Source organism: Marmota flaviventris, chromosome 9, assembly GCF_047511675.1.
Source record: "Marmota flaviventris isolate mMarFla1 chromosome 9, mMarFla1.hap1, whole genome shotgun sequence".
Taxonomy (NCBI): Eukaryota; Metazoa; Chordata; class Mammalia; order Rodentia; family Sciuridae; genus Marmota; species Marmota flaviventris.
This window is the reverse complement of record NC_092506.1, coordinates 11,107,660-11,231,339: the sequence shown is the minus strand read 5'-3', so window position 1 is coordinate 11,231,339 and position 123,680 is coordinate 11,107,660. Positions and strand designations below refer to the sequence as shown.

The 123,680-nt window shown below is 56.7% G+C and overlaps 1 protein-coding gene across 2 annotated transcripts; it reads left to right on the top strand.

Moving 5' to 3' along the window:
• Positions 1–48,750: 48,750 nt before the first annotated feature.
• On the top strand, positions 48,751–117,448 carry Dagla (diacylglycerol lipase alpha). Of its 2 annotated transcripts, none has more exons than XM_071616116.1 (20): positions 48,751–48,837; positions 92,772–92,909; positions 93,334–93,545; positions 95,310–95,411; positions 95,804–95,942; positions 98,892–98,979; positions 100,883–101,017; positions 101,533–101,610; positions 103,467–103,591; positions 106,957–107,110; positions 107,658–107,741; positions 107,834–107,911; positions 108,272–108,352; positions 109,078–109,220; positions 109,530–109,598; positions 109,936–110,008; positions 111,191–111,387; positions 112,054–112,183; positions 112,698–112,885; positions 114,127–117,448. In XM_071616116.1, exons 2-20 carry the CDS (start codon positions 92,815–92,817, stop codon positions 115,082–115,084), a joined length of 3,129 nt encoding a protein of 1,042 aa, XP_071472217.1. In that variant the 5' UTR covers positions 48,751–48,837; positions 92,772–92,814; the 3' UTR covers positions 115,085–117,448. The 2 variants fall into 2 exon arrangements, with proteins under 2 accessions (XP_071472217.1, XP_027800386.1); XM_027944585.2 differs by lacking the exon at positions 48,751–48,837 and adding an exon at positions 84,118–84,468.
• The last annotated feature ends 6,232 nt before the right edge of the window (positions 117,449–123,680 follow it).

Genomic DNA, 123,680 nt, shown 5'->3' with positions numbered 1-123,680 from the left:
CACAGCTGCAACACAATCACACTCCACACTCCACACACCACACACCACACACCACACCACACCACACACCACACACCACACCACACACCACACACTACACATCACACATCACACACCACACACCACACCACACACCACACACCACACACCACACAGCTGCAACACAATCACACTCCACACTCCACACATCACACCACACACCACACCACACACCACACACCACACACCACAACACACACCACACCACACACCACACACCACACCACACACCACACACCACACAGCTGCAACACAATCACACTCCACACTCCACACACCACACACCACACCACACCACACACCACACCACACACCAGACAGCTGCAACACAATCACACTCCACACTCCACACACCACACACCACACACCACACCACACCACACACCACACCACACACCACACCACACACCACACAGCTGCAACACAATCACACTCCACACTCCACACACCACACCACACACCACACACCACATCACACCACACACCACACCACACACCACACACCACACCACAACACACACCACACCACACACCACACACCACACACCACACCACACCACACACCGCACACCGCACCCCACACCCCACACACCACACCACACACCACACCACAACACACACCACACACCACACCACACACCACACACCACACAGCTGCAACACAATCACACTCCACACTCCACACACCACACCACACACCACACCACACACCACACACCACACACCACACACCAGCAACACAATCACACTCCACACTCCACACACCACACCACACACCACACACCACACACCACACACCACACACCACACTCCACACACCACACCACACCACACTCCACACCACAACACACACCACACCACACACCACACAGCTGCAACACAATCACACTCCACACTCCACACACCACACACCACACACCACACACCACACCACACCACACACCACACCACACACCAGACAGCTGCAACACAATCACACTCCACACTCCACACACCACACACCACACACCACACACCACACCACACACCACACCACACACCACACACCACACCACATACCACACCACACCACACACCACACACCACACGACACCACACCACACACCACACACCACACACCACACCACACCACACACACCATACACCACACACCACACACCACACCACACCACACTCCACACACCACACACCACACACCACACACCACACCACACCACACCACACACCACACCACACACCACACACCACACCACACTCCACACACCACACCGCACCACACACCACACCGCACCACACACCACACACCACACCACACTCCACACACCACACACCACACCACACACCACACCACACCACACCACACACCACACAACACACAACACACAACACACACCACACCACACACCACACAACACACACCACACCACACAACACACACCACACCACACACCACACCACACCACACACCACACACCACACCACACCACACACCACACACCACACCACAAACCACACACCACAACACACATCACATACCACACACCACACACCACACCACACGCCACACACCAGACACCACACACCACACCACACCACACACCACACACCACACACCACACCACACACCACACCACACCACACACCACACACCACACCACACACCACACACCACAACACACATCACATACCACACACCACACACCACACCACACGCCACACACCAGACACCACACACCACACCACACGCAACACACCAGACACCACACACCACACCACACACCACATACCACAACACACACCACACCACACACCACACCACACACCACACCACACACCACACCACACCACACACCACACCACACCACACACCACACACCACACCACATACCACACCACACCACACACCAGACACCACACACCACACGACACCACACCACACACCACACACCACACCACACCACACACACCATACACCACACACCACACACCACACCACACCACACTCCACACACCACACACCACACACCACACACCACACCACACACCACACCACACGCCACACACCAGACACCACACACCACACCACACCACACACCACACACCACACACCACACCACACACCACACCACACCACACACCACACACCACACCACACACCACACACCACAACACACATCACATACCACACACCACACACCACACCACACGCCACACACCAGACACCACACACCACACCACACGCAACACACCAGACACCACACACCACACCACACACCACATACCACAACACACACCACACCACACACCACACCACACACCACACCACACACCACACCACACCACACACCACACCACACCACACACCACACACCACACCACATACCACACCACACCACACACCAGACACCACACACCACACGACACCACACCACACACCACACACCACACCACACCACACACACCATACACCACACACCACACACCACACCACACCACACTCCACACACCACACACCACACACCACACACCACACCACACACCACACCACACACCACACCACACCACACACCACATACCGCACCACACCACACACAACACAGAACACACCACACCACACACCACACACCACACCACACACCACACACCACACCACACTCCACACACCACACACCACACACCACACCACACACCACATACCACACACCACACCACACACCAGACACACCACACCATACCACACACCACACACCACACACCAGACACCACACCACAACACACAACACACACCAGACACCACACCATATACCACACACCACACAGCACACCACAACACACAACACACACCATACACCACACCACACACACCACACCACACCATACACACCACACAACACACAACACACACCACACACCACACACCACACCGCACACCATACACACCACACCATACCACACACCACACATGTATATGCCACACACACCACACATACATGGGCATGTGCATGCACACGTGCATACACTCACACACCACACACTCATGTGCACATACTCACACCACATGTACATGTTATGCACCAGACACACACACAAACCACACATGCATGTGTATGCACACAGCACACATACAACACATAGCATACTCACAATTGCCACACACACACCACATACCACACCCTACACACAACACATACCACACACCACACATATCACACACACCATGCACATACCACACCACACATACATACACACCACACACCACACACACATACCACACACAATACCACTCAAACACACACACACATGCACATGTGCACACACCACACACTTGTGTGTGTATACACACACAGCACATACACACGTTACACACCAGACACACACAAACCACACATGCACATACCACACACACCACACATACTCTGACACCACACATCACACACATACACACCCTCCATGCACTCGCCACACATGCATACCATACCACATGTACCACACACACACACACACCACACAAACACACACACATGCACTTGGCATACACACCACACACTCGTGTGCACATACACACTCACACATCACAATACATCACACTCCACATGCACACACTCCACATCACACACAAACCACACATGCACCCCCCCCACACACACACACACTGTGGCGCTCGGTGCCTGGTGAGGCCTGAGGACTGCTGTCCGGGCCTGCGTGGCTAAGCCAGGTGCAGGCAGGTGACCAGGGGTATGTCAGCCCTGCTCCCGGGTGACAGGGCGCCCCCCCCCTCTGCCTCCCCTGGTGTGATCCCTCGGGCACTTTCTCCTCCAGCTCTGGCCTCCTCTCCTGGGCCGAGGGTGACAATGGTGGGTTAAGAGAATCAGAGGACAGCCTCAGGCGCCTGGTGGCCCCGTGGCTGCCTTCCCCCCCAGGTCGTGGGGTCAGCAAGGTCTCACGGGAAGCCACTGGGCCTGAAAGACCGGGTGACGCAGGACGGGGGAGGAGGGTGAGTGGCCGGCTGGCCCCGCCGTGCTGGCCAGGGGGTCTCAACCACGGGGCAGGGAGCCCGGGTCCAGAGGACGAGGGACCTCCCCACGCACCCGGGGCCTCCTCCCAGAGAGTCTGGTGGGGACCCTGCGGCCTGCGCAGCCCTGGCCTCCCCGAGTGTAAATTCCACATTTGCATCGAGGCCTGCCAGGCCCCAGGGGCCGCTGACCTTTACAGCCACTGCTCCTCCGCCTTCTCCCCAGGCCTCGGCTCAGCGGGGCTGGCCACGCCTGCCAGCCTTGGAGGCGGGCAGCCAGGGCAGGGGCTGTTGGGCAGTCCCCAGATTGTCCTCTCCTCCCTCGGCTCACTGTCCCCTGGCTGTCCCCTGACTCAGAGTCAGCTGCCCACCTGCCGCAGGACTCCCTGTGCCCCCCACTGCGAGTCACTGCCTGATACACGACAGCTTGGGTCCCCAGATTAGCAGTGTCACCGAGACATCATCGCCCTTGGCTGCTGAGACGGCCCCCCAGGGACTCCCTGTCTGTGCTGAGTGGCAGCCGAGCTGAGCCCACGGAGCGTCTCTGGGCTCCCAGTGTGACAGGAGGAAACCCCTCCCCAGCCACCCAGGTCCCCAGAGGACTCTTGTCCCCAGCAGCTTGGTCAACCCACGGAGTGAGCAAATCCCCCCAAGATACATCTAAATGGAAATCCGTCTCCGGCCCCAGGGACATCAGGGTCTGTCTCTGGCCCCAGGAGCTGGGACACCTGCCCCGGGGTCAAAGGGCAAGGACCATATATTCATTTTTGCAGTCACCCCCACAGGTGTCCTCTGGCCACATGCTGGGGAGCTTTGGAACGCAGCATGGATTGAACCCCGTTCCCCGCAAAGGGTACGCGGAAGCCGGTGTCCCAGCACATCACGATGTGACCTTATTTGGAGATATGGCGTTGCAGATGTGACAGGTGAAGGTGCGGTCCTCCTGGGGTGGACTGGCCCTTCCTCTCTTAGGTCCGTGTCTTCAAGAAGAGGGAAGACGGCCAGCGGCAGGAGGGCCCTGACACAGGACACCAGGTGACAACAGGCACAGAGACTGGAGCCCTGGACCTACAGGCCAGGGCTCACCCGGGACGGGAAGGGAGGAGTCTCCTGCAGGTCTTGGTGGGAGGGTGGCCCTGCAGACCCTGGATGTCAGGCTTCTGGCCTCCGGAGCTGTGAGGCAGCTCCCGGTTGCAGGTTTAAGGTGTCCAGTTTGCGGTTGGTCATTTGTTAGGGCAGCCCGAGGACTCGAGCGCGGAGCGAGTTAGGGTCCTGGGGCTGCTGGAGCTGGCGAGGTCGCGCCGGATGGAAGGAGGAGCAGGCAGGTTAACAGGGGCGTGCACAGCGACGGACGTCGGGCCGCCGTAGCTGGCCCTTATCATTGGCCACTACCTGTCTGGCTCTGGTTTTTTCTGGTTTGTTTGTGGAGACAGGGTCTTGCTATGTTGTCCAGGCTGACCTTGAACTTCAGGGCTCGGCAGATCCTCCCACTTCAGTCGCCCCAGTCCCGGGGACTGCAGGCCCGCGCCACCCCGTCGGGCACCTCGCCTCGTGGGTCTTGCGACATCCCCCTGGGCTGCCCGCTCCGGAGCTACTGTGCCCACTTCCCAGACCAGAAAACGGGGGCAGAGGCTGGACACGCTGGTCGAAGGCGCGGAGGAGATCCAAACCCGGGCCACTGGACCAGGCGCCGCGCTCATAAGCGCTGCCCCAGGCAGAGGGCCAAGAGGGGAAGAGGATCTGGGGCCGGGACCCTTTAGAAGAAGAACCGGGTCCTTTCACACACACCAGGCCACAGCCGTCCTCCTGCTCAGACCCGCGGGGGCTCCCGGGTCTGGTGCGCAGGGCTCTTCCCGCCCCTCAGCCAGCGCCCAGCGCAGGTGAGCAGCCAAGCCAGCCCACGGGGAGGGGGGCGGGCAGGGATTTGAAGTGAGGTGACCCGAGATCGAGTCCTGGTTCCATGACCTGGGCAGGAGAAGGGGCCCCTAGTTGCGAGGGGCTCCCAGCAGGGCTGTAGAAGGGTCCCCACCTGGACCCCCTCTGCCCGCACGGGACCAGGCAGCGCGCGGGCCCTGACCTGCTGGGGACCCGCGGCCTGTGCTCAGGGGTCCCCCGGGGATGCCTTCCCTCCTTCCAGAGTCATGCAGAAGCACCCCCCTCTGACCTGCCGTGGTCACCTGGTGGGGTGTCCCCAGGGCCTCTCCCAGGGAGGCTGGAGACTGGCCAATAGGAGGAGCCTGCCCTGGGCTCACTCTCTCCCTGGGCGGTCGGGGTGGAGGTGGCCCCCCGGTGCCTGGCGCCCTGGCCCACCCCCACCCCGGGCCCTCCCTCACTGTCCCCACCGCAGTGGCTCCCCTCCCTGCCTCTCTCCCTGGCTGCCCCGTCGTCACCCTTCCCCCTACACAGTGCCAGCCTCCCAGGGGTGGAGGACAGGGCCGCCCCCCCAGCCCATGGGCGGATTCCATAGCTGTCTCCTGGAAGAGCGGGGGTGACAGGGTAATTAGCCGCCTGCCAGCTAGCCACCCCAGGAGCGGCTCTGCCCTGGAGGGTCGGTGACAACAGGAAGGCCGCTTTCACCCACTGTGGCCAATCTGCCTCCCTCAAGGGCTGCTGGGTGCAGGCAACTTGAGTGGACCCAACCTCCCAGTCCGTCCGGGGCCTGGTCAACCATGGAGCCGCACCACGTTGGGGGTGGTGGACGGAGTTGAGCCTGTGCCCTCAGAAGGCCTGGGTTCCAGTCCTGCCCTTGCTTTGCTGTGTGATCTTGGCAAGTCATTCACCCTCTCTGAATATCTATCTCCAGGATGGCGGATGAGGTACCTAGAGCCCCCTCCGCTGTGTGGCTCTGCAGACTCTTGATTGCCCACCTGATTACCATTCCCTCCCTCTCTACTTGCCAACCATACTCTAGTTTTGTTCCAAATTGCCATGGCTCCCATCCCTGTTGATGGATCAGCTTCTTCGCTTTCTGGCTGACCAGTGAAGCCTAAACAGAAGTTGTTGACCACTCAGGGTTCCAAGAGAGTCTTTGCTTTTTTAAATAAGGGGCTGACTGGGCTAGCAGATTCCTTTAGGTCTCAACCCCTCTTTATCTTGCAGGAATCTACATGTGATGCCTGGAGGTGCAGCAGCCATTACGGCACTACAAGATTGAAAGTCAACATCTAAAACGGGGGACACAGGAGGCTGGAAGACATCTGGACACCAGCGCTCCGGCCCTGGGACCCTCACCTCCAGATTCCTTGTTAGATGAGAAGACCTGAAGTGTTGAAGTCACAGTTTTCAGGTTTTCTTTGACAAATGCATTCCCCGTGACACCAATTGGAACCTGGTTGTGGATGTCCCCACTGCTCTAGGACACTTTAGGATGTTTGGAGCCTGTGACATGGTGACACTATTGAACACCTGTTGACTGACTAACCGGCTGGAGGATGAATGAATAATAAACATCAGGTTTCTACAAGCTCATGATGATGATCATCTTGTGTCCTTATTTCGATGACAGTGACCCTAGGTATCGGGGACGTGCCGTCCTCTCTGTCTGAAGCACTATCTCATTTAGTCCTCACGGCGACACTGAGGTAGAAACCCGACTGTGCCCACTGTGCAGCGGAGGAAAACCGCGTCTCACAATGGCTCCCGCAGCTCCTAGGAGGAGAGATGGGCGTTGGACCTGAGCGGGTGGCTCAGAGTCACCTTCCGACGCCCTCACCCACAGCTCCAGCTCCATGGTTTGGTGTTAGAGTCTGTAAACAAGTCAAAATAACACCTGGCATTTTGCCAGGGGAATGTTAAAGTTCGTAAACAAGTCTGGATGGTGCCAGGCAAAATGCCAGAGGGAGTGGTTTGAGAAGTAACAAAAGTGAGCCATTAAGTGTGGAGATTCCTTATTGGTTGACTGATGTATCTAGTTTATGCTAATTAGATAAGTTGTGTGGAATGTATAAATACTGCTCCTGTCCTGCAATAAACGGCTCCTACTCCTGCTGTATCAACGTACACAAGTTATTCGTCACCCCCCCGGTTATTTTGCTGCAGCCAGACTGCGGCAGTTTGGTGTCTTGGCCAAGGGCAGTGTGGGAGGGCAGGTGTCCACTGAGTCTCCTGGTCACCCTGCTGGGCTGGGCTGGAGGAGCTGAGAGCTGGGGTTGGTGGGGGAGCCGGGCTGGCAGAGGGGCCCAGCAGGGAGGGCGTCAGAGGGCTGTGGTCTGCCCAGCGACAAGGACTCCGTCTCCAGGGCCCCAGGCCTCGGCTCTCAGGTCTTAGGGGACCACAAGGCACCATCCACCTGAACCACTGCCCCTCGGAGTCCCCCGAGACACCTGCAGGGAGAAGGGAGCAAGTGGAGGAGGGGGTCAGCTGCTCCGAGCCCCCTCTGCGTGGCTCCCCCGGCTCAGCCAGCTTGGCCCGCGGCCCAGGGCCTCGTCTGGAGATGAAGAGGTGAGTGGGCAGCAGGCCCCTGCCCCTTCTGGCCTCTGCTCCAGGTGAGCCCCAAGAGGTGGGGGGCCCAGGGGCGGGCACCCCCCGACCCGACATGGAGGACGGGAGACTCAGACCAAAGGAAGAGAAGGAGATGCTGAGCAAGAAGCAGGGAGAGTGTTCCGGAGACAGAACTGGCACGTGCAAAGGCCCGGTGCAGCACGAGGCCAGAGAGGGGCCTCTCGGGCAGTGGGGCTGGGCCGAGGGCGGGAGGGACCCCAGGGATCGTTGCCCGAATGGAGGGTGCAGCAAGGGGGGCAGCGGCAGGGAGACTCAGGCTGTTCAAAGAAGGACCAGGCCCAGCTGGGCCTGGAGCCCGGTCCCTGAGGCTGGAGCTGGACGCAGAGCTCCTGAGGAGCACCCGCCAGGCGAGGACGAACCCGCTGGGCAGGGCCACGTGCACAGGGGAAGATGCACCAGGCCCCAAGCCCAGTGCTGGCCACCGTCACACCACCCCCAACCCCTGCTGGGTGAGGGGGGGGTGGCCCAGGGGACCACGGCGCCTCTTCTCTCTTGCTCCGTCCTGGATGCACAAGGCGATGTGGGTCAGATGCCGTGGGGGGATTGAGGGCTCGGCCGCTGCTTCCTGGGACGGGGAGTGGAAGTGCTTCACTGAGGGCTGAGCTTAGGACCTTAAATGTCCCCCAGGCCCAGGGGCTACAGGCTCAGCCCAGCGGGCACTCTTGGGAGCTGGTGGAAACTTAGAGTTGAGGCCCAGTGGGAGGCCTGAGGCCATGGGGGTGCCCTTGACAGGCACAGGGGGGCTACTCCTTATCTCTCTTGTCTCAGCCACCAAGAGATGAGCAGCTTGCCCCACTCAGTGCTCCAGCCGTGACATATGGCCACCCCTGGCCCAAAAGCAAGGGGGCCAACTAACCAGGGGAACCATGAAACCTCCAAAACTGTGACCAAAACACACCTTTTTCTCTTGTGAGTTAATGATCTCAGGTATTTTGTTACAGTAACACAAAGCTGACTAACACATTGAAAAGACAAATGAATTAACTTGTCAACTCCTCCCCTGGGAGAACAGAGATGCGATCGATTCTTGCAAACCAGTGACTTTTCTCAGCAGAGTCAAATGTCCATTTTCTTGCTTTTCTTCATGTACCAAGTCTTGGTTCCAGAGATTCTTGTGAATTAATGCAATATCTACAACGATGCCCACAGCGGCTGACGGACCTTTTGCAATGTTTAAACAGATCCTATTACTCTTATATTTGTATATATAAATTTAGATATAACATGCATAAAATGTGATGCTGATTCTTTATATCACCAACTACATGGGCACTGAACACTACAAATGCCGATAAGAATCTTGTCGAATAATTATAAGAATAGAATCTTGTTTCCCAAAATGGCAAACAAGATTCTATTACAATTTCAGAGAAAAATAAAAATTTGGATTTCATTTCAAGTGATGATTTCAGACTGTTGTATTTATTAGAAAAGTGATGATTTCAAATACAAATCATTGATTATAATTTGTTTTTTTTGCCTTCTCCTTTCAGCAAATGACTTTGAATGTTCTAGAAAGATCCCATTTTGGAAAAAAAAATGTTTGCAAGATTTTACATTTACTACGATGTATCTTTTTTTCATGAAAAACCGTATTTCATTTCTTTCGTCTTTTGGCTCATCCCGTCACTGGAACACAAATTAATAATTTTGGTGAAACGAAAGCATGAATATCTTTATGGACTAAGACAATAATAATCTATGAATTATGTATGTCTTTATTTCACCCCTTGTCTAAACCCAGCCGGTGCATCCACAGAATACCCAAATACGAAAGCGTTCCAGCATATAAAAAACAGAGCTTCAGACGCACTTCTTCATTTTGCCACTATAAAGGTATATTCTTCAAGGCAAGAGGAGAGGACGTACTTTATTTAACAGCTTGTTTGCTTGCTTTTTAAATATTTAAGTGCGTGGTATGTGGGTCTTCGCTTGTGCTTCTGTAGATCTCAGAGGTGACCTGGATTTAAAAAAAAAAAAAAAAAAAAGACAGTTTTACTGATACAGAAATTCACAAACCCTGAGCACTCTGCCCTGAGCCCCATCCACAGCACTTTTTATTTTATTTATTTATTTATTTATTTTTTGGTACAGGGGATTGAACCGAGGGGTGCATAACCATGAAGCCACATCCCCAGCTCTTTTATTTATTTACTTATTTTTTTTTTTTTATTTTGAGACAAGGTCTTAGAGAGTTGCTAAGGCTGGCCTTCAACTCGTGATCCTCCTGCCTCGGCCTCAGTCACTGGGGTTAGAGGTGGGTGCTGCCACTCCTGGCTTCAGTGATTTTTGGGGTTTTTTTTGGGGGGGTTGGGGGATTGAACCCAGGAGTGCTCAACCACTGAGCCACATCCCCAGCCCTTTTTGATATTTTATTTAGACACAGGGTCTCGCTAAGTTGCTGAGGCTGGCTTTGAACTCGCGATCCTCCTGCCTCCGCCTCCCAAACCGCTGGGGTTACAGGCGTGCGCCACCGCGCCCGGCTTTCAGTGGTTTTTAATGAATTCACAGAGTTTCCATCCTTCACCACTAATTCCCAAGCGGTTATATCACTTCTGAAAGAAACGGTCCCCATTGGCCGTCGGTCCCCCCTCCTGCCCACTGCAGTCCCTAGACACCACTAACCTTTCTATGAATTTGCCAGTTCTGGACATTCCATATAAACGGATTTATACAATAGGTGTCCTTTGTGTCCAGCTCTTTCACTTACCATGTTTCCAAGTTTCACCCACGTGGTAGCGTGAGTCAGTACTCATTCCTCTTATTGCCAAATAATATCCATCACAAATATTCCATTAGATGGCTAGGCCCGTCATTCTTGAGTTGATGGACATTTTCCTTCTTTCTTTTACTATTATGAGAAATGCTCCTACGACCATTCCTGCACAGTTTTTTTGTTTTTGTTTTTCTTGGCGGGGGGCAGGGGGGGGTGCATGCATTTTCAATTCCCGTGGACACGCACCTAGGAGCAGATTTGCTGGGCTGGGCTTTATTCTTGAGGATCTGCCAGATTGTTTTCCAAAGTCATGGGACCACGTTGCAGGCGCACCAGCCGTGCACACGGGTTCCGGTGTCTCTGTGTCCTCGCCAGCACTTGTTATTGTCTGTGTTTTTCTGACCGCCCTCCCGCTGGGTGCTGAGGTCTGGGTTCGCCTTTCCCTGGCGAAGGCCGAGATGAGGCTGAGAGCTTTCTTACAAGGACATTGGCCCTTTGTAAATCTTCTTCAGAGATGCCTGTTCAAGTCCTGGGTTCTTTTTCTAATTGAGTGACTCAGGTTGGGTTTAACACAGGGACAGGGCGGCAGCACAGAACTCGCGTGCTTGCTGTGACATTGGGGCCTGTGACATTGGGGCCTGTGACGTTGGGACAGACACACACTTCCTCTGAGGCTTCACGGAGGCAGTCGGGCTGCCCGGACTCCTTCTCCCCTCCGTTACTGCACAGCTCCCGGGTCTCTGATAACCCTTCTCTGACCGCAGAGTGATCCCTGGCCCCGGGACAGTGGGCTGGAGCCAGCTGGTGGCTGTGGTCGAGAACTCGGGCTTGGACCCGCCTGCCTGGACCCCGCTCGGCTGCCCCCCCGGCCTTGGCCGTGCACTCCTGGGCAGCCCACCTCCCAGCTCCCTGCTCTGTGTGAGGGAGTGACACCGTCCTTCCAGAGCCATCGGAGACCTGGCTGAGAAAGTACAGGTCTACTGCACCTGCGTGTGACCAGCACCCGGCACCTGGCCCCTGGGCACAGGACTCCCAGGGACAGACTCTCAACTCGCAGGACTTCCCGCGGATGGACGGTGCTGGTTGGAGGAAGCCCTTGGGGTGTCCGGCTGACACTTGTCCTCCTGGGATCGCTTCTGAGGCCCCCCATGGCACAGGGCAGAGTCCTGACCCAGACAACCCCTCCTGGGAGCCCTGTGGTCTGGGGCGGAGGCCTGGTTCCAACCTCCAGCCCCGATGGTCCACCCACGCCTTTCCTCCCTCCTCTGTGTCACCCGGGCCTCTGCCCTCCTTCCCAAGTGACATGTGACTCAGGGGATGTGAGAGGCAGCTGGAAAGTGACATAACACCCCTTAATTACCCCCCTGAACCCCAGCACTTAACATTAGCGGCAGAGGCTGGGCCCAGGGGCAGCCCTCCCTCCCCACCCGGAGCCGGGCTTCTCACCCTGCTGGGGCTGGGTCAGGTGGAGCCAGGGGCCCTGCCCCCAAGGGTGCAGCTGGCAGCTGGGGCTGTGAGTCATGGGGAGCAGAGTGGCACTTGCCCACCCCTGCCATGTTTTTTAATGTTGGGGAAGCCCGGGCGGGAGGGTTGGAGAAAGTGGTCAGAGTGTCAGGGGCACAGGCTCTGGAATGGGAGAGCTGCAAATGGTCAGCCTCCTGCTAACTGTGTGTCCTTAGGCAAGTGGCCAAACCTCTCTGGGCGTGTTTCCTCAGCTGAAAACACACACTTCCTAAGCACAGGGACCACGGGATTTAAATGAGATGGTCCAGGTAAAGCAGGTGACACCAAGCCAGATGGACAGACCTCGTCATTGTCGAAGTGCCACACTTCAGCGTGCAGTGGGACCAGGTCCCCAGACTCATCCCTCATTGCACCGAGTCCCACACCTGCTTAACCCCCCTGCTTCTGTCCCAGAGGGGGACACTGAGGCAGGGGGAGCCTAATGCCAGACCCCAGGTCACCCGGCTAGTCCACAGTAGGACTGGGACTGGAGCCCCACCTCGGGCACCCGAGCTCTCGGAGGCCATGTGCTTCCTTGTGTGGCCTCCGTTGAGGCCCCACTTCTGATCCCCTCCAAGAGGCCGCCCCCTCCAGGAAGCCTTCCTGGCCGCCTCTAGCAGGGTCCCCCATATCCCCAGGGGCAGCTCCAGGGCAGGGTCTTCTGTGAGTCTTCCGGGACAGAGCCCGTGGGGATCACAGGTCCCTGTTCCTTATGGTGAGTAGGAGAAGGGGGACCCAGCAGGTGTGGGCAGAAATGTAGGCTGGGGTGACCACTGGACCTGGAGGAGAGGGGTCAGGAGGGGAGGCGTGTCTGGCCAGCTCTGCACCCAGGTGGGTGACGGTGGCTTCATCCCCAGGGGTGGCCTGGTCAGGAATGGAGGGCTCCAGGTCTGTGGGATCCATGGCCCTAACTCTGGGTGCCTGCTCCTCAGCTGTCACCTGCAGACAGGGACAGAAACGGCCAGCCTCCTGCACAGAGGGAGGGCGGAGTGAGGAGCCCAGAGGACCGGTCCCTGCCTGTTCCCTCCTGGTCAGTGGTCTCTGGTTCCCACCCTGGGCCTCTCCTGCCACCTGGGCATCCACTCAGGTGTCCACCCCTTGGAGGACACTTCTAGAGGGACCCTGGAGGGAGCCAGGGGTGACTTAGCCACATGCACCCCCTTCCTGGTCATGCTGGAGCTCCCCCTCGGGGACCCACAGGGGGGACCTGGGACATCCCTGTCCTTCTACTACCCCCCCCAGGCCACCAACACAGACTGTCTTCTGGGTCCTCATGCACACACTATCTCATTTAACCCTTCAAGGTGTGAGTGGGGAAGCCAGGGCCAGGGGACCCTCCCAAGGACAGGGCCATCAGACCCAGTGTGTGATCAATGGAGGGCACCCCACCTGCCCCTCCCCAGCGGGCTTCACAGAGAGGGAGGCGGCCCTGGGGCGTGGGCTGAGGGCCAAGTCCTTCACTGGCCGGTCCCCACTGAGTGGCTCAGGGGCCCCAGCATCTCTCTTGAAACCCCTCCCTCGGGTGGGGAGGAGCCTTCCGGTGGGCGGGGCACCTGAGCTCCGATCCCCCCAGGGCTGCTGGTCAGCGGGCCACACCCTGGGCAGCTGCTCTAGGGTCACCCACGCCCTCCTCACCTCTCCTCCCCCCGGTGCCGGGGAGCATCCCACCCTCACCCACCAGCAGCCAGATCCCGAGGGATGGCCGGGCACACCAGCCCCAGCACGGCGGGGAGGGGCGGGCATGACCCCTCCTGGCCACCCCGGCTCTCCCTCCACAGGCCACGCGGTCCACATGCCCAGGGCAGCGCAGTTGCTCCTGAGCACACATCAGACTCACAGGCGGACCAGCCCGGGTCCCACGAGGAAGAGAAATGTGTCCCCGGCTCCTCGGATGCTCCCACCCGGGCCCCAGTGCGCGAGCCTTGAACAGATGCTCCCTCGTGACACAGGACACACGCAGAAGGTTGCTCCCGGAAAGGGCTCCAGGAAACCTCAGCCGAGGGCTGCCTCTCCGTTTCCACCCGAGCCAAGGGGAGGAGGGCCCTGGAGGTGCCCGGGGTCTCCCTGCAGTGGCACGTCCTCCTCCTCACTGTTATGGTGACGTCACAGCGGAGAGAAGACCACACAACCCTGGGCACTGGGAGAAGACAAAGGAGCCACCCAGGGATGTGGAAAGAGTTCGTTCCCCCCACCTGTGTCCCTCTATGCAGGGAGAGGCTCATGGCCCTGGGGACAGAGGAGTCACAGAGGACATGTCCCTGTGGCTGGGGGCCTGGCCCAGGGACCAAGCTCATCTGCACCAAAGATGGCACGTTTCCAAACATCCTACCAAACTGCCTTCCTGGGAAGGAAATGCTGAAGGGCCGGGGGCAGGTCCAGGGTAGAGCACCCGCCCAGCACGCTCGGGCCCTGGTCCCGCCCACAAACAAGAAAATAAAAGAAGGCTCTGGAAAGTTCCCTGAGTTTGGGTTGCTATTGGAATGAAATTGCATCTGCCTGTGGCTGCTTAGGGGATGTAAGTGCCCCCTGGAGTTTTTCTCTTTTTGCCTAATTCATGCATTTATTTCAAAGGCAGAACAAGTGTGCACAGAGGGCTCTTGAGAGATTCCTTCCCAACCTGCATGCAGACAGCAAAAAACAAAGAAACTGTGGCAAGCGCTGTGGAAGCTGAATCTTCCCCGAGGTAAACAACACTTGGAGGTATCCGGTCCGGGGTTGGTGTGGCAGCTCCACAAACAGGCATCCAGATTTCTGGTTGTTTGCTCATCCTTAACACGTGCCTTCTACCTTGGGATCCAATGGGGCTGCTCCAGCTCCGGCACTCACAGGTATATTCCAGCCAACAGAAAGGAAAAAGAGACAAAAAGAGTATAATTCCTTGCCTCTGAGAAAAAAAAAAAAAAAAACTTCTTGTACTCCACAGAAGAACTTACTCAGTCGACTATGCATGACTGTAGGGGATTCTGGGAGACGTAGTCTTCGTTTCAGGAAGTTTCGGGCCCAGCTAAAACCAGGGGTTCTATGGCCAAGAAGACAGAAGAACAGATGTTGGAGAACAGTTGGCACTCGCTGGCCTGTCATATCCTCAGCTCCCCTGGGGACGGTTGGCTGTGTCCTTTCTTGGCACCGGGCCCCCGCGGCTTTGGATTGCTTGTTCTTTGTTCTTCTGGGTTATTTGTTCTGTGTGTCACTCCTGATTCTCCAGCACAAAACCAGAGTTGCCTGAAAAGCAAGACTCGGGGCCCAGAACCGAGCCTTCACTTGGTCACTCAGAGCCCTTGGCCACGGGGTCTCCTCGCCTGCCGCAGCCCTGCAGCCTCTACCCGCCACTCGGGGTCGCCTGCCCAGTCCATCCCTCGCTCCCTCTGCCCCAATGCCCCTCCAGGGCTGCGCCGGGCTCGCCCTCTCTCCTGCCCTCCCTTGGGCTTCCAGAGCCTTCCGTCATCTCTATTTATAGTTCAAGTCAGGTGCCCCTGGACATGCAGCCGGCAGGGAAGGGCCTCGCCTGGGAGAGCAGGTTCTGCCACCTGCCTGGGGGAGGGCCAGGGTTTCCAGGGCGGCTCCTCTGGCCTCATGTCCCCCTCACTGTGTCCATCCACGGGGGAGCGGCCCCCAGGCCGGGGCAGCTGCATCCCATGCACCCAGTCTTGCTGTGTGCCCCGTGGCCAGGAGGTGCCCAGCTCTGGGCCTGACCCTGACCCTGGTCCTGCTCATGGGTGCGTGTTGGCCTGCGTACCGCGTCGGGTGGTGGAGAGGGGACTGAGCGGGGCTGGGGACGGAGGAAGGCCCCTGGTGGCAGGGCTGGGTGGCCACGTGGGAGCTGGCTGGGCGGCCAGGAGCCTGGGCCCTCGGCTTCCCTCTGCTTCCACCCAAGTGCAGACACGCGCCATGGGGGGGGGCAGCGGCCCCTCCAGGAAGCCCAGCGTGGGGAGCAGAAAGGCCATGTCCCCACGCTCAGAGTCCCCCTTCTCCCCTCACCCAACCAGCTCCTCCTGGTCGGCTCCACCCGGGATCAAATCAGAATACCCAGGGGTCCTCGGGCTGACCCCCGCCAGCGACTCCGATCCCAGAGGCCTCCGTCCACCAGGCTCCAGACGTCCCCAGCCCCACCCCTCCAACGGGCTGACAAATCTGGATTGGGGGCCAGGGGACCTGGGATCTTGAGTCAGACCCGAGCCCCGACCCACCCCCACTTACACACCCATTTTCAAAGGCACAGACGCGGATGCCAGGGACACGCGCCTGCTGTCTGCTGGGTGTTCCCCCGTCCCTTTTATAAGCCCCCACGCCCAGCCCTGACTACCTGGACCCAGCCCTTGACCCTTGAGCGACTGTAGGAACACCCTGTGCAAGGCTCAGCCCTATTGTCACAGCTGAGGTTGTAGGCCTAGTGACCAGACCTTTTTGTCTGGCAAGACGTGACAGCAGAGCTCCGTGCCTCTGCCCTCAGCCTTACCTGAACACTTCAGCTTTCAAAATCAGATGGACCTGGCTGTGTGACCTCAAGCAAGTTACTAGCCCTCTCTGAGCTTCAGTCTGACACATGGTGCTCCCAAGAGGCCTGAGAAAGGGACTTATTGTCCCCCATCTCTGTAGGTTTTAGATCCCACTCTCCCTCCCTCCCTCTTGGAAGGTAAGGGGGTAAGTACCTCTGTGGGGGTGAGGTGGGAGAGAAGAGGACCTCTGCATTCTGTACCTCACTTCAGCAGCTGTGGCCCCCAGGGCCACCCAGCTCAGAGACCCTCAAGACCCTCAAGGGTGCGGGTGTCATCCAGGAGACTCAGTCTGGGGCGCCTCCTAGTGGCCGCCAAGGGCACATCTAGTCCAGACTCTCACTGGTGGCTCTCAGCCTGAAGATGAGGTCCAGGACTGTCCCCATCACCACCAGGAGTGGCAGGCGTCATCTCCTTCAGTGAATCTCAGGTTCCTCATCTAGTAGAGGTCATGACAACCACAGTGACACTTCCACGCGGTGGCCCAGGAGGCCTGCCTTGCACACGGTGGTGCTTCCGAGTCCAGAGGGGCAGGGACTCCTCTGAGGGCCGCCCTGAGTGGTGAGCGATGGGGTGAAGAGCCAGGGGGTCGGGCCCTGCCCTGAGCTCTCTCCACAGTGGACGGTGACCTCAGCTCTCCAGGCCGCCTCATTCCTCCAGGGGGCTCTGGGCATCTGCAGATGTCCTAGCACCCAGGACCCTGCTGACCCGGGAGGAGGCTCATGACCACATCCAGTTAACCTCCGCCAACAGTCCTGGCTGTGACTGCCTTGCCAGCATTTTCAGGGATGTGTCTGTCCCCATCTTCCTGGAAGACACAGTCTTGCATGAGCCTCTTGGGTCTTGTGACCTGGGTCCGCAAGCCTGGGGACAGGGTCCTCGGCGGGAGCCACGGAGAAGTGCCACGGGGTGTGCAGGTGGGGGAGGGTCCTCCCTGGTGGGGGGCGGGGAGCAGCAGGACGGCCCTGGATTGATTTGCTCTCTGCTGGTGGTAAGGGGCCTCCTGACGTGCAGGCTGGGTGGGGCAGCTCCGGGTTGCTCCATGGCGGTGGGGGAGGTGCACCCCGGGGACGTCCACAACACAGTGGGTTGTGCGTGTTCATGGGGGGGCTGGGGGGGCTGGCGGAATGTGGGTCTGAGCTCTCCAGCTGCCTCTGCCTGGGTGCCTCTGGCTGAGGCCCTGGAACCTCCTCTCACATCCCAGGAAGGCCCTGGGCCTTGGTGGTCCAGCGGACACGCCTCCCACCTGCCCCTGCCCCTGCCCACCTGTTAAGGAGCACCTGTGGGCTGGGGGCGTGGCTTGGTGGGGGAGAGCCTGCAGAAGCCCACCCCAGACCCCAGAGGTGGGAGTGGCCCCTGAGGAACGAGCTGTCCTCCTCCTGTCACCTTCCCCAGGGCCCTCACCGAGGAGGCAGGTGAGGCAGCGAGGACGAGGGTCTGAAGCTGGTGACTGATGCCAGACCTGGGCAGGACTGGGGGCTTCCAGGAGCAGAAGGTGGAGCCCGCAGGCGGTCAGCCCCAGCCCCATCACCAGCCCCTGCCCCTGCCAAAGCCCCTGCCCAGCCCCATCACCAGCTCCTGCCCCATCCCCATCCCCTGCCCAGCCCCTGCCCAACCCCAGCCCCTGTCCCATCACCAGCCCCTGCCCCTGCCCTGCCACAGCCCCTGCCCAGCCCCTGCCCCTGCCCTGCCCCAGCCCTTGCCCTGGCAGAGCAGACCCGACCTTCGCCAGCTCCCCCACCCCCACCTTCCCACCCCCATCTTTGCTCTTCTCCCAACTCAGCCATCCCCTCCCTGATGGGGGGACCGACCCTTGGCTTTGTCCCCAGCCCCACCACCTCGGGCCTTCCCCCCACTCTCCCCACCCCCAGCCCCTCTTCCAAGGCCCCGCCCAACGGCTCTTTCTCTGAAAAGCTCCCCCACGTGCCCCACCCACGGGATCAAGCCGCGCTCCGAGCTCCCGGCCGGGCTGGACCTCTGCCACCAACCCCAGGGCTCGGGTTAATGCTCCGCGCACGACGCCAACCCTGACTCCACGCTGCTGAGAAGGTTGCACTTTTCTTCTATTTTGTATCAAGGGAACGGAGGGAGGCCGCCAACGGTCTTAATGGAGCTGTGCGATAGGATCGGATCTGAGCTTCACAATTCAGGGGCAGCCCTGTGCGGGGAGGCAGGGAGCCTCCAGAGATGGGAGAGATGCCTGGAGCGCGGCCTCCCCACAACGGTGGTCTCCGAGCTGGCCACGGAGCAGAATCCCTGAGGAGACGTAAAAATAGATTCCTCAGATGCACTTTAACAGGATCTCAGGGGTCAGGGGCAGACTTTAATGGGATGGAATCCAGGCCCTCGCATGGACTAGGCCAGCGCTCCACCACTGAGCTACATCCCCAGCCCTTTCTTAATTTATGTTTTGAGACAGGGCCTCACTAAATTGCCCAAGCTGGCCTCAAACTTGCCATCCTCCTGACTTAGCCTCCAAAGTAGCTAGGATTACAGGTGTGCACCACTACACCTGCAGAGCTGAAATTAAAAAAAAAAAAAAAAATACATAGCATAAAATTTATCATTTTAACCATTTGTAACCATACACATAGGATATTAAGTATATTCACATAGTATATTAAGTATATTCACATAGTTGTGAATCTCCAGAACTTGTTCATTTTTCATCTGGAACTTTCCACCTATTAAACAATAATTTTCTAGTCTTCCTCACCCCATCTCCAACATCCCCATCACACCTCTGTTTCTATTAATTTAATCTCTTTAGAGAGAATCCTGCAGTTTGTCATTTCATAACTCAGTGTGTGTGTGTGTGTGTGTGTGTGTGTGTGTAAATCCGCATGTGGCTCTGAGGCAGCTGGTTGTGGCCAGGAGTTTGGGAACCCCCGTCCAAGTCACTCAGGCCAGAGGTGCCCTCTCCATCTCTTTTCGCCCTTTGGAGCAAACTCAGAGCCCAGTCCCCTGAACCTGGAGCGGGGACTCTCTTAGCCCTCTGGGGTGACTCTTCTCCCAGACGGGCCCAGCGCCTACTGAGTCAGACCAGGTTGGAACCCCACATCCCAAATCATGGTTAGTCTGATGACCTGCATTTGTAGAGTGTTTCAAGGCTGCCTACGGCGCGTGGGCCTGCATCCCCCAGAGCCGATTAGAGGAGCCCTCGGAGGTCCCAGCCCTCACTGTGGAACCACGATCAGCACGTAGCAATGCCTCCGGGACTGGCAGGTGGGCGTAGCGATGCTGGGAGCACAGCTTTAGGTTAACAGGGTGGGGCCCTGGGAGAGAGGAGGCCAGGCCTCTAGCAGGGATAGCTGAGAGGATGGGAGGTGGTGCGGGCGGAAGCGGCCTGCTTCTGTCTCTCTGGGCCCACTGCCTTTGAGTACAGCCGGTCCCACATCCCTGGACCTCCGTCACCTGCCTGTGGTTGGCCCTCCAGGCCTCAGGTACCAATCTCCAGGGTGGCCTTGCTGTGGGAACATGGCCCTGCCTTTGCCTGCTTGATCACAGACCCTCCAGCAGGGCACTGGGTCTCAGGAGGTGCCACCAACCCCATCTGGTTGTACTTGAGCACTTAGGAAGTGCCAGCCGGCTCCAGGTCACTCAGTCCTCACAGGAGGACCTCAGGAGGAGGCCACAGGGATCATCCCCATTTGATAGGGAGGACAAGGCCCAGAAAGGTAAGTACCTGGCCCAAGCTCCCTTCAGCAGGAAGCGCCAGGCTGGGCTTTGGATTCCAGGTGTCTCCTGGGTCTGAGTTCTTCACAGAGTGCCTCTGTCCTTGCTGATGGTCACAGAGGAGGACCCTGGAGCTCAGCTTCCTAACGAGCCCCCAGTCATGTGGCTGTCGGGTGCTAGACTCGGCTGTGAGCTCAGGACTGGCACCTCCACACTCCAAATCCTTAAGCTGCTCAGCCTGGGTGGTTTTTTTTAACCCATATGACAGATGTGGGTGCTGAGCAAGTCAGCCTGAGTCTGAGACCCTCCCAGGGCTGACCTGTCCACCTGTCCAGCCCTCTCCACTCGTCATCTCAGCTCCAGCCAGCGCTGATGAGCCAGGGTCCTGGGAGCCACAGCTGCAGCCCAGAATGCTCAGGGAGCTCAGCGCCGCGGGGAGAAATGGAATCTGGCATCTCCAGGTCCCGCGACTCTCGGAGCCCGTCGGGGTAGCAGATGGCACACCTGGGCATGGGAGGTGGCCAAGGGCAGCAGCTATTGGTGGATCAGGAGGTGGCGGGAATGGAAACTGATGGTGTGGATAAGCTGCTTACCCCCATCCCCAGGCACCACTGGGTGTCCATCACGCCTGGGAGGGAGGCTGGGCCAGGGCAGGGGAGCAGGCTACAGAGGATGGTCCTGGCCAGTGGCAAAAGGAGGGCAGCACCTTCCATCTGGCTCCCACACAGGCAGCTCCACCCTCTCCGGCTGGCTCTGCGACTGTGGGTGATCGCTTCACCCCGGGCTTCCTTCCGCTCCTCACCTTTCCCAGGGATGGTGATAGCACCTCTGGCAATCCCGAGAGCCGCAGGGCGTTAGCAGACCCGAGCTGCCCAGTGCCCAGCGGGCCTCACGGTGTGGGTTGCATGAGTCTAAGAGAGCAGTTTACGCATGGCTCCTGTGAGGCACAGGTGAATTACACACACACACACACACACACACACGTGGTGCTCAGTGTGCAGCAAGCTCACTGTCAGTAATAGGTATTATTATTAGGAACTGGGGCAGCTCTGGAGTATGCAGGGCACGTTGTTGGGCTGCACTTTGGACTCCCTGGACTCACCTGGTCTGGGTACATCCTGGGCCCTGGGATTTCTAAAGCCCATCTCGAAGAACTTCAAGATGGAGGAAGGAGAGCATTAAACCCAGAGTGGGGCCCTTCTGAGCAAGGGCGGCTGTGAGGCCGCTCAGGTTGCTGCCCATGAGGTTCCATTAGGAGATGGGACACCGAGGTCCAATAACGGGCTCAGCAGCCTGTCCTCGGGACCGACGCCTGTTCATCCAACACTGGCGCTGGGTGGAGGCTTCCCCATCCCCCCTCGTGTCCAGATCATTCCATCAGAAACCTTGTCTCCTAGGAGCTCCTGACAGCCGCTTCTCATTAGTACACTCATTTGTCCAGCACGAGAGAACAGATTCCCTGAGTGTTGGGGTGAATGGCTCTTTGAAATCACCCCATGTCCACCCCAAGAGAGCCAGGCGCTGGCCAAGGACACACAGGCCCCAGCAGGGGGGCAGGGTGAAGGTGCAGCCTCTGATGCCCAGAGCTCGGGGGCAGGAAGGTGTGCAGAGGGGAAGGTGTGGAAGGCGTGTGTTGGCCTGGGCTGTCCCTCTGGTGGGGACAGGGACGTTTCTGTTCTCTTGGCTTCTCTGGTGTTTTCTGCAGTGGCAGAAATTGCTTTTGTAATAGCAGAAGGAAAAAAACTATAAATGAGCCTCTATTTAAGAAAAAGCACAGCGTTCTCATAGGAACGAAGACAAGCCCCTGATGCAGAGTATATTCAAGGAAGAAAATAAAAAAACACAGAGATGGTGAGATTAGAGCAATTGATCTTGTACTTTCTCACCACTCCCCCCCTCCACGAGAGCTGGCTGGAGGGACTCAGAGGATCAAGTGCTGTCAGGGTCCAGGTGGGGATGCAGGGTGTGTGTGTGTGTGTGTGTGCGTGTGTGTGTGTGTGTGTGTGTGTGTATGTGTGAGTGACTGAGAATGTGAGGTGGGAAGACAACAGCTGGTCCCCCCAGAAGCTGGACCAAGACTCCCACAGGGATGCTCATGGCCGTGGAGTGGCCCAGAAAACACAAGGGCTTTGGAACCAGGCAGAACTGGGTTGGAGTTCCAGCCCCACCACACCCCTGTCACTTCATCTTCCCCAAGCAGTGGTTCCTCCATTTATAAAATGGAGAAAACGATGTCTGGTTCACAGGGTTGTAGCTGCAAGGATTCAAGGACAGGAGCTGGCAGGAAGCACCAGCAAGCACATAGTAGGTGCTCAGCCAGTGCAGAACGCTTCTCCCCCACATGCAGAATGGACTTGACGGCTCAGAGGTTGGGCCCGCTGTGATCTGTAACCTGACTCCAAGAGATGGCAGGGATGACCGACAGCATCCATGGAGGCCAGGGCCTTGCACCCCGAATCCACCAGTCACCTGCTGGCCCCGTGCTCAGGCTGCGGGTGAGCTGCTGCCCGCGGAGCCCTCGGTGGGGCCTTGGAGAAGCCATTCGGCGGAGCATGGAGACCCCTAGTGGCCATACTGGGGACTGCACCTTTTGTCCCAAACCTTCCAGAGACCCTTCCTTCCCAAGCTCTGCACACACTTCTTGAGAGTGCCTGGGCTTAGGCTTTGTCTTGTGAACATAGAGAGGAGGTGGTTTTCAGTCCCCAGAAGACCACCAGCAGGAAAGCTGCAGAGGCTGGACCACTCATTCCTTCTTCGCATTCCTACATGTATTCATATAGAAAAGAGTTCAAGGTTCAATCGGGGACATCCCGTGTCTCACTCTCCATGTAGGGCCTGTGAGAGTGAGACCCTGCAGTGTGCCTGCAATGAGCAAGAGTTCAGATATTCGTGTGATTATTAAAAGCATGACAGGGAGACAGATGGGCCGTAGATCTCATTCTCTAGCTCTTCTCTGAGCATGTGGGAAACGGCCAGATGCGTGCTTAATGTCGGTTCTCATGATGTGCAGGTACTGGGAGAAGCCCTTTGCAGAAAGCATCTCATCCAGTCCTTGAAGGACAGTGCTGTGAGCCTGGGTGAGGGCTGAAGCTCGGGAGGCTTGGGTAACATGGCCATAGCGGTCATCAGGATTTGAAACCAGGACCCTGGCTCACAACTCACCAAGCAACTTATCTCTCTGGGCCTCAGCGTCCTTCTTGGTCAAGCTAGATGTTTTGATTTGTTTGTTTGCTGTTGCTATTGAAGCCATGTGGGCATTGGGTCCCCGCCTCGGCTGTACTTTGGACTCCCTGGATTCACCTGGTCTTGGGTACATCCTGGCTCTGGGATTTCTAAAGCCTCCCAGGGGTTCTAATGAATAATGGGGTTGAGAAGGACCTTGCAGGCTACAGTCCAGGGATTCAACTTTATTCTGGGAGGTTCTAAACCTGCGGAGGCCCCCCTCTGCCGGGTCTTCTCAATTGCCTTTTATTATTTTTTGTTAGATGAAATCCACCTCTTTGAAGAATACAATTCATTGGAGCTTAGCACATTCGCAAGGCTGGACAATGATCATCATCAGATTGCAAAACCATTTCATCACCCCCAAAAGAAACCCTGTACCTATTAGTAGTCCCTCCCATCCCAGCTCCCTAATCTGCTTTGTGTGTTAGGGATTTGCCTGTTGCAGGCATTCATACGAACAGAATCATATGCTCTGTGGCCTTCTGGGTCTGCTTCTTTTATTTAGCACGTTTTCAAACTCCATCCACACTGTAGCATGTACAGTGAGTGCATCATTCCTATTTATGCAGAATAACCTTCCACTGTATGGCTACAGCGCATTTAAGCCCATGAGGGTTTTTGTTTGTTTGTTTTTGAGATAAGGTCTCATTATGTTGCTCAGGCTGGCTTTGAGCTTGTGATCCTCCTGCCTCAGCCTCCTGAGTGGCTGGGATTATGGTGTGCGCCACCACGCCCAGCAATGGCAGATGGTTTTAAGGCCCTGAGTCCCTGGGTCGGGAGAGGCGATTGGACTGACCTAAGAGGGGGACAGAGAGAGGCATCGGGAAGGAATCATCAGGAAGGTGATGCAGGAAGGAATCATCAAGGAACCGGTGTGAACATAGCTGTATGCACGGAGCTGAGTCACCATGGCCTGGCCCAAACAATGAACACCCAGAGATTACCTAAAGGTCCAACAGTGCGGACGTAATAACGTGCCGTGACGTAATGAACCACGGCGTGGCGCTCCAGAGGAGCCCGCGGAGTCACGAAGGGCCCACGGTGCTTCCTGGCCAAGCCCTGTTCGTGCATTTCCCAAGTGCTGACTCACCTTCCTGCACAACACCCTGCAGGAAGGTGCTTTTATGATTCCCTCTGTGCAACGTGGAGACAGAAGCAGCGAGCAGCTCAGGAACTGCCTCACATTTCCAAGGAAGAAAGCCTCAGAGCCGAGATGTACAGCGGGGTCCCTTGCTCAGTCTCTCTGCCATACCTCCTCTCCCGGGGTAGGAAAAAAATATTTACTGACATGAGAAATTGTTCACAAAATATTGGTTGAGTGAATAAATCAGGTTACGGAACAGTGTGCAGAGCATGAATCAAGTCTTGGAGGAAACACACCAGATTGCAAATGGAGGCGATCTCTGCACATTCGGATTATGAGTAATTTCTACTTTCTGCTTTGTGAATGTATTTTCCCAATATTCTATGAGGAATATGACTTGTTTTCATGGGGAAAAAAAGAAAAGCATTTCATTTGGCTTCCTTGAAAAAAAAAAAACAAACAAATTTCCTATGTGGCTGGGGGGAGGATTCAATGTGGAGAGCAATTTTGTTGTTATTTATCAACGTTGCAAATACATTTACCCTTTGACTCAGCAGTACTGAGTCCAGATTTTATTCCCACGGGTAGAGCTGTACATGGATGAGGTTACAAGATCAAAAGACTGGAAGCAACCTAAGCATGGAATTTACAGGGGTTGGATTAAATAAACTGAGGAGTACTACACAGTTGTAAAAAAGAACAAGGAAGCTTTCTGTACTGACAAAGAAAGAGCATTGGGGTTTCAATTTAAAAAAAAAAAGGAAAGATACAGAGCAGTGTGCTTATAATGTGTAGGAAAGATGGAGGTGTCTTAGTTCAAGATGCTGTAACAGAATACCGTCAATTGGGTGGCCTAGAAAGAACAGAAATTTATCTCTCACAGTTCTGGAAGTTGGAAGTCCTGGATCGGGTGCCAGCATGGTCAGGCTCTGGGGAGGGGGCTCTTCGGAGTCAAACTGCCAATCTCGCATTGTATGCTCGCTCACACAGGGCCAAGAAGGCTGGAGAGCTCTCCCCGGGTTCCTTTTACAAGGGCACTAATACCGTTTGTGAGGCTCCACCCTCCTGGCCTAATCACCTCCCCAGGCCCCGCCCCCTACTCACCTTTCGTTGGTGGAGACAATTTGACGTTTGCATTTGGGGAATGCAAACATCCAGCTCGGTGCGGGAGGGGGCAGACAGGTCCCGTGTATCTGCTCGTACTTTATCACAGGGGTGCGGGAAGGCAGGGTCCTTGTCAAAACACTTGAAGACCGCAGCTGGCGTGTGTGGGCACTAGGAAGGAATCTCCACTGACAAAGGAAGGGGTCACCCACAGAAATGGGAAACTGGGGCTTCTCAGCTCCAGCCTTTATAATGCTGTTTTGAAGTTTAGGTCAGGGGACAGTACCGTCTGTTTCCAAAATAATCAACATTTAAAAAAAAAAAAAAAAACACCGCATGCCCGGCCACTGTGGGGCATACCTATAATCCCAGCAGTTTAGGAGGCTGAGGCAGGAGGATCATGAGTTCAAAGCCAGCCCTCGCATCTTAGTGAGCCCTAAGCAACTTAGCAAAACCCTGTCTCAAAATAAAAAATAAAAAGGCCTGGGGATGTGGCTCAGTGATGAAGCACCTCCGGACTCAACCCCTAGCACCAATAATATAAAGGTAAAATAAAAAATAAAACCCCACCACTTCAACTCCCCCATCATGGAGGTGTGGGGAGGCTTGGAAGAGGAGAGGGCTTGGAGGACTAGGGTGAGCCCTGAGGATCCGACACCACTTTGGGGTGGCACCTGTCATTGCGTGTGTTTGCAGCTCCAGCTCAGGAGGGAAGCCCTGGAGCCCTTCCGGGGTCTTAACCCCCGTTACACTGGCTCAGGTATGCAGAGACCTAGGTGAGGGACCAGGTATGCAGAGACCTAGGTGAGGGACCAGGTATGCAGAGACCTAGGTGAGGGCTCAGGTATGCAGAGACCTAGGTGAGGGCTCAGGTATGCAGAGACCTAGGTGAGGGCTCAGGTATGCAGAGACCTAGGTGAGGGCTCAGGTATGCAGAGACCTAGGTGAGGGACCAGGCTGCTCCTCCCCTCTTCAGAGATTCCACAGGCTTTCCTTTGGGGGCAAAGATGCCAGGGTTTCCTCGACATCCTTGGCTCGGCCCAGGCATGGGCACATAGTAGGCCCTTAGCGTGCTTTTGTTTAACGGCTGCCCCACCTGCCCGGCCGCTTCACCCTTCGGGTGGTAAGCCTCTTACCCACACAAATCTGCCCTGGTGTTAAGCCGTGGAGTTGCTGGTACGAGGGCCATATTACTTTAATCAGATAATCAGATTACTCCCTCCCTTACATCTGGCAGGGATCAGTGCCTTCCGACAAGGGAAGTGAAGACCTAAGGCATCCAAGCCCTGGGGCGGATAACTGTCAGGTACCTGCTGTGAGCAGGCTGCAGGCCCATGCTCTGCCTAAAGCAGGTGCTGGGACTTCTGTCCACCCCCATCCCCCCATCCTGCAGGGGTGACTGGTCACAGCTAACCCATATGGCACATTGACATGGATACGGTGCTATGCTGAGTCCCTTCTGTGATCCCGTTCACTTGATCCTCATAGTCATCCAGGGCTACTGGGTGCAGGTGCAAGAAATGAGACTCACACTGACTTAAAGCAAGAAGAGATTTTCATTGGCTCACACGACAGGTTAGCAGACTTCAGGTATGGTGGGATCAAGGCTCCGGCTGCTTCTCTGTGCCCTTCTGGATTCCATTTGTGTCACACTAGCTTCCCTCGTGGCTTTGACAGAAATGCTTCGTCGTTGGTCCTGTCCAGCAAAAGAAAGACTCCGATTTCCAGGGTTTTCTTTCAACAATGAGGACGATTCTTTCCCAAAAGTCACAAATAAGTCTCATCTCACATCTCATTAACCCAAATTGGCTTAGAATTGCTCATCCCACAATCCAGTGGGTCTCAACTCTGATTGCACATCAGAATCGCCCTGGGGATTTTGGGAAAAAAAAATTGTGCTCAAGGACCACTCCAGTCTTATTAAACCAGAAACTTTGTGGGTGACACTCAGCCATTAGCATTTTCAGAAGCTCTCCGGGTACTTCTAAAACACAGCGGGTCTCAGGGTTAAACCCTGGGCATTATCTCCAAAGAAGTTTCTCTTCCCAGTGACCGGGAGCCTGGCCTGGCTACACAAAGACACGCGTCCAAAAACTGCACGCCCGTGGTCCGTTGATAGACCCCGTTGCCCTGGGTGTGCCGGCAATTAATAATTTTAATAAATCCTGTAATTTTCTTGTGAATAGCATAATTAGATTGCTTGGCAATTTGTGTGTGTGCTAAAAGCATTAATTTGTTAATGTAAACATCTGAAATATGCCGCAATTATTGTAAGCCCGTAAAGCATGTCTTGATTTCTTAATATCCTGGGAGCTTCCAGAATTGGAAGGGGCCCAGGCCTCTCTTGGATCCTGGAGATTCCAAACCTGATGTCCCGGCACAGGTTGAGCAGCCCTGGACCACAGCCCCAGCCCTGCCCTTCTGCAAAAGCTTGCAGCTTTCATCCCAATTGTCCTGGAGAGGTAATAGGTGATTGCCCCTTTACCAGGGCCTCGTGGGGAGACGTGTACCCTCTGCTCCTCGACTCAGAGCTTGAGCATTGATGTGCTTGCATCAACCGGTGGGACAAGCATGGACAGAGGTGTCCTTTCATGGATGGGCTGGTCCCTAGCACTTCTCTGTCCCGCTGGAAGAACACATCCAAGATGGCTGCTGCCCCATTAGCCCAAGCCTGGGGTGGCTAATTTTATGTGTCAGCTTGACTGGGTCTTCTTGGTGGTGTGTGTATGAGGATGGTTCTGGAAGAGCCTAGCATGTCGATCTCTTGGGGATCACCTTTACCAGTGGGGCTAGAGCGCAAACACCCCATGAAAGGCCTGGCCGGAAGGGAAAGGTGAAGGAAGGGAGGGATTCTCTTTCTCTTCTTGAGTGGACACATCCACCCCTGTCTCCCTGCCCTTGGACACTGGTGTCTCTAGTTCTTGTGTCTTTGAACTCAGATTAGCACACACCGCTAGCTCCCCAGGTTCCCCACCTTGGAGAGGGCAGATTCTGTGGGAATTCTTGGCGTCCGCCGTAACCACGTGAGCCAGTTTCCATAATGAATCTCACATATGTTTCTTTTTATTTATATTTTAGCAGTGCTGGGGATCAACCCCAGCGCCTCACACATGCCAGGCAAGTGCTCTACCTCTGAGCCCCGTTCCCAGCCCTTATTATGTGTGCTCTATTGATTCTGTTTTTCGAGGTGACCCTGACTGGTCTGCGACCTCTGGGTGACATAAGCAGCTGAACTGAGGGGGACCTGCTTCCTGGAGCAGAGCCACGTGGCCAAGTCCTACCAAGACACATTGCCGATGAGGGCGAGAATGCATGACTGTGCACGTCCGTAAGCCCAGCAACTCTGGGGGCCGAGGCAGGAGGATCTTAAGTTCAAGGCCAACATGGGCAATTTAGCAAGATAAGACCCCTGTCTCAAAATTTTAAAAATAAGTAAATAAAAAAAGAAGTGAAGATATAGCTCAGTGGAAGAGTGTCCCTGGGTTCAACCCCCAGTACCACCAAACCAAACCAAAACAAAACAAAAAAATATGATTGCTATTTGAAACCACTGAGTTTAGGGGTATTTGTTACACAGCATTAATGCAGCAGTAATTACCTGGCATAACTTCTTCAACTGTGCTGTGAACAGACAAACCGACCCTATTACTTTTTATCCCAGAGGACTTTAGGGGCCTAGCATAATAACAAAGAGTGCCTGAACAGCACTACATCCCTTTTGGGACCCAAATGGCAGCATCTCACATTTATGATGGTTATGACCAGGACTAAGTTTAAGCATAGTAATTGCAAGCATCAATTTTTTTTTTTTTTTTTTTTTTTTGCAATTAGCCTGATTCCATCTGGAACAGGAGGATGAAAGTAACTGTAACACCTTTTCTTGCAGATTACCTCTTCCTATAAAGCACGCAGCCCAGGGCCTGGCCCACAGGAAACATGTACAAGCAGGAGATCCCATATCTGCATTTCAATCACAGGACAAACTGATCAGAATCTTATCACTGTTCTTAGCTAACAGAACTGAGGTTAAGAGAGGTCAGATGACTTGTCTCAGGTCACACAACGCAGGAGTCACTGAACCAACGCCAACCACCTGATTCCAAAGCTTGTGTGTGCATGGGTGTGTGCGAGCGCGCGTGTGCGGTGTGGAGACTGAACACGGGGCCTCACACCCGCCAGGACAACACTGGACCCTGGAGGACCAGCTCCAGCCCCCAAACCATCTCTTCTCTCTGTGTCCTCTGCAGGGAAAGGTGAAGGAAGGGAGGGATTCTCTTTGTCTTCTTGGGTGGACACATCCACTCGGTGGGAGCTTGGCACACCCCGGGCGAGGAGGAATGTCACCGAGGAGGGACGGGAAGGCCCACTGGAGCCTGAGGAGCGCTCCTCACCCGTGTCCTCTCTAGTTCATCGGGCTCATAGCTGGGCTGGGGACGGGCCGGCCAAGAGGAGCTTCCCCCGGTTGGTTTGGGAGGATGGGGCACCCTGGGGCAGCTGCCTTGGGCTGGGAAGTAGGTCCAGCTCTGTCTAGGCCCAGTTGCTTTCCAGAATAAGATTCCGTTTACTCCCACGTCTAAGCAGGATCGCGCAGGAGGCAGGGCCAGGGTGAGGGCGGCCAAAGCCGGGGCCACCTTCAGAGCTCCCCGCCTGGGCCCTGCTGCCACGGATTGCCTCCTCCCTCTTTCCCAGAGGGAAACCTGAGCCCTGCTGAGCTGGCAGATTCTGGGGTCCAGACAGCTGTGTCCCCCACCCCCCTCCCAGAGCAAGGGCTTGTCCCTCCAGAGGGTAAGGACGGGTGCAGGGCTCCTCAGGGCAGCCGTGTGCCCGGGGCTTGCCCCACAGCCCGGGTCCAGGGGGCTCAGGGGGCAAATGCACTGAAGCCTCTGCTGGTGGGAAGGTGGGCAGCTCCTGCAGCCTGGCCCAGCAGGGAGAGAGAATGCCCAGCTGTGGCCCTGTGGCCCCTCAGACTCTGTTACCCTGAAGTGGGAACCGTAACTCGCGCATCTTGGGCCTGTGCAGATGCTCCAAAGAGGGTCCCTGGAGGATCGATCGAGAGGATCCTCTGTAGACCGCAGGGACCCGGGTCTAGGAGGCTGCTCTCGGCCTCAGTTTCTAGGTCTGCAAAACCGAGCAAGGACTCTAGGAGGACTTCCAGCCGGGACACCCCCCAACCCAGTCCTGTAAGAAGTTGTCCCTCTCACTCAGGCCCACTAGTGAGCATTAGGATGCTTCCGGTGTGACGCTGCGGGAGGTGCCAGCGTCCCCTGGGATGCCTACTGGCTTGAGTCCAGCAATTTCCAGTTGACCGAAAATATAGGACACAAAGGAACAAACATAATGAAACAAGAGGGACCCAGTAGAGGCAGATCAGCAAGGTTGGGTATTTTGCAAAACAACTGGTCCAGTCTTACCCAGTCCCCGTCATAAAACAAGGGACTCGCTGGCCTGAAAGAGGCTCAGGGCTCCCAGCCAGAGGCTTTGCAGTGTCCTCGACTGCACCAGGTTTGCAGGAATCAGCATAAAGGACATTTGAGGGGCACCCAGGGAACCTGAATACAGACTGTTCGTGAAATGAAGACGTATGGACTGGAAGAAGCTGTCGTTTTTAACTGAAGAGACAGTCAGATCTGCTCCAGTTAAACAAATTTATATGCACAAAGGGTAGACGATACCTTGTTTAGAGTGGCACTGCCCAGGTGGTGAGAGTCGAGCTGTTTTGACTCTTATATTTGCTCAGCTGTGTGTTCTTACAATGTTCACATACAACTTTGGTGATACTGAGAGGTTATTTCATTATTATGATGATGATTTTGAGATGTGGTCTCACTACATTGCCCCGTCTGGTATAGTACACCTTGGCTCAAGAGATTCTCCCGCCACGGCCTCCTGAATAGCTGGGACTACAGGCATGCACCACCCTAACCAGCCAGGAGTTTATTCTAATTACTTATTTATTTAGGGTGCTGGCGATTGAATCCGGGGCCTTGAACATGCTAGGCAAGTGCTGTACCCCTGAACTGTACCCCCGGCCCTTAAAAAGTTATTTTAGCTGGGCATGATGGCACACACCTATAATTACAGCTACTTGGGAGGCTGAGGCAGGAGGATCGCAGTTCAGGAGCAACTTAAGCAAGATCTTGTCTCAAAATAAAACGGGCTGGGGTGTGGCTCAGTGGTAGAGCACTTGCCTAGCATGTAGGAGGCCACAGGCTCAACCCCAGCGCCGCAAACAACCAAACCAAACAAAACGGTTATTTTAAATCAGGGAGGTTCTCTGCACAGTACTAACCCCGACAGTCTCCTTTGGCCTCAGCCTCTTCTCCCATCTGGAACCCACCATCAGTACTGGTATCTCAGGCCATAGCCTCCCTCGCCTCCAAAGACCACCCTTTCTCCCCTCCCTCCCGCTGATGGATGGAGGGATTTTGGGTACTTTTTTGGAGAGGAGCGTGCACTGGATATCAGTGATGTCAGCCTCACTGTCTGTGCTATTCCTTCCCTTTCCCCTCAGAGAAGAAATGACTGAGCTGAAGGCCAAGTCTGGGAAGAGCCCCGGGGCATTCCTGGCCCAGCCCATCTCTTTTGGAAGTCTTTGGTTTTTTTCCCAGCCGGGCGGTCAGCAGCCTCTGACATCCTCGATGGGCCAGGCACTGGGCAGTTTCACTGACGAATGTCAAGTTCAAGGGTGTTGATCGCAGGAAGCCCACTTGGCCATGCATCTGACATCACAGCTGTCAGGAAATACTCTGGGTCTCTGCTGGCCTTGTGCGTGTCTCTCAGTTGGCTCCAAACGTGGATGGGGAAGAGACATGCTCTTCCCTGGATCCCCTAAAGTCCACCACCTTGCCGCCCCTCCCCCAGGGGCCACTTTTCTGTATCCCACTCCAGGCCCAGGTGGAGGCCAGCTTTCTAGAGGCACCTAGACGTGAGAACTTTGGGACTGAGTTCCTGATAGAGACAGGAAGGAGAGTTTTACTGGATACAGCTGGAAGTGGGGGGGGGAGGTGGTAGGGGAGTGGGGCAGGGTGGAGACCTGGGGGGAGGGGCAAAGGCAAAGAGGTTGGGTGCAGCTTGGGAGAGAGGGCTGGGCAGAGTGAAGGCTGGGCCTCTTTTGCACCTGGCTTCAGGGACACCCACTGAAACCGTGGGGGATGTGGGGCCACACGGGGTTTTGAGGTGGGTAGTGTTTGCACGTTGGGCACGTTTTCTGGGGCCGCTCTGTGGAGGACGGATCAAGGGGAGCAAGGACACCATCCCAGAGTTGGTAACTCGGAACACTTATCGAGGGGGGAAAAAGGGGTTATTTAAAAGGATCAGCATCGGAGGCAGCTGCACATCCCCCAGGCGGGGGGCGGGGGGGGGGGCGCTTAGTGCTTCATTTCAGAAACAAATCACTCCCAGCTGACAAGAGCTCAGAAATGGGTTTCTTGAATTATGCAAAGGTGGGCCCTTGAGCAGGCCCAGCCCCCGCTCGGATGGCAAACGTCTTCCAATGCCCCCTTCACTGAGCTGAAATGAAATTCATGAATAATCGAATCTACCCTCACATGTGCTATTTAAAAAAAAAATCAATATAATATCCTAACTAAAATATGAAGCAGCAATAAAAGGAAAGTAATTTATAATAAAATAATACAAATTTCTGGAAGCAACAGCACAAGCCAAGGACAGGAGGGGACGGGATGACGTGGCCCCACATGCGCTCCATGTGGCCCCACTCACAGGGGCCGTGGCTGCCGCAGAGCAGCCGGACACAGGTGGCTCTGAGGGTGACTCAGACAAGCACCAGTGGCGCTGCGGTGGTGACATGAATTGGGCACCGAATCCTGGCAAAATGCCGAATATAACAAGGGACAATCTTCTCTCCGTGTACACAATAGTCTCATTCCCAGAAAATTCTGTGTATATTAGAAGCATGCAAAAATGACTTTGTGTTTATATATAAACAGATCACACACACACACACACACACACACACACTCCCACTGTGACAGTGAAAGATGCCCAGACTCCTCCGAGAGGAGGGGCAGTCTTGGCCTCATCGAGCGTCATTGTCTTCGAGCCACATCTGTAATGACAGCAGTTGAGACCAAAATGTAGGCATCTGCCAAGTCAATTTTGCACCTTTGTCCTGGTAGCCGAGAGTCGGGTAGGAGGAGGGTTGGAAGGAGGGTCCAGAGAGAGAGGGGCGGTGAGCAGGCCCCAAGAAACAGCATCCAACCAGGGCCCAGAAGAGACACCTGGCTGCTGAGACATTTCCTGTGATGGTTTGGACAAAAGATGCCCGAGAGGATCAAGTCCACAGGTCAGTTGTGATTGTCGCGATGCTGGGCTGTAATCCCTCTCCTCTGTTCCCAAACTGTCCAAAAAAGTCAGTGGTACACAGCAATGCTTGGTCGGGGATAAAGACCTCTTCACTGCCAGATGCTGGGCGTGTTTTACCCTCATTAAGTCCTAAGAGGCAGGAGGCTACGGGCTGACGTTTACAACGGGAAAACTAAAGCCCAGGAAGTCAGATTGCCTTGCCCAAGGTCAGCCAGCCGGTCCATGGGCAGCAGAGGGAGGCTTTGAGCCCTGGCCCCTGTGACCCACACTTGCTCATCCTGCCAGCAGGGGCCAGGCCTGTGTCTATATCTGGGCTTCAGAGGTCTCCGTCTGTAGATGACAGGCTCCATTGCTCTGGGCCCAAGGTAAGGCACAACATCATGGCGGAAGGGCATGGTGCAGACGAGCGGTTTAGGACAGGGCAACCAAGAAACAGAGAGAGCTCTGCTCACCAGGGTCGAAATCTAAACCAAAAAGCACATCCCCAGTGACCTATCTCCTCCAGCCACACTCCACCTGCCTGCGGTTACCACCCAGCTAATTCCCATCAGTGGATTAATTCACTAATTAGGTTACAACTCAGAATCGGATCATTTCACCTCTGAACGTTCTTGCATTATCTCACATGAGCTTTTGGGGGACACCTCATTTCTAAACCATAGCAAATAGATGGCAGAGGGTCAGAAGTGTGCATTGGAGAGTGTCAGAAATGCTGAGAAGGATGCTAGGTTTCCTGGGGACGTAGGACAAGGACCCTGCCATTTGAACTGGATCTGACGGGGAGAAGGACCCCAGGGAGGTGGAAGACTTGTGCTGTTCTGTCTTGCCGAGAACCCCCTCCCCCAAATGGCCACTTTGGCTTATCAACTCTTGTCTTCTGAACTCCAGATTTCCACAGCTCACCTGTTTCTCCTCCATTTGTTAATAGCTGCATTTTTAGGTATCTGTTGGCTGAGAAAAGACAGCATAAAAGACTGCTGCGAATTCAGCAATGCTTTCAGTGAATTTGAATGTCATTAATCACAATGGCACCCGCATACGTTTGGAAAAACATTGGATCCGTGGAAGCCAAATGCTTCCCAGCTCCGGCTTGGGGCACCTACAGACAATGCAGGGGAGGTCGCAGAGGTGGGACCAGGAAAAGGCACAGGAGGAGTAATTACTACACCAGCCCCACAGCCCCCAGGTCCCAGAGCTCCAGTGGAGGGGCTCAGGTCCCCACAGCCATCCTGGTCCACGTCACCTACACCCTGCAGGTATACAGGTCCTGAAGACAGGCTCTGATGGACAGAAGTATGATTTGGATATGGTTTGAATGTGTGCCCTAAGGTGTCACGTATTGAAATTTATTCCCAATTGTGAGGCATCAAGAGGGTGGAAATGTGATCTGATTATGGTGTCTAGAGGTAGAGCCTTTGGCAGGTGAGTAGGGGCCTTCACAATCAAATCCTGGTGGTTTTATAAGGAAAGGGAGAGAGATCAGAACACACACACACACACACACACACACACACTCATTCTCCCTCCCTCCCTGTCTCTTCCCGTGTGATGCCCTGGGCTGCCATGGAACTCTGCCACCAGATGAACTCCTTGACCTTGGATGACCATGAGCCAAAATAAACCTCCTTTCTTTAGAACTCCCCCAGTCTGCTCTGTTGTGTTAATAGCAACAGAAAACAGATAAGGACAGGCATTACTAGTGCCACGCATTGAAGAGAATCTAACTCCATGGGAGTTTAGTTACGTGACCTGTCCGGTGCCTAGGAGGTGCCTTCAGATCGGAGACCAGCCCGGCGTGATCCGCTGTGGCCGGGGGAGCCATTGCAATGAACGGAAAAGGAGCAGGTTGGGGCCACCTTCCTCAAAGTGACTGGAAAACTGGCTACAATTGAAAGGACTGTCATCAAGGATCTGACCAACTGAAACTGGCTACAAGGCTGGTGGGAAGAAATGGGAAAACCACTTTGGAAAACTGGAAAAACTGACCAAATCTAATCTACACACAGAATATCTATTCCTGGGAATACACTCAACATATACTCAACGGAAGTGAGAACATATTCTCAACAAGATTTTACACACACACACACATACACAACACACACACACTCATAGCACCAAGTATCCAGTGACTATAATTTGGAGATGTGTGAGGTGGAACCTTGTGAAATAGCCTTTCTTGTACATAAATTAGGTAAAAAATAGCGATTTCACAGGATTAACGCATAGTTTATTCATAAGATGAAATACTAGAAGCAACGAAAACGAATGAGCTCTTGCTGGATGCAGGGCTAAGGGTGAGTCTCGCTGCACGACACAGTGAAAGATCAACCACAGAAACAATTATTCTTTATTATTCCCCTGATGTGACGTTCTAGAGCAGGTTCCGTCACCCATGTGAGAGAGGTCGGAATGGCCATTGTCCTTGGGAAGTCCTGACAGGGAGGGGGCGTCCAGGGCCCTCCTGGGGAGCTGGGATGCTCTAAGTCTTGATCTGGGTGATGAGCACCCAGTCGCATGCATATGTAAAATAAAGTCGTCAGGCTGCACACTCATGATGAGTATGTAACGCTCACTTCAATTAAACAAACAAAAAAACCTCCTATTCCAAATGGCCCACAAGCAGGTGAAGAGACGCTCCACATCATTAATCATTAGAGAAATGCAAATCAAAACCACAACAATTACCACTCTATTCCTGTTAGAGTGGCTATTATAAAACAAAACAGAACCAAAAGTTAGAGAAAATAACCAGCATCGGTGAGGACGTGGACTCACCGTCCACCGAGGGTGTGCACAGAGAGACTGTGGAACACACTAGGGCGGACCCTCAAGTCATTAAAGATGGAATCACCATGACACCTGGCCACACCCCCCGCCAAGAACCACAGCAGGGATTGAACCCAGGGGCGCTTGACTCCTGAGCCACATCCCCAGCCCTTTTTTATAATTTTATTTTAGAGACAGGGTTTGGCTAAGTTGCCTCGGGCTGCCCTAAATTGCTAAGGCTGGCTTTGAACTCACCATCCTCCTGCCTCAGCCTCCCAAGCTGCTGGGACGATTGGCGTGTGCCACAGTGCCCGGCTTAAGGCAGGTATTTAAACAGATAGTTGCACACTCGTGTCCACTGCAGGCGTATTCAAAATAGCCAAAAGGTACAGACGACACACATGTCCATGGAAAAATGAAACGTGGTTTTTCAGCCATGGATTGAAAGATGGTGGGAACCACGCAGTCCTGACACACGCTACAACCCCGATGAACACTGAAGACCTTGTGCTAAATGAACCGGGCCAGACACGAAAGCTCCAGTACTGTAGGATTCTGCTGATAGGAATATGCAGAACCGTCAGATTCACAGATATGGAAAGGAAAAATTTTTAAAAACCACCAAAATTATCATTAGCCCCTGTATCCATGGGTTCACCATCCACAGAGTCAACCAATTGTGGATTAAAAACATTTAGAAAAAGCCGGGTGCGGTGGCGCACACCTGTAATCCCCAGCAGCTCAGGAGGCTGAGGCAGGAAGATCGCTAGTTCAAAGTCAGCCTCAGCAACTTAGCGGGACCTTGTTTCAAAATAATTTAAAAAGGGCTGGGGGGGGGGGTGTAGCTAAGTGGTTAAGAGCCCCCGGGATCAATCCCTGCTACTAAAAAAAAAAAATGTGTCTGTACAGAACATGTTGTCCTTCTCTGAACAACAGAAAATAACAAATATTTACAGAATTGACATTATATTAGGTACCGCAGGTCCCCTAGAGATGGTTTGAGGATGGGGGAGACACGTAGGGTACATGTAAATGTCATGCCATTGATGAGGCTTGAATGTTGGTGGATTCCCGGATCCTTGGGAGGTCCTGGAACTAATCCCTTACAGATATGGAGGAAAAGGTTCTCAGGGAAAGGATTCTGAGATCTGCCCTGAGGGTTCCCGGATTCACCCCACGCCCCTCAGCATGTGCTGTTCTGAGAGACCCCATTGTCACCTTGTCCCCAGAGCTCTGGGGTACCCCTCTTCATGCCAACTCAAAAGGAAGGGACATCTTCAAGAACTGCTTCAGCCACTGTGGGTCCCATTAAGAAGCCGTCGTGAATTTACCAAAAAGCCTGCCCTTCTGGCCCCTAGGAAGGGTCATCCTCAAGGGCTCAGTCCTGGGTTTCTGCTAACAACGCTCATGTTCTTAGAGGGTCCCCAAACCTGGGTCAAAGGGTCAGGGAAGCGCAGACTGTGCACCTGATTCCTTACCACCAGCCAACAAGGACGGCATCGGTCGACCCATTTACCTGATTAAGAAACTAAGCCTCAGGGAGGTTCCCACAACCAGAAAAGGGGGTTCAGGTTTTGGAGCTGGCTCCACGTGACTTCAGAGCCCAGTTGTGGAGCCCGCAGCCCCCGATTGGCCTGGGGAGGGGCAGGCTCTGTGAGCTGGGGGCTGCATGGCCCTTCCTCAGAGGAACGAGGAGGTGGGGAAGAGCAGACAGCCTCCCGCCTGCCAGAATAGGGTCTGGCCCCTGCACACCGGGACCCGGGGTCTTCACCCCATGTGCATTCGGTAGAGGAGGGTTCTAGCTGTAGGGGCTCCTGTGCTTCCCACAGGGTACCTCTCCTCCCCCTGGCCAGAGTCACCTTGAGGCATGTTTTGAAAAGAGACAGTGAGGGGTGGGTTGAGGAGCCTGTCAGGAGTGGAGGAGAGGCTCACAACAGGGCAGGGCACTCCTGGTAGTACTGAGTGGAAAATGCTTGAGTGGCAATCAGACTGGTGTGTCAGTCCCGACTTAGCCTCCACCATGCTCTGCAACCTGAGGCAAGTCCCTTACCCTCTCTGCGCTGTGTGTGTGTGTGTCTGTGTGTGTGTGTATTGAACTCAGGGTCTTGTGCATATGAGGTAAGCACTCTATTAACTGAGCTAGATCCCCAGCCCCGGTGCCTTTGTTTTCCTATCTATACAACACAGGGGTTGGAATGCTCGATTGCACAAGTATTGAGTCCTACTTCAGCTACCAGCTAAGTTCTGGGCTGGTGGGAAAGATGGATACTGAAATAATTACAAGGCACCATGCATTTTGGGGGAGAAGCCTACAGGGATGCAGGGACCCATGGCTAACAGATTCAGCCCAGATTTGGGGATTGGTTGTAAGAATGAATAGCAACCCTGGTCTCCCCTGGGCTCTAACCTGGAACCCTAAGTCACTCCTTGTCCTCCAAAAGCTCCAGATCTCCCAGTCCCTGCCTGGAGTTAGCACATCAGGGGCTTCAGATCCCAAATGAGGGACTCTCACCCTTGTCTTCCCGATGAGCCTGAAAATAGACCTCAACTGGCATTCTGGCCAGCCTGGTGGCACGTGCCTATAATTCCAGCAACTTGGGAGGACAAGGTAGGAGGATCATAGGCTGGAGGCCAGCCTCAGCAATTTAGTGAGGCCCTAAACAACTGAGGCCCTGTCACAAAAAGTAAACAGAGCTGGGGACATAGCTCAGTGGTATGGCACCCATTAGTTCAATCCCCAGTAACAAATGAACCACCACAAGAAAACCAAAAAACCCTGTCATTCTCAGAAATCAAAACTGCCCAGAATCAAGCAGAAGGGCTGAGAAGAGCCGAGGCAGAGGCCCTGTGCAGCAGGACTTGCAGGTGAGGGGCTGGGGCGAGGCCTGGAGGGCCCAGAGCTCTTCCAGCAGGGCAGGGGCAGCTCAGGCAGCAGGGACGCGGGTCCCTCTGGCCCAGGGGTCCTCCACCTCAGCCGGGAGCTGGGGTCACTTGCGGAGTTTTAAAAACTCCAGATGCCCGAGTCTCAGCCCCAGAGAATGTGCCCTCATTGGCCTTGGGGTGCAGCCTGGGCAGGACAGGCCAATGGATTCAGTTGGGAATCCGTGACCCGGCAGAAGGCCAGACACTTCACAGAGGCCAAACCGGTCAGAGGGCAGCCAGCTCTGTCCAGGGAGCAAGCAGCTGGGCTCTGGGCAGTGTGAGGGGCGGGTCCCCAGAAGGGCAGCGAAGCCGGGAACAACCCACCCCACTCTAAAGCCCAAGCCCAGACAAATTACAGGAGACCCAGCTACACTGGGACTTCAGAAGGACAACAAATCGCGGTGTGAGTAAGGCCCACGCAGTCACTGGGTTGTATTTATATTTAAAAAATTGGCTATCATTCATCTGAAATTCAAATTTAATTGTGTGTCTTTTTTTTTTTTTATTTGTTCGATCTGGCAACGCATACCCCCTACCTGCCCCCCACCCCCAACACACACTGAGCCCAGAGACAAAGGTGTGGGATGTGGGTTCCAGCTAGATTCTTTTTTTTTTTTTTAAGAGAGAGAGAATTTTAATATTTATTTATTTGTTTGTTTTTTAGTTTTCAGCAGACACAACATTTTTGTTTGTATGTGGTGCTGAGGATCGAACCCCGGCTGCATGCATGCCAGGCGAGCGCGCTACCGCTTGAACCACATCCCCAGCCCTCCAGCTAGATGCTAACACGTTGGTGGCCTTGCCAAAGCACTGCCCTCTCTGAGCATGATTCATCTCACCTACTGCTAATATCCCTCCTGCCTCAGGGAGCAGGCCTGGAAAGACACTGAGCTTTCTATAAAGGCACAAGGATCTTCTCACTAAGAAATCAGCGGTTTGCAAAAGCCTTCTTGACCTGGGGCTGCTAAAATGAAATCAATCTCTCTCTCTCTCTCTTTCTCTCTCTCTCCTTCCTTCTTTCTCCCTCCTCCTCATCTCACTCTTGCTGACATCCTCAGGGCACCCAGACATGCCCCAGCCCTAACAAACAGAAAGAGTTCATTCCATGTCACTGATTAGTGGTTGTGGGCCTACTATGTGCCAGGTAAATAGCCTACTAAGTGCTGAAGATATGATGTCGACCAGTTCCTGCCCACAGAGAGCTTCTAGTCTGGGGGTGAGGCCTGAGCGGACAAAGTTGAATAACCACCAAGACGAGGTCGTGGAGGCCAACCTTGGTAAGTGCTCTGAAGGAAATGGATGGCGTGCTTACAGAGAGCCAGTCAGTGTGCCTGACCCTGCTTCCTCCAGGAAGTGTCCTTTGAACTGTTATCTAGAGGGCGGGGCAGAGGAGGGCTGTCCGCGGAAACCTGTTGGGCTGGGGCTGCCATGTGGAGGGAGGGCAGGCAGAGAGTGGCAGGAGAAGAGGGCGGACAGGGTGGCGGGGCCAGCCACGCTGGGTAGTGGAGTCTCTCCCTGGGTCTCTGACCCAGCAACTCCGGTAGTTTCCTGTTACTGCTGCAACAAATTGCCAAGACTTTGGTGACTTCAAACAAACCTATTATCTTACGGTCCTGAAGGTCAGAAGCCTGAAGCGGGTCTCTCTAGGCTAAAATCGGGGTGGCAGCTGTCTGTGCTCCTTCTGGAGCATAAAGGAGAAGCCCGGTCACCTTGCCTTTTCTAGCCCATGTTCCCTGGCTCCTTTCTGGAGCCATCCCTGACTGGTCAGGCCTCTCCCAAGCTGCTGTCTCTGGTTCTGTCCCTCTCCTGCCCCTCTTCCATTCATAAGGATTCTTGGGTTGACACTGGGCCTATCCAAGTAATCCAGGGTAATGTCGCCATCTCAAGGTCGGCTGATTTTCAACCTTAACTCCACCTGCAGCCTTGATTATCCTTTTCCATGTAACCGAATACATTCATGGGTTCTGGGGATTAAGGTGTGGACAAAGGACCATTATTCTATCCACCCTGCTATCAAAGGAAAATGAATGCAACGTCCACCGAAAGGCTTGTACAAGCGTGTCTCCAGCAGGCTCGGTTCCACTACTACAGCAAAATGTCTTAGACTGAGAAACTCATCAACAATGGAACTTTATTTCTCAAAATCCCAGTTGTCGGAAAGTCCAAGATCCAGGTGCAAGCAGATGCGTGTCTGGTGAAGTTCAGACTCTCTGTCTTTAAGATGGTGCCTGTCATGGTTTAAATCCAGAAGGTCCCTTCGAAGTTGATGTGTTGAAGACTTGGTCCCCAGTGCAGCCATATCCAGAGGTTGTGCTTAGGTGAAGTGATTGGATCATGAAGGCTCTGACCTCATCAGTGGACTGATCCATTTGATGGATTAACAATTCGAACTACTGGGAGGAGGTGGAAACTGTCGGCAGGTGGGGCATGGTTGGAGAAATCAGGTCCCTGGGAATGTGCCTTGGGGGAGTCTATCTTGTTCCTGGCCCCTTCTTCTCTCTCCTTCCTGGCTGCCAGGAGCTGAGCAGCTTCCCTCCCCCACACCCTTCCACCATGATGTTGTGCTTCACCTTCGGCCCAGAGCAATGCAGTTGGCCTACCATGAACTGAGACCTTTGGAACCATGAGCCAACGTAAACCTTTCCTTAAGTTGTCCTGTCAGGTATTTTGGTTATAGCAATGAAAAGCAAACAAACACAGTGCCTCTTGCTGTGTCCTTACGTGGCGGAAGGGACAAAGGGGGCTAGCTAGTTCCCTTGTACCCTTTTAGAAGGATGCTAATCCCACCCACGAAGGAAAAACCCTCATGGCATAACTACCTCCCAAGGGCTCTACCTCCAAGCGCCACCACCTTGGGGGTCAAGTTCCAAGAGATGAATTTTGAAAGGACACATACGTTCACACCATAGCACAGATTTACTGGAAAAAGACTTGATATCCATCAACAGCAGAATAGATTAGCAAATTAGGGTATCTTCACCTAATAAAATATTGCATTGCAATAAAAAGGAATGTTACCCACAATAACAAGGATGGATTTCACAGAGATAAAGTTGAGAGAGCGTGAGATACAAAGGATGCAGAGTACAGGATTTCATTTACAAGAGGTTCCGGAACAAATAAAACCAATCCATGGCTCAAAAGTTCAAACAGTGTCACTTCTGAAGGGTAGAAGGACATGCAGACCTGGAAATTGTTCTGAAACTTCATCTCAGTGTGGTTACATGTATGTACGTGTGTAGAAATTCACCGAGCTGCATGCCTTACCATGTATATGTTACACCTAAGAAAAATTGGAGTCTATCTTATGTGTGTCTGTGTGTGTTTCTGGGGCTGGGGTTCCAACCCAGGGCCTCCCATGGATGGGAAAATACTGCTGGGCTATATCCCCAGCTGAAGGAACTCACCTTACCAGCAAGGGGAAACGGCAACAAGCAATTGCGTGACATCATCTGATGTTCACTTATAAAAGCTTGATCTGTCTGCTGGGTGGAAAATAGAAGAAAAGAAAGAGCCACTGCAGTGTCCCTGAAGGCACCCTGGACTTGGAGAGCACTGGTGGGAATGGACAGCAGTGGGTGGCTCAAAGATGTGTGGGTGACAGATAGATGGACTGATGGATGGACAGATGATTCAGTGGATGGGTGAGTGGGTGGGTGAAGGGACAGATTAGGTGGGTGGGTGGGTGGGCAAGTGGGTAGAGGAGTAGGTGGGTGGCAGAATGAGTGGGTGGGTGGGTGACCTGGGGGATGGGTAGACTTCCTTCAGAGGACAGAGTCCACTCTGGTGGTTGGTGTCCAGATAGTACAGATGAATCACACTAGTCGGTAAGCACACACGCTTTCCCCTGAGACATCTGTGTTTACACTCTGGTAGCTCCCCAGTGCCCCGAGGAGAAAAACTAGTTACTACGATGCCCCCCGGGGAGCAGAACTTACAAATAGGCTGGTTTAATGAGATGCGAGGATCTCCCAACCCTCTGGGCATTGCAGGGAAAGTGCTGGAGATACCCACGTGATGGGGGACAGCGGGGTGGATGAGGCAGAAGTGGAAAAACCTCCCAGAAGGTCCCCTTGGAAGCATGGGTCCTCTTTCTCCTCTGTGTCATCACCATTGTCACCAAACCACCATCACTATCACCTTCTCCAGCGTGTCCCTCATCACCCTCCGCCCTGCTCCCAGGACGGCAAACTGTGATAACTCAGGTCAAAGATGCGGGCTTGCAGGCTCCCCTCCGGTGGAAGGGAACGAACGGCTTACCTCTTGGACAGGACCTTGGCATATGTCTGCAGTGGCTGACCTGCCAGTCCCTGGACTGCCAGCAAAGCCATGTGGTTCAGCCCCCACGTCCAACCTGTTTGCCCAGTAATCCAGTCCAGTCACTTCACAGCAGTGGGCAAGCCAAGAAAGTCAGGGGAGAGGCCTGGCAGCGGAGGGAGAGCAGCTGTTTGCAGAGGCAAGGGGGTCTGAAAATCTACCAGGGGTGCCCAGATGATGGCTCCAGGTGTCCCAGACCTGATTCCCACACATTTCCTAGACCTTGCAACCGGCTAGTTTCTCTCCCTGTGGGAGTCTGACAGCTCAGCCTCCAGAGCTTTCTGTCCCCTCCCCAGGCAGGCTGAGTCGGTGCTGGAGCTCTGTGGGTAAACAACACTCCCCTCTGTTGTCAGAGGAGACTTATTACCTGGTGGCAGCACTGAGCAATTCCTTCCACCCACCCCTAGCAGAGGCGCCAGGACTCAAGGTGGGAGCCAGCACCCTACAACACTCAGGGGTGAAAGACCCAGCCTCCGGGGGTGGGCAATGATCTCACACTAGCCACAGGGCTCGGCAGTCAGTGGCCCAAACCATCCCAGTCTGCAGCTGCTGGGAGCTGAGGGTCTGCAGCCGGGTACAGCTGTGCCAGCTGTCGGAGATGGATTATGTGATGAAGCTCCACCGTGACTCACATTCCAGCAGAGGGGAAAATGCGCAAAAGTTATATGTTGTCTTTGGGGTGCCCCAAATCCTCTTGGTTTTGTCTTGCAAGATGTTCGGCTTGCGGAGTGGAGCATGGTGGGGGGGGGGGGGCAGGCGAAGGAAGGGGGTGGGGGGAGGCAAGGGGAGCCTATCTGTCTCCCGTCTCCAGCCGACTCTGCCTGTCACACACCCTCCATCGCCTCTAATAACAACACTCAGCATTTAATCAGCCCCTTTGTGGAAGCAGGCGATGTCACACTCATTCATTAGTTAATCCACACAGTCCCCTGGGAGGAGGAGCCATGTTATTATCCCCACTGGGACCCACAGGGAAACTGAGGCCAGAGTGGGAATTTAGCACGGAGCAGAGGGAACGCAGCCCAGCAGCTGGACCAGGACCAGTCTATGGCTTGTCATTCTTTCCAGTGCCCACACTCTTGTCCTTCTCCCCAGCTCCAGTCTCCCCATGACCCTGGTGACTATCTCCAAAGGCCCCTGGCCCAACTTCGTCAGAACTGGGCTGAAAGTGACTCCAAGAGAAAACCACAGCGTCAGAGCTTCATAGCTGCAAAACCAGGCTGTTCTTCCAATGGGTCTCAGAACCAGGGGTGGAGGTGATGGTAGTGCCCCCCACCGTCATCAACAGGTTTGCTACCTGTGCTGGCAATTCTGGGATTTGACTGTAGTGGTTCCACTGAATTGGAGACCGGGACTAACACCTGACCACTTGAGGATCCCCGCCCCCAGTACTGGGGATAGAACCCAGGGAGCTCGACACCGAGCTACATCCCCAGCCCTATTTATTTTTCTTTACTTTAAGTCAAGGTCTCATTAAGTTGCCCAGGCTGGCCTTGAACTTGTGATCCTCCTGTCTCAGTATCCTGAGTAGTGAGTGCCAGTGTGCCCAGCTGTTTGGGGATCTTTATCACATATTTAAGGGTAAGTGTGGAACCTAGAACCCAAGGTCCTCATGGAGTACCTTCTACATCCTTGCAACTGGTGGTAAATGCAATGGAAGCCTGTCGAGACACTTTATAGCTGGAATCATCAAAGGCTCAGCCCTCAAGGACAAAGACTTAGGTCAGTCTACGGGGGGCAAAGAACCCTGATCAAATGAGATTCGGGCAGGAGGCAATCCGGAGGAATAAGGAATTAGAGGAAGGAAGTCATAAATACCTTCTAGAAGTTTGCCATCAGTTACGACAATAAAGCATGTGCCTTTACCTGGATGCCCTTGTTTGTCACTGGAGTCTAAATAATTAACCACTTCTTTTGTCTTTTCTTAGGGGACAGATGCTGGGGATGGAATCCAGGGCTTTGAGCTGGCTAAGCATGCATTGTACGGGTGAGCTACACTCCAGCCTCTGTCTTTTCAGAATTGGAATGACCACAGTTTAAAACTTTTTTACCTTTCCTGTTCCTTTTCTCCAGTATTCATAATAACTTTTTGTTTCCTCAAGCTCTAATGTGCACACAGATCACCCGGGGATCTGGTGAACAGGCTGAGATTCTTGGGCCTGAGATTCTGCATTTCTAACAACCTCCCCATTTGTGCCAATGACCATGTGGAGTTCCAAGAGTTCAAAGGATATGCTGGTGGTTGTTAAATGCACCTTTTAATCCAGTGGTTGAATGCCCAGATGAAATCACTTGAGCACCTGAGGAGGAATAGACATCACTGGGAGATCTTGATTAGTAGTAGTCTCATCATTCTGGAGGTGGCTGAGCATGGAGTATTAGAATTTGTTGGGTGAGGACAAGTCTGGATGAATGAGGAGTATTTATATGGGAGGGGGGACATGCTTGCACATGGTCTCCTAATAGGTGTCTGTGCATGGAGCAGCCAAGGGGTGGAATGAGACCATCTTTGGAGTGGTTACTGACGACTTCTTCTTTGGGGACTTTTGTCAATATGGAAGAATGTGCCAACAGGTCTGTATTACACGGCACTTTCTGCCCCAGCCATAGCTGATAGATTACAGTCCACATTGGACCAATAATTCTTTCTTCCTGAAATTTGGAACTTTGAATAAGGCGACATTAAGTCCTACTGTTTTGATTCTGATGAATTGCAATGATCTAGTAAAAAGGTCCCTGGACTGTGATTGCTACAGTCAGTCCCTAAAGCCCTGCTGATCTCTGTCCTTTCTGAACTGTGGTGGAGGATTGTACTGCTCCTTGAATTCCTTGAGGTGTCCCCACTCCCCATTTTCCTTTTCTACCTAAGCCACAGTTTGCCTTCAAAATAAATAAATAACACAAGACTCCTTCCAGGAGCGGCTGCATCTGCTTCAACAGCAGGAAACTGTCCTGGACTCACAGTTTCACTTTCAGCCAAGTGTCCAGGTAGTTTTCAGGCTGGACTCCACCTCCACACACCCCTTTATATCCAGCCTGTGGCTCCCACTCACACTGAACCGCAGCCAATCACCCTGATTTCTTGGGATGGCAATAGGGCTCAGGAAATGTGTTAGAGGCACTACCCCTGCCTGAAGCGCGCACTCCTCTTTCTGCTGCTTACGGATTTTCTGCTTGACCTTTGAGACCTGGTTGAATCATCATGACCTTCCAGACCCACCCCCAAGTCTCACTTCAGAGTCCTTTCTAAGGGGCTCTGTCGGCCCTCGGTGCGGAGCTCTGCTTAGTCCCCTCCGTCTGCCTCGCCCAGCAGACTGAGCTCCTTGAGGGCAGGGCCCCTGCTCTGCTTCTGTTTGTGCCCACCCACTCGCTCAGCTCTGCACTACGCATGGGCATTGCAGGGCCCCTGCTAAAGAGCAGCTTTCAGGAAGGCGTGTTAAGCGACTTACAGCCCAGAATGAATGGGCGTGTGTGAAGGAGAACAGGAGGGGCGATTTACTGCATTTACCAGAAATTCAGAATTGACCAAGGGCCTCTTTGGATGTCAGGCACGATGCTGGACATTGTGAGGGGTGGTGTGGGGGTGGAAGGGAGGACACGCGGTGATGTGCTCCGACTCCTAAAGGAGCTGCTCCGTCACCCCGAGGAGGTGGAGCCCATCTCTCTTTCCTCCCTCCCAATGAACCAGTTCTCCAGTGATCCTACTTGCTTTTTTTTTTCCCTCTCCCACGCTAAACCCGGTCACGCGGGGCCTGAAGGAGGGGGACCCAGGGAGCTCCCATCCCCACATGCAGTGCGGCCGGCCGGGTCCTCCCGGCTGCCCCCCGAGCCCCGGCGGAGACCAGAGCCCACAGCCCACCGCCCCCACACGCGGCCAGCGCCCGCCAAAGGCTCCGATCGCTCGGGCCTCGGCGTTGCTCCCCTCCCTGGCGCCAGGGGGCGCTGCCGCACCACGGCCGTCGCCATGGTCACCGCTGGCGGCGGAGTGGGGTTTACGTAAAGGACGCAGCGTCCCCCGGGGGGCGGAGGCGGCCTTCGCGCCGGCGCCGGCGCCCTGCGGAAGCGGCGTTAGTGAATCGGGGCCTTGGGGAGCCCAGGATGGAGGTGGCGGTCGCCGCGGCGGTGGCGGGCCGAGCCCTGCGGCGGGCGGGAGGTAAGAGGGGCCTGGGGCGCGGCGGGCTGGGCCCCGGGCGCGGGCGCGGTGCAAGCGGCGCGGCGGGCTGGGCAGTGTCCAGGGCGCGCGGTGGCCGGCCCGACGGGCGGCTGCCACGCGCGCCAGTGGCAGGTGTGAGGTCCGCGGAGCTCCTGGCACCGTGTGGGGATGGTGACACCCGTGGCGCGGGTGTGGGCAACGTGGGTCTGGCACAGGCAGTGTGGTTTTCCGGGCACGGGTGTCAGAAGACTCACCCCAGCCTTGGCGTGGTGGTAGCCGCCCAGGTGTGAGGCGGTTGCAGCTCTCTGGACAGGTAGGTGGTGCGCACAGCCCTCTTACGGTTCAGGGTGGGAGGACTGCTGGTGCTGGCATGGGCGTGAGGAAGTGCTGCCACAGCTTAGGTGCTGGGATGGTTCTGGCCTTGAACTTGATATGGTCTGGGATGATGGCACTGGAGGTTGAAGAATCGGTGTCTTCAGCATGGCAGGAGTCCCTGGCATGACTCCCTTCAAAAACTGGCCTTGGCTCAGTGCAATGTCAGAGGACTGTCTGGCACCATGAGGGGGAAATTGGTGGCCCTCAGACTCTGGGTGGATGGGAAGGTAAATGCCCACCCTTCCATTCTGGAGATAATGAGGGGGCATTGCTTCGGTCGAGAGGTTCCAGCTCTAATGCCTGCTGGGTACAGTGGACTGAGAGCTGGAGAAGCTTGGTGTCCTTTATAATGGACATGAAAGAGAGACACCAGGAGATGCTTCCACCACAAGGTTCCTGATGGTGACTCAGAGACTAACCTAGGTATAGTGTTGTCTGGGGGCATGTATTCATCCAGCTTCTGGAAGACAGGAGGGATGGATGGTTCTCAGTGGAGATCCCTGTCACTGAATGTGTCATGGGAATCATGAAAGTGCTGAGAGGTGTCGGTGGGTCAGGGGACTGTGTGGTGCACCATCTGTCTGTAGTACCTTGACTCTTCCTTCTCATGGGGTTGGTGGGTGCACTCTGGGAGTTTTTTCTCTTCTTTGATGCTTGGAAACCTTTGGGTCCAGAGGATCATTTGTGGGATGCTTGGGAGGTGCTTCTGCAGCTACTGGGAGTGTGCTAGGATTGCATCTCCCCTCACCAGTCTTTTTGGGAAGCTTTGGGTAAGGGTTGTGCTCAGTGTCACAGGGTGTCCTGCTTCACAGAGGGGCAGTTTCCAGACCCCTGGAGAAGTCTTAGGATGTGGGGGAAATCTTCCAGTCTTTGTGGATTTCTTAGGGGAAGTGGCATCTGGGGCAAGAGAATAAAAAGGGTGAGCTTGGAAGGGTCCAGGGAAAACATTTTAGGAGCCCAAAAAGATGAGGTTGAGGATATTGGAGACTAGGGTGGCAGGTGGTCACTGATATGCTAAGGAGGATGTTTGGAAATAGACTGTTGAGTTCCCTGAAGGTGAAGTATTGTCCAAGTGCATTTGGAGCCAGATAACTTGAATTCCAATCTTGGTTGTGTGACCTTGAGCAGGTGACTCTACCTCTCAGGGCCACTTTATGTGGTGGATGGTAATCATAGAGAATGAAAGGAGATGGTGCCCGTGGAAACCCTCTGTAAACAGTAGAAGGCTGTACAAAGGTCAGGGATTCTCTTCAGGTAAAGAGACCAGGGCAGGAGGCTCTAGGCCATAGGAAATGGGAGGCCTGGAATGTGATTTGGGAGGAAGGGAGCCGGAAGGTTGAAGCCTGTCATAGGGAATTAGAGGCCCTGAGAGTACATGCTGGTGGGGAAAGTGGGATCTGTTGACACTGTGAGTCAGCTACTGAGCTGAAACCAGGCCCCAGGTCTCCCGAGGACGGTTTTGAGCATGGCCGCAGCAACTATGGAATCCTGCAGGAGTGGCCCAAACAGGATGAAGCCCTTTGCTTGGGCTGCAGACACTTCTCGTCGTTTGGGTAGGTCTGGGAGGTGTCTGCGGCTGACAGATCTAGGGTACCTGTGTGGGAGGGAAAATTGGGAAGTGTGTTTTCTCTGGAGAATTCCCCTTGGCTCCAGGTTCTGAGGTTGGGGGTGGGGAGAAGTCACATCAGCATTTGGGGGGCTGTGGCCTGAAGAACGTAAAGTGGGTCAGGGCATCCAGAGTGGGACCAGGGCTGGGTGACCCTGTGAGGGAGGTTGAAGCCAAATGGCAGAGACTGGGGACAGTGGGTGATGCCCCAGACCCATGGGGGAAGGAAAAGGGACAATGAGCACCCTTAGAGGGTGCTCCACGGGTAGCACACAGGTGTGGTGTGAATTCTCCAAGGACAACTGTCCCGATGTGGTTCTGTTTCTGGCTCCAAGACCACCGCAGGTGGGGAGATGAGGCGGGCTGCAAATTGCTTAGCTTTCAGCCACCAGGAGCCTAGATCCTGACAAGGGGCTGCAGAACCTGAATTACAGACCTTCGGACTGGGAGGCCTGGCTCAGGGAAGCCTATTTCTGCTGAACCGAGGCTGGTTCTGGAGCATTCCCTGTGGATGTCTGCCATAGCCAGCAACCCATGTCCCGAGCTTGCTCCCCAAGGCAGAAGTTGTTGGTTTGTGACCAGGCTGCAGGGTTGAACCACTTGTGTGGGACATGGCCGGCCAGGCTGGGTGAGCTGACTTTTCCATGCCGTGAGACTCGCCCTGTCCCAGTGGCTACTGCTTGGACACTGGTCTGGCATTGCAAGGGCTTCCTGGGTCGTTCCCAGGTTGGCCTGAGGGTGCCGGAGGCCTCCCGCACACCCTGCAGTGCCTTTCTACCTCCCGAGGGAGTTAGTTGGCACTTCAGCTTCCGCCTGGAAAGCTCTCTTTAGTGCAGAGTCCGTGAAGGAGGACGCCTAGCCTCCCTGTTGTGAATACCCAGTGCTCGTGTCCCCTCAGCTCACCCTGCACACCTCCGCCTGTTTGTTCTGATGGGTGGCTCCGCCTTATGGTTTTGGGCTCCAGGAGCCCTTTTCAGCCACCCCTTGCCATCTGCTTGGGGTGCTGGGACTCTGCGCAGCCGAGCTGGGCTGCAGGCGGGGCGGATCAGAAGACGCTGAGAGGAGGGGTTGGCCTCTGTTCTCCAAAAGCAGAGTCCAGCTTTCTTCCCGAACTTTCTTCCCAGTGCTGGGGCTTGAGGCAGTGGGGAGCCCAGTCAGGTGACCGGCCCTTGTCATTGTGCACAGATGCTGATTTTGACAGACTCCAGCTGAGGCAGGGGTAGTAACGCAGGAGTGGACACGAGGGCAAGCTGCGTCAGGAGCTGAGGTTTCCAGCTCTCCTTCTGGCTCCCATTCCCAGTTTCTTTATCCGTGTGTCTCCAAAGTTGCTGTGCTCAGCTGCTGGCAACCTTTCCTCTCTCAGCTGCCCCATGAATCATGGTGCCCGGCTACTCTGCTCAAGGGGTGCCAGGGAATCAGGCATCTCTGGCCAGAGGATGCTGACCAGTGCTGGGAGCATGGGGTCAGAGGGCCACAACTGAAGGCACAGCCTGTCAGGGGAAGCCACTCCCTGCTCTGACCCTCTTCCCAGGCCAGAGGGGGACCTCAGCGTTTAATCACCTGTTGGCCCAACACTCTGTCTGAGTTCAATTTCTCACCAGAACAGCTCTACATTACACTCCAGTGGACTGGGCAAGTGGCGCTGGGGGAGATCTCAATGAGCGTGTGGTCAGAGGAAGATAGCTCTGATAGAACCGCGGAGCCCAGGACACTGGAGGATGTGGTTGCCTTCTCGCGGCAGCGCTGAAAACTGTTTATCTTGATTATTATTTTTTTTCCCTTTCGGATAAGGACTTGAGCTGGGCTTGGTCTTTCTGGGTTGGACAGGAAAGCATTCATGTGTGGGGCCTGGGAGACCCAGGAGGCTGCCTGTTGGTGGGGACTTCTTTGCTGTAAGGAGCACAGGGAGGTGACGTGGAGGGGATCAGCGTGGCCAAGGGGAAGGGTGTCGTTTTCGTGCGGTGTTTGGAGCAGCACCCAGGCCTCCAGCAGGTCGAGGTGGAGAGCGGGGACTGGGCGCACCCCTCCAGGCTGCCCAGGAAGTGCACGTGTGTGCAGCCGCGTGTGCCCGCGAGTGTGTCTGTGGGAAGTGAGGGCTGAGGGGGCGTGGAGCGGCTGGTGGCGTGGGAATTTGTGGGCTCTGGTGTCTGGCTGGCCTGGTGTCAGTGGGTGTGCGAAGCGGGGCGTTGCTGGGCTCTGGCGGCAGCAGGAGGGAACCGTGGAGGGAGCGGGAGGAGGCAGCCTGTGGCTGGGGGAGGCGGGAGGGTGGGTTTCGTCCCTCAGTGGTGGTCTCCCGAGCGGAGCCCTTCTGCTTTCTCAGGATTCCTTAGAAGGAAGCCCTGGCTGGGGGTGTGTGCACTACCTGGGGGCGTCCCATACGCCTGCCTGCCTCGGAGCCCCTCCTCCAGCCACCTGGAAGTCAGCTGGGGACAGTCCACGGATGACAGGGGACAGCCTTGTAGCTGTGGCTCCTGTGCCCGACCTCCGCACACCTCAGTTTCCTTATCTGTAAGATGGGGACAGTCAGCTTCCCACGCAGGAAAATCGTGAGAATTCCACCGTGGATTGCCTGGCGGCAGGGCCATCAGATGAAAGGAGCGCTCAGTAAATGTTTCTGCTCTTGCAGCCAGAATCTCTCGCAGCAAGTGGTTACATCATGATCTGCATAGATTAGCCCAGGAAGGTGTACTAGGCTCCAGGCTTGGTGAGGAGAATCGGCTCTATCCTGCCCCTGAGGCGCAGAAGTCTGCATATCTGTCAGCATATCTGTCTGCATGTCCGTCACACGTGTCACATGCAGGAATGTGTTAGCCTGGGAAGTGCAGTTATTTCTTGGGCCCCAGCTGTGGGTTGGGGTTGGAGAGGGCCATGTAGAGGAGCGGGATGTCCCAGAGCCTGGGTCTGCCCTCTGGGGCTGTCTTTAGGAGACACTGGAATTTCTAGAAGTGGGTGCTAATAGAGGTCAAAGGGGAGGAAGTGACTTGAACCCGGGCAGTCAGGGGCCCTCAGGAGCAGCAGGGCTGAACTACTGAAAGTAGCCCTCGCGAAGCGCAGCCACAGCGGGAAGAGGGGCCTTTGCAGTGGGTCTGGAGTTGAGGTGGGAGAGCAGCAGGGCACCGTGAGAGCCCAGAGCCGGGGCTGAGGGGAGCAGGAGCCGGAGTGGGTGCAGGGCAGGACTGCAGGACCAGAGAAAGCATGGCAGCCACCCAAGTGTCCTGAGCAAGTGCGTGGGCCTGGTGCTGCCCCCAGGAAGAGGTGTCTGGTGGCAGGTGCCGGGGCTGCTGAGGGACAGGTACCCGTGAGTGCCCAGGTGGAGAGTCCCTCCACCCTGGGGAGCAAAGGGAGAGACAAAGCCGGAGGGGTTACAGCCAGAGGCAGAAGCCGCCAGGTTGGTCAGCTCAGTTAGTGGGGGGTGGGCGTGGGGAAGGGACGCTGGAGCCAGCGCAGGGGCCTCAAGTGTCCCTGAGGCGTGTTTCCCACTTGACTCTCAGCTGGAGTCTCCTGGAGTGCGGGCTGGAGGGTGAGACGGAGGCCCCCCGGGTCCCTGGGTGGCTGTTTGTGCTGCCTGCAAAGCTGTTCTCTTCCCTGAGGACCACTGGGGGCTCCTGTGCTCCCAGCACTTGTTTCCAGGCGTTTGATCATTTTCTCACCAAATTACCCCTTGAAATTTCGCCTGCCTGAGTTCAGCCCAGGAGGTTGCTATTCTGGGAAGTTTCATCAAAACCCTTTCAGTGTTCGAGAGTTCTCTGAGCTGGGGGCCGGGTGGGAGGAGAGCGGGGCTTGTCTTTGCATGGTTTGGGGGCTGCTCCCGAGAGCCATTCCTGCACCTGGAGGCCTCCCGGGCAAGGTGTCTGCGGCCTTCCGCGGGGATGGGAGGTGGCCTCGGCCATGGGAGCTGACGCAGGCACTGTTCTAATTCATCCCCAGTAGGCCCCTGTCATTGTCTCTCCTGGAGCCATTTAATTAATTTATGATTGATGTTCCAAGACTTCCTTGAGGTTGATTTATTATTGATGTCCCTTCATCATGTACCATATACCCTTCACCTCCAGCACGTGCACCCTGATGGACAGGCATGCGTGTGTGGCAGGGGCTCTGGAACTGCACCTTGGTCCTCCTGAGGACAGGACCCTATGGTTGGCTTTTGTCAACCCTGACAGGTTTGGGGATAAGAGAGGGCACAAGGCTTGTCTGTAGGAGGTCACAGACTAGCAGTCGTGATAACAATGGTGCCCACCTGTGACTGCCAAGGGCCTGGACCCAACATGGAGAACAGAGGACCTCTCAAGTCCTCGCACCTGTCACTCCTCCCTCCCTCCCCCAACTTACAGGGGAGGCGGGAAAGGTTGAGTTACCTGCTCAAGGACATGCAGTGACCCATGCCCTCCTCTCCTCCAGGCCCCTCCGAAGCCCTCCTCCTCCGTGAAGCCTTTCTCCTGCTTCACTGACCCCAGGGCTGTCTACCTAAGGAGCGCCAGTGTTCCTAGTTCATACCTTGCTGCAGAGGTGGGATAGAGGCAGAGGGCGGTGGGCCGAAGACAGGGGCTGGCTCCACACTAGGCGCTTCTCACACCTCACCTCATTTCATCCCCCTCAGCACCCCAAGGGGTAGGTGCTGTGAACCCATTTTATAGATGAAGCTTAGAAACGTGCCCAGGGTCATTTGCCGGGAATTCTGTGGCTTGAAGCTGGTGGCCTGCATCCTCAGGGCGTTGTGTGATTTTTCCTTGGGATTCCCTTCTCTCTGCCTCCTTGGGCCTGTTTGTGTTTATCAGGAGCCGTGTCATCTCCCGCCTGCCTGTGCTGGGCTCCCTCCTGTGCTGTGGGGACAGGAGTGTCCCCTCCCACAGGGTGGGAGGCTTGAGAGAGACAATGTGGAATGTGGGGAATTCTGGGCCTGGATTCTGCTCCTGGCTCTGCTGGGCAACTTTAGATGAGTCACTGGTCCTTTCTGAGCCTCCATTGCCCCCTTCGTATGACAACAGTGACGGTATTTATCCTCTCTCCTTACTGGCTGGCAGGGACTCAGGGGAGACACTGTGTTAACTGAGGGTTCGGATTGAGTGTGCGTGAGGTTCAAGAGCCGGCATGTGGGCCAGGAATGCTTAAGGCTGGGTACATGCCGCGTCCGGCCAAGGGAGCCGAGTCTGGCGAGGGACGGCGAGGTTAAAAGACACACAGGACACCAAGGTTCTTCATCCAGGAGTCAATACCCTTTATTGCTAACACACTTTTTTTATACCCCAAGCAGCAGAAGTGGTAAACTACCCAAAAGCAGGAGGGAGGGGGGAGAAATTTAGTTTCAACATCTATTATTGTCAGGTACCGAAACCTCCCTTAACAAGAAGTCCATCAGACCGGAAAAGGTCAAGGCATTCCCGTGGAATACATATGTCTCAGACGGACAAGCAGGAACAGAAAAACCGCAAGTTCGCCATGGCCTTGTGAGCTGGCCACACTGGCATGCAGAACAAACTAGTGGAGGTTGGGCTCCAGGGGCCAGGGTGGACCTGCTGCCAACAAGTCCCCCTCTTTTGTTTTTTTGCATGCCAGTGGGAATCAAGTAGCCCCTGTCTTAGGTCGTTCACAGCCCTTGCGATGCTTACCCGTCTCTGGGAAGGCCCCAATTCCCTGGCTTAGGTCGCACAGCAAGCGTGAAAGTTGCCCGTCACTGGGTACTACAAGATCAGCTCAAGGTGTTATGACCCATCAAGACATTATTGCGGTGAACGCTTAACCGTCTCCACCTACGGAACCCACGACCGTCACCGCCGAATGGCAGATGTGATTGGACCGAGAGATTAGACAGCAAAGATCCTAGTGCAGGAAGGCAAGAGGGAGAGGTATGCATAGAGAAAAGATATGGCAGGAGTTCTTCTTTTAAGGAGGACACTCATCTTCGGATCAGTCTGAAGTATATCTCAGAGGGGCGATCATCCATCTTCAAGCGTTGATAGTGAACCTGTATCGGCTTAGAGGCTAAGATATTAATTTGATCCTTAATGAATTGTACTGTCTTATTTACAATGCAGGGTCCTACTGCCACTACTAGAAGGAGGCCTAACAATGGCCCCAATAAGGGAAGAAGATAAGGCAAAAATCCATTAAGTCCAGTCCAGAGAGGGTTCTCAAATAATTCCCTCCTCCTTTTTTCTAGGTCTTCTTGGAGTTGTTTAATTTTTGTGCGAACTATTCCAGATTTGTTAGCATAAAAACAGCACCTCTCCCCAAGGGCTAAACAAATTCCCCCTTGATTGGCAGTAAGCAAGTCTAAACCCCACCTGTTCTGAAGAACTACTTCTGCTAGAGAGTCTATCTGGTCTTGTAAGTCTTTAATGGTTCCCGACAGGGTTTGCACATCATCTATAAGCTGTTGAGATAGGCGGCGGTAAGAATGTATAGCCGTACCCAATCCCGCCGTGCCTGTGCCCACAGCAGCGGTTATTCCAAGGCCAACAAGGAGTGGTAAGGCCTGCACAGCTCTCTTGTGTCTTCTAACTAAGATGTCTAGGCTAGGAATAGGTAGGGGTTCATCTCCTGAGATAACCGTGATATCAGGAAGCAGTAATGCGAGAACGCAACCACCAGTCCAATTTGCTGGGAGCCTGGGAAAAGCTAAATTTCCACCACACATAAAGACTGTACCATTAGGGGGACAAATGGGCGGAGTAGGTGAGGAGTAATTCTTTACTAATGAGCAGTTTCCAAAAGAAGAGATTCCAACATCAACATCATAGGTATTATTTTGCATCATGCCCAGAAGGCATGACACAAAACCACCTAGAGGCTGCACCTTAAAGGGTAGCCCAGATTGACATGTGTTGTCATCATCAATGGTATAATTGATGGGAACCGCCAATGGCATGACTGCACCTGCCGTCATGCAGAGCCAGCAATCACCAGCAAGGGTAGGATTGGAACTGTTAAGTAAAGAAAAGGTAGTTTCTAGGATATCTAATGTATTGGCATCTAAATCAGGAAGCTGGGATTTGGGCAATATCAAGGGGTGGTATGTAGGCTTAGGGATCTCCGGCTTTAAAAGCTTAATCACCTGAAGGTGTTTGATAGCATCAGTGGGTCCCCCTCCATCAGAGACTCCGATGGGGGCCTGCATGGGCCAGCAGGAAGGTTTACCCACGACGCCCTCACATCCCGCCTCCGTTAACCGAGTCGTGATGCCTTCCCCTCCCCGGTCACCAAGAAAAGGAATATAATTATAAGTGGTCCCCCATTCTCCACGGGTGTTAGTTAGGATGGCCTCAAAATACTGTTTTCCTTGATTATTAACACAAATTGAGGCCGATGTATAACAGGAGATGTGCATTGCCGGGGTGTAATGACAAGTGGCGGGACAGCTTCCAAGAGTCTCGGTCGGATTAGGGACAACAAGTCCGGGCTTATTAACACATACCCATTTTGGTTGCTCAAATCCTCCGATGTTTTGATTGAGTTCAGCCGCCATGTAGGCTACTTTAGTCCCACAATCAATGCTCTGGATATAACCAGAGGGGGCCGAGTGCCGGGGCCCTCCCTTACACTCACAAGGGGCTCCAAAAAGATATTCATGAATATTCCCAGGTGGGGGGTCAAGCCCTCCTTCAGCCAACCTGTCCAGAAGGAATGCCACAAGTGGGGTCCAGCTCATGAGGTGTGTCTCGGCACTCACTTGAAGGGGTGAGAACAACAGCGGCAGGATCAGCCATCTTGGGAACTTCATTTTGTCTTGAATTTTCATTCACCGGTCTGGTGCAGCGCTCCGGGATCCAAATGGGCTTCTCAGTTCCTGGGGGAAAAACACATACAGCTCCCCTCACTCTAGCTAAGAGTGGAGCCGGGGGTTGCCACTTTCCAGTGGATAAATCTTTCCACCTTATTTGAGCATCTTGTACAGTGGGAGGGGAAAAGTGGCGTTGTGCAGCCGTGCGCCCTCCAGTGTCAGTGAGTAAAAAATTTAAAGTAAATAAGGTTATGCTTAGAAGTGCTTGTGGTCCCTGACAATTCCGGTATATCTCCCCCTCTTTTGTTTTTTGTAAATAAGTTTTTAAGTGTTGATGGGCTCGTTCCATGATAGCCTGTCCCTGTGGATTATAAGGGATTCCAGTCTTATGATTAATTTCCCATTGGGTGCAAAACCGTTGAACCGCCTGGCTTACATATGCGGGACCATTATCGGTTTTGAGGCATCGTGGGGTGCCCATGGAGGAAAAGGCTTTTAGAAGATGACTGATTACGTCCTTAGCCTTCTCTCCAGTATGTAAGGTGGCAAAAATGAAGCCAGAATATGTGTCAGTGGAAACATGTATAAAGGAGAGCTTACCAAAGCTAGGGAAGTGTGTAACATCAGTTTGCCAGACATCATTAGGTTGTAGTCCTCTTGGATTAACCTCAAGGGAAGGAGAATGAATAAATGGTGCACAGGTTGGACATAATGAGACAATTTGTAAAGCCTGGTCTCGTGAACATCCTGTGTGGAAGCGTAAAGACTGTGAATTTAAATGAAATTTGTTATGGAATTGTAAGGCCTTATCATATTCGGTCGTCACACAGGAAAGGCCGACAGCGTGAGTAGCAGCGTCTGCTTTTGCGTTGCCCTCTGACAAAGGTCCAGGGAGCCCTGAATGGCTTCGGATGTGGCCAATGTATAAAGGATCTCGTCTAGCCCAAATGAGAAGCTGAACTACCTGTAGTTGTTCTGTGATGGTGGATTGCTTTCCAATATATGATGCTGTTTCTATGACTAGAGCCAGATTGGCTACATACAGGCTGTCAGTATATACATTAAGAGGAATAGAACTATAGACTTTGAGAGCTATGATTAAAGCTTCAACTTCCGCCTTTTGGGCCGACTGACCTGACACAGGTTGTCGGAGAATTTGAGATCCATCAAAAACGACGGCAAATCCATTTTTGGCCCCATCTGTATATACAGTTTGGGCCTTTGGAATAGGTTCCCTTTTCATAATCTTCAGGAAGATAATGGGACACCTTTTAAAGCCCTCCAAAAGTCTATGTTTAGGGAAGTGATTATCAATCTGACCCTTGAAGCTGCACAGGAAAAGACACCAAAGGTCATGTTCTTGTTGTAACTTGTGTATCATATCTTGAGTGTAAGGTTGAATAAGTATGTCAAAGGTTTTTCCAAACAATGCATCACCCAAATATTTAGCCTTCCAAATTAAGTTAATAACTAGCTCATAAAAGGGAGTCAATACCCGGGGGTTAGAAGCCGGCAAGTGGACCCAATAAATGGGACCCGTTTGCCAGAACACTCCCGTGGGAGTAATTTTAGAAGGTAGAACTATAAATGACAAGGGCAGAGAATAATCTATCTGCGTAATCTGCATGTCCTGCAGAGCCTCTTCTATTAGCCTCAGTGCTCGTAAGGCTTCTGGTGTGGGTACTCTACACGACGTAGGAGAAGGATCTCCTCGCAAGAGGTCATACAGGGGTTTGAGCTCTCCAGTTGGAATATGAAAGGACGGGCGCAGCCACTGTATTTCTCCGAGGAATGTCTGCCACTGATGCAAAGTTTTGAGCTGATTTATCTGGAACTGGGGTCTCTGGGGAAAGATTCCTATGTTATTAATGATGTATCCCAAATAATTGTAAGGGTGTTGAAACTGCACCTTTTCAGGTGCTATGACCAGCCCTGCCCTTTTTAGAAGGGATTGGAGGACTTCATAAGATTGAAGAAGCCTTTCTTTCTTGGGCCCTGCCAGTAAGATGTCATCCATATAATGAATGAGGTAGAGCTGTGGGAACTGCTGTCGAAAGGGTCGCAAAACCTCAGCTACAAAATATTGGCACATTGTAGGACTATTAGTCATCCCTTGAGGTAGGACGGTCCATTCATACCGTTGGTAAGGTTCCCTAAAGTTTGTTGAAGGCAAGGAGAAAGCGAAACGCTTTCGGTCTCGTGGGTCTAAGGGGATAGAGAAGAAACAATCTTTTAAATCTATGACAATAAGATGCCAATCCTTTGGGATCGCAGTAGGAAAGGGTAGCCCTGGTTGTAAGGGTCCCATGGGTTGCATAGTTTTATTAATAGCCCGTAGGTCCTGAAGAAGTCTCCACTTCCCAGACCCCTTTTGTATAACAAAAATAGGGGTATTCCAAGGGGAGGTAGAGGGCACCACGTGTCCTAACTTAAGCTGGTCTTGAACTAATAGAGAAGCGGCCTGTAATTTGTCCTTAGTTAGGGACCACTGTTCTACCCACACAGGGTCCTCTGATAACCAAGTAATGGACAGTAGAGGCGGCCGCACTTCAGTGGCCCCTAGGATAAATTTCCCAGTCCTCTCTGGTCTCTTCCCCGCCGGGTAACCTGTTCCGCTGGATCCACAGGTGATATTCTGCCCTGATGTCTCTTTCCTAGTCCCCTTCCGGGGATCCATCCCATGTCTAGCATTGCATCATTAACAAAGTCATTATTTCCTTTCAAAGTCTGGGTAGTGAGAATAGCCCCCATTTGATGAAGCAAGTCCCTCCCCCAAAGGTTCGTGGGGAGTCCAGTCACTACATAGGGCTGGAAATGGCCACTATGTCCTTCGCCATCTCTCCATTTTAAAAAGGAAGCACTTCTTTTTGGTCGGGTCTGTCCTATCCCCTGTAATATGGCCGAGGGACTCTGGAGGGGCCAGGCAGGTGGCCATTGTTTTTCAGAAATGACAGAGACATCCGCCCCCGTATCTAGTATTCCCTTGAAAGCCTTGTCCTGTATCTCAATGGTCAGGTTGGGACGCGAATCCAAATGAGCTACCCAAAAGGCCTGGGGAGTTCCAGTGAAGCCAAAGCTGCCGTCGCCCCGGGACCCACGGAGGGTGTGCCCAGGAATGGAAGCTAAGGGTAGCAGCAGCAATTGAGCTATACGCTCCCCGGGGGGAAGAATAACAATTCCTTGGGTAGCTTCTACTACTATTTTTATCTCTCCCTGATAATCAGCATCAACAACCCCCGTAAGAATCTTTAAGCCCCACTGAGGTGCGCTACCTCGTCCCAACACTAGTCCCACCGTCCCCTCTGGCAGGGGTCCAAAAACCCCAGTAGGCAGCATCTGAGGTCCCATTTGGGGAGTTAATACCGCTCGGGAGGTGGAACTGAGGTCCAGCCCTGCGCTTCCTGGTGTTCCCCTGGGGAGTTCCCAGATAGAAAGGGGTTGGTCAGTGGGAGGCGGCGGAGACGCCCACTCCCTGGGGCACTGTTCTGTCCCTGCACTGCCCCGTACACTTTGGCTTCCGGGGCGGGCCCCTGTTCCCGTTTCCCGACGGTATTGGGTTACCCTGGATGTCAAATTTTGACCTGCACTCACTGCTCCAGTGATTTCCTTTATGACATCTAGGACAAATTCTAGGCATCACTCTGCCAGCACCCTCGCTCCTTTCCGGGCAGTTTCTCCTTATATGTCCCTCTTTCCCACACTTAAAACACCCCTTAGAGCGGGTTCCCCTGTTATCAGATTTTTGCATTCCAGTCTTAGAGCGGGTTCCCCTGTTATCAGATTTTTGCATTCCAGTCTTAAGGGCAGCAGCCAAAACCTGACCAGTAATATGAGGCCCATCTATATCTTTGCATGCTCGAATCATGTCATCTATACTTTTGGCCCGGGAGGACTTAATAGCATTTTGGCAGTAAGTGTTAGCGTTTTCATATGCCAGTTGTCTAATAAGTGGCATAGCCTGTTCCAGATTAGGGAATATTTTTCCAGCCGCCTGCATTAGGTGGGCTATAAAGTCCGAATAAGGTTCAGAGGGCCCTTGAGAGATCTTGGAAATTTTTGCTTCAGTCTTAGAAACGGGCAGGGCTTTCCAGGCATGGACCGCAGCTGAGGCTATTTGAGCATAAACCCCTGGGTCGTAACTAATTTGTTGGCCTATGGTGGCATACTGCCCAGTTCCTGTTAACATTTCGGCATTTCGCCGTTGATGGCCCGCATTCAGGTTAATCTGAGCCAGCTCGCGGCACCTTTCATGGTATTCACTTTTCCACAATAAGAAATCCCCTCCAGATAACACAGCCCTGCAAAGTTGCTGCCAATCATTGGGTATCAGTTGACTGGCTGAGAAGGACTCGAAGAGGGTCAATGTGAAAGGGGCATGAGGTCCATAATTAATGACCGCCTCCTTAAGCTGTTTTATGTCCTTGAAGGCTAGGGGGACATGGGCTCTGGCCGGCTGTCCATCAGCATCGGCGTTTTCAATCATTGGAAAAACCTGAGCCGCTCTAGAACCCCAGTGGACCCCCGCCCGTCTAGTAGGGGCGTCCTCATTCCAATCAGGATTATAGGGAGGAGGTGCGGCAACTGAGGGGGCCCTAGGCACCCTCACATTTGCCCTTTTAAGGCGATGTTCTAATTCCTCTATCTCCCTTTCTAATCCCTCCTCTTCCTCAGAGAGAGAACTGAGGTCCTCAGGATCCTTTTTGGGCTTAGAAATCTGGAGGCGTTTCCTACCCCCCGAGCCCGAGTCCTCAAGAGGACCCTCATCCTTTAAGGATTCTGCCATTTGCTCCTCCTGCACCTGATTAAGGGTCTGTTCACATTCAGCAAGCTGATCCTTGATCTTTACTTTATCTGTTAATAAAGCATCCTTTACCAACCTCCATAAGGAAAAGGTGGCAACTGGGACACTGTCTGAGCCCCGGTCCCTCAATAATTTCTGAAGGTCATGCCTCACCAGGTCCCAGTCACTATTAGTAAGAAATCCTCCTGTCAGAAACCAAGGACAAGCCTGGGCAATAATTTCAATGAATTCGGTTGCAGTCTTAGTTTTTATTCCTGTTCCTTGTGTATTTAACAGCTCTTTCAGTTCGTTGGCCAGACGAACCTTCGCTGTTGAGTTACCCATGGTACGTACCCTGTCTCTTTAAATTATCTTTAAACCAATCCTCCCCCTTCTTTCTTAGAAGGTGAGCCCCGTCCGCTTACCCCTGCTTTCCGGATCTCGGTGGGAACCTCCAATTGCCGCGTCCGGCCAAGGGAGCCGAGTCCGGCGAGGGACGGCGAGGTTAAAAGACACACAGGACACCAAGGTTCTTCATCCAGGAGTCAATACCCTTTATTGCTAACACACTTTTTTTATACCCCAAGCAGCAGAAGTGGAAAACTACCCAAAAGCAGGAGGGAGGGGGGAGAAATTTAGTTTCAACATCTATTATTGTCAGGTACCGAAACCTCCCTTAACAAGAAGTCCATCAGACCGGAAAAGGTCAAGGCATTCCCGTGGAATACATATGTCTCAGACGGACAAGCAGGAACAGAAAAACCGCAAGTTCGCCATGGCCTTGTGAGCTGGCCACACTGGCATGCAGAACAAACTAGTGGAGGTTGGGCTCCAGGGGCCAGGGTGGACCTGCTGCCAACAGGTACATAGCAGGCTGAGACATCTGTACCCACTCTCCAGGCCACCCCGGACAGGCTGTGAGAGAATTTTGTGGCTTGCCAGCTGCCAAGAACTTGCTGGAGGACCTTGTGGGGCCAGGAGAGAAGTGGGAGGTCCTGGCCTGGTATCCTGGTTGGCTGAAGAGTGCCCAGGTCCTTGAAGCAGGCCCTCCCACTCTGGATCCTGGTCATATGAAGTGCAGGGGTCCTCCTGGGTCTGGGCCCTCCCTCCCCTCGCCTCCCCCACGCTCAGCCTAACTAGGTCGACAGGCCATGAGGAAGGAGGATGGCCCGCCTGCTGGGCAGCCGCCTGACCTCCCCTACCCTCCAGGCACGTGGAAGCCTGGGGAAGAGGTGAGCCTTTTCCTGTAAGCACTAAGACCGCCATCCTGGTGGCAGGGTTCCCGGGGCCGTCAGAGTTCCCAGGGCGTCGGCTAGCGTCCTCTGCTTTCTCACCAGCCCCAGTCCCAGAGAGCAAGAGCAAGTTCAGAGCCTGGCTGGGGCTGGGGAAGGCAGCCCGTGTTGCCTGCTCCTCCTGGGCCCTGAAGAAGAGGGCAGAGCCCTGGGGCTCGTGGGTGGGGGCTCGGCAGGCCTGGCATGGCTCATTGGAAATCTGTGGCTGGGCTGCCGTTAGGTGACGTTTTGTTTCATTTCCCAAGTTTCCGCCTCTGCAGGCTGGGATTACATCAGGCTCCCCTGGCACGCCCTGCAGCAGCTCCCACTTCATCCGAGCTCCTCCGCTGTCCTGGGGTAGCTGGCTCGCTACAGTTTCTGGGCTGGCCCCGGAATCACCACAGGGCAGCCCTGGGCTCCACAGCTGAGCAAACTGTCCTGGCCCTTTCAGTCTCAGCTGCAGGGGCCCATAGCCCCCAATGCCCTGTCCCCTGGGGAGCACCTGCCACTTCACCCCCTCAAGACTGCCTGTGTCCAAGACGTGCAACCCCTCAGTGCCCTTGATTATCTGCTTCTGATTCACTGTCTCTGTCCTTAAGCTGAGCACAGCATAGGCCTTCAGACATGGGCGTAGCTGAGGACACAGCTGCTACTTTGACAGGACACTTGACCTCCCCAAACCTCATTTTCCTCATCTAAACAGGAGCTCAAACAGAACGTAGCACCCTGGCATCAAATGAGGCCACAGAGGAGGGTTGCCCAGGGCAGGAAGGGTGCACACTCAGTGCGAGTCAGATGCTGTCCGTGACTGTCCTGATCACTTCTTTCAGTTCTCTGTCAGTCCAGGCCAGTGCTCAGGCCTTTAGGACCCTTGCTTTCCTGCCACTGTCTCTTCTGCAGCTAGGTGACCCTCTGTTGCTACTGAGATGCAGGCCAGCTCCCTGGGCTTCCCCTCCAGCCTCTGGGCACCTTCTCAGAGCTGGCAGAGGCCAGCCGTCCCTTTGGCATCTTACCCTCGTGACACTCAGCCCTTTCTGAGGCTGGCTTCCCAGCCCCTGGCCCTTTTGGTTTCTCTCCTATTTGGTTTCCTTCCCTTTGGCTCCCCTTCCATCCGGCTCTTTTCTTTGTCTAACTTTTCCTCTCCTGAGGCCTTTGGGGGAAGCCAGTTTCTTCCCCAGAGCCCCTCTGCACCTCCCTGCGCAAAGCCCTGGGCCCCTTGAACTGTGGGATGATGGCCTGTCAGGCAGACTTTGCATGCAGAGAGTGGGTGTCACGACTTGGCCTCGTGGCCCAAACACAGTCAGCCTTGACAAACAAGAGCTCCGTGGCATCCGGGAGCCTTCCGTTTGGGCGGCCCCTCCAGTGGGGGGGGGGGAGGAGGCAGACCCAGCCTCAGGGGCCGCCACGCACCCACTGAGACTGGAGGTTCCAGGCCCCGCAGGTCTTCTCGCGTCATGGTCACTGGAGCGGGGGGGGGGGGGGGGGGGGGGAGGCGGTGGTGAAGACCAGGCCTTCTGAGCCCTGGACCAGTTGTGGGGATGCTTTCCTCTTGTAGAGTCAGGTCGTTCCAGTTCTATACCTTTGCAGAGAACTTGGTCTTCCTCCGACATCTTCTCTGGATGAGGCCAGATGGAGCAGAGATTAGTTCTGCCATTTGTGATCTCCCATCCACCCATTGGTTCCGGGGCATCTGTGAAGTGCCTACTGCATACTGAGCTTCATGCGTGGAGCTGGGAACAATAAGGGCAAAGTTATCAAGAGTCCTCTGGGAGTTCCCATTGGTGACTATAGTGACTGACACATAAACGACATTCCCGCTGTGACAGCAGCCACAAGAACACACACTTCCTGGGGCATTCTCCCTACCAGGCCCAGTTCTGGATGCTTTAACGCACATGTTTAATACAAAGAACCATGACAGTTTCTGTTCCGGGGACACTCAACCCAGGCCCTGTGCTCGAGACAGTCCCAGGGGACCCTAGGAGGGAGGCTCAGTTACTTCATAACTGAGGTGCAGGTGAGAACCAAGGTCTCAGCATCCTTGGAGAACTGAGGGAATCTTTTTATTTTATTTGTTTAAATTTTTTAGTTCTAAATGGATCTTTCATTTTATTTATTTATTTATTTATATGTAGTGCTGAGAATCGAGCCCAGGGCCTCACATGTGCCAGGCAAGTGCTCTGTCACTGAGCCCCAGCCCGAGAACTGAGAGAATCTTCTAGAGGCGTGTGTCTGCCTCTGATGTCTGTCTGGCCCCTGCTTTCAGGATCTTCCTGCTTGTTCTCCCTATCTTGCTGCATCAGGTCTGGGAACCCTGCAGGTCATGGGAAGAGCAGGTTCCGACAAAAGGTGGGCCCTTTGGCTGCCTTCTGGCTGAGGAGACCGGCCTCCTCCCTGCAGGCCAGGCTAGGGCTGGCAGCCGCCCGTTCCTCCCAGCCTGCCCCCCTCAGACCCACACCTCCCTGGCCTTGGCTGGTGGCTCTCAGGCTCTCACAGAGGCTTCCTCTCACCCCTCAGGCCCCCTGCCAGTGCTGCTGAGCTGTTCCAGATTGTTCGCCTAGCTGCCTGCCTGCTGTACTGCTCAGTTTAATAAACAGGCTAATGGAGGCCTGGGCACCTCAGGAGCTGCCTTCTCTGTTGCGGGGTCCCTTTAGAGAGCTGTGCCCTCCCTTCCCTAGGTGAACCCTATTCAGCAGGCTTCCGGCAGCGGTAACTAAGCCGGGCGCCCAGCCCACCACCTGCCCGGTACTTTATAAAAGTTTAACCTTAATGGTGTAATGAACTCCCCTCATAAAGCAGCTGGAGCAGTGCATCCTGGGATGTATAAATTATAGGAGTCCTCTGAAGTCGTAATTGGAAATGGCAGCAACTGGAATGTTGAAAGAGGCCGGCCTCTTTGGGCTGAGCACAGCTATTCTCTACTTCCTTTCAAAAGGCACACAGAACTGGGTCTGGCTGTGAAGAAAGAATGTCCCCAGACCAAACTGAGCTCCTGGTTCCTCCGCCCCAGATCCTGCTTCCTGCCTTCCTGCCCCTGACCTGTCTGCAGAGCCTGCAGGCTTTGGAGGGAGGACCCCCACTCTGGCCCTGTGCTCCAGCTCAGAGCTGCAGACAGAATGGGCTGTGAGGGAATGAACAGGGGCTCTGAGATGGCCAGTGGGGTCAAGTCCAGCTCCATTGTCCCCAGGGAGGGCTGCCTCACAGTTCCTTTAACTTCCCTGCATCTCTGCAGCTTGATCTGCGAACTGGAGAGTGAGCCCACCTCAAGAGTGGGTGTTGGGTGTTGAGCACTGTGGTACAGACTTGTAATCCCAGCCACTTGGGAGGCTGAGGCAGAAGGATTGAAAGTTTAGCCTCAGTAATTTAGTGAGGCCCTAAGCAGCTTAGCAAGACCCTGTCTCAAAATTAAAAAATAAAAAGGGCTGGGGATGTTGCTTAGTGGCTAAGTACCCCTGGGTTTAATCCCTGGTACAAAGAGAGAGAGAGAGAGAGAGAGAGAGAGAGAGAGAGAGAGAGAGAGAGGTTGGTTGGTTATTGGGATCTGAACAGGACACCTCAGGGGGTGCCTTGATTTTGGGTTAAAATGGTCTGGCTTCCTGTCCCAGCTCCTGCTGTTGGTACTTATGAATCCTCAACCAAGTAATTTAACCTCAGCTGTGCTTTCCACCTGTAGAATCAGGGGAATAATGAACTTCTCAGGAACATTAGGGGACACGGCATGGCCCATGTCACTCTTCCAGGACTCTATATAGCACTTCTTCAGTGGGCTCATAGATCCCCCGAGGAGCTTGGGGATGCAGATTCCAGCTCAGGCCAGGTGGGGCCCAGATCTGCATTTCTTAGAAGAAACTGGCTGCCACTGATCCATGGGCCACACCTTGAGTGGCGAGTGGTGAGGGCATAGAGTTGACCTTTAGTAAGTGCTCGCTGTGATTATTCTGCTAGGCAAACAGTGCCTGTCATCTGTGCGGACCAGTACCCACACAGGTGCACACGTGGGTGTCACACAATGGGCCAGAGTATGGCCCCTGAACCAGCCTGGGAGCAGGGAGAAACGAAGAACCTCAGCACCCCACTGCTCCCTCTCTGGGATGGAGCTCAGGAATCTGTGCATCCAGTGCCAGGCATTCAGCTTTTGCACACACATGTGGAAGCATGTGGGGCTCACCCTCCCGAGCAGGTTTTTTCCAAGTGCAGATTGGTTAGCTCCAGCACTGAAACTCTCCTGTGGTCAGCTGATCATGATGGGGCCTGCTGCACGCCCCCTGCTTGGAATCACTGATTCCGGATTACTGGGTGGGAGCATGGGACTCTGCATACCAATTGGTTCTGTTTAAATACTTAAGTTTGCACTGAGAGAATCTTCTAGAGGCCGTGTGTCTGCCTCTGATGTCTGTCTGGCCTCTCTGCCTGAGAGCTGCCGCGAGGGCAGAGCCAGTATTCCCGACCCTCCACCGTGTGCATGAAGCTTTGCCTCTGCCTGGGGAGAACCAGGGGCCATTCAGGCTCCACCAAAGCCTGGGCCCCAGAGCTGCTCTGCCTCGGATCCAGCTGTAGAGGGGTTTTGTCACAGCCAGAGCCTCGTGAACTCCGCGGGAGCTGGTCGAGAAGACTCATGCACATCAGTTACATGGATTGCTCTGTGCTCAGGAGGAAAGATGGTGGCCAAAAAGCATTTGATGAAGAGAAAAGTTTCTCTCTCTCTAATTCCTTGGAAAAAAGTGGTAGGTACCGAGTGGCCCCATATTCGGACCAGAGAAAAAGAGGATGTTAGTAGTTACGATTTTCTCAGATGGCTCTTGGGTGATCTTGGTGGGTTTCTGTTTTCTGTAGAGAACGTATCTGGTAAGGAGAAGAGGGTAGGTGCACACAGTCTGCCCAGGGTCCACCTGCCCTGCCTGATGCCAGAGGCCTGCCTGGCCAGTGGCAGCCCACATTCCCGGCACCCTGCTCCTCGGCCTGGAGGACCTTCGTGACTGTCCCCTCAACCCCAGGCTGTGCTCTTGCTCCCACCCTTCACTCTCTCACCTCCTCTCTGCTGGGCCGTCCCTGGTGATGGCAAGGGTACCACCTCTGATCGACAAAAGGAAAGGGTGGGGACAGAGAGCAGCAAGGCTCTGGGGCAGAGTTCAGCTTTCATCAGGTGTCACCCAGGCCCCCAGACCTGAATTCCAGAGGCTGGGCACATGGAATGTACTCGGGAAGTAATGGTGGGACGAACAAGGCTTGGAATGACACCAAGAACAGGGCAAAGACTCAAAGCTGTGTGACCTGGGCATGTCTGAGTATCTCTCTGGGTTTAGGGTCCTCACTATAAAATTCTGGTGATCAGAGCCTTGAACTCTGGTTTCCCAGAGCCCTTCTAACTCTTGTTGTTGTTGTCGGTGCTGGGGATTGAACCCAAAGCCTTGTGCATGTGAGGCAAGCACTCTGCCAACTGAGCTGTTTCCCCAGCCCGCACCATTCTAACTCTCATCTGGGAAGTTGCATGCCACTCTGTCTCCTACCCTATCTGATTTTTAAAAATTTTCTCTTATTTATTTTTTTGTACTAGGGACTGAATCCAGGGGTGCTCTACCATCAAGCTACATCCCCAGCCCTTTTTATTTTGAGACAGGGTCTCACAAAGTTGCTCAGACTGGCCTTCAACTTGTGATCCTCTTGCCATAGCCTCCTGAGTCACTGGGATTACAGGTATGCGTCGTCACAACTGGCCCCTGCCTGGTTTTCTAAGCAACTTGTGCTGCCCAAGGAGAGACCTCACTGTCCATCCCAACTGCCTAGTGAGAGCTTGCACCCAAGTGGCTGCTCAGGGCATGGTCTTCCAGGCAAGGGCCTGATCAGGGGCAGCGCTGTGTCCCTGACTCCTGGCAGCCAGACCTCTCTGTCTGTGGCAGGCGGAATGGAGACAGGTTCTGCTGGACTTGGGAGTTACCCTCTGACTGCAGGTCAAGGTGCCTGAGCCTTCCCCGACTGATGCTGACCTCCCTTAACCCTCTGCAGGCTCCTCTCAGGTGTCTGCCTTTCATTCTCTCCTAGCCAAAGCTGCCTTTATGATAAGTGCCCCCCGCTGGGCTTTGTGTCTGAGACCCCATTTCCATCAGCCACCAGCAGCCCTGAGAATCTGGCCCTTTGAGCTGCTGTTTTCCATTGAGTGGCTCAGTGGGGAGGGAGGGTGGGAGAAACCCATTCAAACCATTTGTTTGAAAGACATTTAAGTAAACCCATGAGATTTGTGTGGTCACATGTTTTCAGTCTCTTTCAAAGTAGCGGATGGGTTTCTGGATCTCTCCCACACCCACTTCCCTGCCTGGGAAGTGCAAGAGGCCTGGGAGAGCCAGGGGAAGGGAAGCCTAGCCAGAGCTGAAGATCAAAGGGGTGGGGGGCTGGAGAGACCTGAACACAGCTTCCGTTCCCGCTGCTCCTCCTCCCTGCTGGCAGAGGGGCTCTGGATACCTGCCCAGGCAATACCCAGCATGTGTGTGCGCCTGATGCCAGGGAGGCACCCCACGGGCCCTGTCTGCCAGGGAACCTGCAGGAGCTACCTTTGCAAGCAGCCCAGGGGCAGAGATGGGGAACCAACTGGTGCTGAGCTCAGGCCTCAAGGACAGCAGTGGAGAGGGGGCCTCTGCTGGCTGGAGTCCTCTTGCACAGGGGTGCTGCTTCCTGGCCTGGGCAGCTATGTGCAGGGGCAGGGGCAGGGCGAGAGGAGAGTGAGCCAGTCCCACCTGAAGCCCAGCGCTCAGCCCTCTGGACGCCCTCTCTCCCGGGACTGAACAGTGGCAGCTCTCCTTGTTGCCTTGTCGTTGGGCCCTGTGAGCTCCGTGAGGTTGGCCTCCTTCTGAGGTCCCGTTGAGTGTAACCAGCACCTCCTGGTCTGAGAACTCCCAGGCCTGGGTCCGTACTCCTGACCCGGCCCTTGAGCCACACCAGGCTGTGGGCCGGGTGTGCTCAGAGTGTCACCCTTTACCTATGCAGTGGAAGGTAGCACGTGGCAGGCTGGAAGGGGGTGGAGCAATGAGGGAATGGCTGGAGAAGGCAAAATGTCCCCTGAGGCAGATCCAGCCCCAGCCGCAAAAGGCTGTGATCTCTCCTGCACCCTCAGGCAGCCACCAGGCAGGCACTGAGGTGGCCTCTAGCACCAACCGGTCTGTCAGGTTTGTGCATCTGGCCGTGTTTGTGTTTCTAGATGGCCAGGACATCCTGCTCTGAGGAAGTTTTGTGCCTGTCTCTCTGCTGGCCTTGCTGTCCTCTTGCCTCCCAGGCAGGGCATTGACCCCTGGCCAGGGCCTTGGGTCCTATCCCCATTCTGCCCTCCTTGGGGTCCAGGGCAGCATGTAGTAGGGGTGCTGGGCTCAGGCAGATGGGGGCCTGGGCCCATGCCTCAGGAAGAGGCTGGTGTTCATGCCTCCGTCCGCTGAGAGCCCGGGGTACTAAGACACTGGAAAGCAGGATATATCCAGGGGGCAGGGGGCCAGGTCCCAGGCAGGAGCTGCAGGGGCTCCTCCCCACTAGTGTGCTAGGGATGAGGGGCCAGAGGCCTGAGCAAGCAGCCACGTGCCCACAGCCTCACTTGTGAGGATCCTCTGCACTGTGACTCCCTGCCCCCGCCTGCCAGGCTGCGCTCAGGCAGGGACGGGGTGGGGGAGCCGGGTGTGCCTCTCGCCCTCTGCGGGAAGGGCTGGATGCCCCACTCGGAGGTGTCAGCAGCGGAACCATCCCCAGCGGTGGGCGCCGTGCTGGGATTTCCCTCGCTGACTCACCCTCGGCCTGGCTGTGCCTCAGCCAGGCAGGAGTTATTTGTGAAGGTGTCTGGGTGGTGACAGCGACTCACACGGAGTCCCAGAGCAGGATTAGTGGGAGTGGAGGGGCTGCTGCTGGCCCCCTATGGAGCTCTCAGCTTTCCCCCCACCTCCACCTGGGGCTGCCTCCCTCCACTTTCCACGGAGCACACCACCCCCACTTCTTAACAGAGGACCCCCACTTCTTAACAGAGGACCGGTGAGGCCTCAGGGTCCCCAGCATGCCAGCCAGCAGGGGCTGCTCCCAGAGAGAGTCCCTGGGTGAAGTGGCTTTCCTCCCCTGCCCCTGTCAAGGGGCCCCAGAATAGGGAAGCCATTGATTCCCTCCTAGGGGAAGGGCACTTGATGACAGGGTGACCAGGCGGGGAACTGTGAGAGGCAGGAAATGGGGTCAGCACAAGGGCCCCTGGGGGTGAGGGGGAAGCTGTGGGCTCTCTGCGCTGGAAAGATCCCCACAGGTCTCTGGACTTGGAGCACAGAAAGGCCCTGGGGCTCACTCTCAGCCCCCCTCCAGCAGGCAGAGGAGGGTGCGGTCAGTGGGACATCAGTGGGACCAGTTGTGGAAGTTGTCATTATTGCAGTCCTGGCGTGTGGGGGTGCGGGGACCAAGCAGACAGATCTGAGGGGTACACTGTGCGCAGCCGTGGGGGTGGTGGCAGCATGCTGCGTGGGGCAAGTGGGGGGTGGGGTGGGATGTGCAGTTCTGGGTGACTGGCCCCAGAGTCCCCGCCTTCCTGTTGCCCCCGCCTTCCTGTTGCCCCCGACTTCCTGGTGGAACAGCAGGGCAGGCAGCTTCTGGGGGCCAGGATGACATTTGGGACCCCGGCATGGTTTGATCTTGTCCGACCAACTTCTTAGCCCCTTACCCACCCTCTGGCCTGGTGAGAAAGTCAGTGGTTTCTTTGGCTGGGGAACAGGGGCAGTTCCAGTGTGGCTGACAAGTGGGGTGTCTAAATGCCTGCAAACATGTCCGGCTGTTGGTTTGCTAATTTCCTTTGGGCAGGGTTTGGTGGCCAGGGAAGGTATGTGGCTGATGGGCCAATCCCGTGTAGCCTTTCTTTTTTTTTTTAATATATTTAGTTGTCAACGAACCTTTATTTTATTTATTTATTTATATGGGATGCTGAGAATCGAGCCCAGCGCCTCACAGAGTCCAAGCAAGTGCCCCACCACTGAGCCACAGCCTCAGTCCCTGTGTAGCTTCTGAGCCCTGCTTGACTTCAGTTTGGTGCACCCCGGCAGCTGGACGCTGTGGCTGAGCGGTGACCTCCACAGGCAGCATGAGCAGGCGGTGGGGGCGGCGCCTGGCCCCAGCTGCCCTGGTCTCTCTGCACTGCCTCAGACCCCTGCCGTGGCTCTCTCCAAGGCAAATGTGTCAAGCTGCTTGGGGCAGCAGCACTGTGGATGGCCAGGTGGTGGTGAGGACAGAGGCCAGCCCTGCACAGAGTGAGCCACGGCCCCAGAAGCCTGGCTTGTGGGGCAGGATTCTGGGTTTTGCTCCCTGCCTGCTGTGGGACAGATCTCTGCATCCCTGGCCCTCACCTTCCTCCCTCGGTGATTGTGTTATTCTCCTTTAGAATGTGCTGAGCTCTAGAGAGCAGTGAAGGTCCCCGGACCTTCTTCTGATGGACCCTGGGCAGTCATAGGCCTCTGCAGTGAGGAGCAGGGCCTGGACCATTCTCGGATCCTGCATCCCCCCTCCCCTGGGACTGATAGGGTGGAAGTGAGCTAAAGTGAGCTAGAAGTTCCTAGGATGGGGTCTTCAGGCAGGTACTTGGGCACTCAGTAAATAATAGCGGGTATTATTATTGCCCTTAGTACCCAGTGTTTAAGCTGTCAGTGCCATCATCGTGGAGTTGGCTCCCCAGAGCCCGTGAGGCTCCCTGGAAGAGGCAGGGTACTATGTCCTGTCCCCCATCTGCCCAAGAATCAGAAGGTCAGGCAGGGGCAGCCACGGGTCTGGGTGGGCAGGAGGGGGCCTGGCACCCCTCGTGGCCTCTACAGGCTTGGCTGAGCTGCCGCTCCCATCTGTAGAAGGGCGGCCCCACCCTCCCTAGTTGGCTGGGAGGCCTCTGAGCGAGGAGCGGAGCGAGGAGCGCGTGTTCTCCAAACATCTTGCTCACAGCAGATGGCAGCCACAACTGCCTTTCTCCCTGCAGTTCCGGTGCACTTCCCTTCCCTTGCTCACCCCCTGTTAACTTTGGTTTCTGCTTTTGGAGATGGGAGGCTGCCTGCAAGCCCCAAAGCCTCCTGTGGTTGTGGGTGAAGCTTGGTGAGCCTGGTGGACAGTTTCCAAAGGAGCTTGTGCCCCCGCGCTTTGCTGGGATGCTCAGTCTTGCCCTGGTTCCTGCACATTTGCTGTCTCTGAATCTCTTTGGCCAAATGTGCTGGCAGCATGCTAAGAGGAGCAAGAGAGCTGGGCCGGGGGCCTTGTTCGACATTTCTTGAGCAGCTGCTAGGCACCAGGCACGGTGCTGGGAGCCAAGGACACAGAGATGCAGAGCGTGCAGCTCTGCCCTTCGGTAGCTCATAGCCTGTGGGGGAGCCTGGATGGAGGGGTACTGACTGGGTCTGCCCTTGTCGGGGTGGCAGGTCCTGGCCGCTTCACAGAGGAGATGGTATGCAGGCTAAGCCAGGGGACACTGGTGAGTTCTCGGGGGAAGCAAGATCTGGGCAGAGAATGGCCCGTGCAAAGGCACGGAGGCCAGAGGAGCGCTGCCTGCAGAACACGTAGCCGTGGCCTGTGGTGGGACATGTGGAAACGGGCCGCTCTTCACCCTCAGGGGATAACAGTGCCTCCTTTTGCTACTTCAGGGTCGGCGTCAGGCTGACGCTGAAGCCCCAGATGGCAGCCAGTAGCTTTCTTGGCAGGGGGATGCCTTCCTTCCTGCCTGTCCTGGGAAGGCCTTGTGCTCACTGGGCAAGTGCTTTACCATGGACCTACACCTAGCCCTCTGCAGGGGGTTTCTTCCCTGGGTTTGGGGGCAGCAGTAGCCCTGGCTTGTCCTGGCAGGTGCTGCAGCCACAGGTCAGCAGTGGGGCGTTGGCGCTGCTCCCCCTGGGGTTCAGAGAGCCGCCGGGTGGGCCTGCCCTTGGAGGGGTGTCTGGACTGCACAAGTCTGTAGGTGGCGAGGTACTGAGATGCTCTTCTGTGCCACCCCTATGCCTGGTGGTGTTCCCACAGGACCCAACTGTCACCAAGGCCATGGCACAGTGGCCGTCACTGGCCCCAAGGTGCTATGAGTTGGTCAAAACCTGCCAGCTAGGATGTGACCCAGTAGAGATGCCAAGCCCAAGCCAGCCTGACCCTCTTCAGCACGTCTCCTGCTGGGTGAGCTGGTGACGCGGACGGTGGGTGGCAGCCAGCTCTCAGGAGCCCAGCCCTGAGGATCATGTCCTGCCCCTTCCTCCGATCCCTGCTCCCGCCTCACAGTTAGGCCCCTGGGGGGCGGGGTGCAGTGCAGGGAAGTCAAGTCACTCGCTCTGTTGGGCCAAGTGCTGGGGGCACAGGCAGGGCCGCCGAGCACCCTCCTGTGGCCAGCCACCGTCAGCCTCCATGTTTGCTTTTCCCGGCTCTGCGTTTGCCTACCGCTCACACCTGTCGGATTGTTTGCCCAAGGATTTGCTCTCCTGGGAGATGGGTGGGGCTGGGAAAGGGTGGCAGCCAGTGGCCTGCTGCTGCTGGGAGCCCCGCTTCTGTGCAGCCCTGCGTTGCTCGTGAGCACGACTCCCCTTCAGTCTCCAGTACAGTCCCAGCAGTGCCTCGCCGCTCCTCGCCCACACAGAGCGTGTGACCTTGTGGTGCCCGGGCCTGGCGTGCTTGGCGTGCTTGGGCAGCAACAGCAGCAACAGCTGGACTGTCGGCTAGGAGCAGGAGAGGCCCCCAGAGTCCTGGGCTAGGGCAGTGGCCCCAGAGCGCGGGGGTGAGGGGCAGCATCAATGGGACTTTTGTGTGGCCAGGGCAGAGGAACACATGGCCTGAGCCAGGAGCCCCACAGCCGCATCCCCTTCCTTTCTTTCCCAGAGCAGCCTGTCTGCAGCCATCGCCCTTCCTCCAAGCAGGAGAGCTGCCTGATTCCACCCATCCCAACCCTGACCTTCCCTTCACCCGCTTGAAATGATTCACTCCAGGAACCTGAACTTGAGCTTCTGCAGTCACCGGGCCTACCCTCCTGAGGGCATGGCCTTCCAGCATTCTTTCCTTGGGCCGACTGAGTTCATCCCCAGGGGCTGCTTGAGACCCTTGTCCTGTTCCTCTGGGCTGAGCAGAACAGAGTATGTAGTCAGTGGCCAGGTGGATCTGGCATCCCAGGGAAGAGGGAGCCCTTTCTCTCCCATAACCAGGAGCCTGAGTAAGGACTTGCATTGACTAGGCAAGGGCCATCTGCTCCCCTCCCTGCAGTCCCGCCTGTGGCCAGCCTCCTGGAATGGCCTCAGTCCTGTTGGAGGGACGCCGAGCCCTACTTTGAGTTTCTACTCTGCTTTGTGTGGTGGCCTTCAGCAAACCTACTGCTGTGGCCTGTGGTCTCTTTGCCTCTCATTACCTGTCATACAAGCTGTAAGGGCAAGCAGGCTGTCACTAAGAGGCTGAGCAGCACCCTCTTGAACAAAGAGCCCTGTGAACCGAGGCAGCTAGGAGAGCCTCTTCTCTCAGCCTTGGTGACAAGGTGGGCACAGCTGTAGGAGGGGGCCAGGTCACTTCAGGGTGGCCTGTGGTGAGCCTGGCCATGCCTGGGGGCAGGGAGGCTGGTGAGGGTAGTCTCTGGCTCCTGGCCCTGGGGATCCCAGGTGCCTCCATGGTCCTCTCTTAGCTGGGGGATAGGACACACGTGGAAGAAGGGAATGCCCGTCTCCCTGTTTCAGGGAGGGGCGGGGAAAGCCTGGGGGCCTTCTTGGGGTTATTGCAAAGAGCCCCATCCTCAGGCCTCTCTTCCTTCCTACACCTTCTCCTCCAGCAGCAGGACAGATACCTACTGTGTACTGTTCATACCCCCCCTGTGTCTGGCACCTGCGCCGCTCTTCTTGGTGAGGCCGTGGGACTGGTGCCCCTGCAGTCCCCACTTGCAGGTAGAGGAAGGCGATTTATGCAGTACTTTACCAACATCGCTCATATTGCTTATCCTCCTTTTCCAAGAATTGGGGCTTAAAGAGGCTGCAACTTGCCTACACCTGTTAAGTGGCTGGGCTCCTTTATAGCCCGGATTTCCTGACACCAAATCCCACGAGTGTCCCATTCTGCCCTTGCAGTCGACAGAAGTGCTAATAAATAAGCGCGTTTATACATAATGGATCCCACCTCCATCCCTTTGGCTTTTTCTCTCCGAGGCACTCTGAACACTTCCCAGACGTGATCTCATGCATCTTGCTGAGGCCCCAGAGGAGCGGAGAGGAGTCCCTGTGCAGAGGATGGGGAAGGGCTGGCACCATAAGGGCCACAGGAACTTGAGACTGGCCTCCCCTGCTCCAGGTGCAGCCTGCCACCAGCCCGGCCCTCCCTAGGCCCTCTGACTTTGGGTCGTGGGGTGCAGGCACAGGCAGGCCTTCCTGTCTTCCTCCTTGGGTTTGCGCAGGGGAGAACCTGGGGTGGGCCCGTGGGCACCCAGCCTGTGGCTCTGCTAGACCAGGAGCGTGGCAGAGGCTCTTGCTGTGCTGAGAAAGGGCTGGGCATCAGGGAGGGAGGAGAATGAGGACCCAGAAGACAGGCCCGTTACCAGGGTCTCACTTGATCCCCAGTAGCCAGGGAGGCGGTGGCTGCTTCTGTCTCCATGGTGTGGAGAGGAACCCAAGGCTTCGAGACTCACCCAGGGTCACATGGGAGTCACCAACGGGTTAGGTTTGAATGGCTAGTTCTGATGGAGGTGGGGGCTGTCTGATCCCTGGGGCGGGGTCCAATGAGGAAGGCCATAGCACCCTCAGGCTCCGCCTCCTCCATGGGGTTCCATCCCTGAGCCTGAGGCTGGAGACCTCAGGAAACTGAATGTGCCAAGGGAGCCCAGAGGCCTCTGGCCAACCCCTTCACCTTCCGCACAAGGACCCCAAGTCTTCCCAGGTCCTCCCCCTTGCTTCCAGCCAGGCCATGGCATCCTGGCCGAGCCAACCCTTAGCCTACCTTGAGGCTTTGTCACTGGGAGGGGGCTCCTGTGCCCTGGCCGCCTCCCGAGAGCACAGCTCTCCTGCTCTTCCCTGGAGTGCGCCCTCGCTCTGCCCCCAGGTGTGCTTCCATACACGCTCTAATGCCCGTGCCCAGGAACGTGGAGCTGGGAGGGAGGGCAGCCAGGTTTGCCACTGCTGGGAAGCCCTCGGGCAGCAGGTCCTGCCCACAGTGCCACTGCAGACAGCTCGCCCAGCAGGCCCTTCCCACCACAGATGCCTCCCCAGTAAAATGAAAAGGCCCCACTTCTTTGCCTCATCGGCTGTGTTCAACTTGGGTGCCAGCATGGTCCCCTGGGTAGTTGTTGCTGCAGGGGCAGTTCAGGGCTGGGTGTTGGACCCCGGTCGGGAGAGGATGTGAGGAGAGCCCGGGGGATGGCCAGCAGGGGCCCGGGTTCTGGCTGAGCTCCGCACTAGCTCCCGCAGCCAGCCACTTCTGTCCTTTGGGGCCATGCTCAAAGATGGTTCTTCCTTGAGGCAGGAAGGATTTTTTGAGCTTCTTCCGTGTGCCAGGCCATTTGCTGGGTGCTGGGGACACAGTGAGAAGAAATTAGGCAAGGCCCTGCCCTGGGGAGCCACACCCTGCCAAACAGTAACCCCCAGCAAAGCATCTGATAGCAGAGTGCTGCAAGGAGGGGAGGACAGCCTGTGGAGGGAGGGACAGGAAGAGGGGGCAGTGGAGCAAGGAGCTAAATGACAGCAGGGAGCCAGCCAGGCAGAGATCTGGGCACGAGTCAGGAGGAAGAGTGAGGGCAAAGGCCTTGAGACGGGACATGCTCAGCTTGTTGGAGAGAGAGGCCAGCAAGCTGGGGAAGGAGATGAGGGCGGGCACAGCCCAGGTCCTGTGTGCACGCAGCCCAGCATGAGGGAGTGTGCCAGGTGTGAGGGGCACCGGGATGACTGCAAGTGGGGGGCGGAGCTGGGAGTGAAGGATGGGTGCGTGATTGGCTGGTTGCCTGGCCAACAGAGATGGCTGTTCATTCCCTGCCCACTGTGGGCTTTAACGGGCTCTGGGTCCCTTCCATCCAGTTAGGCCACCCTTGTGTGGTCGTATTCGTGGTCAGGCCAGGTGACAGGGAGAGTGAGGGCCTGGATGTTGGGGGGTTGCCTCAAACCCCAGGCATGTTGTTGGGAATCTTCACTTGTGGAAGCAGAGCCCGGGGGCCACCCCTGAATGGGTGCCTGGGCACAGCTCACCCAGGTTAGGACTTGGCTGCACTCACACTTTGGGGGGAATATCTTGCTTTGGGGAGCGGGACAGACATCCTCAGGCCAATGTCCTCACGGCGCTCCTCCACGTTCTGGTACTTCCTCTGCCTACACGTTGTGCAGGCCGGGAAGCTGGGGTCACCCTCGGCAGTGCCCTCCTCTTTGCTGCCATGCCCCCCGCCCGTCACCATTTCGTTTGCTGGCTCTCAGTCTGGGCCACGCACATCCCTCCCCAGCACAATACCTGGCCCACAGGTCACATCCAGGACCCCCTCAGCCTCCTCTGCTCCTTCTGGGGCAGTCTGCTCCTGGCTCCACCCCCTCCTCCTTATACCTGCTTTCTGTTGAGCACGGTCCTCCATGCTGTCCTCCATGCTGTCCCCTGCTGCCCTCCACGGCGGTCTCTGTCCTCTGTCTCAGCTCTGCTCCTGGTTCTCAAGCGCCCCCTCCTCCTTCCTCCTCCTACCTGTGAAGGTCACCTGAGCTGCAGGTTCCCTGGGCTGGCCCTCAGGGGTCTTCTTTGTTGCTGTTCTCCAAGCCCCAGGCCCACATAGGAGGCACTCTGATTGTTCCAAGTTTGAATTTAACTTTTGCCAGATAGCACCTGTGTTCACAGGGCTCAGCCACCCCTGGAGCCATTTCCCGCCTTTTCTCCTCTCAGAGCTTACGCCTCCCTGAGGCCAGAGCCTGGGATAGCGCCTCGCCCCTCCCTGAGTGCTGGTGTCCTCACATCTGCTAGGTCCAGGGACTACCTCCTGGCCAGTGCTCCAGCCAAACCAGGGGCTTGAGGCCTGGGCGTGTCTGAATCTTTCAAGAAGGAAGGGTGCACTCAGAGGCAGGCTGCCAAATAAAGAAAAGGACTTGTCTGAAACCATTCAACCTTCAACAGGGCCCCTGTGAAAGTAGAGTATGTCCCAGGGAGGCTCCTAGGGCGATGGCAAGTTTGGAAACCAGGTTGAGCCAAGAATCTTGGAGGAACTGCGGGATGATCAGAGAGGGAGGAGGGGCTCTGGATGCGTGGCTTTGGGCCTTTACCCAGGAGCCCGAGGCCTGAGGCTGCTGTGGGTGGTACAGATGGCAGTGGGGCCCAGGGGACCAGCAGCCTCAGGTACTGTGTCTCTTGGGCTGGCCAGGGCCTAGCATTCTTAGGCCCTTGCCCATGAACAGGATAGAAACGCTGGTCACAGGAAGGCTTGGAAGGCTTGGAAGCCAGGGCAGTGTCCCCGGGAGCCAGAGTGTCCTCACTCCTGGCCCAGGCTCCGCTCGGGGTTTGGGGCCAGCTCCCAGGCTGTATGGATGCTCGGGTCAGACAGGCACTGTCTAAAACAGGCAGGGAGGGGCCCCAGGAGGCCTCAGTGCCCACGATTCTAGGTCACCTCCTGCAACATCCAGAGACAGGAGTGGTATTTATAGCCGCCAGCGGCCACCGAGGGTGGAGGAGACAGCACGAGCCGTGACGCAGGCTGACCCCCCACCCCCTCCAGAGCCTTCCTGGGAAGCGAAGGGAAGGACGAGCCTGCTGGGAAGCAGCCTCAGCACACTGTCACCCTGAGCCCTGGAGGGGACGAGGTGCCACTTTTGGTCTGTCAGGAGCCTCCGCCTCCGCCAGTCTTGCTAGGACCTGGCTTGGCTTGCCAGCCCCAGGTGGGCATCCCATTAGCACTGGGCACCAGCCCTGCTGGGCTCTCCCCCTTGCTGCCAGCTCCTTCCTTGAAAGGCTTGTCCCCTGGAGTTTCTGCAGCTTCACTGACCTCTCTCAGGCTGGCAGGGTCAGCGAAGAGGCCTGCCTCTTCCCACTGTGAGAGTTAGGGGGCCAAGGGCACAAGCCCCAGGCGACAGGAGGAGGACTGCCAAGCTCCTGTTAGCTCCCTGCTGTGTCCTTGCTAAGTGGTAGCAGACTGCCACTCAGGCTGAGGGGCGGCCCCAGCTCTCCCTCCCATCACACCAAGGAACAGGCAGCGAAGTAGAGGCCATAGGATAGCAACGTGATAAGACGGAGGACCAGGTTCCCGAAGGCGAGTCCTCTGGGAAGCACCGTGATGCTGAGCTCTGGAGCTGGAGGTTGAGCAGACCTGGCCCCTGTTCTCCGTACCTGCCCAAGACAGTGGGCCGTGGGTCCTTCCCAGGTATGGACAGGCAGGAGGCTGATGCTTCCCAGGGGCCCCGTGTGGCTGTAACCCCCCAACTCCTCCTGGCCGTTTCCAGCCTTCTCATTGCTCAGAGCCCTGGGGCCCATCTCCCAGGCCAGGAGAGAAGCAGGGGTGGCCAAGGCCTCCTCGGGAGCCTGCCACGTCACAGAGAAGGCCGGCCAGGCACCAGAGACCTGCAGAAAGTGGGCCAGGGCCTGAACTGATCCGTCCCAAGCTGACCCACCAGGGCTGGGACTGGGAGCAACTGGGGACGAGTACCTGAGCAGGTCTCAGAGGCCTCATTAGGAAGAGCGCCTGATCCAGGGGGACCAGGAGAGGACCAGGTGTGCTCCGTGGGAACACGTGGGCAGGAGCAGGGGGCGTGCCCAGCTGGCAGGGAGAGTGGTACTTGGAGGGAGGTATGGGTGCTATGGTGGGGCCTGGCAAGCAGGGGCGGGGCTAATGGTCAGGGGTTTTAATTTTATTTAAAGGGCACTTAGGAACTGTGATCCACTTTCAGAAGAGAATTAAAACTGCGTGTCCCCGTCACTCGGGCTGCCAAGCACCTCCTCTGGGCAGAGCCTGCTCAACACTTTCCAGCTTTTAACTCACTTCATCCTCACAGAGGCCCCCAAGGGAGGTACTGTCATCGTCACTGTCAGACAGCAACAGTAGCTGATCTGTCCTGGGAGTGGCTAATTCCCACATCGCAATTTGAAGTTCTGGCCCAGTGGATAGGTGAGAGGCACCAGGGCCAGCACCAGTTCCCGCCAGCCTCCAGCCAGCAGTGGGGTCCCTCTGTGCCCCAGCCCTTCCTGGAGGCCCTACGGCTAATAGCTTTGTCCTGCTGAGATAGATGGTGGAGGGGACCACAAGGTCGGGACAGAGGGAGCCATGGCTTTAGGTCAGGGTCAGTTCCTGGGGCCCATTTTGCTCTTCTGGCTCAGGCAAGGCCAGGAGCCAGATGCGTGCTGGTCCCATGATCCCAGACACCTGTGTGGAGCCCCAAGGCTCTCTAAAAGTCACGGGCAGAAGGCACCTGAGAGCTCCCTGCCTGTGGCTTTCAGACATTTCGAAGCAGAGACTATTCATGGACAGTGACAAGGAACCATGACTTCGAGATAGCCGAACACTACTCTGAATGCCACGGCCTGCATGCCACTGTGACCACCCCCCATCTGTGTGCCAGGCTCTCCAAAAACCCACCTTGAAGAGCAGAGATGCCCTCGTTGGGTACAGAGGGAAGGAATGCCACAGAGGGGAGAGGACCAGGCCATGGCAGGAGACACCACCTCTGTCTCCAACTCCACGGTGGCAGGGGCTGCTGGCCCTTCCTGTCACACACCAGAGCGCTGCAGACCTCCTCCCCTGGGAAGGAGCTTGTGTTACCCAGTCACTTGATCCCTGCTTGCTCTGAGATGGCCAGGGAATGGTCGATGGGAAACCCAATAGCCTGAGTGGCTGGTCTGTGCCCTAGATGGCCGTGCCCTAGATGGTCCAGGGAGGTGGCCCCTTAGAGGTCTGGCCCACACAGTCTCTCAAGTCTGGAGGCTTCCTTGGCCTCTGAGCAACATGCACGCAAGCAGACCAGACCCCAAGGCCTTCAGCCTGAGGAGCTGCAGCAGCAGGCGGTGGCAGAGGGTATGCTGCTGGGGGGCTCCCCAGGGGAGGTGTCAGGCTAGGTGTGCCCACTTAGCAGCTCATTAACGGCCTCATTCGGGGCCCCTCATGAAGGTGCTAATTCCTCTGTGAGGTGACACCAGCACCTGGGGCTGGCAGCCTCCTTTGGAGGAAGCCCTGAGAAGTGGGAGCACTGGGGTGTGGCTGGAGCTGATGAGCTTCCTGGCAGGGGGCCATCTGGGAAGCTGCTCATGGCACAGGGGAGGCCTGAGGTGGGGTGCAGGTGGGATCTGGACTTGGGGGCTTGAGCAGCGGGCCTGGGCCTTAGGGCACCCTAAGTGTGAGCTGAGAGGAGGTCTACCGTGGAGATCCTGAAACTCAGCCACACAGAACAGTTTCTGAGATGGGTAGAGCCATGTGGCCTTAGGTTGGAGTTCTGTGGTCCCAACTGTCCTGTGAGGCAGTGACTCACTGGCTTGTTGTGGGTTCAAGAAGACAGTTCTAAGAAGCCTCTGTGTGGGCCAGTGGGGCTCCTGGGAGATGCTCCCCGCCCAGGAAGGGAAGTGAGGCAACGGTGAGGCTCGCTGTTGGGAGGTCAGAAGGGTGAGCCTTGCTCTAGGTCAGTCGCTTTTCCTGTGGCCCCTTTCGCCCATCTGGCTCAGGCATCGGGACGAGACGTGATGTCCCGTGAGGAGGAGGCCTGGATGGAGGAGAATTAGCAAGCCCCTGCCACGCTGCAAGGGGCACCAGCTCCACGTGTGAGCTGCGGTGAGCTAACGAATACACCAGAGTGGGAGTGGCCAGCGCTGGTGCAAGCAGAAGTTTCTCTGTGCATCTACGCCTTGGCACTCCTGTGAAACTGCACCTCATCACAGCATCTGCAGATGAAGAGACAGAGGCTCAGAGAAGCGATGGTCGCAGACAAATAGAAGTGACGGAACCAAGATTCCACCCTAGGGCTGCCCGACTCAGGTGGGCTGCTGCCTTCCCTCTGGCCTGCTCAGTGGGTGGCCGTGGCCCTCCAGGTCTATGCATTTGAGAGGGAGGGTCTGGGGGGATCTGAGAAGACTTGGGTGATCTAGAAAGGTTGCACCTGCTGTCTGCCTTCCCCAGTGGCACCTGCTAGGCGGAGTGCCAGCGGGAGGCTGCGGGCAGTGCCCATGCTAACTGGCTTGGCTGGCCTCTCTGGGCCGCTCCAGGCCATCTCTGCTCAGGGCACTGGAATAAGCACAGTACAAGGGCCTGTTTCAGGAAAACGAATGTTCTCCAAGGAAGGGCTCAGGAACGACCTGGCCTGGCCAGCGTCTGGGAGACCTTCTGCTACTGGAAGTCCTTTGGGCCTAGGGCTGAGAGAGCCTGGCTGTCCCCTTCCCCTGGGACCCCTAGAGGAGGGCAGGGCCAGGCCAGCAGTGGGAGGAGGCCCAGCCTGGGGGCCAGGGAAGGGCCCTCAGCAGCCGGCCGCCCTCCCAGAACAACCAGCAGAAACGAAAGGCCCCAGTTGATTCCCAGGGAGTTGGCTGGTGTCAGTGGCAGGGCGGGTGGCAGATGGCAGATTCTGCTCATTGTAAGGGAGTGGAAAATAATTAGCGTGAGAACGAGAAGCTGGAGCCTTGGTGATAAATGGAGCCTGGCAGGGCTCGTGGGGAGGGGCCGAGCACTGGCTCTGGAGCCTCCAGGCTGGCTCTGCCTGACCTTGGGCAGATTGGTTAACTTCCCAGGGCCTCGGTTTCCTCGTCCGGAAAATGGGGGTGAGATTGGTACTTCGCAGGGGCCCAAGAAGGATTAAAGGAGGAAATCTATGTGAACTGCTTGTTACAGTATTTAGCACAGCGTAAACGCTACATAGAGTTTTAAAACACAGACATGTAGTTGAACAATTGTTGGAACTATTTCTGTGTCCAGCCAGGTGGCCACAGGCATGGTCCCTCGTAGTTGGGGCTGTTCCTGTTCGTCTTCTTCCCTGCACAGTCCCTGGCTGCCAGGTTGCTCTTTTCTTGGGGGGTGGCGTGGGGGTTCCTCTGGCCAGCAGACATGTTGGTGCTGCAGAGGGCACAGCGGGTGGACCTGTTTCTCAGCCTGACGTGGTCCTTCCCTCCCTCAGCACCTCAGTTTCCCCATCTGTGACGTGGGCAGCCAGACCTGTCCATGGGGCACTGAGGACCCCTAAGTGGTGAATGGGGGTGCAGGAAGCGCCTCACCGGCCCTTCAGGGTCATCCCGGTGCGAGGATGGAGACCAGGCCTGTTAGAATGAGACCTGGGGTGGCCGGCAGGAGGGGACAGTGGCAGTGGCACCCCACCCTTGCCTGCAGTTTCACCAGGCACACTGTTCTGGCCCCGGGGCCTGGGCATGTGAGGACCCATCTCATGCTGAAATCCTGCCCCGGGCTGGGCAGGCTCCGCTCTGCCTTCTGCTCCGGCACAGCTGATGTGTGAAAAGCGACAGCTTTCAGGCCCCTAACTTGGGCTGCACACACCCGGGCACAGGCTGGTGGCGCACGCGGCCCCCGGCCTACGCCTGCTCTCTCTCCATTGCCTCCGTGCCGCCTTCTCCCTTCCTGTGCTTCTGGAGGCCAGCCCCTCGGCTGCCCTGCAGGCTGAGACCTGGAATGAGGCAGGGAGGCCGTGCAGCCCCGGGCCTCAGGAACGTGCGCCTCTGCGTCTGTGTGTTGGAATGAGGAGTTGAATGGCAGGCAGAGAGGTTTTTCTTTGAAGTCACTGATGGGTGCTCCTTGAACCCCAGCTCTGCCCCATCCTCACAGAGGGATCTCTGGGCAGATCGTTCCACTTCTCTGAGCCTTGGTTTCTTCATCTGCAAAGTTGGGGTGGTACCCCTACAGCCTGATGACTCTGGACGACCGTGGTACATACAGGTCCTGGTGCTACGCTTTCTCCTGGCTCCACCGCATTCTGTGCAGCTCCCTGGGCTCAGTGTTCGCCATCTGCAGGATGGGGCTGATGCTCTTTCATGCAGTGGTGTCATTGTGAATCTGGTGCCAGACAAATACCCAGATTGCTCTTTATGGTCCCTGAGGCCCTGCTGCCCACTCTGTAAGGCGAGGTCAGAAGCCAGCTCCTGCATTCGGATGCCGGCAGTTAGTGGAACACTGCCCCTCAGAAGCAAGGTGTAGGGCTGGGTGCAGTGGCACAGGCCTGTCATCTCAGGGACTCGAGAGGCTGAGGCATCTCTCTTCACGTAGAGATGAAGCTAGATGGCTGTGGAACTAGGGCGTGTGACCGTGAGCAAGTCACTTCACCTCACCTGGGAAACGTAGTGCCTGCCTCGTGGAGTTGTGAAGGGGGTTAGTGAGCCTGTGTCTGCCCTGGATTTAGGGGGCTAAGACATTGTGGGCAACTCATAAAGGTTAAAAGAGGTGAAACAGCCCTCCTGGCTCACTGAGATCGCCCCTCACCCGTCACCAGGACCCACCCTGCAGTTGACAAAGTGATTCCAGTTACTGGGGTTGAATCCCTCATTTAAGCCTCATGAACCAGCACGGAGAGGTTAACTAGGCACCGCCGCCACTGAGCAGGGGTTAACCAGGACCTTCCTGCAGGCCCAGTCAGTGAGAAGGTGGCCTGAGGGGGAGTCTGCCCCAGCAGGGAGGGAGCCTCTCCACGGCCTGCCCTGCACGCTGCCTGCAGCCTGGCCTCACTCTTGACATGCCCCGCCACGACTAGACATGCTCTAGCGTCAACACAGACACCCGGAGAACCAGATGGTGGGAGAGGGCAGAGCAGGGCAGTCACCCTGCCCTCTGGAGGGTCTGGGCACCTTCCATTTCAGAGCCCATTCTCATGGAATCCCATGTGAACAGTCCCCCCTTTTACTTTGGCCACCAGGAGATTTGGCATGTAATGGTGGCCTTCTCTATAGCAACGGGGAGGGCCTGGGTGTCTCTCCTGCCTATGCACCTGCTCCCTCTCTCGCCACCCAGGAGGCCCAAGACTCTCGGTCCAGGACTGGCAGTCCAGGCTGTGGCTACACTGGGCTCCATCACCAGCCTCAGCAGGCTGACACAGAAGCCCAGCGGATGGGCTTTGGGCCTGTGGGTCTCCTCTTTTGGCTGCAGAAGGACGGGAGGGGACTTTGCTGCTGATCCATGCCAGGTTGGCACCATCCTGCAGGTCTATCCTCAGTGAGAGCGCAGGTGGACTTTGGCAGCTTCCTAAGAGTTATGTCACCTTCAGGAACAGGAAGGATAGGGTCACGGCTTCAGCTCCCTAGACTATCACTCTGCTCATGGTTGGGTCACCCAGGAGTTTGAGCTGGGCGTGCTGTGAGGATGGAGAAGGGAGTGGGCTAGCTTGGGGACTCCGGGGCCATCTGTGCAGCACCCATGCAGGAAGCACAGGGGTTGTGTCCCTTCTGAACCTCAGTTTCCTCACCCCTGAAGGGCTTGGAGGGACTTTCTGAGCCCTTTCAACGCTGTCTTCCTGTATTGCTGTGCGCTCTGGGTGGAGACGGGAGTGATCTGTGCCCCCCGCTTCTTGGAAGGTGCCAGAGCACCGTCTGAGCCTCAGTCTCCATTCTCAAGTGGTAATGACAACGGAAGAGGTGGCATTTGCTGAAAACTTCCCAGGTGACAGGTGCTGTTTCACAGTGTGCCTCATTTAACTCACGATACTCTGAGATGGGTGTTCTTCTGATCCCAGTTTTAGAAGGGAGGGAAGGAGACACAGAGAGGTTAAGTAACTTGTCCAAGATTATATAGCCAGTAAGTGCCAAAGCCAGGACTCAGACAGCAGTCGGTTTTTAGCACCTCTATTCTTAATCACCCCTCACTCTCCCGTGACTTGAGAGTGGCATTGTCACCCTGCATCACTACTTCAGAGACCAAAGGCAGTGAGCCCAGGACTCAGAACACAGGCCGTGGGCGCTCACCTGGTATCAGGCACTCCCAGGGCCTTCTCCAGCCCCGAGCCCATGCCTGGATGTTCGTGGGCTGGATGGCACATCACCTATCCCCTGTGGCCACTTTGGTGCCATGACTTCACTTCAGGCACCAGTCCCAGCAGGAACTCTGCAGGGCCTTGAGAGAGCTGACCCTGCAGCGCCTCTGCCCCCTCGAGCGCTCCCCTGCTAGCCGGGGCCCGCTGTTCCCAGGGCCACGTGAGCCCACATGGGGCCTTAGGGTAAGGGGTGAGGCCCAGCCTGGGCCACTTGCAGCAGCAACCCTAGGCCGCAGCAGTGCAGGTACCCGGTCAGGTGTGTCTTATCATAGCACCAAAAGTGCCCACCCAGATCCCAGACCCCAGCACCCGGTCACAGATCACATTGCCAGAAGTCCCCAGGAGCTCCTAGGTGCTCTATTACAGAGCATCAGGAAAGGATCTGGAGTGTGCCAGACCCGTGCAGAGCTTGTGGGATGTCCCCGCCCACCATCGGTTCTCACACAGCCCGTGAGGGCTGTGCTGTCCCATTTTACAGATGAAGCAACCAAAGCCAAAGAACAGTTAAGATGGCCAGTGAGGGGGTGGGAGGCTCCTTGGAGCTGTCAGGGAGGGCACTGGCAGGCAGGAAGGGAGGGACGTTTCCCCAGAAGGGAAGGCTGTGAGCTAAGAGGGAGGAGATGCCGTCTTGGCTTTCATGACAGGGAGGGGGTTGCAGAGCAGGCCGGTGGCTGGAGAGATGGCTTGGGGTGAGGTGAGGGGTGGGAGGGAGCTGTCAAGGAGGGCCCCGAACAGGAGGTGATATTGGGCTGGCTCAGAAAGACGAACAGCCACTTGGAGGGAGGATTGGGGCAACCAAAGCAGGGACCCTTCCGCTGAGGTGTCTAGAGAGCAGCAGGCCTGCGGGAGCTGGAGCCGTGGGGGGGGAAGAGCCTTCTAGCCAGAAGGTTTCTGCCCCTGAAGGCAGGCTGTGTGCTGGAGCCTGCACCTGTGTCCCTGACAGCTGGGCAGTCTTCCTACTCTGGGGTACAGAAACCCTGGATTTAGAAAGGACGAGGCCTGTGCCCAAGGTTGCTTAGCCTGTCGGATACTGAGGTCCTTAGGCTCTCACCCAAGGGGCTTGGACTTTATCCTGCAGGCCATGGGGAGCCATAGAATGTTTTTAAAGTAGGGGACAGCATGCACTTTTTAAAAAGAATTTTGCATTTTTAGAAAGAGGAACTCCCAGAATGGTTAATACTTAACCCAGGGATCTGAATCATCTGCAGGGAAACTGGGCCACGTGGGTGGGGGAAGAAAGAGGCCCTTTAGAGCTGCTTAAGTCATTCCATCCTTGTGAGCTGGTGCCCCTGGCACCCCATTACCACCTGCCTGGGTTGGAGACCCAGCCTGCAGCATGGGGTGCCCCTTGCAGAGCTCCTGCTCCCCGCTGCTGGAGGGGTGCTGTGCCTGCCCTAGAAGCCCCAGAGTTAGGGGTAGGAAGGGGAGGCAGTGTCTCCTGTCCCCACACACTGGGGTTGTTGAGGGCACCAACTGTGCCCCAGGGAAGGAGAGCCAGAGGAGGTGCTTTGTGGTGGCCCCAGACCAGGAAGTAGCCTCTGCCCTCCCCCTCCTGAGACATTTCCTCCCGATGAAATCACATCCCAGCAGGGGAACAGGCCCCCATTGTGATGGGCTGGGGTCTCAAGAGAAAGGGTGCTTTTCAGGCCCTTAAAAATAGCAGTCCTGAGGTTTATGAATCTGCACAGAGAGTGCCCCGTGCAGCACAGCCCTGCTGCCCCCACCCCAGCCCATGACCTGCTGGTGACCAGCTGCAGAATCCAGTGGCCTTAGCTGAGGGGGGCAGCTGGTCCTCCAGGGAGTTCACACGCACCTCCCCCACCCAGCTGCAGCCCCCTCTGCTTCGGCCTTCTCCCAGCCCAGCCCCGCTCCCACACCTTCCCGCCCTCCATGCTGACCTTAGGAGGGAGGCATGATCAGCGTTTCACAGGTGAGGAAACAGGCGCCACTAGAAAGTCACCAGTTGGTGGGTATTATAGCTCATGACACCGCTCTGGGCTGGGCACCATGCCAGGTCCTGCAATAATGGGCTGTCCTGGGCGCTGGCTGGAGGGCAGGGGCAAGCTGGGTGGGTTTGTGCTGACCACAGCTGCTAGCCACAGGCTGATCACCCCCTGAGCAGGGATGGAGAGCCACTGTCCATATTACTGCCGTGTCTGGACAGTCCTGTGGCCACCTCTTCAGGGCCTGGCACCAAGCTCTTCCCACTTCCCTGCCTGAGGGATGGGAGGGTGTGGCAGGCAGAGCAGGGGCAGCTCAGTGGACTCCCCGGGTGATGGTGAAGGTAGTGTGAGCCCGAGGAGCGCTAGGCCTTCTAGGCTCTGCCAGGAAGGGGAGGTAAAGGGCGGGGTCAATGAGGGCCCCAGTGCGAGGAGAACACCATCCAGGGGTCCACTTGAGGGCCGGGTTGCTGGCAGGGACAGGACAGGTGACAGGCTGGGGTAGGCAGGACCCTCGTTTACCGGCCCCTCAGGGCTGTGGGACGAGGGGCCCTCTCCCTCCTTTTCCCTGCATGGCTGATGGGAGCTGGACGCGGAGCCTTGGCACCTGTTGGGGCCGCGCTGGTCCCACTTCTTGGGTGCTTCACGGCAGCCCCCAACCCTGACCCCAGCCCCAGCTTATCCTCCGTGAGCCAACTGCAGACGGGGGAGGGGTGGCATCACCAGCTGTCGACAGCTCTGTTCAGCCCCTGCCTGGCTGTCACCCGAGCTGCCCCGGCTCTGACCTGTCTCATCACTTCAAACCCAAAGCCAGGGCTATCAGCTGTCGTCACAGTTACCAAAGCCCTAACCTCCTGCAGACCATGGCCCCAGCCACCCCACTCCTGCAGGTCCCTGGCCTGCTCCAGCCTTCTCCCCGCTTCCCGAATCTGCGCTCCACTCCTCACTCCTCGACTCCTCCTCAGAGTGTGGGATGATGTCACTTCCTGAGGCGGGGAGGAGCAGGCACGACCCCGGCAAGCTAGCCCGCCAGTCACCAGCCCAGCTGCTGACTCGCTTGCCCGAGCAGCCTGGAGCTGCTGGGGAAGTGGCTGCCAGGGAGAGGAGGCAGCAGGCTGGACATGCTGGCCAGCTGCCCGGCCCCACGCCCCCTGGCCCACCCTGAGTGCTGTGCCCATTGGCTGGGGAGGACGTGTCCGCTTCCTTCCCAAATGATGCTGATCACCGATACACGCTTTCCCCAGAGCCGTCACCGGGGAAAGGAGGACCTGCTGCCCACCCCGGACCAGGTGCCATGTAAGCCTCTGTGGGCCTGGGGGACAGCTGCCTGCGGCAGGGTGCTCAGCCCCCACAGGAGGCGCCCCTCTGCATAGTTCAGTGCAGAAGCTCTGGAGCTGCTCTTTGGCGTCCGCCTGGACCAGCCTCCTGCCCTTCACTGCCCTCTTTTCTGCACTCTAAAGAGGGGGCGGCCCAGGGTCCTGGGCACTCTGCTGAGCTTGCTCGTGACTTATGTGCATCCAGCTACTTTGTGGAGTTGAGCGCTGGGCGCTGGAGGCTGCGTGGCTCGGGGGAGCCCGGAGGTGCGGCTGCTCCTCCAGTGGTCGGGCGGAGGCTTCCTTGTCATACTCCTGACCCCAGGTTTCTGCTACATCCTTCCCCGCCTGCAGGCATGGCTGTGGCTGGGAGTGGTGTTTGATGGGTAGAAGTCAGGAGCACCCACGCTGGAGGGCTCCAGCAAAGCAAGGGGCCAGAGACCCCACTCGTCAAAGCCTCGGGAGCACCAGCTGTGTGCTGGGCGCCGCGCCCCTGTGTATCAGTCCCAGCTGCTGCTATTCACAAGCCCTAGCCCACAGTCCCCAAGGCCTTGAGCCTTCCCCTGCCCTGCTGGGCTTCATGCTAAGGGACAGCTTGTTCTTGGTGTCAGAAGCCACTACCTTGACCCCCTGCACACTGGGCCAGGTATCTTTGTGGAAAGGCAACCAGGAGTCTGGGGCCAAGGGTCCCATCGATCCCCAGGTCTTAATGGAGCAGAACAGAGGAATGTTGAGGCAAATCCAAGCAGTGCCATCTAGGGGGACAGGAGACCGTGGGTCAGGCTGCAGCCATCGTCCTACTGCCCAGGTCCTTTGTTGGCTCTGGAAGTTGATAGGGCAGGAGGCAGGTCCAGCCTAAGGCTGGGTCAGCATCTCCAGTGTCTGGGGATTGGTGCTTGCGGCCAGTGCCAAGATGCTTGTGCAGCGTTGGTGGTATAGTGGTGAGCATAGCTGCCTTCCAAGATGCTTGTGCTACTGGCCACACCTGGAACTGGCCCAGTAGCACAGGAATGGTGGCCCTGGGTGCTCCAGCCTGCCCACACAGCTTCAGGGTCCTCTGCTTTCTTTCAGGAGGTGAGTGCCAGGCCCGCTGAGCCTTCCAGAGCTGCCAGCCATGCCTGGGATCGTGGTGTTCCGACGGCGCTGGTCTGTGGGCAGCGATGACCTCGTCCTGCCAGCCATCTTCCTCTTCCTCCTGCACACCACCTGGTGAGCCCCGGGGGCTGGGGCTACAGGCCTGAGGCTGGGGGAAAGGCTTGGAAGGAAGCCTTTCAGTTCATGTTCCTCCCTGCCTGGGCACACTCCTGACCCTGTCCTGCTTCCAGCTCTCAGGAGGGGGTACCTGAAACGTGGAGCCCCTTATGGCTCCACCCACGTGGAGCCAGGACCCCTCCTGACCGCTGCTGTACCTAACCCCAGCATTGGGTGCCGTTGCCACTGCTGTCTCCCCACGCTGACAGTGGGACTCTCACTTTCCTGTCCCTTGGAGGCTCCCAGTGCCCAGTGGACAGTGGTCTTGTAGGGGAAGTGTGTGCTGCCCACCTCCTTCCACCGAGCCCAGGCTGGGTGGGGCTGCCTGCCCGGGACAGCTCAAACACAAGGGCCCCTGGCCTCACTGCTGGCTCACCTGCAGGTTTGTGATCCTGTCTGTGGTGCTCTTCGGCCTGGTGTACAACCCGCATGAGGCCTGCTCCCTGAACCTGGTGGACCACGGCCGCGGCTACCTGGGTATCCTGCTAAGCTGCATGATCGCCGAGATGGCCATCATCTGGCTGAGCATGCGTGGGGGCATCCTCTACACAGAGCCCCGCGACTCCATGCAGTACGTGCTCTACGTGCGCCTGGGTAAGGGCCGCCCACCTCGGGTTGGGGGCTGCCCCAGACCACCCTCCCAGCACCCTCCTGTGCTCATTCGTTCATTCAGCCAGTGTTTGTTGGGCACGTCTATGAGCCACACCGTGAACCAGCACCAAATACAGCTGTGAACCGAGACTTTCTGGGACTCCGTCTTAGGTGGGGGTGGACAGGCTGAGGCCTCAGAGCTGTCTTATAAATAAAGTTTTATTAGAACACACTCATTCTTTCATGATTGGTCTGCTTTGGCAGAGCTGAGGAGTGCCTCGGAGATTGTGGGAGCCTAAAGCCTAAATGTTTGCCCTCTGGCCCTTTACGGACAGATTTTGCTGACCCCTCTTTTACACCATGAGCATCTCTGCAAAGCACATCTGCCTCGTGATCCTTCTCAAACAGACGCAGCCCTCCCTCGAAAGCCCCCGGGGACCAGCCCGCGTCCTCTTCTGTGCCCAGGTTCCACCCCTTCTCCTGGGCCCTGGCGCTTCTCTCCTGCTGGCGTGTGCCCAGCCTTTTCCCCTGTTGGTGCCTGGAGAGGAGCTGTTATTTGTTATTGACCTTGTTTTATAGACAAGGAACTGGGACTCAGGAAAGTTATGAGCTTCCTCAAGGTCACACAACTAGTCCATAGAAGTGTCAGATTTGAATCCAGGCCCTCTGGCTCTGGGTTCTTAGTGGCCACACACTGCCCTCTGCAAGGCCCTCAGATCCCCTCCCCACCTCCTGCCCCATGAGGGCCCTGGCATCTGTGTGCCAACAGCTGAGCACAAGGGCCAGCTCGGGTGTGGGCTAGTGAAGCCTGATGCTGGGCTCCTTCCTCCTCCCCACTCAAGTCCCAGAGGCCTCTTGCTGGGAAATAGCAGTTTCCATGAAAAAGGAGCAGTCATCTAATCCTCACGTGGTTTTATGACATTGTCACTCCCATTTTACAAACAATGAAACGGAGGCTCAGAGAGATCAGGTAACTCACCTAAGATAGGTTCTGATTTCCGTAGCTCATGCATATCATTCTTTTTTTTTTTTTTTAATTTTTTATTGTTGGCTGTTCAAAACATTACATAGTTCTTGATATATCATATTTCACAATTTGATTCAAGTGGGTTATGAGCTCCCATTTTTACCCCATATACAGATTGCAGAATCACATCAGTTACACATCCATTGATTTACATATTGCCATACTAGTGTCTGTTGTATTCTGCTGCCTTTCCTATCCTCTACTATCACCCCTCCCCTCCCCTCCCCTCCCCTCCCCTCTTCTCTCTCTGCCCCCTCTACTGACATTCGTTTGTCCCCCTTGTATTATTTTTCCCCTTCCCCTCACTTCCTCTTGTATGTACTTTTGTATAACTCTGAGGGTCTCCTTCCGTTTCCATGCTTTTTCCCTTCTCTCTCCCTTTCCCTCCCACCTCTCATCCCTGTTTAATGTTAATCTTCTTCTCATGCTCTTCGACCCTACTCTGTTCTTAGTTACTGCTACATGCATATCATTCTGAAATCCTGAAAGAACAGGAAAGCGCCTCTTCATCACCCCCCTTTCCAGTCACCAGGGGCCTGAGGACAAATTACAGGGGACCAGACAGGGACCGGCTGGTGGTGGGACAGCCTCTGCTGGGAGTCTGATGCAGCTCCCCACCTACCAGTCCTGCTACTGAGCTGGCCAGAGGCTCCCCAACAGGAGGGGCTGGGCCAAGATTCCTGAGCCTTCCATGGAGGGCACGCGGGCCCTCTCTCAGCCAGGGCCTGCTCTCCTTGCAGCCATCCTGGTGATCGAGTTCATCTATGCCATCGTGGGCATCGTCTGGCTCACTCAGTACTACACCTCCTGCAATGACCTCACTGCCAAGAACGTCACTCTCGGTATGTCAGGCCTGGAATGGCCCACTGAAGCCTCAGCCAGCCCTGGGGGTGGAGGGGACAGCAGCGGCTTAGAGCGGAAGGAGATTGAGCACTAGCAGGTTGACCAGGGAGGTGGCTTCCTTCAGCCTGTGTTTGGTCACCCCCCAGAGGACCCGGTGGAAGTCGTCGAGGCTCCTCAGCACCTCCCTGGGAGCCCACAGCGCTGCCTGCTCTGCCAAGGCTGGGCCCAGGGCTGGGACTCGGGCAGGCTGGGAGTAGGGGCTTCTCAGTCCTGTCCTTGGGTCCTGGTAGCAGCTGGGAGTAGGAGGCTCTGGTGCCTCTCTCTTCAGAGCTGGTGATCTGGGGAGGTGTCCCCAGCAGGTCCACCTTTCTTCCCTCTGCTGCCCCCGCAGGGATGGTCGTCTGCAACTGGGTGGTCATCCTTAGCGTCTGTATCACCGTCCTCTGCGTCTTTGATCCCACGGGCCGCACTTTCGTCAAACTGAGAGCCACCAAGAGGAGGCAGCGCAACCTGCGGACCTACAACCTGCGGTCAGTTGGCCTGTGGGTGGGTAGTAGCCTAGAGGGCTTTACTGACCAGGGCAGAGGTGAGGTTTCTGTTCTCCAAGGGGCTACCACAGGCCTCCCAAACTGCATGACAGCCGTGTGTGAGCCAGGGGCATTAGGGAAGGACTTAGCTTCTCCCTGCCTGTCACCTTGTTCCCCTGGGAACAACAGGTTAGGTGCAGTGGTGCACACACGTAATCCCAGCAGCTCATGAAGCTGAGACAGGAGGATCACAAGTTCAAGGCTAGCCTCAGCAATTTGGAAAGGCCCTAAGCAACTTAGTGACATTGTGTCTCAAAATAAAAAATTAAAAGGGCTGGGGATGTGGCTCAGAGGTTTAGTGCCCCAAGGTCCGGTCCCCAGCACTGAAAAATAAATAAAGTGGGAACGACAGCTCCTGCCTTGTAGTGGATGTGTGCAAAGTGGTTAACTTGGTGCTCACACTGGTAAGTGGTCAGCAGATGGTAGCTGTTGCCGTCAGGGTCAGCAGCAGCACTGAGAACACTGGCAGGAACAGCAGGAGACTCATAAATCAAACCTAGCACTGCTTAGAGGAAGCGTCAGCTCCATGTGTAGCCATTAACATTGCCTCATTATAGGAGGGAGAAACTGAGGCAGAGAGCAGTTGTAAAGCTGAGGTTAGAAAGCTGGCAAGTGGTGAGGCCAGAGCCTAGCACAGCAGCTTGGCTTTAGAGCCCTCACTTAACCACCAGGCAAGCTGCCTCTGGGTCTTAGGGGTTGGAGGAAGTTAATCAAGGAAGGCTTCCTGGTGGGGGTGTTTAACATGCCTATTTAAAGAAAAGGGAAAGCTATAACCTGCCAGAGAAAAGGAGGGAGGGTACCCAGGCAGGATCATATGATTCCTGTTTATTGACAGAAAAATAGAGAGGGGGTTTCCATGGTGGGTCACAGTACCCCCCACAAATCAAGCTTCCACTCTAAGGCCCTGTGCTGACCTCTTTAAACAGTTGGTCCAGTTAATCCTTTGGCAACTCCAGTGAAGTTTTGAGACCCGTTCTACAGGTGAGGGCTCTAAGTTGCTTGTTCCAGGTCATGTTGGTAGGACATGGAAGCAGCCCTTCAGCCCAGAGCAGCTCAGGACCCTCATTGGCGGGGGGGGGGGGGGTGCTGACCAGGCTGCACGCCCAGCAGAACCCCTCTCCTAACCCTAACCCTAACCCTAACCCTAACCCTAACCCTAACCCCTAACCCCTAACCCCTAACCCTAACCCTAACCCTAACCCTAACCCCTAACCCCTAACCCTAACCCTAACCCTAACCCTAACCCTAACCCCTAACCCTAACCCTAACCCTAACCCTAACCCTAACCCTCTACAGCGAGTTCCCCTTCCACGTCAGTGCCTCAGCTCATCACCGCGGCCAGAGCCACACCCATGCCGGGTCTGGCCGCCACCCAGCCCAAAATGGCAGGCCTTGGAGCCAAGGCCCGAGAGTTCATTTTCCCCAGAGGGCAGCTAGCTACCACCACCCTCCCTCTTTGCTTGCTCAGAGCGGTGCCCCAACCTAACATGGTTTCTGGGCTCCTTGGGCCTAGTGGAGACTTCCCTTTCTGACTCTGGGTGATTGCCTTGGGGGCCCAGGGGAACGAGTGCCTTTGTAGTGAAGGTTGGTGGCTGCAGTCATTTTAATTAGAAAGCTTTCTGTGGTTTCTGGGCCTTGCGAAGGTGAATGAGGTGCCTCGGAGCTCACAGGGCCCTGGCCTCTGGCGGTTTCTCCATTGCTCCTGTGGGGCTCTGGGATAGCTGACTGGCCTCAGCTGGCCTGCCCCTGCTCTGAAACTCACAAACTGTTTTTCTAGCAAGGACATTTTCAAGCGAGCAACTCCCCAGTGTGGGGACCCACATACTCCTGATGCCCCACAGTGCTAGGTTATTTCAGTTTTTGGAATTTGGGAATATTTAAGTCCTTGGTCGTTTCTCTTTCCAGTGAAATCTGGTCAGGGTTGGGAGAGGGGGTTATTCCAAGGAGGCTTGACTTTGGATTTTTGCAGGACTGTCTGCCCCCTTTCACATTAATGAGCTGCAGGGCAGAGGCTGCTGGGGTCTATGAACTTTCTGTCCAGACTTGGTGTGTAAGTCCCTAGCTTGGTCTGTAGCCTTCCTGACACGCTGGACCCGATCTGTCACCGTCTCACACACATTCCTAAAGTGACCTGCCCCCTGGTGTTTATAAAGGGCATTGCAGCAAAGTGTTGAGGCTACTTCCATCTGGTGAGAGGCCCAGCAGGAAATTTTCTTTGAATTTTTGAAAAACCCCATTAGCTTAGAAACCATTAAAAATGTCATGTCTTCAAGCCCCTGGAGCGTGGGCATTGGTTCAGGATGCAAGGCTTCCCAGGTCCCAGAATGGCAGTTGGCTTGCACCCTTTCCTAACCTCCTGGAAGACCCTGTTCGCTCCTCCTTGTGCCTCGTGGCCTTGTGGAGCTGGGGTTGGGGTGTGGGGAGCAGACCTGGGCCTCAGAGAAGAGCAAGTTTCTGGAATCCTTTAACAGGAAAAGTAGGTCTCTTCCAGCCCCTGGAACAAGAGGGCAGAGGGGCGCAGCGTCTCCCTGGGCTCTTGCTTTGCCTTTGGACACCTTTGCTTCAGAGTAGCCCCTACTTTAGTTCCCAGCTCTGAGCTCCCAGGGCATGCCTGCAGGCCAGTCTTCCAAAAGCCTAGATGGCCCTGCTGACCAGCAGCTCACCATCTAGGCCAGTAGGAGTCCCCCAGGGAGTGCCCTGGCTGGCCAACAGCCAGGTCACTGGCCACCCAGCCTTGGCCAGGCCTGGGCCTGTTCTCCCCCCGGGACCTCCTTCTGGGGAGCCCTTTGGTGGGGCCCTGGGAACAGGCCATCCTGTTTCTGTAACGTCTGGCTCCCAGCTCTTCTGGCCCAGCTCTCTGACCTCACACATACCAACTCTTCCCTTCTGCAGGCACCGCTTGGAGGAAGGTCAGGCCACCAGCTGGTCACGTCGGCTCAAAGTGTTCCTCTGCTGCACTCGGACGAAGGACTCGCAGTCAGTAAGTATCGGGAGTCACTTCCCCCAGACTCACATCCTGTGATTCAGGCGCCTTTCTCTGCGTTGGCAAAGCCGAGTGGGCGGGGCTGGTTGGAGGCACTGGGTTTCCAGTGCAGGTGACAGCCTGCTTCTATGGCGATCCGGTATTCTTCACCCGCCAACTCCCCCCAGCCTGTAGAGCAGCCTTGGAACAGAGTTTAGTTTAAGAGATGAAATGCTCACAATTCAGACAACCTGAAGATGGAGGAAAGTAGCACATCCTCCACAGCATGGATTTGGAGGGCACAGCGATGCCATGTAACGCTTAGCATGGTGCTGGGTGGCGCACAGTCAGCCCTCACCGACCAGCGCTTTGAGGAGTGAGCAGAGGGGCCGGCCTCAGAGCGCCAAGCACTGCAGGACGAGGGCAGGCTCAGCTGTGGGCGGCCCTGGGGTGGGGCGGGAGGCAGAGCTCTGCAGCACCAGGAGGGACCTTAGAGGTCATCCAGCACCACCCCTCGTTTTGCAGATCAGACAGCTGAGGCCCAGAGAGGTGGAGTGACTTGCCCAGCATCCCACAGCTAGTTAGTAGCAGAGCCAGTGAGGTCAGGAGACCACTCCTCCCGAGGCAGACAGCAAAGTGCCCTCCTCGGAAGCCACCGGGAAGCCTCGCGTGGCTCGTCCTCACCAGCAGCACTGGTGACCCGTAGAGTGAGTAATCCAGTGAAGAAAGCCCCTGAGTTCCCGGGTGGGCGGGGAGCACCCTGTGGTCTCTCGGGGAGGTCCGAGGGGTCATGGTCAGGGTCTGGGCTGCAGGCAGGCCATGTGAAGGCAGGGAGCAGTCCCCTGGCAGGTAAAGGCTGGGCCTGCCACCATGTGGAGTGCCTGGCCCCCCTCTGTGGTCAGAGCCTGGTGGAAAGGCCACACCTCACCAGGAGTCCTGAGCATGGGCTCTGCCGGACACGGATGGCCCAGGCACTTCTTGATCAGCTTGTGTGGTGTCCCTTAAAAACTTGAATTGGACACCAGCATTTGAAAGTCAAGGCTGTTTATGTGAACTCCCGTACTCCCCGATCTGGCGACTAAGGCTCTCCTGGCTGGTCAGCGGGAGCTGAGCAGCAGCTGGTGCCGTTCGGCCCTTGGGGCGTTTCAGATGGCAGCGCTTGGCTTTTTCTTATGAATGCGAGACACTCCAGGGGGAGGCAGAACCTGTTGTCATGAGTGGGTTCCCACCTTGGCTTCTCCTGACAAGATAGGGAAGATGGGCCAGCTCCAGCGAAGCAAGGTGCAGGGGAGACCCAAGCCCACCAACCCACAGGACTCACCGCTCTCCCTGCTTCCTGCCCTGAGGCTCAGACACAGACTGTCCTTGGGCCAGGGGCATGGAGGAAGTCTGGGGGCACTGGCCCGTGATCGTACTCCTTCTTGGGCACATTGTGGGAAGCCACTGGGCCTGTGACCCCTGGGCAGCAGGTGAGGAGGCCCAAGGCTCCGAGGTTGACAGAATCCTTAGTCTTCCAGAGTCATGGCTAGTGGTCAGAAGCAGCCAGGAACTTCGTTTGGCTTTTCCGCTTGAGAGAAAGTCTAGAGAGAGAGAAGTCAGCACCGTCCAGGCTGTGGCTCCTAATGTCTAGGGAAAGAGAGGAGGAACTGGCTCAGGTGGCCCCGGTGTGTGGCAGGCGGTGCAAGCCTTGGGACCTCCCATGGGAGGAGAGGCCCAAGAGGTGCAGGAAGGGTCAGTGTGGTCCCAGATAGCTACTGCCAGTCCTGTCAGGGCCCTGAGGGTCCCAGCCGCACAGGGCCACCTGGGGCCAGGCTTGGCTGGTGCTGCAGAGGTGCAGGGGTAGAACTGCCCTGAACCTCACTCCTGGTCTCGTGTCCCCCCTGTCTCCCTGCCACTCCTCCTGCCTTCCCGGACCTCGTAGGATGCCTATTCAGAAATCGCCTACCTCTTTGCTGAGTTTTTCCGGGACCTCGACATCGTGCCATCCGACATCATCGCTGGCCTGGTGCTGCTCCGGCAGCGGCAAAGGGCCAAGCGCAACGCGGTGCTGGACGAGGTGAGCCCCTGGCAGCCAGCCCCTCTCCCTGCCCCTGCTCTGGCTGCGTGGCTTGCCCACCTCACAGGCCCTGGAGGTCACTGCCTCCCCGTCCCCAGCTCAGAACTTCAGCAGCCACCATACCGCTGCTGCTCGGTGCCCTCCATTTCTGGGCCATGTGCTTCTTCCAGATTTCCAATCCACGGCCCAGTTGTGACATCAGCTGGGGCTTCAGCCTCCTGCTTTATCCCCATGTCCCATTCCCGTGTCCCTGCCAGCATACAGTCAGGTCTCACATCTGTACAAAATCCTTCCCCCCGGGATGGGTCAGGAAGGTCCCCAGGGTCTGATACTTTGGGCAAAAAGGGAGCAACTAAAAATATGGGGACACTTCTGGTCTTGGAGCACTGGCTGGATCTCGGAAGAGCTGGAAGCCACCTGCTCCTTCGGGCCTCTCAGGCCTTTGGAACAGGCAGAGCCCTGGGGACTGAGCTTGGGGATGTGCCACTGCCCGTCTTCACATGCCTGTTTCACAGGCAAACAATGACATCTTGGCCTTCCTGTCTGGGATGCCAGTGACCAGAAACACCAAGTACCTCGACCTCAAGAACTCGGTGAGTCAGAAGTCACCCCCTGTACGTCTCACCTCCCCCACCAGTTCCTCCCTGTGCCGGAATCACCTGAGCAAACACCTCCCACCGCCCTCCTGCGTGGGCCACACTACTGCCCACCAGCTCCTGCTCAGCCCTCTAGGGAGCCTCCTCCCAGATCACCGCCCCACCCCACCAGCCCCATGTCATGCTGCTCTACAAGCAAAACCCCGAATCCCTTAGCCCGGCTCCAAGACGTTTGGCCCTGGCCTCTTGAGATGGCAAACCACCTCCCGAGGGTGAACTGGGATATCATTGCTGCCACTGCTGTCATAAAGGCACTGGGGCGTAGCACTGTGGTTTCCAAGCCTTTTAGTAACAGAGCCTTTTCTAAGTGCCTAAGTGGAAATCCAGCGTGTCACAGGAGAAGGTGGTGCCACCCTGTGGCAGCAGAGCCCTGACCCAGCTCACTGTGCAACCTCGGCTAACACCTAGCCACAGCCCTGCCGAGTTGGGCACACCTCTGCTCAACTGCTGGTCACTCTGACCTTGCGCAAGTCCCTCATCCCTCTGAGCCTGTCCCTGCAACTGTAAAATGGCCCTGGGCACACTTTCCTTCCCGAGCTACGGGAAGAGGAGCTGTCCTGAGTCTAGTCCCAGCACAATGCCATGGGTGACCAAGAGGCCTCAGCCCTTGGCTGTCTCATCATTTATGAGAGCCTCAGGTTGGGCCGGGGGTAGCTCTGTGGTAGTAGAGTGCTTGCCTAGCATTCACAAGGCACGGAGTTCAATCCCTGGTACTCCCCCCAAAAAGCCCAGGCCCCATCCCTTTCTGTCTCTGCTCCCCAAAGTAGCATTTGCATCCTCTTGAAACAGCCAGTAGTCAGCTGATTCTGCTTTCCAGGGAGACAGGCTTTCCAGCCCTGGGCAGAGGGGCAGGGCAGGCAGAGGGGCTGGGTCCCCACTGCCTGTGGCACAGGCTGGCAGCACCCCGCCCGCTGGCAGGGTGCTCTGGAGTTGAGTAACTGCCTCTCCAGCTCCCTGGCTCATTCCTGGAGAGCAGACAGAGGATGCGGACGCTTCCCCTCTGGGCCCTGATTAAGGCACTACCTGTTCCACTTCACAAGATGACTAATCACCCTCCTTACCTTTTACAAGAGGACTAATTCCTCTAAATGCCGCAGTCCTCCTGCTGGAGGCTTTGCTGGGACACCTTTTCCCCGCCTCCCTCTCTCCCGGTGCTGATAACAACCATGGCGTCCGCAGCAGCCAACAGGCCTGCGACCTATGGGGTTTTAAACTGACGCCTTTCTTTAGAGTGATCCCAATCTCCCCCAGACGGCCCTCCTCCAGCCCGAGCCTGGGACTCCATGAGTCAGTCATACCAGGTACCTGCGGGCCAGAGAGATGTGCTGACTTCTTGCCCAGTGTGGCCCACCCTGCTGCCCATAGCCAGACACTCTGGAGGGTATTGGAGATGCCAGGGCCTTTCAGGGTTAAATTCCCTAGCAACAAAGTCCCTTGGCAGGGCTTGACTGCTGAGGTGGGGATTGCCACACTGCCCCTGGCCCCTCACTCTCTTCCTTCTTGGGAAAACAAGCGAGGAAATCGATCCAGTGCTCTGAGTGATTTTCTGTCCCCAAATCGTTAATTCTGAGATTGGAGCGACAGGACAGGTCCCAAGAGATTCGTGTCCTGGTTACATGGAGATAATTAGGGAAATACAATTTTCATCTAGAGGCTTGGTCCCTCCTCCAAGGCCTGGGTCCCACACCGTCCCCGTCCGTGCACCCCTCCCTGTTGGGGAGCGATGGCCAGGCTCCCATCTCTGGGACTGTTGGACTGAGGCTGCAGAGCCCCCCCTGCACCCTGTCTTCCAGCACGAGATGCTGCGTTACAAAGAGGTCTGCTACTACATGCTCTTCGCCCTGGCTGCCTATGGCTGGCCCATGTACCTGATGCGAAAGCCCGCCTGTGGCCTCTGCCAGCTAGCGCGGTCCTGCTCGTGAGTATCCTGCCCTGTCCCCAGACACAATAGTGCCTTCCCTCCCCACCAGTGTGCAGGGCGGGGCTAAGAAGATGAACCAGTGCCTGTGGGCTCTCCCACTGAACTAACCGGGGGCAGCAGACCTTGCCCTGCCTCCACCTCCCCCCGGGCCCAGCGGATTATCTTCCTGGGCTTGGCCGGGCCTCAGCCTTCCCCTCTGTGTCGTCCCCAGCAGCAAAGCTGTGGGCTTGGGAATCACAGCTCTCGGCTGTCCAGACTGTCACTAGCAGCCTTGAGCAAATTGGTCTTCCTCTCTGGGCCAGTTTCTGCATCTGTAAAATGGGGATGTTGATCCATACGTCATGGAATTTTTTTAGAGGACTAAATGAGATTCCACACAGCGTCTACACTGCTGGATCCCTTCCCCTTCCAGCTCTTCTTCTGCCCCCTCAACCATTCCCTCCTGCCCACGTCTCCCCTGCTCTTGGCTTCCCTCCTGTGCTCTGCCTTTCCGGAAAGACTTTCTTGGGAGGGAGGCCCTGTCCACAGAGGTCTCTGGAACCCAGGAAGGCCCTTTAGTGACAGGCTCCAGCCCTCTTCCCAGGGAGCTGGGAGGGCCTCAGCTCCAGATCTAGCCTATGACTTGCCTCTACCCTTAACCCAGGCCTGGGGGTGTTCTGTGCCCTAAGTGGGCCAGAGAAGGGCTCCAGGAAGAAGCCGCCCGTCCTTGGTGGCTCTGCTGTCAGCCCATGCCAGGTAGAAGGAGGACAGCTCCCTGGGCTCCTGTTCCAGAAAGGCTGGCATGTGAGGCAGGAGCTTGTCCTCGACACCCCTGTCCTGGGGCCCTCCACAGCCACACCCACCCTGCAGTGCCCACTCTTTCTTCAGAAAGCTGGGTGGCTCTTGGGACTTGGTTCTCGGCAGGCCCCTGGCAGCTGATCAGAGGTAACCAGGGCACCACGTGCCTTTTCCCTCTTTGCCCGCTGCACATTTCTTCCCTCTGCCCTGTCCTCGTGGGAGTCCCAGCCAGGGCGGAGCACAGGGCCAGCAGACTAGAGGCCTGGGTTCTGGCGGGCCCTGCTTCGTCACTCGTGGCAGTGTGGGGACACCTCCTGGAGTCAGTTTTCTCATTTATAAACAGGCGGCGCCTGCCCGTAGGTTGCTGTGGAATCCAGGGTCCCTGGCAGGCAGGACCCTGGTGCTCTGCCTGCAGCAGGGTCGTGTGCATTTGCGTGTGCATTCTTTATGCCCCACGGAGAGCATGCAGAGTCCTCGGGCCCTGGGTGGGCCCAGTAAGGGCTGTGGGCTGAAGGCGAGGCAATGCCAGGCCCAGGTGTGCAGCCAAGGCCCTCGGACAGGCCAGGGGGCGGGGCGCTCTTCTCCGCCTCCCTGCCTGCCCGTCCCAGGCCTGGCTCCAGGTGGCTGGAGGAAGAGGGACTGCCCACCACCCTGGGGCCTGGGCCTCTCCCTTGGCGGCAGCTCCCCCCCAACAGGACAGGAGAGCCAGGCCTGCCCGTGCTCAGCCCCTCTGGCCAGCTGGGGCTCCAACCCTGCCCTGGATATGTGGCAGGTCTTTCTCCCACAGACACAGAGGCTGGTGCCCAGGCTTCAGAGACCCAAGGTGGCAGTGCTACCCTCAGAGACACTGCAGGGCTGCTCGCATCCAGCCTGCTGCCCCTGCCCCTTGGTCGCTTCCTCTGGCCCTCAGAGACCCTTGTTTAGAAGCAGCCCTCACTGGAGTGGGGGAGTCCACATGTACTAATGACCAGTGGTGTACCAGGCCCTTTCTGAGTCTTGGACCTCTGGCCTCACACCAGCCTGAGGACGCAGCCATGGGAGGAAACTGAGGCTCCTCCAGGCCCATGGAATCCAGAAGTGACACGAAGGATTCAGACCAGATCTCCAGGTCACACTGTTATAGCCTCATGCCCAGCCCAGGGGGAGAGGACAGCTGTCTGAGAGTAGGAGCTCGCGCCTGGCCTGGGGGTGGTGACCTGGTAGTGGGGGCTCCCTCCTGGCCAGTGACTGATGCAGTGTGTCTCAGAGTGGTGTCCACACCGACCCCGTAGCTCCCAGGTCTTGCCTCAACCCTGAGTTTCTCAGTGAGGCCTGTCCCCTTTGGGAAGTGGCAACCCTGCAGGTACGGCTTTGGGAGAAGACAAACCTCTCAGCATCAGGGACATCTCGGGTTCTTAATAAAATCTCAGCTGTCATCTCAAGATAGTTGGCAGCCCTTGTCATGTGCACCATGGGCTCCAGGCCAATCTGTTGGGTGCTGGCTCCCTCTGGTGGCCCAAGGAGCAGTGATCCCCAAATGGGTGCTCCATGCAGCACTCATTCACCCACTTCTGTGGGGAGCCCCGTCTGTGCCTGGCAGGTGTTGGTGTTGGGGACATGGCTGTGACCCCCACAGAGCAGACCCTGCCCTGTGGCACTCAGTGCTGAGATAGTACGCAGACAAGGAAATGTGGAGCGTGTGTGTGGAGGTGCTTTGGAGGAGCACAGCTGAGTGTCTCACTGGGATGTGAAACGCTGGGGTGGCCAGGGAAGACCTCCCTGAGGCAGAACGTTGAACAGGCCTGGGAGGAGGGCATGAGTGGGGAGAGGAGAGGGAGGCACAGCCAGAGACCCTGGCCAGCGGTCAGGAAGGCCCAGGTTCTCTGTAGGCAGGAGCGTGTTGCTACACGTGGGGTATAAGTGGAAAAGTCACAGGCTTGGCTTATCTTCAACAGGTCATTCTGCCACTGAGTGGAGAACATAAGAAAGTGTGGGAGAGGGGACCAGTCAGCAGGCCCCTGTGCTGTCCCCAGGCAGAGAGCCTGGGGAGGGAAGGAGGCAGGATCTGGTTTGGAGTCCGCAGGCAGAGCCAGACTTGCATGCTTGAGTGGAGTGCGTGGCGGAGTCCAGGGTGGCTGCCACGGGGTGCGGGCGGGCAGATGGGACTGGCCTCGTCAGGCCTCTGAGGGGAGATGCTGCACGGGTGGTTGGATGGGAGCACCTGGAGGCAGGAGTGGGTCTGGAGGTTCCTGGGCACTTCCTGACATGTACAGCTCTGGACTGGTGAGCACACAGAGCAGCCAGGGCAGCTGCAGGAAAGGGGCCTCGGTGCCAGAGGACAAGGGCCAGGAGCCCAGCCTACAGAACACTCCTGGGGCGGGGGGCCTCCAGCCAAGCTGGGAGGACCCACGGGGTCAGGTGCTGCCAAGAGAACAAGGAATGAGCACTGGGAACTGGCCAGTGGGCTTGGCAACGTGAGGTCACCAGGGTGCTGAAGGTGGATGGAGCGGGATGCCCGACTGGAGTAGGTTTGAGGGGCTGGAGGAGAAAGCGGCACCATCAGCGGTTCCCTGGCCCTGAACCGCCCGCCGCCTACCCCTGACCAGGTGTTGCCTGTGCCCTGCGCGGCCCCGGTTTGCCCCTGGAGTCACCATTGAGGAAGACAACTGCTGTGGCTGCAATGCCATCGCCATCCGGCGCCACTTCCTGGATGAGAACATGACTGCGGTGGACATCGTGTACACCTCCTGCCATGACGCGGTGAGGGGCTGGGCAGTGGACAGGCCAAGTTGGGGCCTGGGGTCGGGGCAGGCAGTTCAAGGACTGGGACACAGAAGCCACCCGTCCAGGTCAGTGGGAACCCTCGGCTTAGCCAGCACTGGCCACTGCAGCCTCCAGGCTATCCTGGGGGGCAGTGAGGAGGCAGCCCCCTCTTCCTCCAGACCCTGGGCCCACACCAGTTCTGGGGCTAGGAGAGTGGACACCCTCCCAACACCCAGTGCTGGCCCCACTGTAAGGGAAGGGGGGAGCAGAAGCACAGGGAGGGGCAGAGGTGGATCTGGGCTCAGCAGTGGGATGGACAGTCAGGACAGCACAAGTCAGAGAGGGGCCAGGAAGGCAGTGAGGCCCCTGTGCGTGGGACAGAGCACAGAGCCACTGCCAGGAGTCCTGGCCCTGGGAGGGATTAGGGCTCAGTGGCCAGCGGAGCCTGATTGGAGCCAGGAATATGGGTTTAGGTCCTTAGGTCCCTTTCCCAAATCTGATCCCATCCTGGGGCCCCTCAGTCTCACAAGCTGCTGCTTTCTAGGTCTATGAAACCCCCTTCTATGTGGCAGTGGACCACGACAAGAAGAAGGTTGTAATCAGTATCCGGGGAACCCTGTCCCCTAAGGTATGCCACCTGTGGCTCCCCCCACCCTGGGGTGCCTGCCTGTCTGCTCCTCGCCTCCTCAACCACCCCTCACCTGCTCCTCTCTCCCCTAGGACGCCCTGACTGACCTGACAGGCGATGCTGAGCGCCTCCCTGTGGAGGGCCACCGCGGCACCTGGCTGGGCCACAAGGTACTGGCCTCGAGTGTCCCCAAGGGCCCTCTCCTTCTCTACCCCCAGCCCATAGGCCTGCTGTTGGGGTCCTTCCTGCTCACTGGGCCATGGGAGAGAGTGCTCAGGGAGGCGGGATTAGTCTGGAAGGTCGTGGCCCCGCACGGGAAGCCCTGTCTGGCACCCAGCCTAGAGCCTGCCCCAGACACCCCTGCTCTGGGCCTCTGTTTCCTCATCCAGGTGTCCGCCAGGCCCCACAGTCTGGTTGACACTAGGACCTAAGTGGGAAATAGGCAGCACAGGGCAGTGTACTGTGGGTCGCTGCTTTTGCTGGTCCCTGGAGGCCTCCTCTCAGCATCCTGCTGTGTTCCTCTCGTCCAGGGCATGGTGCTGTCAGCTGAGTACATCAAGAAGAAGCTGGAACAGGAGATGGTCCTGTCCCAGGCCTTTGGGCGAGACCTGGTGAGTGGCTTTCCGTGCCCCCGGGCCCTGTGCCCGCCAGCTTGTCCTCCTCCAGGGCAGCAGAGCCAGGAGAGCGTGGGTGAACGATGGCCTTCCCCTCCTCCACTGCCTCCCAGCCCCTCCTGCGCAGCCCCTTGGGCCCCCTGTGGTACCAGCTCCCCCGAGGTGCCCTGCTTGTCCCTGTAGTCACTGAGTGCCTGCTCTGGGCCAACGCTGGGGCTCCTGCGCCTCGCAGCTGCACAGCCGTGTGTCCAAAGGACATTTTATGGAGAAGCTCAAAATAAAGAACAGAACAGCAAAGAAAATAACCACCGAGCAGGTGGAAGGTGCGCTGCTCTGCTCGACTGCGATTGGAGCCCAGCCCACCACCCTCCTGGCTGGGCCGGCCCCCGGTGCTGCCTGCTGCCCCTTCCCTGGCCGCAGAGACCCCAGGCTAGGCGTTGGGGCGGAGGAATGGAGACAGGTGCCCAAGTGGCTGTAATAGTGTTAAACCATCGTAGTGTTAAGGTCAGATCAGGGAGGGCTTCCCCACTGAGGTGCCCTGGTGAGGACAGACCCCCTAAGCAGTCACTCTGTGGGAACCTCACTTGGTTCCCCTCTGCCTCAGCGTCCACATGGCACAGATATGATTCCAGGCCTCTGGGAGGACCCCTCTGCCTCCTTGGTATTAGCCAGGTCAGTGAGCCGGCATGGGACAAGGCTCTCAAGCTTGTCTTGATCCCCAGGGCCGTGGAACCAAGCACTACGGCCTGATTGTGGTGGGCCACTCCCTGGGTGCAGGCACAGCGGCCATCCTCTCCTTCCTCCTGCGCCCACAGTACCCGACCCTCAAGTGCTTTGCCTACTCGCCCCCGGGGGGCCTGCTGAGGTGAGCTGCTGGGGTCTCAGAGTTGGCTGTGGCAGGCTGGGCTCTGGGGCTGAGGGCTGGGAGCTGGGGATTGGCCAGTAAGTGGAGAGTGTCGGTCGGGTGAGGGCTGTGTGAAAGGCCACGTGACCCCAGTCCTACCCTGGCAAAGCCTCGTAGGCAGGAAAGACAGGGATGGGAGGCCTGACCCAGCCTTGCAAGTTCCCTAGGAGCCCGGAGTGCGGGAGTGGGGGTGTGCTCCTGGCCGAGCGCCACCTCGGGGACACCACGTCCTCCCTGTGGCCCGAGCTCCTACCTGGGCTTCCCTTGCAGTGAGGATGCTATGGAGTACTCCAAGGAGTTTGTCACTGCTGTGGTTCTGGGCAAAGACCTCGTCCCCAGGCAAGTTCCTTTCCTTCCGCTGTGACCTTGTCACCTGGCCTCATCTCAGTCCCTAGACCCCAGGTCTCTCACTCAGCCTCCCAGCTCCCTAGGTATCCCGGTGCTCCCTCCTTGCCCTTTCTCGCCTGGTGGTGAGAAGACAAGGGACGGGTGCTAGCCCCACCCTGCATGGCCTCTCTCTGCTCTGCTCTGCTCTGCTCTGCTGAGCTGCAGACTCCCCGCCACCCCTGACCTTGGTAGACTGGTCTTGTTCCTGGAGACTAGGCATGGACTACTCCCCTGCCCCTCTCTAGCCCCTGACCAGGCCCGGCTGATGCCATTCTGCCTCCTCCCACAGGATTGGCCTCTCCCAGCTGGAAGGCTTCCGCAGACAGCTCCTGGATGTCCTGCAGCGTAGCACCAAGCCGAAGGTGAGCGCCCACCCGGCACCCTGGCCCTGGGCAGCCCTGTCCGTCCCTGCCCTTGTCCCCTGCTGGTCCCTTGGGACAAAGCACAAGACCCTCAGCATCTTGAGCTCAGCCCATCCGTGTCACCTAGATGGGAAAACAGACTCAGCCTGGGAGGGACCAGCCTTTGCTCACATAACCAGTGGTCACCATCTCAGAACTAGAAGCGAGGGCTGCCTGATCCCCGAGGCTCAGTGCTTTGAGCAGATTAAGGAAAGTTCTGCTCCAAAGCCCATGGAAGCTGGCCAGGCCCAAGGAAAGCTGGGAGTCCCCTGGGGAGGATCTGGGCTCAGCGTGTTCTGATCTTCTGCTGGGGCTAGAGGGCCAGCCCTTCTAATATGCCTCAGGTGTCAGAGGATGTTGGTGGGCTCTTCCTGTGCAAAGTGGCCTTCAATGCATCAGGAAGGTGGAGTGGGGTGTGGTCTGTGGCCAGGCACCCTGGGGCAGGCCCCCCACAGGTGGAGGCACACTTGGGCTCTTTGATCCTCTGTGAGGTCACCCTCCCTTAGTTCCCTGAGGTAGGCCCTTGCCCCATTTGCCATTTCAGCCCACCTGCCCAATTTCCAGGTTTGGTGCCTGTGACCAAGTGTACAGACCGGGCCATGGACCAGGTCCCATGGGCAGGGCAACAGAGCTTTATGGGCCTGTGTCTGCCTGGAGCACCTGGTTCTGGGGAGGAGGATCTGCTCCTACCAGACCCAGGCCTGGGCGTCATCAGGCCAGAGGCAGGTGGCTGGGACCTAACCCAGAGTTGGCCAGGCCTGGTGGGTACAGCTGGCCCGAGCTGAGGTCTGTTCTGCCTCTTGACTTGTGGAATGACCTAGAGCCATCCTTGCCCTCACTGGCCTGTCTCCCCATCCACTAGATGAGGGCTTGGCTGATCTTGCAGCCCCTTGCCAGCCCTGAAATTCAACAATTCCATGTCATCTGTCCTTGGCATCTTATTGGCCATCTGGCCACCGTACACCTCAGCCACTGCCTCTTCAGGTGGGCACCGACCTTTAATGCTCCGGCCACTGCCCTTCCCCTGCCCGTCACCGTCCCCTCCCTGCTCTCACCTGTTGAGCCCTCCTTCCGAGTGCCCTTGGCCCTGTCCACTCAACCAGCGCTACTCAGCTCTGTTCCTGTCTCCCCTGCCCCACCCAGTGGCGGATCATTGTGGGGGCCACCAAGTGCATCCCCAAGTCAGAGCTGCCCGAGGAGGTGGAGGTGACCACTCTGGCCAGCACACGGCTCTGGACCCACCCCAGTGACCTGACCATCGCCCTTTCGGCCAGCACCCCGCTGTACCCGCCTGGCCGCATCATCCATGTGGTGCACAACCACCCTGCAGAGCAGTGCTGGTAGGTGCCGCCGGGGTCTGGGTCTGGGTCTGGGTCTGGGTCTGGGTCTGCTGCTGCAGGGCCTCGCTGGCCTCTGCGTAGCTACTTCATGGGCAGGGGCAGAGACTAGAAGGTGATGGCCCTGGACCCCACGAGGCGGTTTCCCGGCTTCGAGCCCTGGAAATGGAACAAAAGGCCAGCCCAGGGCAGGACTCCAGGCTCCCTCTCTCAGTCCCGGCCTTTGTCCCCAGTGTCCACCCTGGCCAGCTTACAGCTCAGTGCTACCTGGCCTCACAAGGGATTAGTTAGCAGACAGTGTGGGCAAGTACGGCGGCAGGGCGAGAGCACAACACGAGTGGGCCAATAGACAGGCCTCACGCTGCTTCCCCCAGAGGCCTGGGCCCTGGGCTCTTGTACCCAAGTGAGCGGATGACCTGGCCCTGCCCAGGCTGGAGCAGGTGTGGCTCAGACCAAAAATGGGCAGGAGGCTATAGACATTGCAGCTGGGCCCTAGGTCAGCCTCTCCCAGGCTGAGGGTGAAACAGGAGCCAGGAGCCAGGTCTAGGGACAGTCCTGCTGACCAGCTGGGCAGGAGGGCCCCAAATCCATCCCAGCCTTGCCAAGCAGGGGCATAGCACAGAGCCTCCTCAACCCCTCACTGGTCCCATGTCCCTCTGTCCCCCTCAGCTGCTGTGAACAAGAAGAGCCCACATACTTCGCTATCTGGGGTGACAATAAGGCCTTCAACGAGGTGATCATCTCGCCGGCCATGCTGCATGAGCACCTGCCCTATGTGGTCATGGAGGGGCTCAACAAGGTGAGCTGTGGGCCCCACAGAGAGAGGATGCAGCCACCTCATCAGAGCACACAGGGGCCTTACAGGCAGGGTCACTGTACCCCTTCTACCAGCAAGGGGTAAGGGGGCTTAGAGAGGTCAGGCAGTGAGCCAGGGCCCCTAGGTGGCCCTAGGGGGACCAGAAAGGCCAGCTCACACCCTTGGCTCTTGCCAGTCCCACATCACCCCACAGTAGGACCTGTCCCTGAGCAGGCTGAGAGACCCTGAGGGCTGCCTGGCACTTCGCAGATGCACAGCCAAGCAGGGACAGCTTCAGCCACCACCAGCCACACCAGCCACTGAAGGGCTGAACACAGAGAAGAGGCTCTCCAACCTGTGGGTCTGTGGCGAGGTGTCACCCGTAGTGACACCTTCCTTGAGGAGCAGGGCCCTTGCAAGGAGGAGCATGGGCCCCCAGTGACCCAAGAGGCTTTTGTCTGAGAAGCAGGCTGGGCAGGCTGCCCCTCCACCGCCAGCCTCCCTGTGCTGTCCCCAGGTGCTGGAGAACTACAACAAGGGAAAGACAGCTCTGCTCTCTGCTGCTAAGGTCATGGTGAGCCCCACAGAGGTGGACCTGACTCCTGAGCTCATCTTCCAGCAGCAGCCGCTGCCCACGGGGCCACCCCTGCCTACCGGCCTGGCCCTGGAGCTGCCAGCTGCAGACCACCGCAATAGCAGCGTCAGGTGAGTCACGTACCCAGGGATGGGTGCAGGGACCGTGTGTGGTTTTGGAGTGCGAGTCCATGGTGTGTCCTAGACCAACGTACGTTCACAAAACTCTCACATGTGCACGGGAGGGTCAGACTAGCCTCGCTCCCGCTCTGCTCTGCCTGCCCCTCAGCCTGCCAGCACTGAGTTGTGTCTCAGAGATTCCTGTGTGGGACAGGGAGGGTCTCTGCACACAAGCCCACAGGTGCCGGGCCACACGTTCATTGACACCCAAGCAGCTAGACACGTACTTATCTGTACGTGCATAAGCCATGTTGCATTGAGCTTGTGCAGGCACGGTCATGTGTGTACAGTCATTAGTCACACGTACACATGTGCATGAACCCCATACAGACACGTGCTCATGTGTAGGACACACACAGACAGGCAGAGAATGTACATGGGGCCATACCTGGACAGGCAGACGGGTGTGAGTGCACACGTGTACCTAAGCCAGACACAGGCGCAAACGCAGAGACACAGTGTGCACACTTCCTAGGCAGTGATGCTTCCAAGGGGGAGTGGCCCTGCCTTTCTGGAACCCTGGCCCTATGCCTTTAGTCACAGATCTGGCCAGGAGTCTGCTGAGAAGGGTGGTCAGTGCCTTGTAGGAAGCCCTGGACACCTGTCCCAGCTTTTTATGCGTTTCCTACGGTAGCAGCATGACCAGAGGAGGGAGCCCGTGTCTGCTGTCAGCCGCGATGACGGCTCAGCCACCCACTCCTGCAGGCTCACGTGCAGAGCCTGGGGTGCCAGGGCTCCCTGTCCAGCAGAGGCCGGCACCCACCACAGTGTGAGGAGGAAGTGACGGCAGTCCTAGGAGTGGCAGTCCTAGGTGGGGGCAGGCCCTTTTCTCCGCTTCCTTCTCGCCCTGTCCCTCCCTGTATTCCCATTCCACTGTCACCTCATGAGTGACCTGGGGCAGTCAATCTCTCAAGGACTGTGTCTCCCATAAATATAGTGACTGGCATGGTGCAGGGTCCCCGGGCGGCACTGCGAGCTCTAGTGCTCCAGGCGGATTCTTCGTCCCCTGGGCCTGCTGGGTCCAAGCCCACGTCAGCCCTGTCTCCATCTTGGGTTCTTGCAAGTTCATTTTTAAAAAACAAGGCTTCCCTGCCCCCACCATTCAAGGCAGCTGAGTGAACTGCCCCCCGCTGCCAGCCGGGCTGTCTCCTCTCTCCCCTGAGCCCCCTCTCCCGGCCCTGCCTCCTCTGCAGGAGCAAGTCCCAGTCTGAGATGAGTCTGGAGGGCTTTTCCGAGGGGCGGCTGCTGTCCCCCGTGGCTGCCGCATCAGCGGCCCGCCAGGACCCCGTGGAGCTGCTGCTGCTGTCCACCCAGGAGCGACTGGCTGCGGAGCTGCAGGCCCGGCGGGCGCCACTGGCCACCATGGAGAGTCTCTCGGACACAGAATCCCTGTACAGCTTCGACTCGCGCCGCTCCTCGGGCTTCCGCAGCATCCGCGGCTCCCCCAGCCTCCACGCGGTGCTGGAGCGGGACGAGGGCCACCTCTTCTACATCGACCCGGCCATCCCCGAGGAGAACCCCTCCCTGAGCTCGCGCACAGAGCTGCTGGCAGCTGACAGCCTGTCCAAGCACTCACAGGACACACAGCCCCTGGAGGCAGCCCTGGGCAGTGGCGGGGTGACTCCTGAGCGGCCCCCCAGTGCGGCCAACGAGGAGGAGGAAGAGGCCGGAGGAGAGGGCGGTGGGGGGCCGCCCCGCGGGGAGCTGGCGCTGCACAACGGGCGCCTGGGGGACTCGCCCAGCCCCCAGGTGCTGGAGTTCGCGGAGTTCATCGACAGCCTCTTCAACCTGGACAGCAAGAGCAGCTCGTTCCAGGACCTCTACTGCATGGTGGTGCCCGAGAGCCCCACCAGCGACTATGCCGAGGGCCCCAAGTCCCCCAGCCAGCAAGAAATCCTGCTCCGCGCCCAGTTCGAGCCCAACCTGGTGCCCAAACCCCCACGGCTCTTTGCTGGTTCGGCCGACCCCTCCTCAGGCATCTCGCTCTCTCCCTCCTTCCCGCTCAGCTCCTCAGGGGAGCTCATGGACCTGACTCCCACAGGCCTCAGCAGCCAGGAGTGCCTGGCCGCGGACAAGATCCGGACTTCCACCCCCACTGGCTGCGGGGCTAGCCCTGCCAAGCAGGATGACCTGGTCATCTCAGCACGTTAGTGCCCCAGCAGCTGCTGCCAGGAGCAGGAGGCCCCGTGGGCACCTGGTGGCCGCCCCCAGGCCAGGTGGCTTTGAGGAGAGGCCCCCAGTGGTCAGTTAGCCTCAGGCATGGGCATTGCTGCTGAGCTGGGGGTCTGCATCCCTACCTCAGCTTAGGACTCCCTAGAGCCCAGGCGGCTGGGGTCTGGCCCTGCCATGGGGAACGATGGGGGAGGGCAGGGCACAGGGAGGAGGAGCCAGGCACAGGCTGCTGGGCGGGCAGGCCACACTCAGCCCTCACAGCTCGGCCCCCACAGGCATCCTGACACCCCCGGTTCCAGGGTTAGCCGTGGGTAAATGGGCTCTGGGGGTGGAGAGCAGCCCCTCAGCAGGTGTTCTCACCAGGCCAGCGTGTGCCCTGGCCACCCCCAGATCTGGTGCCTGCTGGCCAGTCCCCTGGGGTGACCTCCATCAGGTGGCCCGCAGTGTTGTAAATGTTTACAGAAGCTGCTGGGCTTGCAAGGCCCCATGCCCGGTAATGTGTCCAGTAGCCCCTCTAGAGGGCCCACGAGAGCGGAGGGCTCTGGAGGAGGGGGTTGGGACCTCCCTTTTTCTGCCCAGAACTCCTCCAGTTGGCCCCCTGCCCGAGGTTCCTGGGCGCCCCTGGCCTGCTCCACCTACCTGCTACTTCCTGGCTTCCACCTTCTACCCCCGGGACCCTGGCCACTCGAAGGGTGGTGGGTACTGCCGCGACCACCCCTGGCTGCAGAGTCAGTGTCCTGGGAGGAACGAAGGCAGCCGAAGTCCCTTCCTCTGAGGGTCCTACCTAACTCCTTTATGTGGACCCCACCATACCTAGGCCTCTGTGGGCCCTGGGATCTGAAACCAAACAAACCTCTGCCCCACTCACCCCGTCCTCGATGGCCTGGGCTCCTTCCTGGGAGCTGGCCTTTCTTCCCACCGCCCTCCACCCTCAGTGTCCTATTGGTGGGAAGTGGGGCCAAGAGTGGGGTATTGTGGGACCTAGCTGGAGACCCTCCACCCCCCACCCAGGGGAGGGACCAGGAGGGCCAGGGGCTCAAGGCTTTCCCAGTTTAGCCGAAGGCCCTCATTGGGGTTCCTTCCTATTGGGTTCGGGAAGCAGTGGGGAGGCAGAACCCAGCCTTCCCTGTGAAGCAGGTGTTGGGGAGATTGTGCATGCTAGTGTCAGACGAGTGTGTGCATGTGCATGAGTGTGCACCGTTCCTGAGGAAGGGCTCTGGAGGCTGCCCGCCCTGCCTGCCTGCTGCCTCTCCCACCCTGCCCAGGAAACAGCCAGTGTGAGGTGGCGCCACTGGACAAGCTCCCGGGCTGGCTGGGCAGGCGCACTGATGGCCCACTTGTGCCTTCGTCTCTCGGAGGCATGGTGCCCCCACCCTGGTCCCACCCCAGCCTCCTTGGGCCACCGGAGCTCCCATAAGTCCCCCGTCTCATGAGCACTGGTACCTGGTCCTGAACCTCAACACCCCCGAGCTGGGCTGGCCTGGATGGCTGCCCTAGGAGCCCTTGCCCACCCTGACAGATGGGGACAGAGACTGGGAGCTGGGCCTCCCCTCCTGCTCTGCAGCCCTGCCCTTACCAGATTCCAGGCACCTTGTCCCCACTGAGGCACGGCCTCAGCCCAGCACAGAAGCAAGACAGAATCTGACTCCGAGGGTTTAAAAAACTAGACAAATTCTTAAATTAGACAAAGGTTCCAACAAGAACCTGGGCCAGTAGCAGGGAGAGACTTGGGTCTGGCCTTTTTAATTCCTCCTCTTCTGGGTGGGTCTGGGGACCTCTAGGGTGGGTGTGTCCCCCCTGCCGCGCCCAGGACTGAGCCATCAGGGACAGACTCCCCCACCCCCAAGGTTGTAGCCACACCTGTACAGGCTTGGGGATGGGGCAGGCTTGGACTCAGCCCTGGACACCCAGGGTCAGCCCACCCCTCACCTGCTCCTTCCCTGCCTCGCCCCTGAAGGATGGGCCTGCTGCACGTCTCCCTCAACCCCACGTCACATCTGGGGGGTCTGAGCCACCCCCCTCAGCCCAGCTTGGCTCAGACTGACCCCACACCATCCCCCAGACCCACAGCACAAGCTCCCCCAGCCACCCGCTGGCCTGTCCTCCCAGGGGCCTGGGTGACCTCTGTATGCAATGGGCAGTGAGCCGCCGGGCCCCACACCCTCGCGCACTCTACGTGCCATTCTCCCCTGACCTTTTTTGTACTTAATGTATGAAAGATCCACACTAATATTGCTGTAAAAAGGAGAGACAAATTAATATAGCTTATTCTATAAATATATCTGTATATAAAGGTTTCTGTATATTGTATAGAGCTGTGTATAAACTGGATGTAGAAGCACACTGGGCGCCTGGCGTGATCTCTCTTGCCACTGGGTGGGGACTTGCTTCTCAGCGCGCAGTAGAGTTGGGGGACAAAGACCCCTGCACCTGTTCCCTTACAAACCCAAAGCCTAAGGGAGACAGTCAGGTTCCTGGGAACCTAACCTGTTCTGACCCCAAAGATAACTGGGAGTTTGGGTGGTTTAGGTGCAGCTCAGCCTGTGGCTGAGTGCTGGCCCAGAGCTGGCACAGTTCCCCTGGGTCTTATTAAAACACGGGTGCGGGTTTGGCAGGTCAGGGAGGGGCTGACAGCCTGCATTTCTCACGGGCCTCGAGATCCGCCAGTGCCAGGCCCCGGACCACACTGTGTTGCTGCAAGGGGGCAGAAGCCCCTCGAGCCCCGCTGCAGGAGGGAGCCTCTGGCTGCTGCCTGAGTGAGACGTACCAGGGGTTTGCGTCCATCACAGCATGGAGGTCTTACATACCTGGTCAGCCCTTTCTTCCTTACTGAAGGACCTGGGGCTCAGAGAAGATGAGCTGCCCAGGGCCGCAGAGCCAGCAATTGGGGTATGCCTGGTCTCATGGTGCCCACCCTCGTCCCTGAGTGCTGACAGCTGGAGCAGGAGTGGGAGATCCCCGCGGCACAGCACGAAGTGCAGGGGCCACTAGATTTTGCTGGGGGTTTCCCTAGTGACACCTGGCCAAGCCAGAGCACCCCAGGGGCCCTAACCCTGGCTGGCTCCAGGCAGTGAGACCTGGGAAGCGGCTGGAGAGCCCAGGGTGGACAGGCAGCTGGAATTCCTGCTAGCCCCAGGCCCAGGGCCTTCGTCTTCCACACGGCAGGGGGCGCTGTTCCTCCAACCAGTCCCACAGTGGCCCAAAGGAGTTTGAATCCCACTTTCTTCTTCCCCACTTATGTGCTTCCCGGAATCCAGAGTGACCCCACTTGGTGAGGGGCTGGAAAGGCTGCTAGGAGTGCTCTTGGCCTTGGAGCCTGTCCCCACAGTCTGCTCCAGGTCACACTGTAGGTTGGAACAAACCTGCGAGCAGAATCCAGTCCTCCCAGCCTGGGACTTTGGCCCCCGACACTCACCTAATGGTTTTCAGAGCTTCTCTCCTCTCTGTGGTCTCATTAGTCTGCAAATTATCCTGTCCCTCCTTGGGGCTCCTTCACTAGCCCCAGCCACCACCCTGCCCAGCCCCTGCCCCAGTTATGCTTGGACCCCAGCTTCACCATAGTGGCTGAGCCCTCCAGAGCCCTTCCCCTCTCCCCAGCCCAGACAGGAAGACCCATGGGGACGGTTGATCCTTTGCTCAGTGACCTAAGTGGAATCAAGGGAGATGACAGGGCCTGAGTCCCCCTAGCCAGGCCAGCTCCTGGGGGTTACAGGAGGCTTCCTTTCTACCGGGGCGACTTCAAGAATCTATCACCTTAATGATGAGGGGGTGTTAAAGACAAATATGTCTTTAACACCCCCTCATCATTAAGGTGATAGATGACCGGGACAAAGGCCGTGTTTAAGCCATTGACTGGCCCTCAATGGCGGGCATTTAGGCACACACGGGGTGTGAAGGAAAGACCCGTAGGTGGGTGGAGTCTCTAGGGAAGCTGGTTTTCTAGCTGACCCCAGGCAACTCAGAAGATAAATTCATTTTTAAAAGACGCGTGGTCTGGGCGGATGTCTACTCTGCCCACAGGCAGGCTGGGCCCTGGGTGGAGGAGGGGCCGGGGTGGAGAATAACAATTGTCTTGGGGAGTCTGCAGAGGGGACAAACCTCTGGGCGCATCAGCTGGAAAAGAATGGGTGGCTCAGTGCGGCCCCTCTCCCCCCTCAGTCCAGTCCCTGCAAGCGGAGGGGGAGTGTGGGTCAGCACACACAGCTGGGCCTCCGGCAAAATCCCATTCTATATACCTAAGAGCAACAGCTCTGGGAGCCGCCCCCGGAGAGACAAAACCTCATTGTGAGACACCCGCCAGCCTGGGCACCCCCTCCCCCAAGCCCAGAACTGTCGTGGCATTGACCCTCCTCGGTGGGGCCACTACGGGCCTGCTGACTGGGCCACATCTGGGGCTCAGGCATCGGCCACCCCTCCCCCATGGCTGGCCACCAGGGAGGAGGGAGGCAAGGAGGGGGTGGGAGCAACTCATGGGCATTTCACCCGGTCCCTATCACACAGCCTGGCTTGGGCCCCGCCCTCCTCTGGGAGCCTCTGCCGGGCAGGGTTGAGAGTTCCAGGCTGGCTAGGTGGTCATCTGGACCTAACACAAGTCCCCCCCCACCTCTGTTTTGTCCAGACCTCAGTTTTGTCAAACAGTGGTGGGGTGAGGTGGGTCTTTCCAGTTCCGACCTGCTGTACCTAAGGGTACTGAGTGGCTGTGAGTTGAGCCACTCTGTAGTGAGATGATCATTGGTCCTGGGATTCCAGAAGTCTCTGCTTCCAAGGTTTGAGATCTAGGAGTCTGTAGTTGGACGACATCATTGTCCATTCATTCACACTGACTTATTTTTTGCAGTCTGGGGATTGAACCCAGGGACACTTTACCATTGAGCTACATCCCCAGCCCCTTTTATTTTTTATTTTGAGACAAGGTCTCACTAAGTTGCGAGGCTGTCCTCAAACTTGCAATCCTCCTGCCTCAGCCTCCCTAGTTGCTAGAATTACAGGGATTACAGGCATGCACCACCGCAACCGGCATAAGAATTACTTATTAGACACCTATTTTGTGCCAGGTGTTGAGTTATAGCAGTGCCCGAGACAGAAAAATCTCTTGCCCTCATAGGCTTTCCATTCTAGAGTGAGGAGAAGCGGAATATCAGAATTCCAGGTGATGAGAAAGGCCTAGGTGAGAAGAAAGGCCTAGGCCTGGGAGATCTGATTTAGGTAGGATAGGGTGGTGACATGTAAGCTGAGACCTGATTGTTGAGAAAGAATGTAGGGACAAGCATTGTTGATGGATGCCAAGTCCCTGGGGCAGATGTGGGCCTGACGTGTTTGGGTAATAGGAAGGAGAGCTCAGTGGCAATGGTTTGGTGAGTGACAGAAAAGCGGGAGCTGAAGTCAGTGGTTCAGGTAGGGATGGAGCAGCCGCCAAGGCTGCAGAAGCCAGGGCATGAGGTTTAGATGTTCAAGTGCAAGAGGAAACTACTGGTCTTAGCAAAGGGATGAAAGGACCTGAATTGTGCTTTATGAAGACTGAAGAAGGGGATCTGTAGGAGAGAGGTTGTACAGTCAGGCAGGCTGGACAGAGAGCAGGAGGCACAGGTCAAAGGCAAGGGGGATGGCTCTATCCTGATACACCTGTAGACAAAGCCTTCAGGTACTGCCTGACCAGACAGGGAACCTGTGAATGAGAGTAGGGCTTCCTGCATCAGCCAGGATTTGGCTCTGAACCTATGGGGCTTGAAACTCTTAGACTTGCCTTGGCCAATACCTTTGCCACAGGTGACTGTTTTTAAGCCAAATAAAATCAAATAAAAGTGAAAGTCAGTTCTTCAGTTTCAATGACCAGTGTGTGACTACCATGTTGGACAGCACAGAGAACTTTCCACCAATCCAGAAAGTTCTGGAGGACAGTGCTCCTTCCGACAGAACTTCACCTCATTAAGCCTCAGTTTCCTTATCTGCAAACTGCAAGGAGTCATAGTACTTCCTTGGTAGGGTGCCTGCGAGGGCTGAGGTAGCACCTGTTGAGCGCTTAATGCAGAAGTGGCACAGAACAAATTTTCATTAAATGTTGGGAGATTTGGTTCTGAAAATCCCAGATGCTAAATTCTGAAACCTTTTCCTGACCAAAGAAAAGGTGAGATGTCACTGACCACTGCCACCCTGGCCAACCCGTACGCCTTTCACGTCCCGCATAGGGCCAGACCTCCCGAGCCCCAGACCTGGGGCAGGACCCCGCACCCAGCGCCGCCTGCAGGAGATGCCGCGTCCTGCGGCGCGGGCCAGACCCGGCCTGGCCGGCAGGGGGCGCTGTGCGCGGCGGGCGGGGCGCGGGGTGCAGGGGGCGGGCGGGCGGGGGCCGGGCCGGGGCCGCGCGGGGGGCGAGTGTGCGGCTGGCCGGGCGGGACCGCAGCCGGAGCCCAGCCGGGACTGTCGCGCGGGCCCCGCCGGCGATGCCGCGCCCCGGGGCCGGGCTGTAGCGGGGCCGCGGCCGGAGCGCGCGCCGGGCAGGCCGGACATGGAGGTGGTGGACGAGACCGAGGCGCTGCAGCGCTTCTTCGAAGGTGAGAGACCGCGGGCTTGTGGGGCGGCGACTCTCCTGCGCTGGGATCCCCCAGCCGCTCTCCCGGGGGACGGGGACCGCCCTAGGCTCCCGCCACGCCGGGACCCCCAGAACACCTCCTCAGTGCAGGGATCCTCCTCCTGGTTGGCACCAGCCTGCCGTGCGCGTGGCCCCAGGACTGAGTCTCCCGGAGGTTACTACCCACCTCCACTGGACTGGGCTCCCCTGCCAGCCCAGCAACAGGACAGAGCTGTGTCCTCTTTCAGACTCAGGACTTGCAGTTCCCCTAACTGGTGGCACTCCCTCCCCAGCACACTTCCCGAGTCCGGGGACCCTCTGCTGTGCTTCCTTGGAACCCCATCCAGACCAGACCCAGCACACTTTCTAGGACCTTCTGTACCTATTAAGGCTGGCAAGCTAGTGCCCAGCCTGTTGCCCAGAGACCAAGACCCCCTTGTGTGCCTTTCAGGTTGGCCCCTCCCCTCAGTCTGACTCGCAGGAGCTTGGACCTCCTGGCTGTGTTCCCCTGGGAATAGAACCCCCTCAGGGACTGACCTCCTTGGAGACTTGTCACCTGCCTTGGGTAGTGTTGCTTTCTCCTCCAAAGCTGAAATCACCTTTGAAGCAGCTGCCTTTCCACCACCTGGGGTTGGGACCCCACTCTAGCATGCTCTCCTAGGGCTGGAACCTTCTCGAAACTGGCATCCCTGCCACCAGCCATCTCCGCTCTGGGGGACCCTTCCAGTCCCACAGAGGGCATCTCACCAGCCCCATGAGCCTCCCTGGGACCGTACACCCATTCCTGTCCCTGGAGCTGTGCTTCCTCCTCCCACAGGAGTGAGCTCACCTCCTCACCTTGACCCTGAAAGTACCCTCCTCGGGGTGGGATCTGTATAGACCCCACCATATTTTCTTCCCCCCACCCCCACGTTGGTTTTAGAAGTCCGCCTCTATGTTTAACCTCCTCCCTGAACAACTCCTGCCCCTCCTCCAGGGCTGCCCCTCCTGGATGAGTTCAGGAGGGAAGGGCCGCGTGGGAGGGGGAGGGGAGGGGGAGGTGCGGGCTGACATCCCCCAGCCGATCCTGCCTCTCACACCCATCTTGGAACATGTAGCCAGATGGCCCCTTTTGTGTCCCTCTCAACCATCTTGGGGAGCCTACCTGCTCACCCGGAGCCCCCAAACCCACATCCTGCTCTTGAGTACATTCAGAACCTTCCGTTAAGCTGAGGCTGCCTCTGGCCATGCTGTGACGGGGACTGTGGGGCCACTGCATGGGAATCGAGGCCCAGGTTTCAAGGCCAGTTCCCAGTTCCCTTGGGAATCCCCTGGGCCGGGGAGGAAGGCCTTTTTTGCCTCAGTTTCTCTCTGTGTGACCTGGGGGTGGGGACTTTCTTCAACTCCTGCTAGCTGAGTAGCGCAGACAAGGGCATCCGCAGGCCTCTGGCTGCCCCACTCTAGGATGCCGGACACCCTGGCAGACCCAAGTCCCCAGTGGCCAGGCTTGACTAGGTTATGTGGTTGACCCGGTACCGCTGGGCCCTTTGAGGGTTCTAGGCAGCCCTCATCACCCCCAGGGCCTCCCCTTCTCCCAGGACACTGTTCCTCCTTCAGGAGCTCTCCAGAGGTCTCTCGGGACTTGAGGTTCCCAGGACAGAGGGAAGGAGACCCTGGTCTTTGCCTGGGGGTACTGCTCAGGTGGCCTTGTGCCTCCTAAGTACTCAGATGACCCACGAACCCTGCCCACTTCATTCCCAGAGAGAGCCCTGGGCCTCCTCCCCCAGGACCTGGGCCTGGCAGAGGGGTGGACCTGCTGGCATGGGCTCCCGGCTCCTTCGCCAAACCTTTTCTCCTGGCCACGGGTGGGGGCGGGGAGGGGGGGCTGACGCCACAGCTCAGCCATGCGGCTGCCTGGCAGGGAGGCCGAGCTGCTCCCTCCAGAGAGATAAGAGGAGACTCAAGAATGTCTGTGGGGAGCAGGGCGGGTGTGGGGCCGCCCTCCCAGGAGGGCTGGGCTGTGGAAGT

What these genes read in the sequence shown, in the direction of transcription:
- Dagla (XM_071616116.1), top strand. Translation starts at nt 92,815, where the DNA reads ATGCCTGGGATCGTGGTGTTCCGACGGCGCTGGTCTGTGGGCAGCGAT. An exon ending in GCAACGCGGTGCTGGACGAG is followed by an intron (nt 101,018 to 101,532) that starts GTGAGCCCCTGG and finishes CCTGTTTCACAG; the next exon opens with GCAAACAATGACATCTTGGC. An exon ending in CACCCTGCAGAGCAGTGCTG is followed by an intron (nt 111,388 to 112,053) that starts GTAGGTGCCGCC and finishes TGTCCCCCTCAG; the next exon opens with CTGCTGTGAACAAGAAGAGC.